We start from the raw sequence: 139,323 nt of genomic DNA, 5'->3' as shown, positions 1-139,323 counted from the left end.
ACATTTATAAAAATATTAAAAATGAAAAAGAATTCAAAAATAATGAAGGAAAAAGAATAATCTTACATTAATGTTGAGTTTTCCCAAGCATGAGAAGAAAAACAAAATCCCAAGAATTCATTAAATAATAAGAGAAGGAGAAGAGAGGAGAAAACATATCTAAGCGTGGAGGAGAAAAGAAGAGAAGAGAATGGTTTGAGTAATGAAGGAGAGAGAGAATAGAAAGAAAGATGAAGATTTATGTAGAGACAAGAAGCTGCAAAGGAAGACAGAAGAAGAGATTTGCCCGTTTGTTATGATTTTAGAGATTTTGGTCTTTTAACTTGAGATTTTTTTGCCAATGGTGAATTAAATATATTTTTTCTAATTTGTTAATTGAAGTTTCTGTCTGTAAAGTCTAATTGAAATTTTCAATTTAATAAAAAATCTTTTAAAAACTCACCAACTGTCACCGACACCTTTACCGATGGTAAATAAAAATTAATATTTTAATTGTTCTGTCAGTTTTTCCGTCTATCAAGTCTAATTGAAATTTCAATTTAATCCAAAATTTTTAGATACTTACAAATGATCAAGTCTAAGAGCAGAACTGAATTCTTTTTTATGGTAAAATGATCACAAATATATAGTTATTAAACTTGACTAAGTCTGGAGGGTTGACTAAAAATCTAGCATTTAAAGTCTAATTGAAACTAGATTTTTAGTTGAATTAGATAAAATATTAATATGATGAAATTCGATTGACCCAGTCAAGTTTTAGTGACTCGGTTATCTTGGCTAAAACCAATTCAAACTTGTGTGGGCAATACAAAGAATTTTTTAAAAAAAAAAATGACTCCATTTTAATGAAGATAGTTGACTCAAATCAATCGAGTGATTTGCGGATAAATCTTATAACTTAATGACCCCAATCCTTTTTCAGATCAATTTGTGGATTGGTCTAACATATTAATCTTGCATTAATTCCCTGTTACCTCAACAATTAATAGTCTTGCACTATCTATCTAACCCGTGCTTAGTTGCTTGTTGGATAAGTTTTTTTTACAATAAAAAAAAACTAATATGCTGGTTTCCTAACACATTTTTTGTAAAAAACAAAATCCAATCAGTAAATTAAAAAGTTAATGGATGCATTTAACTAAATAGATTGAGAATTATATGTGCAATCAAGATAAATTATAAAGCATGATTTCTAACAAACCTGAGTTAACCAGTCAAACTCTTGACTCAATTGAGTTCAAAAATTTCAACTCAACAATTAAATCGACAAATATAAAATGGACTTATTAAATAAGCCATTATTTATTTCATCACAAAACACCTACATCACAAATTAAAATTAAATTTCATCAATTTACAAACAAATACAATTTTATGAAATCTCAACCAAACCCTAACATGTAGAAATCATACATTCAAACAACAAATTTCTATGGAAAAAAGCTATTAAACAAGTAAACACCTTAACAAAATACATATACTACAAAAATATACAATAAAAATTAACATTTTAAAATTGAGTTCAAATAAAAACTGGGTAGTTTTGCTTACCTGAAGTGGGGAATCTTCAATAAAATTTGAATCATAACAAGGATGCTAACAAACTAAGTGTTGGGATGACCGAATTTGTAGTGAGAGGTTGATTTGTATAAAATTAGGGGTGTTTGTATTGTTTGTTACGAAGAAAAATAGAGGAAGAATACTAACAAAGGAGAGAGAGAGGAGGGTCGCTCGTTAGGTCATAAATTAAATATTATAGATGAATTTGCCAACGGATTTAATTGATAAAGTTAAATCTGTCGGTAATTTTATTTGTAAAAATAACATGTCATTATACTTCTTGGTTTTTTTTTATCATTTCTTCTTTTCCCATTATAACTCCTTCGGTATATGCCGATGGAATATTTTCATATGTGTTTACTGATGGATATTGCGAGGGCATATTTAGTCGGAGAAATTTGTTGCAATTTACCGATGAAAATATTTTATTGGTGTGTCTGTTTGTATTTGTCAATTTTTTTTTATAATGATTAATTGTTCTTCAAATTGAAATTATATCATGTCAAAATATTTTAAATAAACATAAATATAATGAACATAATATGTTTTCAAAAGAAATTTACTAAATCCTTTCTAATTTTCAGCCAAGCCCCCTTTTTCTTGTTGTTGCTGTTGTAGTAGTAGTTGTTGTTGTTTTTTTATTTATTTCTACATATATTTATATGGATCATGAATATCTTGATAAAAGAAATGTTTGCGTAAAATGGAGCTGATTGTTTCTTTATTTTATTTCCCCCAAAAAAAAAAAAAACGATGATTACTTTTTTTTTAGCTAATCCGAATTAAATTCATTGATGTGTACAAATGAGAGTGACTATTCATAGAGATTTTTCTGAATATATACCCTAGTTGAAATCCTGCACATGGACGGCTGATATTTCAAAGCAGGTCATTATTTATATATCTGAGAAAATATAAAAAAATCTAATAAATAACTCTGTAAAATTAATATCATTCATTTCATGGAGGAGGTATTTAACTTAAAACATGATTGAAAATAATATCGCAAAATATTAAAATATATATATTGAAATCTTAAAAAATCCATGCTAATCACGCAACTTAACATAAATTTTCTTACATTTCTGTCTCTAATTATACGAAACCAAATGCAATGCAAATTCGTTGTCATCGCTAACTAATGTTGTGTTGAATTTCATCTTTGAAATAAATGCAAGAAATTTGATAATTGTCAATGGAACGATGTCATTCCTCCCGCATGACAACAACATAGCACTCAAAAGTAGATAACGATTAGGTTGCAGATAGGCAGGAGCTAGAGTTTACCAAGAGGTCTACGACGACACCGCTATTTATAAAACACCGAAAGCAACATATAACATGGAGAGGAGAGGGGGAGGGAGAGGGGGTGGGGTTGGTTGTAAATTCACAGAGAGTGCTCTATAGAAAATGAGAAATTAATGACGGCATGTCTGATGCCAAAGCCACAGCCTACACCACAACCCAACCTAAGAGCGAGCCTTATCAACACTGTCCCACGAGAACCATTAGTTTATGCCGCATATAAATTATAAAATCCAAAAAAAAGAGAGAGAGATTAAAAAACAAGTGAAGGCATGCAGCAAGGAGAGAGAGGGAGAGGGAGAGGGAGAGGAATAAAGCCAATATTATCATTTATCCACACTACACAGTGACACCCATTAGTAAAATGCCAAGTTGCGAAACATCGTGCTCTCTTTTCGGATGGACAAATAAGTCTCAAGACTGATCCGAAGTGATGACATTAGTTGATCCTTCTAGCATAAAAAAGGACCCATATGTGACCCAAAGGATGGGGCAGACATGTAGTGAATAAAACGTGGCACAACTAACGACTTAGAGTGTATATAGGCACCTCGCAAACAGACAAAGCAGCCTCACATTGGCCTTTGCTACAAAGTTTGGGATGATTTTCTTGCGATCTTTGAACTTGGGAAACGTCACCCATTAATAGCCTGATCATCCCAAACTTCTATACGACCAAAAATTCATTGAACGATCAATTTTTCAACTTTCATTGAGAAAAGGGATGCAATTGCTACTGTGCTAGGCACTATATGTTATTATATTAAGCTAAGAATATCAGCGAAGAAGGGATAAGAAGGGGAAAATAAAGCACAAAAGGATGGGTGGAAGGGGGTGAAGGAGAGTGCTCTGATCACGCAGCCTTTCAGATTCCTCACGGCTCTCATCTACTTGTTTTTATTTAATAGAGGGCAACAGTGAGAGATGATAGTGAGAGATTAGGATTTTAGGAGCATCTGGAGAGGGACGTCCTTGTCCTTGTGGGGATTTCGTGTCTCCTAAGCTTTTCTCTGATTTGAACTCCATCCCATCTTGAACTAATTCATCTGCTCTTGATATTTATCCTAACTACAGCACTGGCAACTTGCAATTATCTTCATCCAATTCCCTTGAGACCCTCGTAGATTTCCCAGCCTCAAAAACTTACAACTCGTCTCCATCGCTACTCACAATATCCCATTTGGGAATACCATCAATCCTATTTTTAAGGTTAAAGATTAAGAGTCACTGTGCCCGGAAAAAATACATACATATATATATATATATATATATATATAGAGAGAGAGAGAGAGAGAGAGAGAGAGAGAGAGAGATGAAGTATCACGCCACACATAATTGTATTCACTGAAAAACTGCGATTGATGCATGCACCTCTATAAGTCCGAGGTGTTTGCTAGCCATAAATGATAAAACAGAACCCACCTTCACATCAAATGCAATTTTACGTGAAGGCAAAGCTAATTAACAAGAACAAAACACATCAGAAAGTTGATTGTTAACGAGGGAGTTTATACTCATACCCTCCTATATTTTTTTTTTTGGGGGGAGGGGGGGGGGAGATATAGGAAGAAACTAAAGCATAAAATCAATCAAGAACCATTGACCATCTTTTATCTTCAGGAATGGTATATTGTTGTTGTTTTCTCAAAAAAAAAAAAAAAAACTTTAGTAGTCTACAATATTCTAAGAATCTATATCTAAAACTTGATCAGCACAAATGTACTTCCCTACGAAGATTCTCCATCGTATCCATTACAAAATCTATGAGCAGCCTACACACATATATGCAGCGTAAGTTTCACATTTCGAGCTACGAATTCACAATTGATCCATTCATGTCCAAAATAAGAAGCTGCAACTCATTTTCCCATGAGAAAAAACCCCCACCCTCCCTATATATATACATAGACGAAAGGTGTCTCAGAATGCACATAGAATATAAAATAGAAGATCACAAAGATGCCAGAACACAAGGTATAACTTTAAATATCAATATCTACAAGAACAAAACACAATGTTCTGTTCTGTACAAATGCCATCATAATGCCACTGTACTCTATTATTGCTACCCTTCCAACAATCTAAAACCCCATATTATATATTTATAGACATGATCTGTACATGCATGGATATGCTATTTCATATATCCAAAGTTTTCTTGACTTAGAAATTAAATCCCAACAGTAATTGCTAAATGTATATGAAGGGACCATTTCCTTGCTCCAAAGCTATTAAAAACACACTATCTAGTATCCTATTCTATACAAGTGGAGAGGTATCTACACAAGAAACTTGAGAATGTATCAGTTCCTAATTCCCCACGTTCCACTTCCTCCTTCCTCGCCATCATTTTATGTGCCATTTTTTTTTCCTTTTTTTAATACCACTAAATGCTAAGCATACTGGAAATCTGTTTTTTTTTTTTTGGTTTATGAAATCTTAAAATGGGGCACGATGAGGTATACCCTTTCTTCTCCTTGCATTTCGATGATTGAAAATGGGAGGAGTAGCCGGAGAAATGTTGGTAGCTGCATCATCACCGGAGCTCTCCGCGCCATCATTATTAGAGGAATAGATTGAGAGTCCCTCCATCAAACGATTGAAAGCATGTGTCCTGCGAATCTTCTTAGGGGTCGAGGACTCATCTGATTCTGACCCACCAAAGAAGGGATCCCTATTGTGCTTCAATTTTACCGCAAATGTAAGGTCTGGGTCACCCCGCTTCATCCCTCCCAGCTAACAAAACGCAAAGAGCACTTTACTCGAACAAACAATGGATATTGTATTAAGTAATCAGAGCAGAGCAGAGCGCCGATTAATAATCGAGAAGGAAAGTCATCAGAATTAACCTACCTTGCATCCAAGTGAACAGAATCTGAAAGAATCAAGGAGACTTCGACAACAAATTTCACAAGTGTTGGTGACTCCCTTTCCCGGCCTTGGCTGAGGGCGCTCGTTGAGGAACACAATCTTGGCGCTATTGATGATGTAAGTCTGCACGCATGATATGTCTATGTACTTCTGTATCTCATTTACCCTCACCACGTTATGGTATGAAGATCGCCTTATCTGCACAAACCATGCGGTTTTTCAATCAATCAAGCAATGCTTATCAATGCTATAAGATTGAAGAAAACACTGTACCAGTACTGGCAGTAGGTAGATGTAAAATTAATAGTGTTTTAATTCGAAGACAAAGTCGACAAACCTGAACAACACGGTGGTCTTTGTGATAAATGAGACAATACGAACAGAAAGCATTTCCCATACAATCTAAGCAGAACATATTGCATTCGCTTTTATTGGATTCACCATGAACTCCACAGGGAATGAAATAGCTTGCTCTAAGCATGGGTATCAACCATGGTGGACCCATGTCGTGGTTCCCCATTTGCCCAAATGAACTCACCTGCAATCAATTATCACTGCCTCAAATGAGTAAACCCCAGACACCAAATAAAAGAATAAAAAGATGAAACAGAGCAGTGGAAACAGAGAGGTGCTAGAGTGAAAATACCATGACTTTGTTATTACTATTAGTTTCGATGAAAATCCAATCTTCTACAGCCTCTGCTCCTGTTGATTATAGATAATAAACAGCTGCCAAAAGAACGAAAAGCAATCAAGGACTCATCGCCAACCCAGACTGCAAATTACAGACATGAAAAAAGAGAGATTGATTCATCTGCCTGAGACACAAACCTCGACAGGTTCAGGTAGAAAGAAACCACCACACCGATCGAAGATATCAAGGATTAAGATCGAGGAATGCGCAGTGATATTTTTGTATTCATGTGTATGTAGTAAGGTGTATGCGCTTCAGGGAAACACTAGAAGAAGAAAGATATCCTGCAATGAAAATATATATGCTATCATGCGATATTACAAGGCGGTAACAAAAACAGCGCACGCCTTTATTTATTTTATTTTAATAATAAAAAAGAAAAAGGAAATAGGTGGAAGGAAACGTGCCCGCATTTTATGACAGTAGTATACATCGACGGACTTGAATGAGGACAGCAACACCCAGATATTAATTCTCGTCCGATCACTTTTTCTAGATTAAATACAAGACTCCCCTTATCCAAGCTCAACCGTCTGATTTGAGTGGGGCCAGTTTTGAATTTACGGGCACAGGAGTCGGCAGCCGCTTTTTACAGGTTGAAAGTTGAAACTACATACATGGGAGGATATGTCGATCAAGCTGTGTACTTTTTCTTCTTCTTCTTGTTTGTTGCTCGCCAAGGTCAGACTTCCAACCAGAAGAGCTAGCGCTGAGCTTAGGAGAAAGAGTATTATCCAACAATCGATTTTTCCTGGGGACGGACCTCCACCCCAATTGGCCAATTCTTCCACTCCCACTGCACCAACTGTCCTTTCTCAAATTATATGCATGCATCAAATTAAATGGGTGCACTAAAAAGTGTACAAATTAGTGGTAAATATAGCAAATAATATTCAATAAATAATAACCCCACTCCCCATATCACATGATATGATATCATAATGTTAAATAATATATTCTGTCAACAAGACTTTTCTCCATGATCTTCTCATTTCATTTTCTTACAAGTGTATATATATATATATATTGTGTTGACAAGAGTTTTCGTTCTCTTCCTAAGTTTGCTCTTAGACCTTGCTATGTGTCCGCCTTTCCCTTCTTTTCTTAGGATGAGCACGAGATTGACCTTTGAAGGCAATCATAGTGTGTCTTTTGTGATTAACAAAAGGTCATTTTTAATTTATGGTATAAATAGCTAGATTGTGTTCATCAATATGTGTACGAGTCATTGGTTCATCAATGAACAGTCTACAATAATAATAATAATAATAATAATAATAATAATAATAATTTAAAGATTTGGCATTTAAATTTTAAAACGAGTTAATGAAATTAAAAATTAAAAAATACTTTTACCAAAAAAAAAACATACCATCAACACCCATAGCATAAAATTTGCGAATTATATGATTAAAAGTGTTACTAAAAATATAAAATAGCTAAATCAATCGACAAGAGAGAACATACTTAATTGGATAACAAGTTTAAAACCCAATCGAATGAAATGATTATGTCATTTGGTCACGGGGTCTGGATTGTCAAGTGCTGCATCGGCTTTCGTTGATTATACATCATTATTAATAATTATGTATGGAGCAATAACATACTGATTTAACATCTCCAAGCTATTTAAATGAAAAGTTATTAAACACAACTTTTCTTAAGTCATGTGCCTTGTTAACATGGTATAATCAAACAAATTCAAAATGATATTATTTAAAGATTTTAAAAAAATATTAAAATGAATTTTTTAAAGAAAAAAAATCAAGTTCTACCTAGGTTTCAATGAATGAACCAAATTCAAAAGGATTCACTTTTATCTTATGTAATATGAAACCAAACTTGAACCATATCTTATGTTAACATATCACAAGTTCAACAACCAAACTAGGATTAACAACATTGTTTGAAAGTTATCTTATTAGGTCTGCACTGCAAGGAATTTTACCAAGCATACAACTGTAGATTAAAGTTTATAAATATAGTAGGCTAATGTGTAAATTATCAATACTAAAACATGTTAAATAAAAGATATCGAACAACAACCTAAAGTTTATACTTGCTAAAAATTATAAATATGTAAAAATATAATTAAAGATAAACATGCTTTCAACACAAAAATAATAATAGAACTTTAACATGTATACTAAACATGTATTCAAATATGCAATTTATATAAAATAAAAAATAACACACATGCTAGTAATAAAATTAATCATGTTTAAATTAAAATAAGAATGATATATATTTATTGAGGCACTTTAAAATAATGAATATTTTGTTGCTATCAATGATAAATTATTTGTTTTTAAGACTTTATTGCTCCTTACTTATACAACTATGATATTTGTAATATGTCTTCCAAGATTCCAACAACACCATATTGGTTTAGATACATTTTTAAGCAAGGTTTTTGAACTAAAAATTATGCACCTCAAGTATCTCTCATCAAGATGAATTTAAACTCTAGATTTATGAGGAAAATCAAAACATAAAAATAAAAATAAAAACACTAAAAATAATGTAAGAAATAGAATGTAAAATCTGAAAAATAATTGTCTAAAACTATTACTTTACCCCTGTAAATTTTGAAAGTTAAAAAAAATAAGAATCATCATTATCAATCATTAATTAACTATTAAAAACTAAATATAAAAACATCAAGAATTTTTTAAGTAAAAACCAAAATTCTTTAAAATTAATTTTTTATTTACCAATAATTTATTTACTTAAAATAAATTTCCAAGTAACAAGTTCATGTGTCTGCATATGTGGAGGTGTTTGAGTAAGTGTGTGTGTGTGTGTGTCTCGATCGGGAGAGAGAGAGGGGGGTGTTTGAGTATATAGTAGATGTTGTTTTTAAAGTATTTTATTATTTGAAAATATATAAAAATAATGTTTATTTTATTTTAAAAAAATATTTTTGATATTACCCCAATAAAAAAATCTAAAAATTAAAAAAAAATCAAATTTTTTTAAAATACAAATTTCAACCGTGCACCGAAACGCACACTAATGGATTGCTTCCACGCTTCTCCCTTTGACCCAACCATAAGTGGACTCGTAGGCTCGAGACCCCATCCATTGAGCCCATAGACTAATATCTCTCTTGTGCATCTTGGTCCACACTGACGTGATCGAAGGAATCAATGCACTTTAAGTGTCGAAGAGGGAGAGGAAGTTCAGCCCCTGGTGCTAGTAATCCATATTATTCCGCAAGACAAATGAGTCTAAGAGTGGAAGACCCAGTTTTAGTTCCACTGTAAATATACAGACAACAAGACAAGGCAAAAGCTCTCCAAGCCAGCGGTAGTTGTGCCATGAAGAAACTTTCATCATTCAACATGTTGCATCTTGACGTTGTGCTCTTTAGAGTTATCTAAACATCTTTAAACTTCATAGAAAAAGAACACAAGAACTTTTAGGTTTCGGTGCTCCTCTCTCTCAGTCTCCGTTCTTGACAAAGCAAGCATGATTTGATATATCAACTAATATCCATCCACCAGAGGGAGCAGAATCATGTGAGCATCTTGCAACATATTTACTATCCTCCTCACTTAGTTGTTTCCTTGGATTAATTTGGAAATCAAGGAGGACTACGTACAGACCCATTCATGAACTTAATTCTTGACTATCCACACAAGGTTAATTGATGTTAGCTAGCATCCATTCTGTCTTTAATGACAACAGTTGACGCCAACAAAAATTGGAATACTCCCATTTAATTAATGGATGCAACGTCCATATATACTTGAAGAAGTAGCAGCAGCAGCATGATCCAACATCAAGGGAAAAACAGAAAAATCACATGGTCTGTTCTGGTCTGGCAATATCACCGCTCACTGCTCTGGTAATGCTTAATTAGTGCATGGGTCTGCAACACCTGCTGAGTTTAATATTCATTTTTGAAGTTAACAATGTTAATTGGGTACACGAGGATGGAGTTTTGCCACAGCCAAGGCGTGCCAAACTAGGAAAACGTTGAAAAATATTTGCATTAATTGGCAGCAGTAATGCTGCTGAATCTATCATCTCAAGAATACAAGGAGCAATGATATACATCTCCGGAAGCAGGTGAAGGAGGGATCATTAAGGAGAATGACAATGACGTATTCACACTAATTATATACTCTATGAAATTAATTTATTTTTTATTATTATTTTTAACGTAAGTGTAGTTGTTTAGAAATAATTTTTACTTGAATAAAAAAATTATTATAAAATCTAGTCAAAATCTTGATTTAATAAAGAAATTGAAATGTTTAACTTTTATCAAGGGATTGTGACTTATACCACATTCATTTTTCGAACGGGCTGTTTTTTGATTTAGTTTTTATCAAATAGGATTCAGAATTAAATTTATTTTAAATTATCTTTACCATAAATAAAAGAATAATTTTTAAATCATGGTTCAAATTTAAAAATTACATGAAAAGGAAGTTTAAAATTACACCCGTACCTATTTAAGTGTCTGTGTATATACAGACACGTAGTGCATATTTGCTGTATGGCGGCGACCTTATAATAAAATTAATTAATATTAACGAGAAAACACTCGTGTCTTCCAAGGCTTAAGAGAGAACTAAACAATTATAAGCGAGGCTGGTTCCCGAATCAATTAATATACCCAACATAACAATCGGGATGTGATGGAATTTTATGGTGGAACTGGAAGCCACATGCTTGGGACCGAAGGACGACGAATTTTCACCTACTTTTCAACTTTTGTTTTACAACAATCTACCGATCTCACCTTGATCACGAAGCTAAATGCATTTATTGTCATAAAAAGGACAAAAACAAATAATAAAAGAGAGATGCAAATATATTTACATGAAATCTAAGTCGATTTAGCAGTGGCTCTGCCATGCAACAATTATCCGATTACAGCATGAAGCTTCGCCACCTCTAAGTATATACGTGACCATCCGCGCTGTGAACAATACACGCATACATACATGTGTGTATAGATGAAAGGCCAAGCAAGCATGGAACATGGGGCCGGAGGAAAGAAGAGCCACCCATACCTAGTTGGCAAGGAAACAAAGGGAAACTGCTCTCTCAATCATTGCACTTCTCTCCTCAACCCATTTCTCGGCAAGGCTGGTCTCCAAAATCAATTATTACAGCCAGCCAGCCTACCAAACATATTCATGAGGCATCTTAATCGGTGGACATGAACAGTGCAGCTTGTGCTGGAAGCCACATGTCTTGTGCAGTGGAGGTAAATCCTCTCCCGACTGGAGAGCAACTTCACTCCTAAATTACTTGATAATAAATGTTAGACGCACACTCGAGCCAAGCTTGGAACTGTTCTTCCTATGACACAAAACTTGAGGTTGAAGGAGGAGATTGAGACAATGATAAATTCTTTTTCATTCATTTCAATCCTCCCCGGCCCATTTTTTAGGTTTATCCACCCGCTGAAGGGCCGGCCGGCACTCTGCTGTATTATTTACCCTCTTCAATCTCACCATCGGTTGAAGGGTCTCCGTCAATCAATCGAGAATCAATTCAAGAAGTACCTTTTTCTTAATAATTCACTAGCTACTCATATCAATATGGTCAAATTAAGAAACTTTCTAAAAGCATCTATACCACCACCCCAAAGGAGGTTAAAGAAAATTATCCCACAGTTATCTTTACAGAATTCCTTTGGTCAAGCGTTGCTAGAATGAAATGAAGCTAATCATAGAGCAAATAAAAATAAAGACGCATGTACTCAATTTTTTTTTTTCAATATATATATAAGCAGACAAATCAAAAGTAATAATGGACCCACTTCCACCTTTTCTCCTGCATTAGTCCATGATCACCACTCATTGGGGTGGGTGCGATACCCGCAGGACAGTAAAATATGAGTGAATTTTGAGCAACCCAACCAGTGAAGGTGAATGGATCACGAAGATGGGGAGCAGGTGTGAAGAGTCAAATAATGCACGCATGTGGACTATTGCTCGAACAATCATGAGTAAGCCTGTACATTTCCAATTGTGTTGCGCTCAAAATCCTTGATGGTGCTGGCCAGCTTCTTCATGTTATCGTCATACACATAAGGGAGCCCATTGTACCAAGTCACATTGTTCTTTGCTGATAGAGGAAGGAATTCTCTGCACAGTTCGCCTGGTACTTGTATGGAATTGTGGTAGTGGTAATATCGAATCTTTGTTTCAGTCTGGTGCAAGGTTTTGCCAATTACATTCTCCGACATGTGCACTCCTGTAGCATATGCATTCTTAGCCTGTATTGCGTACTTGCGATCCCTTCGTATCCCAGTTCTTGATTCTCTGAATAAAAGTTTTTCGAATCCCCATTGCCTGTATTGTAATTAAGAACCCCCAAAGATTACATCAGTGTCTCAGCTGAATTACACTATATATAGTGACTGGATTGTGAACTGTCATAATCTAAGTAGAAATCAATCTAGATTCTAAAAAAAGGCAAGCAAGAATTGTTGTCGAATTTCTCTTGTATTCCCATTCCCCTTTACAAAAACAGAGAGCAGGCGAGAGAAAAAGTAGTGAAATAAAGAATGTAGAGCAAGTACCTGGGATAGTCCTGAGTGGAATCATTGAAGCAGAGTGCACTGGACATTGGGTTCTGCTCAATGGTGAACTGGGTATAATTAGAGAAGTCCTTCAAAACAGATTCCAAAGTATTCCCCTCGGGCAAATAGATATACTCATCCACATCAAAGTAAAATGTCCAATTAGCAGAGTATCTGTAGCGATGCAAGCAGTCATTCACCACCAGAAATTGGTTATAGTAATACCCATCAAACTCAGCTTGCCCTCTTATATCCTGAACAGTAGCCCTCCCAGCACGAACCCAAGGGTCAAGAGCAGCCCTCACCTCAGGAGACACACCGCCGGCATCGTGAAACACGAAATGAGAGCTGGGTCCAAAGAACCAGGCATGGTAAGCCATCCATTCTCTAAACCTCGACGCACTCAAATTCCCGTACAAAGAAGACCCGCAGTAAAGATACTCGTACTGATAAGGTGGGCGGAATTTAGACTCGTTGTAAGAGCCAGGTAGTTCCTCCAATGCCATGAATTTCTCGTACTTCCTCTGAGACTCGTCATAATAGGCATTAAGCATGAGCCTTCCACCCGCATTGTCTTGATTTGGATTGACAGGGAAGGTGCAATTCACAACCACCACTGTGTAGACACGACCATAGCCCCAGTCAGGAAGCATCTTATAAGCCTTGGCCCTTATAGAAGAGCCATTGTTAGAGATCCACTCGCATTTGTACCAGGGAAGCCTGAACACGTGAATGGGCTTCGAAGCCAGGCCAACCACAGCAAAGGTGGTCGGTCCTCCTCGGTATGCACCCATCTGAACAAAGAGAGCGGCGGCGTTTCCGTAGGCCTGGAAGATCCGCTTGTTTGGGTCGGCGTTAGATGAGGATGATGACGAGCTGGATAAATACTTTTGGTCAGATAATGAGGTACTGGTGAACGAAGAGGAAGTATTTGATATGGAGACGGTGGTTTCTGGGGCTGAGCAAGAGGGGCGTGTGGTAGTGGAGAGGAGGTTTTGATAGTAAGGAGGGAGGTTCCAAAGGAGCATAACCAAGGTCAAGGCTAGTAATGTGGCCACTAAGGGCTTTGTCTCGAAGCATGCTGGTAATTTGCTCACTGTGGCGCCGGAGGAGGGAGGCTGGCAGTCCTTTCTCATTTGCGGGTGTCGGAGACTGCTGTCGGTGGTGGCCAAAGGTCAAAGTACAGTCATAGCCAATTAGCCACAGAGACCTGCCCAAAAAAAACTTCTGGACTCTGAGGTTTTGATAGACCTTGGAAATGGAATATTTATTGGTGCAGGATACTTGTGCCTCATTGGGTTTTGATCTTCCTTTTATTACTAAATTGACATTTCACCTCTTTGGGTTATCTACAACATAACCTCGATAAATTAACACTCGGACACGGTAGCTAATTAAATAATATTTTTTTAATCCCACCTTAAATTTAAAATAATATCTTAATTAGATAATATTTTAAATAATTAATAATTTTTCTTGATTCTATAATTATTAATTTATAGAGATTTAACTTTATTTTTTCCCCTGTAAAACTATATCTATTGTTTTTTTTAATTATTCTAACCGTTTTTTGTAATTATTATGTGCTTTTCTACTAAAAATCAATCATGTAAATATAGAAAATTACTAAGTAGATTGGAAAATTTATCAGAATTCTATTCAACGATTTCATTCAAGTAAATAAAAGTGAGGATTTGTAGTTGAGCAATTTCATTTTAATAGACTTTTCTTTTTTATTATAAGTTGAGACATGTGTAACGCCAATATAAATGGGAGTTCGATTTTGCTCATTCCATTTATATGAAAGGCAGTGTTTTTTTAACAATGAGAAACATGATATGTCATTGTATAATTTTTTTTCCTCCATCTTTCATGTTAAAATGTCTTAATTTTACCCTATATTGAGCGTGCTGTAGTTATTTGACTTATATTTCACCGTCAATAAAATAAGATTTTTTTGGTAAACAAATAAGCATGCAAACTTTATAAATGTTTTTTTAATTATAATTATGAATTAAAGGGTCTAGGTATCTATTTAATTAAATACATGAAGAATTATCTTTGCTAATAAATACAAAAAAATAAAATAAAGTGTTAATATATTTATTTAATTCATCTCGTTGAATAAAATTTTTTTAACGCAAAAGAATTAACATACGGATATTATTATCATGTTATTCTAAGAAAACATGTTTTAAAAACAAATTTTATTTTCAACATCAATACCTCAAAATTATTAAAAAACACAAAAATAACATCTAATTTAATAAGTTAAAAACTTTTAAGAAAATAAGCATAATAAATATCACTGCACTTTGAAAAGTAAATATATAAGCTTAAAGAAACTATATTATTGAAAAAAGGCAAGAGTAACCCCTTGTTTATATAGTGGCAGTCCAACCAGTGCAGTGATAACATGACTCTCATATCCTGACCCACTAGCCATTGCTCAACTACTAATTATGAGCTGCAGTTGGGGGAAAAAAATCATCAGCTTATGTCGAAACCAGACAGTGGAGCTTGGATAATCCCAAACGGTATTTAACCGCTTCCACCGCCTGGGCACGACGGACTGGAGAGTGTCGCGCCATGGCGATGGTGGTGCTTTATTTTGATCACCATGGGAAAATCCTAGCCTGGCCTTTGGTGTCATATCCTCCTCTACTGTAGAGTCTGGACCCACCCATCAGTAAAAGGGGTACTTTTAACGGGAGTAAATTAAGGCCATCATCTCATTTATTTTATTTTATTGCTTTTTTGCTTTTATGGAGTGATCGGTCTTGCCGTCTCGGTCCCTTTTCTCCCTTTTTTTTTTTTTTTTCCGGTGAATTCACGTCACATTCTTTCAAGAATATATAATTAAACCATCTAGATGGTGGCCCAGTGGTAAGAGCCTGTGATCAAGAAGTTTGCTCTTTCTGTGGTCTCAGGTTCGAGCCATGTGGTTGCTCATATGATGGTCACTGGAGACTTACATGATCGTTAACTTCAGGGCTCGTGGAATTAATTGAGCTACACGTAAGCTAGCCCGGACACCCACATTAAACTAAAAAGAATATATAATTATTAGCTTCCATGTAACCAGGAGTGTATGTATAATTAAAATATAAATATAAGCTTCCATGGAAGAAGATGTGTCGGTGGTGCATTGTGTCGTTGGTCTTGGAAATGATTCCCTCGGCCCAGTAAATCAAAGAGGAGGGGCAGCAGGCCCTGTCTTCATTTTAAAAACAGCTAAACTTTACCTTAACGTGTCTGTTCTCTTGTTCTTGTCTGATTTGCAAGTCAGCCAGGAGGCACCAGCTCAAATTACAGCATTATTTTATCATGCCATCAGGCTCAAATTTTGTAATCCTGAGCATAGTTTTGGAGCTTTCCTTTTAAATTAACATTTGCTAACATAATCTAGCATTTTACATGATAGCAATAAACAGTGAAATCCAACAAAAAAAAATTCACTTTCATTCTCAAAATTCTTTAGGATTTGTTTTTATTTTTTTTAAGTTTTATTTTTAACATTGGATTCATCTAGTATTGCACTTCATAATTTATTTCATTTTTTTCAAGTTTAGACATGTTGACTCAGGTCATTTTTAATTTTTTTTAATTTCATCATTTAATATTTAGTTGATTGAGAATTGGATTACATAACTATTTTTTTATTTGCTTTATATGAGGTTATCACGGTTTGATGATCCAGGTCGTGAATTTTACGAGTTATCCAAGTTGACTCGAGTTTTTTTGTTATTCTTTTCTTTCATTTTAATCCTGCAACACTGAATTGATTGAGAATTGGATTTTATATTATTTTTTTAATTTATTTTCTATGAATTTATCTCAATCTTCTAACCTGGATTTAACAGATTAATTTGAGTTGATTAAGTTTATTTTTTTATTTGATTTTATTAATTTAATCCTTTAATATTAGGATTGAATTGAAATTTAGCTTTATATATATATATATATACTATTTGCTTTCAACATGTTATCATAATTTTATAGCATGAATTTGACAAATTAATTTTGATTTTTTTATTGTTTTTTTTTGTTTTTTTTTAATTGTATCTTTTAAAATCTTGATTCATTCAACCCAGCTGCAGCACGGACGGGTGAGGTTGGACCTGAACTGCAGCTAGGGAGCATGGCATTGATGCTTTTGGACCTCAACTACAGCTGCTGCTGCTCGAGCGTGGGGACAGTAAAGCGTGCACCATGACAGAAATGTTTGTTTGGTAAGGAGTTTTGTGGGCATACAATACAAATGCAGGATCCATTATTGCCTTCTCCGGGCCTAGTTTTTGTCTTCTGATTACAACTGGCGGTCGAGAAACACTCAGTATCATCTGACTTCTTTCACCAACCCATGCAAAGAGGAGAAAAAAGTGGGTGGAAGAAGTCAGCTTGCGGAGTTGTTAATTGCCGTGTCTTGCCCCACGGAGGGGCGTGCATTCATCTTATTCCAATTTTAAGTTTTAACTTATCATATTTCAATAAAAAAGGAGTTTTTCAAAAAATAAAAAATACTGAAGGTTAAATTTTTTATATAAAAAAAATCAAAGGGTTGTACGAAAGAGAATATCACCCCTTTTTATTTTGAAATAATAAGAAAGCAATCAAGCAAGCAAGAAGACAGGCCAGACAAACTTGATCAAGTAACAAACTCAAAGCATGAGTTCTACCCTTTTCCAATAGATTTATTTGAGGGTTTTATTGGCGTGAATCCAATAGGAATTGAACCTATAAATTCATCAATTATGAATGGAGTGTTTTAACCATTCAGGTGAATTAAAATGAAATCTTTAGGACAAATCAATACAATTTAAATTTAGAAGAAATCAATGAAAGTACATCAATTCAAATATTTTCAAATTAGAGAAATTAAGAATTATCACTATTTTTTAGATTCATGCACCCGGATCTTTCATTCACATGAAGAGAAAAGGGACCAACGAACATGGAGGTCCAGCCCAGAATCAGTTTCAAACCTAAATTCCTCTAAGAATCTGTCTCATGCCTCAGCCCAAGTTTCTGTCTGTTAGAGTATTTGTGATTTGCAAAAACGAGCCCAGAAGCGGCTTCATTGATAATTCATGCATTGTTAGTTGTTGTCTCCCTGGGCCTCTTAAGCAACCTCTGTTTTCTACTCCTGTTCCAAAACTTCTGTCGATCTAGAAGCTTAGAAACCGCTTCCACATACTCGCTCAACAACCGCACCTCCACACCTTGGTCATGGAATATCCTTGACCAAGAATGCTCAGAATTTCACGAATATGATGCCTGGATGGGGGGGGGTATTCTTAAGTGTAAACCAGTGCTCTGTGTCCGTCCACTTAAGAATGTTGGATTTTTTCAAATAACATGACCAGTTGAAGAAAGTAGCTAGCCTTGGTAACTAAATGCATTGATTTGATTTCTTATGCGGATAGTAAGATTTGGCCACAGGGGCCGTGGCCAAAATGTGAGATCCATAGACATATATGATAATGGCTATCTAAAATAGCAGCAACACTCCCCTGTTTGTGAAGGGAATCCTTGTTATTTATACATGTGGTTGGATTTCAAAGGAGAATATCTGCCTTTTTCTTTCCTTTCTAGTTTGGTTGGTGTTTTAATTACTTGGTGCCCATGAAAGGAATCACTTGCGAAACACAAAACAATAATAATTGGGTGTCTGCCACACTTAGTCAAGTGATTAGAGAGGTTCACGCCCTAAAAGACTGCTTTCTGAAGATGCTCTGAAAATACACAAATATAGGAGGATTGAGTGCACGTCTCTATCATTATCAAGTGAATCTTCATAAGAGCAAACATTTCACTATTAGCAATAATATTGATATAAAATCACGGTTGCGAAATATATACAAAAAAGGTTTTTTCTTTTTACACACGTTAAAATCGAATATCAGAAGTCTGATGGGGGGTGGGGGGTGTTTGGATTCGTGGGCATGGTGCTCTGAGCATGTAAAAGAGCAAGAAAGTCTTGAAAGTTGGCGACGTATCACCTGGCCATTGTATATTAAAGCAAGAAAGAACCTGGACTTTCCTCCTCTGGTATCCATTTCTTTTACAGCTTTCTTTCCCTCGAAGAATCAACACTGTTTCTGGGTCCTATATATGAATTTGTCTCGTCACCTTCCTAAGGGACATCACGTTAGGCATCATATTAATTGAATGGATTATTCTTCTTCTCTCTTCAATTAATCCTCATCTGAAATAGCACTTGCCTGAATTCTTACTATCATGTACATGTATATTAATTATTAATTAATGGTTTCCATTTAGTCCTGATTGTGTCGTCTGATTCACGTTTACATTAGTTTATCCAATGCCTAATGTATATTAATTTTAAATCATGCTGCTTCAACGATTACTCTGCTATATATAAATTGTAGGTTCCAGTGGTTTGGTATTTTTTTATTTATTTATTTTGCAACTAAGTTTTGAAATATTATATTTTGTAACTTAAAATGTGAGGGTGGATAACACTTTACATTCTTTGGAGGTGATGTCAGAAAAAAATAAATAAATAATAAAAAAATATTATTTATTTATAGTTTAACGTGGGTGTCCGGGTCAGCTTGCGCGTACCTCGACTAATCCCACAGGTCCTGAAGTTAACGACCATGTAAGCCTCCGGTGGCCATCATATGAGCAACCATAGGGCTCGAACCTGAGACCACAGAGGGAGCAAACCTCTTGATCCCAAGCTCTTATCACTGGACCACCACCTAGATGGTTAAAAAATATTTATTTATTAATTACAAGACTGATTGTATTTGATATAATGTTTAAAGAGCTCATTCTTTAAGAAACACATTCCAGTATAACGATTAAAGCTCTCCTCACGGAGAGGAGATGACCATATATAATAATTTATTAACAGAAATCAAGATAGGGTAATTAATGCGTTCCAAGCTTGCTTATGTGTTATAGTGATTCCATGTTGCGCTGGTGAATCGATCTCTTCTAATATCTCCTTCGGCTTGTAATTAGTATTCTTTTTACGCGTTGCTTGTTGCTCCACAGAGTTTGCAACCCTTTGAACTGAAGCATGCTGATGTCCACGATAAGAAATCCCCGCACCTGTGCGGGACTCATGAATTGTGAAAGTTGAAACACCTTACCTCTCCAGAAATTCCTTACCTCTCCAAGCTTGCTTGCTTGCTATGAAACGTACGTGTCTTGTCATATTTTATTGTTTCATTTCAAAGTGAAGGGAAAGTAGGATTTTTCTCAACAGTCAAACCCTTAGCATGTTCCAAACCTATTAGGATTCCTAATAGGTTGTCACGGCTATGGAGGTTGAAGGTTTTGATGATGGTGGTCTGCTACGAGAAAAAATGGTTGTTGTCATATCCTGCGCTGTGAATTTTGAAAAAATAAGGTTGGCTGGCTGTTGTTAATACAGGAGAAATAATTTATGAGAAAAACTCACAGAAAAGATGAGAGGAGAGAAAAGATTAGCACGAAAAGAAAAGGAGATAATGATTGTTATCTATGCTTTAACATGTATGATGGCATTATTGTCTTTTTACTCATTTTCAAAATATGTTTTTATCAAGATTATGTGAAATGTAATATTTAAAAATTTAATTGTAAAATAAAAAAATAATAAGACGCTCAAAGTAATTTTTTTAAAAATTGTAATTTTAGCTGTCAAGAAAAAAGATTAATGGAAAATTAATCAATTAAAATATGGCATTTTTTCTTCTTCTTTTAATATAACTTTATTCCTCCTATTGATTTTATTTAATATAGCTAATTTCTTGCACATGGATCTTCATGGCATCTTCCACTTTCTTTCTGCATGGCCTGCATATTGTGTCGACTTTTTCAGCATAAATATTCTCCACATCCCCCTTTGCAAGTAGCACCGGTACTCCTACAATCTAGTGCTAGAAAGCTAGCTAGAGGCATCCTCGTTCAATGAGATCATCTAGCAACAAACCATCAATAAAGAAGACCAGTTCCTTTCTCCTGAATAAGCCCCCTGATAATTATAATCCAATGGAACACCCAAAGCCAAATCCTCCTCGTCCTCCTCGTCCTCCTCCTCCTCCTCAGAAAATCGAATACCCCGCCTCTCCTCAAATTATATTGGGAGAAGAAACACTTCGCCATACTAGTCACCCCCAACACCCTCTATCTCAGGTTGAAGTGTCTGACCTCTTTACCTGCTCAGGTTGCAAGGAGTATGGCTCAGGCTTTAGGTTTACTTGCCAGCAATGCGAGTTTCAGTTACACGTGTTCTGTGCCCTAGCTCCTCCACTTCTTAAGGAGCATCCTTTCCACAGGCAACACCAACTTTCCCTTCATTCTAAACCAGGTCAGTTCGATTACTTACATATTTAGCCAGCTACCATTAATTTCTGATCCTTAACTGGGAAATCATTTCTGCCCCTCATCCAAAAAGGAAAAAAAACAGAGAGTACACTGCTTAATTATGATCCTAATTGATATCTAACTCAAAATCTGTTTTATTGTTATATAGTTAAAGGTGGGATTTTAAAATCCAAGTGTGATGTTTGCTGGAAGCCCACAAAAGGATACACTTTCAGATGCAATGCTTGCAGCTATCAGATGCACCCTTGCTGCGCTATGCTATCCGACCAAATTAACATTACGGTACATCCACACCCCTTAAAGCTCTTACCAGCCAACGTAACGAATTCACCAAACGGAGACTCTGCTTCTGGTTTTGTCTGTGGTGAGTGCAAAAGGAAGAGATCAGGCCGAGTGTACCGATGCACGGTCTGTGAATACCATCTGCACGCTGTGTGCGCTAAAAACATGGTTAATGGTCTTGAAGCCAATGGTATAAAGGGCCCTGAAAAGCCCAGCATGCTAGGAACTGCAGCTCGACTTGCATCTCAGGTCTTTTCCGAATTCATTGGAGGCATCATTGAAGGGCTCGGAGAAGGTGTAGGAGAAATGTTCATTCAAACTATCACCAGAGGAAGGCGCCCTGCAGTGAATAATAATAGCGATTAATCCATTAAGCTGCTGCTACAGCTAGCTATCTAGGCTGATATGCGGTAAAATGGAGGTTTGAATTAAGATATATTTGCATATAAGTATATATGTATTGATTAATATTTCATTTGTTTGTAGCCGCCGCATTGTTGCAAACTGGCTAGGTGATGGTGAAAGCTAATTGACCATGGATATATATGTAGCTGTTGTATAATTATCTCATGCATGTATGTTTGCCAAAATGTATTTGTATATTGGAATTAGCTAGTGTCGTTGCTGTAGAAAAACTATTTATCAGCTGATGAAAGCTTCCCCAACTGTTTGGGATTGCGATTTCAAAACCATCAAATTTCAGCTATATAAAAATCAAGGTTTCAAGCGTATCAAGTTCTTAAAACCATGATTTTAAATACATATTTTTAGCCCATCCTGTTTTTTTTTTTTTTTTTGCCAACACAGCGACGATACTAGAGAAGCACCAAGTACAGCACGTGTGGGTAATGAATAGCTAGGCAAACATATCAAAAATAAAAGTTGCAGCGCTCACCCTAAGTCATTTCAAATAATCATCATGCTTAATTATGCTATATAGATATTACTATGACGAGTATTTTGTGCTTAGTGATAACAAAGAATTAAGCTTTTCGGTTTTTCCGGCAGAAACTCCGAGGAAGATTCGGAAGACATTTTTTTCTTGGCTATTGGCAATCATTGGTGATAGCCTTCCAATCTCATCAGGGCCAGTGTCCTGATGGGGAAGAATCCTGCTGCCTGACATGTCAAATAAGCATATTGGATGGATATAACCTCCTTTCTTAGCTTGCCGCATCCCCCAAATTCAAGACCGCGACGTTAGCTATTTTGCTTATTGGTTATGTTTCAAAATTTAACGATTATGGCATGTTCTAGCAAGATAGTTTAATTTTTATTGTTTATGAAACTTGTAACTTGCTGTGACTGTGAAAGGATTTATCATTGATTTTTAAGTAAATTGTTACAATAAATAAGAAAATAAACATTTATTTTTAAGAATAAAAATATTTGTTATTAGTTTTTATACAATAAACATTTTGAAATTAAAAAGATATTCTTGTTGAGAATAGAAATTGTGAATCTTTTACCCGGATAATCTAAGAAACATTTATAATTGATGAAACTCGTCTTGTTGCTTGAGTTAAAAGACTGTAGAATTATTTTATTTTGATAATATTGATGAGAAATAAATATTTCTTATATATATTAATAAGAGATAAATATCTCTAATATCAATATTAATGATGAACAAATATTTCCATAAAAAATACAAGTGATTGGGTTTAGGATACACATTCAGCCTAAGATGTGCTAGGCATATGCCACTTGGGCTTAAGTGTATTGCCTAAGCTCACGGGAATACTGAATATAGGCTAGGGCTAAGATGTAGCGCCAAAGCCCATATGGTGCTTGGTGCACACCCTGCACCCAGGCCTAGGCTCTACGCCTAGGCTCAAGGGATGCTTGAAGTGGGCTCAATACTTGGACTCGAACATGCTACCTAAGCTTAAAGGACATTGGAAGACCTAATAATTGGACTTGGTACGATTGCAGGCCTAATAACAGTAGGTTTAGCATTTCTACACAAGCCTAATAATATTGTCCAGCAGCTTGCTAACCATATGTCTAATTAAGCTCAAAACATGACCAGACCAGACCGGATCATGGCCATGCCCTAGATCTAGAAACAAGCTAGATCGATGTCATTTAGACTTGGCATTGGCATTCTACCCATAGATGTGCGCAATCGTTTGCACATTTGTTTGCTTGTTCCTAAAGAAGTATATATAAAAAATAAAATACAGAGAATTCTTAGGTAACAATAGATAACACCCTTTCCTCCACCGGCACCAATGCAAGGGTAAAAGCAGAAAAAATGCCTGCTTAAGAAAAATATGATTCAACAAATATTTGGCTACGCAATCATACAATATTCTAGTTCAATGATTGATCCTAGAGATCAACTTTACAGTAAACAGTTCAGATACACAGTCAGTCAAAAAACTCAATCTTAGTAAGCTCTTTCAATATTATATATATTAAGAAAAAAGTTCCAAGGAAGAAGAAGAAACCACCACTTAAATTAACTGAATTAAATATTCATTGACGGTATAATTGCTACTATCTTTTTTTTCTCCCTACCCCTCCCTGAGTTAGTCTTGGCCTTCTGCGCTATCTTCCATCTCGACTAAGCAAGTGTGTACTCTTGAAGATCTTAAGGACCAAAAATTTTCCACCATCACAAAACTTCGCGTATTGGTCAATGACAAACTGGCAAAGAAAAGGGCACACAACTTGTGATAACCTTACAGCTTTTGCAAATGGTAACAAGAGTAACATATAAGTATCTGAATCAAGTAACCAAGCAGCAGCTTGTTTCCTCATCTCTCTGGAGAACAATGCATCTTCTTGTCGAACCGCTTATATATCCTTATCAAGGAGTCTTACCGTCTACCAGAATTCCTCAACTGAAATAACTGCATAATTAGAAACAATTATCTGAATTTTGTGCATTTCACTGTCCCTTGTTATTTCCTTTACTTGCTTTCCATAAATCCTCACAACCATAAATTGTCTAAATGGTTCCGAAATCCAAATTCTCCCATTTGAAGGGAGCAACCAAGCCAATGTTTGGGGCACCTCGGAAGAACAGGCAGACACAAACACAGACAGCAGCAATAGCTAGCATTGAATGAACATAGGGACGCTGAAGCAAGCCCTGTGAACCTGGAACCCTCTTGTGGAACTTAGCCGCTACAATTGCACACTTAGCACAGGATTTACGCCCTTGCTGAAACTGTGAAACTGCCCCATGTTCTTGCTCCAACGCTGGTTGTTCTATCTCATTTCCAATTGTCACAGAAACCTGGGCATTTATTTTGTCAGCAAGTTTACGAGCCACCAATAAGTTATAAGAGTGGTTTTTTGTCATGAGAGCATAGGCATATGGAGACTGGCCATTTGCATCCAGAAGAGAATTCCAACAGGACAGCCCAATCTGCAGAAGGGGAAATTCATTAAAAAGCAGAAAATGTATTTTAACATGCACTCGCACACATACAAGAGGAACCCAGCATAATAACCATTTCTATCCTAACTGCTAACCATGATCCCAACCTTCCCCTGCACCCAAACAAGCCCATAAAGTAAAAAATATAGACACAGTTTGGTTCCCATATAATTGCAATCTTGAAAAGGTAAGCATTTACTAAATGCAAAATTGAAATCTATGACAAATAAAAACATTGTAGCATGGAAAGCTACAACACACAATCCAATTAGGATAAATGCCCAGAAAATTAAAGATTTACAAATGGGAGAGGGCATTTGTAGGTCCCTGAAGCCCAGATATAAAAAGGTGCAGAAACAAGGAAGAAAAGAAAAACAGAAAAAAACATTACCTCATGTGGGTCATTTGTCAGGGCATCAACTAAACCATCTGAGCCTGATGCACAAGCAACCAAATGTAAAGGTGTAATACCACCAGGCCCCCTAACATTTGGTGGGAAAATATACGTTCTGGAGGAATTATCATGGCTGACAATAGAATAATGAATAAGCAAGTCCACCATTTTCCTGCAGCTCCTTTTCACTGACCGGTTCAAGAGCTGAACCTCAGACAGCATCTCCAATGACTCCTTAGATAGCTCATCCCTACACATATTTCTTTCTACCAGCATGTCCAGAATTGTTTTGACCAACACACAATAGTCTCTTTCAACTGAGAAAATGAGCAAAAACCTGAAGCGGCTAAGTGAAAAATCTGGAACCTCAAGAATTGAAGACTCCCTCTTCCTTTGGAATAGCCATCCAAGTTCATTTAAGAAATGCAAAACTTCTTCCCTTGATCTAGGTCGCCCCAAATCATGAGCCTGTTCTTCTGACACAATATCACCTACTTTAGCCTTTTCATCAAACTCTGATTCAAGGAGTCTCAATTCTTTACAGATGGAAGCATCAGCTATTATTACAGGAAAACTGTTGACCTTGAAACCATTTTCTACCTGTTTATAGCATAGGCAAATGTCACACGATATCATTCTCATACAAACCATTTGTGCAATTCTAGACTTCAAGGGCATATGAGTAGGTGCAGAGTCTTACCTCAATGAAACATCGACCTAAAATACTAGGAGATGGACCATGAATTTTGAAACCACCCATGTTTATCTCATCGTATATGGACCCTGGAGAAGTGGAGTCCGTAATTTCCTTCAATGTGTATCCTCCCATGTGCATGCAATGAATCCTACACGAAATTATATATGAAAATTACTTGAAAAAGTAAGACAGGGTCGATCAAAAAGCACTTTAAGGGAGTGAATAATTTCTTACTTGGTGCCCGGACTGGTCAGATTTCTTCCCTTCAACTGAAGAGAGGTTTCTTGCCCACCAACAACTGCCACTGGGGAGACTGATATCAACTCTGGGGAACTCCATGTCCTCCATGATTTGCACAAACGAATCTTTCCTGAATATCGATGTGTGGACAAACAGAAAAAACAATTAAATTAATCGATGTGTGAACAACTAGAGAAAACAATTAAATTATTACAAAATTATTTCATAATTCACATAAAAACTAGAGCCAGATATTTCCACAAAATCCATAGAAAGATTATAATGTGGCCATTTCACTTTTTGGCCACATGGACTGTCCCATGAGAAAGGGCAAGGTTAGAACTAGACAAATGCAATTGGCAAACAGTCCAAAAAAGAGGGGGCATGGAGAACCCAGCACTCATCCACGCACCATCTTTATGTGATGCTAGCTGCCCGCCTGTATTTAACAAAAACCTTCCACTCCTCCATAAATCAGAATCTGAATCTTGAACCAGAGAATTGACTTGCTGAAGCAGGTTTCTTTCAAGCTGCAAAAAACAAATATACCCTGCAAGTGGTCAGCATAAGGTCAGATTTATAATTCCTGAGGTTCATTAGGCCAGTTCACTCACTTGTTCCCAGGCAGCAGATGACATTGACAGATATACTGATAGAACCACACAGCCAGGCCTTATGTAGCTCTCCATTTCTGATGGACTGTTAGAAAGCCAATTGTATATCTGGAAGAAAATGATACAACAATGTATTAGATTCTATCCCAATAGAACTGTCAATAAGCAATTGTAGGTCTGAAAGAAAAAGGGTATAATAATTATTAGAATTCCATAAGGAGCTGCCATTACTGTGTCTTCATGCAAATTTACTTGACACACATGAATACACACAAAATCAAAATATACCCTAAGCTCACCTGTGTGCGCAATGTCCCAGGGAAATGACTGGGATCCTTGTCAAATAGTTTAAAAATTAGTCGCCCAGTGCGATCCTGCAGATGAACCATGTAGCAACTAATTTAACAAGATTAGCAAATGGGAGCATGAAGAGAGAGTAGACTGAAACAGAAAAAGTAATCCTGACTGCGGTCTAATGCCAGGCTACCTGAGAATCAGAATTCTGACTAGAAGGTGAATGATCAGACCCAGAAGAAGACGTATATCCTCCTTGATAAGGGAAATTTTGAAATGAACCGTGGTCAGGTTCTCTGTTTGAACCTCTAAAGAGCTCGAGCGGCAAAACACAGGCATGGCTCCTGCTACCTTCAACATTTGCATTCACCTCTCTACTGATTGACATCTTCTCAGACTTCATAGTTTCTGCAGTACTCTGCAATGGGAACAACTTCTGCGCTACAGGAGGAGAAGATGATGGAGACCTATCTTCAATGGGATTACTGCTGTCAGAAGAGAAATATTTCCTAGAAGATGCTAGTTTTGGAGGGCTATCATTCTCAGGCGACGAGCTAAACAGCTGTAACGGAAAGTTAGGACGAGATTCTTGAATCTGGCAATCTGAATCTTCAACAGGAGACTCGTAGCAGTAACTAACTCTCTCACCACCCACAGAAGGAAACTCAATATTAGATCTCTTCTGCAAATCGGAACCAGTCACTTGATTGGGGCCCGTCAACTTAGACTTGTCACTGTCACTGCTCTGACTGCTTCTTTGAGATAAAATTGCAAGAGCATCTGGAGCAGATGCTGCCAAAGTGGCTGAAAGTACAGCAAGTAAGTCCACGGTTGATGAAGAAGATGCAGTTCCATGCAATCTGTTTTGATGCGCTGATGAAGGTTGGTCGGGATTTTTCCCATTTAAACTTGCAATATTTGACAACTTTGCAGCAAGATCCATCGGCAAAGGCAGTGAATTTATTTTGCTAAGAATCTGAATAAGTTGGTCTTTATCGGGTACTGTTGTGCAGGTGGTACTTTTATCGTCGGCCCTCCCTACAATTTTCAAGGCAAAGATTTCATTTCAGCACAGCTCAATGGGTGGAACATAAAAGTCAATCATTGGAAGATTGTTTTACCTTGAGAGCGAGCCAAAGCAGTCAATAAGTTTACAATATCCAAGTTTCCATTACTGTTTATATCCTGGTTTCCAGGGACTAGTAGCCGTGATGTAACATCCTCAGGCTGGGTTTTCCTCCTTCGTCGGTTGTGCCCAGCAAGCCTACGCCTACAACTTCTCTTTCCCTCATCAAACTCAGTAAGAGGATGAAACCTGCATATGGCGGAGAAGGAGGTTTCATATAAACTCACAGTGGAAAAAATTATTTATCAACGGGCATTAGAGATTAAAACATTAGCATGTACCCTATCAAGCAAAATTGAGTGCATTTATAAATCAAATTAAGAAAAAAACTAAGTGAAGGGCTTGTGCCACTCAAGTTAGTTGAACAGTGAACAGTCAAGCATGAAATACGCACAACAAAGTAAAGACAACCTGCTGCACTGCTGACAAAATCTCTGCATTTGCTTTCCCACCAGGGCTTTCGTGGCTTTACTATGAACTTCGCACACCTTATGACGGCGATGATAGTCCTTAGCAGTAGTTAGATTTTCCTTGCAATTATCGACCTGACACATTGGATAACTACCATTGGCAGGGGATCCAGACCTGACCCTCTTGTTGGGTCTTGATACAGGCTCCTCAACAGAAGTCAAACTCCCACCTAGATTCAAGCCAAGACCATCATCTTCATTAGCAGAGTTGGATTTGGTCTTATAATCACTCTCATCTTTCTTCTTAGTCTCTCTAGATGCAGTTCCCAGACGTGAAGTTTCAGCAGCATCAGAAGGTCTAGCAACAAAACCGACGCTATCCCAATCCCAAGCCTTAGAATTCCAGTTTTTTTCTAAAGAAGTCTCAAGAAAGTGATGTTGTTGGAGCTGAAAATTGGGCATCTGGTAGGAAAGATCACGTTTTTTTGCCATGGAAGCCAAATCACAATATCTACTAGAAAGTGCTTGGTGAATGAACATGGGAGCAGCTACTTGCGCACCCACCTTTTCCATGTCTTCGGAAATTCCTCACCCTCACAGATAATAACACCTAATTTAATAAACAAAACCCAAAACCCACAGTCAGAATTAGAATTACACAGAAAATATTAAAAAAAAAAAAACACAGACTACTGCTAGCAAATAAAGATCACCACAAAATGAAAATAAAGCAAAAACTTCTTTCTCTCTCTCCAGACAGAAAATTAAAATTAAATAAAAAAAAAAAAGCAAAGTCATCAGTTGTGTGATTTATGTATAAGTATTTCCTATATCAAATAATTAAAAAAAAATGAAATTGTAAGAAATAGGGGTGCGATAAAAATAGTGAAATTGTTATAAATAGAAGAGATAAAAATAGTTAATTTTGAGTTTAAACGAAAACAGAGAGGGTCACTCAGTCAGACATATAATTAAATTAATTAGTTAAAGCAGCAAAATAGAATGAAATGAAAGAATCAAAATCTAATCTGCTACTCACATACCTTACCCTGTTCTTCTTCAAATAATGGTGAAGCAGGGGAAGGACCGCATCTCTCTCTGCCTGTAATGATCAAACTTCAACACTTCCGACAGAAGCCTCTCATCGACCTCAGATCTGAAAAAAGAATAAAAAAAAAACGTGCTACAACGTTGTTTGGCGGCAAATCAGCGGGAACACATCTGGTGTGAGTGATCAGTCGGCGAATCAGAGGAAGATGGTGGATGGATTGATGTCTGTATGGCGAATTGAATTGCTTTTTGATCTTTCTCTCCTCTTGACTTTTTCCTGAAGTTGTATAACAAACTTTAGTTTTTTGGGGGTGTTGTAGCACTAGCTGTAAATACGAGCATTTTTTGGGTTATAGTTTAGGCCGTCCACGGACTTGCTTAGAAGCATCCAAGACTCTTCCTTCTTCTTTAACTTACCTTTTTTTATTATTATTTTTCACCTGAATAATAACCATTATTGGAAACTTATTTATGTAAATTCAGAAATAAATAACAATTCCAAATAAATAAATATATAGTCGATTTTTCTTAGAAGATTTCAAATTAATGGCATTTAAAGTTTGACAGAGTACTTGAACTATTTGCTGCTTAATGCTTGCTTAGTAAACGTATTCATTAATTGTTTATGTTTCTAATTAATTTGAAAATGAATTTTGTGTTTGGGATTGTGTTTTAAATTATCTTTTATAAAATTTTAAATTTTTTTATTTAAAATAATTTTTTTATATTTTTAAATTGTTTTGATGATAAAAATAATTTTTAAAAAATAAAAAAAAAATTAATAATTTAATATATTTTTAAATAAAAAATATTTTAAGAAATTAATCTTGCAATCCTAACACATCTAGCATGGAACTCTGATTATTATTATTATTATTATTATTATTATTATATTTAAGGGCATATGTTGTGTATCGATGTGGTAGATGCTGGATTTCCTTTTCGTGCCACTGGAAAATGACCCTTTTCTTCTCACAGTAATCTTCTTAAACTCTCTCTCTCTCTCTCTCTCTCTCTCTCTCTCGTCCTGGAATTCGCTAATGACAGCCCACCTTTACTCTAGTGTGGGTAAAATATAGTTAAATTGCGTTTTGCTTTAATTGTGATTTTAAAAATATTTAGTTAATTGGTGTATTTTATTATCTTATATACGTTTTATTGGAAAAAAATTTGAAATTTTGGTTACAAATAAAATAAAATTTATAATTTTTTTAAACTATATTTTTAAATCACAACCATAAAAATTACAGCAATGCCAAGGTTTATGCACTTCCTTGCCTCACCCATGTCACTGCTATTGGTAAGATTTTCTCAAGTGAATAAACGGTTACTTAGATACCATTTGTTTAATGCCCTGAAATTCAAAAAAAAAAAGTCATGCACTTCTTGTTTTTAATAATATAAATTTATTAAAGAAATATTTTAAAAATAGATTTATTTTATATTTCTATCTTTATTTTTTAACCAAACATAATTTATTATATATTTATTAACAAAAAACTAAAAAGAGAATGAGAATTTTTATGCCCATCCTCCCAAGATACTATTCACTAAAATAGTGTTTTGAGAATTTTTTTTTCTATTAACAAAAAAAAACTACTAGGAGAAGGGAAGTTATTCTACCCCTCTCTGCGAATAGTTTTTTATTCATTTTTTTAATATATATTTTTTAATTTTAATTTTATCATTCAATATTATATTTATTTGAGATTGAGTTTTCATTTTTGTTTTTCAATTTATTTTTAATGGGGTTATTGTAGGCTTATGACCTGGAACGCGGGTTTTATAGGTTAATTCGATTAACTTTTATTTTTATTTTTCTAATTGATTTTTTTTTCAATTTCATCTTTTAACATTAAGTTGATAGAGAATTAATTTTCATTATTTATATTCAATCTGCTTTCAACACTGGGTTGACTAGGAATTGAGCTTTATCACTTGTTTCAATTCTCTTTCTATTGGGTTATCCTAGTCCCATGACATGAGTCGTAGGTTTAGCAAGTTGACTCAGGTCAATGTTTTAGGTTTTTTTATTTTATTTTTTATTTTATCATTTAACATTATTTATATATATATATATAAATTCTTAATTTATTTTAATTTATTTTACATGATGTTATCATGATTTCTTAAATTAATATGTTGATTGACAGATTGATTTAAATCTCCCACATGTTTAGCAATGCTTGAAATTTTTTTTACTTTAAGACTTTTTTTATCCAACTTACATTGTAAAGCAAACCAACAATCTAGTATCTTTTATCTTGAAACAATAGATTTATTTCATATCTGTGTTTATATCTTTTCAGCTGAATATTTTTTTATTTTTTTATCTATTATTTTTATCTTGAAATATTAACAGAACACAACTTTTTTTATATGAAAATCATTTATATTTTATTAGATATAAAGTGTGTAAGATTTTTTTGTACAGCAAAGCAAGAAATAAAAATAAATCCATTAGCCTGTCTACTATATATTTTGTCAATTCATGTTAACCAGTCATGTTAACCAGTCATATGCATGTTACATGTTTCACTCTTATTCTTTTTTTAATCTAGATAATTAAAAGAAACTAAAAGGTTAGTACTTTTACTGTGGCACAAAACAATGTTCATCATTTCATGGATCATTTTAGATTGGAGTAATTTTTTTTAAAAAATAATTGTTTTTAAACTTTTATTTTACATGATTGAAGTGTTTTTTAGCTGAAATTAGCACTTAATTGCATGTTTTTATAAGATAGAGGATTGAATTACAAGACAAAGGACTGAAGTGAAAATCATGGGTAACATTAGTGACGACTTTGCAAGTTGTTTGAAAAGTACATTTTAGCCCCCATCTTTTTCTTTTCTTTTGCTATTAGGAGACTAGTCCCTTTAAATTTAGAAAATTACATTATAGTACAATACTTCGTTGTCGTCATTTTTCAGTTCTATTTTCATATAAGGAGAGAGATGAGTTGCTATATTCCGGTGAAGAGAGAGAGTTTATTCATTGGCTATGATTCCAACCACGAAACAAGTTAAAATGAATGTCAACGAGTTCCACTGAGTAATGAGAATCTTATGATGGTTGTTTTAAGCCTCAATATATCTTAGAAAACCATATCCAAGTTAATAATATAATATTTTTTTTGTTTGATTTTATGGTTTGGACCTTTTCGGTTTGTTAAGTTGATAGGTTGATTTTTTGGTGTTCTAGAAATATTTTGTATGGTGTTTTGTGATTGAAATATGTTGAAAATGAATCTTTTGGGTAAAAAACTCTTAGACCCAATTTTTTCACCACCACAGTGATGGCCGGAATTTGGACCAACAAACTACATGTCACCTGTCTAATATTGTTTTTCAAAAGATAGGGGTGAACGACAATAACAAGCCCAGGCACACGCAAGCTTGGGCTTTAAGTCCTACGTGTCTGAGCTTTTCATTTCTTGATATTTGTTTTTCAATTAATACCTTTTTATGTCTTTTTAAAATGTTTTTTAATTAATACCCCTTCAATGTCATTTTCTTGGATTATCTAGCATTTTTTTTAAATGGTAATTGTTTTTTTAATTATACTAGATGTCTTTAATTTTTGATGAAGTTAATATAATTTATTTGTAATTTTTATATATATTTTATATAGATTACATTTATTTTCAAAAACTAAAAATGTTTTTTTATGATATTTTTATTGTGTTCGACCTTACATTGTATTTTTTTTCTTTTCTTTTATCCAATAAATTTTATGTAACTGTCGATTTTTATTATAAATTAATTTTAATAAATAAATTTATTAAACACATCAAAATAAATGACCCGTGTTGTACTTTAAAATATCTTGATCTATATTTATCTCTTAATTTTTTAAATTTTATTTTTATTTATCATCAATTTCTTTTTTATTGGGTTATCCCGACCTCATGATTTAAGACGCATGATACACACGTAATTTGAACATATCTTATGTTCAGGTCATAGATTTTGAGTGTTAACTCTGTTTATCCTGGACAAAAAAATTCATTTTTTTTATTGTAGTCTTAATTTTTTTATCTTATTATCAAGTTAATTAAGATGTAATTTAATTATTAATTTTTTCATATTAAAAAAAAACATAATTATCTCTCTTTTTTTCGGGTTAAAAAAACTATTCTGTCACGCGGAGTCTCCAATCTAGTACAAATTAAAGTGGAAAGTCCAGCAGGCATGCCCCTTTTTTTTTTTTTTTTCCGGAGGTTGATTTATGCGATGTTTTGACTTTCTCTCCCTAGGACAGTGAGACTAATTATTTAATTTTCTTTTTTGTTTACTGATAATGGGAGATTGTTAATTATCTACGACTACCTGCAAAATATTATAATTTTATTAGCACAATAATTATTCGGACACCATTTATATCTCAAAATCAGCTGTACCCCAAAATTCATCCTCCAATTTTTAAACCCTGGAGTCTTTAATTCAATAGCCACCTAGGAGTCAATTTCTGGAATATCACTATCATACCCTATCAAAAATAAAAATCTCAAGGAATTCCAACTTCCTAAACCAATCTCTGAACTGCAATAACCACCACTTATTACAAGTGGAGGTAGCCGTGCTACAGCTGATGGGAAAAGGAGAACAGATGAGAATTTTGGCAAGGGTTAGACCAGGAAGATCAAAAGTCTTCCTGGTAAATAAGAGATTGATAGACAGTCTATGATGCCTAAATGGGTGGCATTTGGTCAAAAAAGTGGCAGGTAACTGGAAACCGCGTCGTCCTTTGTCCTCGGAGTCACGTAAATGCCGCCCTTATTCTCTACTTTTCACACACCACATTCACGTGCCCACCACCAGAAAACACTCCCAAAGCCAAGCCTGGTTCTTCTCCATCTGATTTTGCCCTCACAGACCTTCTCAATCTGCAATAATGGAGGTCCATCTGAGGCAGCCTGGTGAGTTGAAAGGACCAAAACAACCTTGGATTGGATGTCCTTTCCTAGAGTTGCTTACAACTGGTTCATCCTTGTCTCCTCTTGGCTATTGCGCGTGAACAGTACCGTGCATCTGTGCTGGCGGGGTCGGGTGAATGATTCTGATCAACTTGTGTGTGTTATTTGTACTTCGTAGGGCACTGCAATAATTAATACGTGTGCAAGAGTAGTGTTTGCAGCACAGTGAAACATATGTGGGAGTGGTGGAGCTATCGTCCGGACACAGTAGCGTGTTGGAAGCAGCTGTATTTAAGGTACGATGCATTTGGTCGGATTCTATGACTTCTGCTGCCTTTTTTTTCTCCGTGCATTTCACCTACCGTTACATATGCATATGCCATGTGAACTTTTTTTTAACTTTTTTATCATAATAATTCACGATGAAGTCTGTTTGGGAGTATACTTTTTATTTTAAAATATATTAAAATAATATTTTCACTGTAAGTATATATTCATTTCGATGAAAAATAAATATAAGTTTAAATCTTATTTTGTTAATTTATCATCAATAAAAAAAACATGTCTTCAATTCTAGGATGATCATGTATTTATTCTTGTGGACAGTTATATTATTACATCGATCTATTGATTTTCATGTGGAACACAATTATTTGCGTAACAGTTGATATGTCAATGATATTTTAATTTATTGAAATATGTTGTATAAGTATTAAAGTATTACAAAATCATGTGATCATTGTCTGTGTTTATAATTTTTATTGTATCTGTTGTGATTACTTTTTGAGATGGATCATGATGTGATTGCATATTATCACGTGATATCAGTAGATTTTTTTAAATCCTTTTAAGAGGTTAGAGTATAATTTTACTTATGCAACACGGGATGCCCAGCCAGCGTGACTTCCTGAATGTAGAAATTATTATTATTATTATTAATTCAAATGTTACAGTTAATTTATATTTATCTCGATTAATTTTACGGGTATTAAAATTAACATCATATAAATTTCCAATTATTCTAATTAAAATAATAGATCAATTTGTTAGAATAAAAAGATTTAACTAATAATCTAACTTATAAATCTTGTTATTGAACTGTTTGAATTTTTTTGAAATTTCGTGGTAACACCATAACATTTATGGAAATGGAATGCAGTACTCCTAACTATTCTGTACACTAATAAGGGAATTGTGGTCCTGAACCATTGACTTGTTTGCAACGAAGGAAACGTGATCCCGGGCTCCTGTTTGCCGGTGGGACCAGCCACGGCATCGCTGCTGTGCCGGACATCTTTGAATATCTGCGAAACAAACAGAATTTACTTGAACAAATTCAAGTAGTTAACAATTCCCCTCATACGACCATCTATCTTCTCAAAGAGAAAATAGTAAAAAAAATAAAAAAAAAATCCCATTAGAACCACAAGACAAGACAAAATCTCAATGAAAATACCACTTATTCAGGAACAAACAAACTAAAATTTCACTAATTATCTCAACACAATCATTTTCAGTCTTTCGTGGTTTAAAAATTGAATTTAAATTGTTATTAATTCATATTTCTCTTTCTTTTCTTTATCTGTCCACGTAGTTAATAGTAAAAACTAATTATTATTTTTTAAATGATGGAATGTAATTAGATTGATCACACTCATCAAACAGGACATTACTTTTTATTGGCAAATTAAAAATATATTCTGATCCCATAAAATCAAGTTCATTATTATCCAAAAAAACAAATCAAACTAAGGATTTTTAAAACTTTTTACGTTTTTTAGGATAAAAAACATTTTAAAACCAGTTTAAACTTATTTGAAATTATATGTTTTTTTCAAATATATTTCATATCAACTTAATAATTCATTGAAATAGGTTCTCATAAATACTCATCTGGAAATTTAAACTCAAAAAATCAATGAAACCACGACAACTTTTACTTAAAAACAACTTATTAATATCGACTTTGATGAAGATCCAAGTAGATCAGTGGCTAGATTTATATCTTAGATAATCGATTGATGTATTGATTCTAGCAATCTGATTTATTTGTCATAGCCGTGGTAGTTAGTATTTAGTAAACCAAGGTGGTCGATAGCCGGTATCTACAAAATATCTTCTTTTATGTATTTGAAGACTCTCCGGTGCTTAAATAGATATTTTGCTTGAGAGAAAAAGCATTGATATTTTTTTTAAAGACTCTCAAGTAAAGACTCTCAAGTAAATATGTTGTTCTTTGTGGGGATTGAGTGCCTTTTTCTTTTAAGGAACCAATGAGTCTTTATAACTTATCATCTTACCTTTGGGTGAAGGGGTGACTCAAAAATCATCTTTTTTCTGATATCATTAAAACATATCTTATGTGTCAAAGATGAAAAACATCTCTAACTCATTTTAAAAAAATTATCTCTGATTTATCATAGGGAAATATCATTGACTCGTCAGAGGAGAAATATCTCTGAATCATTAGAATCTCATAGTCCAATATGAAGCCTAATAAGATTGTCAAAGCCATTTATATTTGGGCTTGGCACTTGGCTAAACCTGAGTGTGATGGGTGTAGCAGCTCGCTAGGACCATATAGGCTTAGGGTTAGCACTTAGTTGAGCCTAAGGGTGATGAGCGTGGCCACTCACCAGACCAATATACGTTTAGGCTCAACACGGCTGAGCCCAATAATGTTGTGTCTGGTAGATCATCAAATTCATATATGCTTGAGCTCAGTGCTCTACTAAGCTCAAGGGTGTTGGGTTATCACCCCACCTCTAGTTCCTTTAAATGATGATCAAGGTAAAACTAAAACATGTTGATTCATCGGACTTATATAATATAATTTTTAGTTTATTGAAGATTATGCAAGCATAAACAGATAAATGTTGAAAAAAAACTTAATAAATATATAAACCAAAAGGTATAATAAAATTAAAGTTTATAATTGATTATTAAGTAAAAAACTAAAACTCCTGGGTGTTTCCCTATAGCATAAACCTATTGTTCATCCTCTCATATTTTATCGTGGACTTATTGTTTTTTTTTTCAATTTCTCTCTTAAACTTTTTTTTTGTGCAATTGCATCCTTTTTGCGTCAAATTCAAAGGAAATTGAATCAAATTTCTTGGCTAAGGATGAAATTGAAAGATAGGGGACTAAAGCAGAAAAAACATCATAATGAGTGATGGTTTCAAAGCTCACTTAAAAAGTTTGATTTAGTCCCCATACTTTAAAAACAATAAATATTTGGTACCTCAATATTTTCTTAATTCAATTTTGGTACAAAAGTTTATTTTTATTATTTTTCAGTCCCTGGTTTGAGAAAGGAGAGGGAGTGGCCACCAGATTCCAGCGTAAAGAGAAAAAAATATTGTTGACACCGATTTCAACCATCAAAACAATTGATCTTTGTGTTAAATGATTTCATTTGACGAGGAGAGTTCATACTAGGTGATTTTTTTACCTTGAAATACTTATGAGATTGAGAAGATTTTTTGTATTAGGTTGATTTTAGGTTTTGTGATGGTTTTTTCATTTTTTTAGGCTATAGATAGGTTTATCACGGTTTCTAATGTGTTTTATAGGTGTTTTGAGTAAAAAAAAACTTCTGCCCCGATTTTGCGACTATAATAGTAGCATGATTATGAGAAAATTGGATGATACATTATTTGATTTTTTTTTGTTTGAAAAAATCAAGGCTGACAACATGTTGTCCTCCCGGGATGGAACAAAAAAAGGGCCAAGTTGAGTGGTTTGGCTTGCCAAGGCCAACAACACCTGGCTTTTTTTTTTCTAATTTTTTTTTAAAATTAATATATATATATATATATATATTAATATCTATTCTCTCTTTTATTTTGTTTATTGAGTCTCTTTTAAATGATAATTATTTTTTGTTATTTTGTATACATTTAATTTTTTAAGAGGTTTTTTCGATTCATCTATAATTTTTTTTAATCTCCTATATAGATGAACTTTATTTTTTGAAAAAAAATATTTATTTTCAAATGATATTTCTAACATGTGCATCCTTTCATAATATTTCACTCCTTTTATTTTATTTAGCCAATTTAATGTGTGTGTCTATTTCTATTATCGTTTTATTGAATAAAAAAATATTTTAATTAATAAATTTAGCGAATACAACTGGATAAATGTCTCGTAAATATCTTGATTCATACCTATCTTTAAACTTTTCATGCTTTATTTTTTGTTATCGTTGTGATTTGTATTTTTCTATTAACACCAATAGTTCTCAATTTATTTTATTATATGTATGCATAAACTTTTTAGTTTCCATTGGAGTTTTCTTAACTGCAAAAACATGTCGTAACAGGCTGCGTATATAATTGTTTTTGTTTGAAAAAATATCTTTATTTAAAATGATTTTTGTATTTGATACTATTATCCGTATTATTAAAGAAGACAACACTATAAAACTATATTGGTGATAAGACAAATAGACAAAATAGGGATTTAAAGGCATTTTGGATATTAGTTAGTAAGCTGAAAGCATCATACAATAAAAAAAGTCAAGGAATTGCATGTTGATTATAAAAATAAAAGTATTAAGTTACAATTTCATTTGAAATGGAAGGACTAAATTCACACCTCACCTATTTAATAATTATCATTAACATATACTAAAAAACATGGGCATTTCACTATGGTGACGAACAATTAAATGTTTTGGCTTTTTATAGTTTGATTCTCAAGGTATACTGAAAGGTTTAAGCATTTCACTATAATAATGGACAATGAAGTACTTTGGCATTTTACAATTTGGTCTTTGATGTTTTTTTTTATATAAATTCATCATTCAATATTGGGTTTAATGAATATTGAAATACATAATTTGTTTTCATTTAGTTTTTATGGAATTATCTCAGTCTTATGACACATGTTTGCTAGGTTAACACGGGTCGACTCGACTCAATTTTTTGTTCTTTTTTAATTGATTTTTTTTATTAATTTCATCCATCAACATTGGATTGATTGAGAATTTGACTTCATATATTTTTTTTATTTGCTTTCTACGGGGTTATCATGGTCTCATGACCTATATAAGAAGTTTTGCGGGCTAGCTAAGTTGGTCCTTTTTTTTTCCCTTTTTAATTATTATTTTTTCAATTTTCTCCTTCAACATTAGGTTCACTAGGAAATTGACTTCATGATTTTTATTTATTTTCTTTCTATAGAGTTATCCTAGTCTCATAATTCTAGTTTGACAAGTTAACCCGAGCTCACTCGGGATATTTTTTTTTGTTTTTTTAATCCTTGAATATTGGGTTGAATGGGGGATTGTGCTTCATTTTTTTTTTATAATTTACTTTCTATGGAGTTATCACGGTTTCATAACCTAAGTTGCAGGTTAACTCGATTGCCTCGGTGTTCTTTTTTATTTTATTGTAATTTTATCCTTCAATATTAGGTTGATTGGAAATTAGACTTTATAATTTATGTTGGTTTAATTTCTATAAAGGTATCTTAGTCTTATGATCTAGGTCACAAGTTTGGTTGATTAACTTGAGTTGACTATGATGGTTTTTTCATGTCCTTTTTTTTAATTGACTTTTGTTTTTTTAATTTCATCATTCAACACTAAGTTTATTGCGGATTAAACTTCATAATTTGTTTTAATTTTTTTATGTGTGATTATCCCGGTCTTATGACTAAGTTTTCTTAGTTTTAACCCGAGTTGGCTCGACTTATTTTCTCAACTAGATTTTGTTTTGAATTCCATCCTTCAGTTTTGAATTGATTGATAATTGACCTTAATGATTTTTTTTTATTTTTTTTCTATAGGGTTATCAGAGTCTCATGACCTGAATTGAAGATTTGGCAGGTTAACCCGAGTTGATTAGGGTGGATCCGATTAAATCCAAGTAGATCCAACATGTTGTCTTCTTAATATTGAAAAAATAATATCGTCTTGATTTTTTCTAGTTATGCTACTTTTTTACCGGTCGTTCAAGTTGTTTTTAAATCTGCAAAGTCAACTAGTATGTCTATTCGGGTCAACCTCCATATAATTTATTTACTTTTTCTATAAAATATGTTAATGACACTTGAATATTTTTTTATGTTTAACAAAAATTTAAATGGGCCTGTAGCGTAGCCGTAGTTGGACAATTATCAAGTATTTTTACATGAAAATACGATTTAAAAAACATGTAATGCATGAATTACAAAACAACTAAAACAAAAGGAAAACAAATTGTAGCCTCCCTCATATTTTTCTATTCACCACTATAATGTGGTGACTTTTTTGTCATTCTAAATAAAAATTACTCACTTTTGAACCAAGGGTATTTTTATCTTTTCATATGATGCATTAGTCGCTATGAATGTGTTTGAGGGTATTTTTATCTATTCAATATATTTATGAACAATAAAAGAATCAAAATACCCCTATGATATAAAAAAACTAAAATTTTAGGCTATGAGTGTTGTTGTCTTTTTCTTTTTTAGAATACAATAAGATTATGTATATGACCTTAAGGATAAAAAATGTAAGCTATTTAAACAAGGGTATTAACATCTTTTTCTCTTCTTTTTTTTTCCTATAATTGTTGGTTTAGTTGAGGGTCGTAATGTAATGTACCATTTAATTTGTTATTTTTAAATGCAAAAAAGTTGCTCGAGACACCTTGTATTTTGGGCGACGCATACGGCGTCTCCCAGTGATGTAAAATGAGCTTCCGTCGTCTCATTTGTTTCTTCTCTATTTCCTCTTCCTTTATTGGTGGTGGGCGTCATCTAAAAATGGCTGGTTTGTCACCAATAACTCTTCCTTTCCCCCCTTCATTTCTCTCTCATACCCTAGAAAATCAATTTTGGTCCTTATTTTTGTTGGTGTTTCGGATTTAGTCCTTTTTATTTTGATTTTTGATTTTTGTCCTTTTTTATTTTGTTAAAATTTTATTTATTTTCAATTTAATCCTTCAATTCTAATTTGTAAATGAAAGTTTTTCAATTTGGTCCTTCTACTCTTGATTCCTTATTTGTTTCCTTTGTTTTTTTGTCAATGTTTTTATGGTTTTTAATTTTATCCCTCATATTAGTTTTTTTTTTGTTTTTTTTCAATAATATTAATACTAATTTCAATTAGGTTATTTTTCTTTTGTTTTCTTATTTTTTGTCAAAGGTTTTATAATTTATAATTTTATCCTTTAGATCAAGTTTATGTTTTTTATTGTCTCAGTAGTAGTAGTAATAGTACTAGTGAATAATTCTAAATTCTAATTTAGAATAATAAATTATAAGAAATTCTAAATTGTATTTTTTAATAAATTCCAAATGAGTATAAATTTAAATTATATTCAAATAAAATGGAATAAAAAATCAAATATATAAAAATATTATATAAATCTAAATGTATTAGATGTAGTCTATTAATAAAATATAATTAATATTTAATTATAATAGGAATATATTAGATAGGTAATTGAAATATAATAGGAATGGTCCTGAAAATAATATCCGGTGTAGTTATTCACATATAGGATTCAGGTAGTGTGTGTCAATATCAAGACAAAAAAATACAAATATAGTTAAATAATAAAATAATAATGGTGGTCGTCGTAGTAATAATAATAATAATAATAACAACAAACAACGACATTAATAGTAACAGTAATAACAATGATGATAATAATAATGAAATTGATAAAGAAAAAAACAACTGAAAAGATAGGTAGCAACATGGACATTCTTCTATTAACTATAATAGTCAAGTGACGTGTATGACCTTCCTAAAAAAAAATACTTGCCTTTGATATATGGGTGTTTTTTATATTTTCACACGATTTATTAATCATTGTAGATCTAGTTGGTAGTATTTTTATTTATTTAATAATTTTAATTATAGTAAAATAATAAAAATATCCGCGAGGATAAAAGAATCAACATAGCAGAAGCAAGTGTGTCGATATTTTCATTTTATTTTTATAAACATTCAAATTAAACAAGCGTCATTGAATCTAAAAAAATGTAAGTAATTATAGCCAGGGGTATTTTGATTCTTTAGCCTCAATTATTTTTGTTAATTGTATGTTTGACTGAGGGTGAGGGTGATAATATAATTTAATATTTAAATAATATTTTTAAATTTAAAAAAACTGCTAGTACTTTGAAGTTACCATATACTTTGAGCGGCGCATACAATAACTATTAATGGTTAAAAATAGAATTTCATCGTAAAATTTTATTACTCATTGTCTTTCTTCTATTATTAGTAGAGCGTGTTGTAAAGAAATAATAATATTGTCTTAGCTTTAATTATTAGTATTATATATTTTTTGTACTACTGCTTTTGTGTTTTCTTAGCTGAACGAAACGAAGCACGTGGCTAACGAAAGTACAGACCGCGTGCCCACGCACTGCAGAAACACGAAAACCATGCAGTGCCAGCTGTTTTAATCAGGAACGTCGTAAATTGAACATCAATCAAATCGAATCAACAGTAGTAGAAAAAAACAATAACAAGTGGAGTATGGTATATTTACTAGTATTTGTACACCAAGAAATACTCTACAATTTGACAGCAGGGAACCGTACGATTCCACGGAATCCGATAAGAACAAGCAGTCACATCCATCATCACTTTCACTACAATATAGAAAACGTCCACTATCTGTAGCTTTATTTAGAAAATGTTCAAGATTACGGTAATGATGTTATTTAAATTGTTTTTTTAATATATATTAAAATAATATCTTTTTATTTTTTAAAAATTATTTTTAATATTATTACAGTAAAACAATTTAAAAATACTAAAAATAAATAAATAAAAATATAATTTTTTATAAAAATATTTTTAAAACACGAAAATAAATAAATTCTTGATATTGATACTCTTTGCTCCCTCCTTTTGCTACCATTCAGTCTGTGTTTGGGTGGAAGGTATGATCATTTTTTTCCAATGAAAATAATGTATATTTTGCTTTTAAAAGATGTGATTTGTACTTTAAAATAATTGTATATTTAAAAAAAGCCACCACACCTCTCACCCAAACACACCTTCAGTGAGAACGGGGGACTGACCTTTTTGTGCTCTGAGAAATTTAGCTCCCCTAATGAAAGTGTTGTATAATTCTGATGTTTAAATGCACTTTTAATTTGATTTTTGATTTTAAATATTTTTATATTGTTTTGATGTACTTTTAAACAAAAAATAATTTGAAAAACAATTTCGAAGACTTATAAATTAAATTGTAAGGAAGATAATGTTTTTTTTTCTATGATTTCAAATCTTCAAGTAAAAAAAATCCATTGGTTCAATCGTTTGTTTCTTGTTCAAGTTTTTTTTTTTTTTATCAATATGTTTTTTGCTTTAAATTAGAACTTAAATGGAAGGTCATATATATATTATTCCAATTATGAAATATTTTTTTATCAATAATTATGCTTAGTGTTTTTTTTATATTAATTTTCAAATTATGAAATATTTTTTGAATTTAACTATTTTTTAAGTGCAAAATAAGATTTTTATACCGGTTAAAGTATGAAGGTGTTTGTGTCAAATCTTCATGTATCCAAACAATAGTTTCAGATGATAATCCCGAGGGATTGTTGTGATTTACTTAAAAAAAGAGAGAAAGAAAAGGCGAGATGATGGCATGTTAATGGCCATCCATGGTTCCTTCACCTCACCATAGCTTTCGAGAGGGGGTGGCCCAACCAACCAACCAACCAACCAACCACACCAGGCCTTTGAGTGGTCAGCTGGTCCAATCCCCAAGTCGGCCTAGATCGATCGTACCTAAACACCCCATGTGCTCATAATCCATGTACGGACTCTGTATTTCGTGGATGACAAGGATTCCTTTTCAAGGCTCGTTGTTACTAATCCCCTACTCACCCCTTGGTTAATAATCTCTACGTCTTAAAATTAAAGATAAATTAAAAAGGAGTAAGAAAATCTCTTAAACATAAAACCGAAAGTGCACAAACTTTCACAAGCACTAACCACTTATTTATCACTAGCATCTATCTATTAAAATTATGCTTACTAGACGGCACATTGGCAAAAACAAATGAGCTCTGAGCAAAACCAATCAGCCATTGATATTTGATGCTGAATTCGCAAGAGACACCTTGCTTAACACTCAACAGTACCTTTCTACGGGGTTATATTGCATTTTGTACCTTTCTGATCTAATTGGGTCGACGGACGGACTACGACGGAGGAACGATACCTCGTATGTACCTTTCTGAACACCTAAGAGAAATATCTACACCAACTTGAGCGTGGAAAACAGATTGTTGTGAAGGGGATCTGATATGTGCTCGACAAGGTTCTCAACAGGCCCTTTACCAGTCAAAGCTGCTTGGATGTAAAAGCCTAACCAGGCAACCATTGCTAGGCGCCCATTCTTAATTTCTTTCACCTTCAACTCCTCAAAAGATACAGGGTCTTTGGAGAGGTTCAAGGGATCGAAGAGGATTCCCCCAGGGTAATTGATATCTCCTGGCAAATAAATTCCCAGAGGTTCCAAAGCCTCAATTCCACAGTATCTTGCATACTCCGGCCCAACCTGTTCACCAAAGAATTTAGATTCCAATACATTTACAATCCATCACTCATTTTGCAAGCCTGAGCCCAGAAAAGTTATGCATCACAGGTATCTTTATCATGAAATTAAAAGAGAAGGAAGCAAGGTGAGATCGAAGTGCTGCTTGCTAGAGTGGTTACCATTAGTATGGCTTGACAGAAAGCAATTACAAGCACCCCTTGCCCCCCGGCGAAGTGGAGTCCAGGGATGCCAAGGTAGTCTAGTGTATCTCCCTGGTAATAATTTGAAGAAGCAAGAAGCAAAAGAAATAAATCAGCATGCTACTGCAGTGGACATATTCGCTCTTCACAAAGAGATAGTAAAGAAGTGAATGGTAGACTCTGACTCTTAGGATCAAAACTAACCAAGAATAGGGAATTAGGAATATCTTTAAACACGAATATCTCTTGAAGATTGATGCAAAGAGAGGGTTAATATACTAGCCTTAAGCTTTGAATAGCCAACTCGCCACCATACAGGCTCAATGAAATGAAAGGCACCTGACAAATCCAATACTTCTGGAATCAGAGCACCGAGAGCAGCAAGCATAGCCCAGCGAGCATGAAGTATTTCAAAGCTGCACAAAAATGGAATCAAACTGAGGAAATGACTATTCAGTATTTGAAAAGAGAACTTTGTTTTGCTATGTTCATAAAAGAAAAAATATTAAATACACGGTAAACATTGTAGAAACAGTTCGAACCAAATACACCATTATAGGCATCCATATAAAGCTGAGGAATTAATTGCATATACTCAGATAGCAATCTTCAGCATCAAGCTATGGCGCCTTACTCCAGAAACATAAATGTTGCCCCTAGACTTGTTATGGATGAAAATTTGATTTGAGTTTCAGATTGGCAATTGCGGAGGACATTGTCCCGTGGTGGCCTAGTGGTAAGAGCTTGAGACCAAGAGGTTTGCTCCCTCCGTGTCTCAGGTTCGAGCCCTGTGGTTGCTCATATGATAGCCACTGGAGACTTACATGGTCGTTAACTTCAGGGCCCGTGGAATTAGTCGAGGTGCGCGCAAGCTGGCCCGGACACCCACGTTAAACTAAAAAGAATAGCATCGCGACTAGCCCAGCATGCATATGATTGAGGATATAAAAGGACAGCAAATGGCATACTTGAAGTATCTCTGGAAAGCAACCGGATCCTCAGCTAGACCCGCAACATCAAAGCCATAATCCCCTGGCAGCTCTCCACTAAGATATGTTGGGTACTGGTACGAAATGGGACCGAGCCACCTAGGGCGCTCCTCTCCATACCAGAAGCTGAAAGTTAAAATTCCTCTTGTTGTCACATTGCAAATTCGCATTGATTGAAAATCAATTAACAGGGAACAATCAACAAAGCAAAAACATTAATCTGTACCGCATGCCTTTTAAACCTGCTACACGCAACCTATTCAATATTCTTGAAAGAAGATATTATACGAAAACCAAGTCCTGGGAAGGGAGGTGCTTTGCTGCTGCTGCTACCAATAGTCAAGCAGCTCCTTGGTGACAATTTAAGGCTGGTGGAACAAATGGTGTACATAGGTGACTTCCAAAGTAATCAGAATACCTCGGGGATGAGAATTCTTGGGGAACAATAAATTAACTTGAAGTAAATTTCCATTCCACCATTCATGCATTTAATCTGTTCAAAGTTTATTATATTAACTTGTCCGTATTAATTATGATTAAAACAAGAAGAAGGGAAAAATGCTTACCCCGATCGAAATTACCTCTCTTTACGGGCCTTTTGGGCTAAAGCTTTGAACTTGGAAGATTGTTGAACGGCAAGTTTCTTCCTCTCTTCCAATCGCCTCTGGAGAGACTCTCCAAGTGGGCTATTGGCAATGGCTTTCACAGCCGTGAATGGAATTGCTGAGAATATCACCACTCCAGCAAGCTAATTCCAACAATTATATATAAATTTCAACAACTAGATAAAAGAAATAATTATATATATCCGTGCCTAGATTGAAAGCAAAATTAATTAAGGATGTAGCATAGAGTGAGGGAAGCACGTACCTCTTGCCATGAAGCTTTGCAGATGGAAGCTGGTAGGCTGGTACTGTTACTGGAGTTGCTTCGAGATTTGGACAACAAGATGCGGGGGACTCTTTGATGGGCGAAGAAAGACGAGGAAGACGCAGAAAAGGAAACATGTGGATGCACTACTGCCACTGCCAGAGCCATGACCATCAGTGGTCTTTCTCCTTCAGCTCTTGCAATTGGATATCGAATCGAATGAATGGGTTATAATAGATAAAATAAAACAAAACAAAATACTAATAATGATGATGGACAGGCTTACACGTGGTCCGTGCGGAACTGGTCCACGTAGAATAATAACGAACTTGTCTTAGGTACATTCTTAAATAAAAGATCCTAATAATAGAAATTAAATGCAATCATTTAGTTTCAATTAATGTCCGGTCTCACAGAACAGAGAAATGGAGCACTAGCAGCAATAGTAGAAGAAAACCCCAGAATCTTTTCTAGTTCTTTCTGTCGCAAGCAGAGCCTCGAGCCGCTACTATACTGTAAGCACTCTCCAATCAATCTCTTTGGATTTTGCTTATATATGCGCTTTGTGATCTCCGATTCATCGAATGAATGAGCTTTGTTATTTTGGTTCGGATATAAATTATTTAGGAATTAAGTTTAATTCGGAGAAAGACGAAAGATATTTGAAACCCCACCAACAATTTTTGCCTTTTGTTTTTTCTTCCAGCAAATTTTATTATCGGATATCCTCAGTGCTGTTTCATTTGCTAAAAGTAGATGTCTATTTTGGACAACAAAAATAAAAATAAAAATAAAAATGGTGAAGTATGATCGGATTAGCCTGTGACCGACTTGGATTGTATTGCATTGCCTTGCTAGCAACTACTATATTTGTTCATGGGGAAATATCCATGTATTAACGATGGAAGATATCGAGCTGTGTTTTCTGTTTCAGTATTTGTATGTTACAGTTGAGACAAAATGAGAAGATGGATCCGGCGAAGCTTCTGGACAGGAACTAAACCTGGAAGAGTTTGACCAAAAAAAATAATGTTTTGTTGCAAGCATTTATTTACTAGCTAAAAATTGAAGGCTTAAACCCTAAAAATTTCATTCACTTCCGACCTGGTGTTCATAACTTGGGTTTGTGGTCATCTAATTGGTGTTTTGATTGCTTTCCTTTTTCGTTTTTAAGTTCCAGATTTGTACACACTTTTTGTTCACTCGTTTTTGTTTTCTTTATAGAGCGCTGGTTGTCTTCTGCCGGCTCTTCTTGAGATTGTTTTTAGAAGAGGATGTGTCCAAACTCCTCTTTGCCATTTCCATGGATCTCGAATGAAATTCTGATGAAACTGGAGAAGAAAGATTTGTCCCGGGAAAGGTTTTGTGATCTTTCATCACAGGAAATTGCCGAACTCATCTGTTTTCACAAGATGGACAGAACACTGCACATTTCATCCACCAATTCCCAAAGCTAAACCTTGCAGCACATGTTCAGCCCATAATTCACACTGCGATGAGGGTGAACCTACAGCATCACCAGACTTTCAATGGGAGGACAAGTTTCACGGATACACGGAGCCATTTTGGGATAATGATGTTGATTCTATTCTTCATCACCAGTACTTTATGCTTAATGAGCAGTACATTGACAGGGACCACACGCTGAGTTTCACGGTGCCAATCTATGAGTATCGCCACCTGTAGTGTCAGATAAATGGCTTGGTTCACAAACAATTTTAGTCTCTTTTAGGCATCTTATCTTGCCATAAAAGCATCTGCCTCCAACAGAGTTGTTGGACCTGCAGCCTCTGCCCGTGACTGTGTTGAGAAATCCATCATATGAAGCTCGTCGTTGAGATTTTAAGCATTTTATTCCAGTGGTTCTTTGTAATACAGATGGCATTGTCAGAGTGTCATCTGTGCAGTGTATATTGCACATCTTAAAGAAATTGCAGGGAATGCTATCGTGATTAGGAGAGATTTTGGTAGAAATCTTGGCTTGCAGGTTGTTGAATTAACTGGGGAAACAAACATGTACTTGAAGTTGCTCAAAAAAGGCTCGAGTATTCGTCAAAACTCTGGCGAAATTAGATGCTTTATGCTGGAAACGGCATGAGTAACCAAGTATATTCATCAATTTAGTCTTTTTATCATCGGGGTCAAGGCAGCCTTCTTGGAGGTTATTGTCTCTAGGACGCAATACATTGCTAGTCGTATAGAGAACAAGATACAAATTGTGCCTTTGTCGTCTTCTCTTGCAAATGCCAATGATCTTGGGGAATGAATAAGAGCTACATTCCATTGTCTTTTCAATTTTCCTCTGGAAATAAACATTCAGGGTGTGGATATTGCCAATTTTGAGCCAAGGTGTCAGGCTGTCAGCTATATATGATGAAACTGACATATTCTTCTATAGTCCATCATGCACAGAATGGAAAAAAATGTCGAGAGAAGCCAGAAAGCATTTACAACTCACTGCTGTAGATCTGATGGCATACTCGAGTGTGGGTGGTGGAGAGAAGCCGGCTTTTCTGCTGCGGTCTACTGAGGTATTAGAGCCTTTCATTCAAAAAATTCAGGAAGAAATGTTGAGAGCCACTTTGTACATAGAGTTGGCTACTTGCATGAGGGCTTGAGAGCAGCTTGGATCAAGTAGTTGTTTCCAACTGTTTAAAGCTGGGTGGATTCAGTTTTCTGTCATGTGTAGTTCAATGTGTTGGGTAGCGACTTTCTCGGCACATTTGGTGGTTGTGATGGGAACTCGATGCTGTTACAGATCTTCTTCAGATGACAAGTCATGCTAGCAAGCTCTTCAAGAGATCCCGGGAAAATGTGTCATCCTTCGCCACAAACCTCGTAGAGAATTCTACAAGAAATTCTTACATGAAGCGTTTCCACAGGAAACGCATTCGCACCATTTCCTACATGATAATTTTAATGCTGAAGTTATTGAGCACAAGCAGGATGCTATAGAGTTATGTCAGAGTCACCGGATGCTGTGTATATAGGAGGCTCACTCAGAATTCAAACTGCTAAAATCTCCTGGTAGGTAGTTAGAGGCATGTTTCTGATCACCTTTCGAAGCTTGTTGAGAACACATGGAGTGATCTAGGAGCCGAGTAAATGCGTTGCTATCGGACCTCCTTTCTCCTCTGAACCATGGTAGAATAGCATCTTATTATTAAATCATTTTTACTTGCTATTTAATGTTAGAATCATGGCTGAAAATGCTTTTGCTTTATTAATACCACTACTATTTGTTTTCACGACACTTGTTAGTGGTTTTACTAGACTAAGTTGCGGCATCATGATCGAGTAGTATTCATCGATGAAGCTTGTAGTAGCTACTACAAAACCATCCTCGTAAACAAGATAAAGATAGTAGTAGTAATAGCACAAATATAACTTTATTATTGTAAAAAAGTTGTTGCTGACTTAGCTTTTTGCAGCGGAGATGGGGGTTGTAATTTACAAGGAGGGGATCAGGGTAGTAATCAAGAAAGAGAAGCAAAACACTCGTATAGTTATTACAAAGCATACAACTACTTGAGAGAGAGAAGAGAAAAGTGATGATCGAGTCGGAGCTGATGAAGGTGGTGCTGGCGAGACGTAGCTGCATATATAATCAATCTTCGTAGATTCGACACTCGTCAGTCTCAGGATTGTCTTGACAATAATACTCGAGAGGATCCTGCTTCTCCAACCTGAGCCTGAAATCGGCCTTTGCTTGGCTCACCTCTTCCACCTCGTCCCATGCTACCTTGCACTCCACTGATGTCGCGTCTCCCTTGCATGCTTCCTTCGCTTCTATCACCTTTTCCTCTATCATCTCTGTCAGCAGCTGGTTCCTCACCAGCGTCCCTTTGAACCTTGCCACGCCTCCTCCACCACCTCCCATGCTTGCTTTCACCCTCATCGCTTTCATAGCCCTCTTACTACTGTCCCTCCCTGTAGTCTTTATAGCAACAGGTCTTATACTCAACAATTTGTCGCCAAAAGCATCAGATCTTAATGAGAAATTAGATGAAGACAGGATCAAGGAAAGAGATGCCATCTGTTTCTCCTTCTTCTCCTCTCTAGCAAACAGAGCAGTCCTTATCCACAACTACTTCAAAACTAGATTTTATTTTTAACAATATGAATGATTAGGGATATGAATGTAATTTCGTGCTTGATAGTTGATGATATACTTGGATATGCTTTTCGTTGTTGATTTACCAAAACAGCCCTCCCTGCACCTGCACGACGTCCACCACTCTCGGTGGTCATTAATAATGGTCTCCGTCTCACTTTCCACGAGCGGCGTGGATTACATGAGGGCCTTTTTGCCTAGCTTGAAGATCAAGTAAGGTGGCAGGATATGCTTTTCCAAGCGTGTGAACGGTATAGATTTACTTGGAGATTTCAAGAAAGCATTCATTGTTTTGCTCGCCTTATGACGCGACATTCAGCAAGTAGCTCTCAGACATTATCCACAGCCAACCAACTTCTTCATGGAGTGATAAGTACAGGGAAAACAAAAATGCCCATCTCTCTTGTATTTGCTGTTATCACCATTCATGGAGTGATAAGTACAAGAAGAAGAAGAAACAGAGTCCATCTCTTGTCTTTTCTGTTATCACCACTTCACAGTATGCTTGCGATTGTTAGTTATTTGAAGTGAAACATGTTTTATGTTTTTTTAATAAAGAAGTGAGAATGATATAAATTTACTTTAAAAACTATTTTTCTAAAATTATGAAACGCCATGTCAAGTTTAAATGAACTCCATGGTGCATCGTCCAACCCGTAAGAACGCTCCCCTCTTTTAAATTTCCGGGGCGCCTATGCCCATGAACTCCCTTCGGCATCATTAAATTATATATAAAGAAATAAAAAAACTAAAAGGTCTCGGTGTTTTCGTGTAAGCAGAAATACTGTGTATTCAGATGGTGTATTATCGATTATTTTATCATTTACTGCACTTAACAGTTGACCTGGTAACATAGGCAAGGTCGTTTTTGCAAGGAGATCCAAATGTTATTTGTTAATTCATTGAGGATAATTTAATCGTTCATTGTTTTTTTTTTTTTTATGTATAGTAAAAATATTATGTTACAGCTACAAAAATAGGTGTATTTGTGTATTTTCCCGTTTATTTGCACTTGGTAGCCTTAAAAGCTTAAAATTGTTTTCTTTACACTTTCTTTTTTTTAAGTAAAATAACATATTTAACCTTCCACTTGAAACGGAGGGCGTTTTCGTTTCTGTATTATGATTTTCTAGAGCTATTTAATAATTTGTATTGTTAAAATATTAATAAATCAATAAAAAAAATATTGACCGATGTTACACCGTGCTACGCGTCATTGTTCTTCACACCATTCTAGAGGTGTGTGAAGGGTATTCTGGTGGCTGCACAGCTGTTAAAGCGACATATTTGGTTAGACTGGCAACAATGAATTTTTTTTCTCCTTCCATTCTTTTCTCTCTCTCATGCCCTAGTATTCATGCCTAGCCTTTAAAAATTTAGTTGTGTCTTTTAATTTGTATTTGTTTTGAATTTAGTCATTATTATTTTGATTTCTATTTGTTTTGATTTTAAAGCTTCTTGAAGTTTTTTTTTTTAATTTCATCCCTCAACATTTAATATCATTTAATTTTTGTATCCAATTTGATCCTTATTTTTTTCATGCTCATTTTTTTAAAATCTTTTTCTTCATCTTTTTTATTTTTCAATTTAATCCCTAATTAGTTCATTTCAATTATTCCTTGTGCAAGATTTAGTCCTCACTGTTTTAATTTTATTTTTTAAAATTTTTATGATTGTGAATTTTGCTTTGTAATTTTTTCGGGTCTGTATTTTATAGGGTAATCTCAGTCTCATGATCTGATCTACTAGTTTTGACGACTAACCTGCTTTAAGTTTGGTTTTTTTTAAATTCTTTTTAAAAATTGTTTTTTTTTTATCATTTGACATTAATTTATTGGGCAAGTTAACACATGTTGGCTTAGTTTTTTTTTATCATTTTTTAAATTTAACTTCAGTTATTTTAGGTCTTTTTTTAAAAAAATATTTTTAAATCTTGATCTCATATCGTATTTAGCGGGTTTATAAAGTTATCCCGACCTGAATCGGGTCTTTTTTTTAACTTTTTTTTTTCCTTTCACATTTAGTTACTCGACATTGAATTTTGTGATTTTTTTTAATTAATTTAATTTTATATCAGGAATCACTCAGTATTCATAGAGTTAACTTAAATTAACTTTATTATTGTTTAAATATTTTTTATTTATTTTATTAAAAAAATAACTCGACCCCCGGAATTCAAATCTTTGAAACCAAGCAGTGGACCTGGAGTCCCTTATTTTTTTTAATGAACAGTACTTCCATTTCAAATTTGTTGAGAGGAGAGGAGTCTAAAATGGTAGGGGCCGCAGGAAAGGAAGGGCACAGATTTCCACCCTCCACAAATCAGTTCATCTATATATATTTATAACAAACGGCTAGTAATCTCATTTTTAAAATCTCTCTCTCTCTCTCTCAAGATTCAAAGAAGAAGAAGAAGAAGAAGAAGAAGAAGCAGCAGTCATTAAGGGAGAAAATGGAGATGGAAAAGTTGGATGCAGAGACGGAGTTTCTTGCGACAAAACAAGAGACGGGTAACGAGTGGGAACTGTTCAAAGAAAATGTAAGACCCCTGAAAAGAGGCCGAAACGTTGGCCTCTTGAATCAAGCCCTCAAATCCCACACAGACTATCAACTCAAGAAATCTCTCCTTGACACCCGAAGGTCCTCCTCCTCCTCCTGCTCCTCCATCCTCCATCCTCCTTTCATTATATTCATAACTTATTGATTTGATTTCTTTTCACCTTTTAATTTCATGGGTCTAGGAAGTTGATAGAAGCGATTGATGAGTATAAAGGGGATGATCCTCTCTTTCCATGGATTCAGTGAGTACTCTCCTTCCTACTTTTATTGTTGTTGTTGTTGTTATTATTATTAATTAATTAATGAAATGCTATGGTGATGTTTGAAGGTGTATAAAATGGGTTCAAGAGGCATTCCCACCAGGAGGAGACTGCTCAGGCCTCATACTCATATACGAACAATGCGTGCGTGCTTTTTGGCATTCCGACCGGTACAAGGATGATCTCCGTTACCTCAAAGTTTGGTTAGAATATGTGGGTTCTTATTTATTTTTCACTCTTTACCTGTCTGTGTTTTCAATTTTTTTGGAGATTCTTTGTCCTGATGAAAATAGTGCTTCTCTTTTTCTGTTAGGCTGAAAATTGTGCTGATGCAGAAGTCATTTACAATTTTCTTGAAGCAAATGAAATTGGCAAGTCACATTCTGCTTATTACCTAGCATATGCTTTGCATATGGAATCCAAGTCTAAGATGAAAATTGCAAACGACATTTTCAATCTTGGGATATCTAGGTAAGTCTCTCTCCTCCAATATTTTAATTCTATACGACTGAGTTGGCTTGATTGCTCAAGGGCTTGGAGTTGTTTTATAAGGCTTTTACATGGATTTATACCACTCCCTCACAATCAAGACTGATGATTCAACATCTTCATTATATATTCACTTAGTTAAGTTGCATAGGCAGTAGTATTTGCCTGCTACAGCATATGAAGTAGGTTAAAGAGCAAAGTAATCAAACATTATATCGCAAAATGAAACTGTCCGAGCTGCATTTATTGGGACTAACTCTCTGTGCGCGCTCAAACTTTTAGTTTTGTTGCAGTTCAGCATCATTTAAATTAATTCGCTATTCTTGTGCTAGACAGCTTGTGAGCATTTGAGTGTTTAGAGGGCGTTTGGTAACGTGGCTGCGGGTGAGGTTCACCCGCAGCCACACCAAAAGCCGTTTGGTTAAAAAAAAAAATTACTTTTTGATGGTAGGACCCATCAAAATGTCAGCCGAACCGCATGTCTACGAGAAGCAGCATTTTGCTGCTTCTCGTAGGGAAAAATGCAGAATAGTGGAGCATGGCTCCACAGTGGAGCCATGCTCCACTGTTGCACTGTTCACTTTAGTGAACAGTGCTGTTTTGTTTTTTTTTTTTTTTTGAAAAACATGGCAGAAAGTTTAGTTTTTTTTTTCCTTGAAAAACCAGTATAGTTAATTGATTTCACTCGTATTGTTCACGTGAACATGAACAATATTGTTTTTTTTAAAAATTAGTTTAAGGTGAATTAAATTTACTCGTATTGTAATCTCAATTTTATTCCTGATAATATTTTATCTAATTTTATTACACGCTCAAAAATTCATGAAAACTGTAGTTCTTGTCGAATGAATTTTGTACGTAATGAAATTGTAAATTTTTTTAAAAAAATTGAGTTTTACTCGAAAAACTAGTATTTAATATTATTTAATAACACTACATAAATTAGAAGGATATCGCATGATGACGTAGTATTTGTGAAATTTGATCGCAATTCCAATTATGTTATTGCCGGGTTCGACCCAGTTAAAAAAAATTCAGTTTTTATTTTTATTTTAATTGTGTTTTATTCAAAAAATTAAAAAGATATCGCTTGATGACGTAACAAAAAATTCAGTTTTTGTTGTTGCGTGCTTAAGAAACCATGAAAAATATAGTCATTGTTGGATAAATTTCGTATGTGATGACATTGCATATAGTTTAATGGAATAATAAAAAAAAATTGATATCAATATTATTTATTTCATGATGTAATAATAGTAGTTAAATCTACAATATTTAAATTAAAAATATTTTTTAATTATTTTATAACCTCAATTTGAAAAGTATTTTTTTAACCAAACACATTAAACTACTTTTTGTTCAACCTCAATTTCAACCACAGTTTTAACCAAACATATATTTTTTCAACCCAACCTCAACTAAAAGTACTTTTTATAAAACAACTTTTTTAAAACCACAACCACAACAACAACCATAATACCAAACACGCTCAGCTATGTTTGCAAACAATAACAATTAGACTTTTGAAAGCAATGAGAGAATAAGGATCCACACATAACTGACTTCATTAAAGTTAGTGTAATTTAATACATGGAAAAGTTATATGGTGCGTGCTGGAAAAGCAATGAGGAGACGATCTTGTTTCTTGTTTGTTATCATCAGCCAAGCTTTTTCATGGTCTGATATCTCATCTCTGCAAAAATCATTTCTTGTTCAAGTTCTGTTGTGTTTTTCTCCCATCAAAAGCAACCACATTGAAGTTACTTATCCTTCAGTTTGATGGACTTGTCTATACAATTAAAATTTTCTTTTCCAATTTTCAATGAGCGTTTACTTTTACAGGGATGCTCAACCAGTAGAGAAATTGAAGGACGCCTATAGGAAGTTTCTTATTAGGTCGATGAGAAAACCAAATGTTGTGGAGGTATGCGGCTTTGGTAAATTATTTTGTTTAGTTGATATATGATCAAACAAATGGAAGTGGTTTATTATTTCATTTCTCCTTCTTCTTAGGACGACTCTGGAGAAAGTCACTTGCCAGTCCGAAGCTTTGGAACTGTCCTGTCCACTGCAGATAATCGTAAGTTTCTACTGCTCTAATCTGCCATTTTGAATTTATTGCTAAGACTCACCAATGTTGCAGGGAGGCAAAATATGGAGAGATCTGAACTTGCAAGGAAACAAATGAAGCCAGACAGGTAAGGATGCGGTTTTAGAGTTGCTACTTTTCTTTTAGTTCCTAGTTCCCCTTTCTGTTCCATTCAAGGATTTGCCTCTTGAACAAGGAAAAATGAAATTGATCTGCCAGCCTGCATGCATATATGAATCTCTAAAAACTTGCTTATTTTGTTACCCAACTGGGATGAAGTAGCACATCCATTTAGAAGCTGTGCACAAGTTCTACCGTGGTCCCTTTTCGCATTGCACACTAGGTTGATTTGGTATATAACAGTTATACGAAGTCTGCCACAAATGTTTCCACAGCGGAAGTAACATATATATTTAAAAATTATATTGAAAATGATTGGAAAGATGGAAACAAGCCCATATATAATTTGATGTCAAAGTTTACTAATGCCCAAAGGCACAAGTTTCCTTTGGTGTGATAGATTCTCGTGAATGTCAGCATGTTCCTTCCTCTTAATACATCCTCGGAAATGTAGAAACTTTTATGATGTCAGCATCTTTGCTTAAAAGTGAACAGTTGACTGGTTCATTCAGTGTTTCAGGAATACAAAAGAAAGTTGAGAAGTGACTATTGCTATGATTGAGATGCATAAATACATCTATGGACTTGCAATTGAGTACTTTATGCCATCGCAAATTTTGTTTGCATTGATTAGAGAATCTGTGCCATGATTCCTCTTCCCTACCCGTGTGAAACATTGACGCATGTTGTATGCAAGTGTTTCAACCGAATATGCCTATTGATATGTGTTTTATTTCGAAATTTTGTTATTGTTGATGGAAGCAAACTCGGTTGGCATTATCATTTGGATTTCTGTTCTAACTTCTAACACACTTTCTTCTGATCCCGTTTATAGGACTCAAAAGATTCCCCTTTCTATTTTCAAAGACACAACAAGTATTGACACCATGCCAGGACATCAATCAGGCAAGTCCAAGACAGATTTGAGTCCTTGGAGCACTCTTGGAGCTCGAGAAGAGAGAGACAAAGAAAATAGTGCATTGCCTACCAAATGGACAACATACAAGGTGGCTTCATCTCTCAAAAACACTCCATACAATTTTTCATCTGAATTCCTTTTCAATAGGAGGGCACTAAACTTTGAGAACATGCCTTCTCTCAGATTCCTCGGAGACCTGGAGCTAGAACTGGAGGGGTAACTGCAAGCGCCTCCATTGAAGTGTTTGTTGACGAGGAATGTACAGAGTGAGTAATACCATTGTTCTAAGGGATAAATAATAATTTGTCAATTGATGGAGACAATTCTCCATCAAGGAGATTGCATCAATTCTTCTGTATCTATATGTAGTGCTTGTTGATATGTTAGTCTCCTTGTTCTGTTGTTAACTTGTTATTCTGTCTTATCAGAATGGATAGATCACATGATCATGATGGCAAGTCTTCGACGTTGAAGCTGAGGCAGGGAGATGGCCTAGACATTAAGAAGTAAGTGCTAGTTGCATGACTATTTCACTGTCCACTCAAGGATGTGCTAAACATTACAGAGGATATATTACCTAGTGAGAACTGATTAGTTTTCTTGATTTTTCAACTAGCAGGGAAACAGATCTCTTAAGGGAGAATCCACTAAGGAACTTTCCTTTGCGCAGCCTTCCTAGGTGATTGGGCGCAGCACAATCTAATAACAGACTTATTGTTTTACCTTTCTTTCAGTGTTGTATGATCTTAAGCGGATTAGCTTCTATCTCTGAAGCCCTGATCCATATCTTCCAGTGCCATATGATCTCAGGCATGGATGGATAATATCTACAAATTTGGTTCAAGTCATTCTGAGATTTTTAGATTTTTCTTTGTAACGAAACGACTCTGAAATTAGTGGTTTGGTGAGCTAGCACAATTGTGCTATTGCATATGAAATGATTTGTTAGCATGATAGTGTTTACTTATCGGAATCCAGAACTTCAAAAAAGATGGATGACTTTCCTGAAGTTTGCGCATAGGCATGCATGCACAGTAGCGGTGCCGAGTCATTTAAATCTAGGCGAAGCAACACATTAAAGATCAAAGCTCGGATGTTAAGGTAATTTTTATTTTATAAAATATAATTAATAAATATACTATATTTATTATTAAAATATTTTGTTAAGCGAATAACTTGAGCCGTTGTGAAAATAAATATAGCCTTTAGGCTATCGGACACTGTAAATATAAGCATGCATGGATAAGTATGTGCAGATACATATGACACAGCACAGCAATCCCAAAAAAGTGTCATCAATCATTTTGCCTTTACTTCGGTCTGGCATGGAATGAACAAATTTAAAGAATTGCCAGGCAGAAAAAAGAAAGCACATCAACCATTGACTTGTTGGAATATAGGAAAGAAATACCTGCACGTGAAAGCAAAATTGATGGCATACTTACCATGATAATAATTCCATGTATCATGATTATAAAACCTATAGTTTTAAAATTCAAGTAAAGCTCAAGTTACATATTATAAGGATAAAAAATGTATATATATATTTTTTTAAAAATAATATAGTTTTAATAAAAAAAATCAACACATTAATGACTGAATTTTTTTAATTTTTTAAAACTAGAACGAACACTGAGTGAGCCCTCAAGCCTGTAGAAGTTTTGAAACAAAATAAATTATTCAATATACTAAAAGGGCTCAGTGCCCCTGTTACTATTTACAATAGATTTAGAGCACTGTGGATTGGAGCTGTAATGGCAGCTTAGCCCTTGACACAAAGAGTTGCAAGGGCAACGGAGGAGAGGTGGAGTTGTCTTTTTCGCGGAAATGCATTTAGCATTGAAGGGATGGTTGAGGAGAAAATGGTTAGCACAAGTTTTGGTGGAGTTGCAGACTATGAGGAGCAGGCACCTGGCGCTAGCGTTACCTACGCAAGGACACTTGGCGCTGGGGCTGCCCGACTCGAGCGCACCTGGCGCTTGGGTCTAGGCAAAAGCTCAATTGGCTATGGCAGCCCCAACGCCACGTGGTGCTGGGTCAGCCCAAGCGCTAGGTGGCGTAAAGGCAGCACAAGCGTCAGGTTTCTGCTTCTCATTGTTATTATAATATTATTACTTATAATAAAAATATTAATATTTTATACCACAACTGATAATATTTTTAGTATTTATACTATTAATTATAAATAAAATAATAATATTTATAGCACAAATAATACTATTTTTTATATGAATATTTTAAAATTTAATAAAAATAATAATATTTTTAACACAAATACTATTCATTATAATAAAATAATAATATTTGTAGCACCACTTATACTATTTTTAAGAGTAATACTTTTAATTATAAGAAAAATTAAAATAGTTATAACATAAATAATACTATTTTATATATTAATACTTTTAATTATAATAAAAATTAAAATATTTAAAATCATTCATCAAGACCCATTGAGCTTGCGTCCTGACGTCGGACCCAAGACAATGGGTCCTCCTTCAAACCCAAGTGTCAGGTGCCCCACATTAAACGGGCGCGGGCTGACTCGCCCCAAGCGACCGCCATCACCACGTGGTGCTCGGGTATTGCACATGGGCGGGAGCTGCTTGGCTCACCCCAAGCACCCCTAAGCGCCACCGGGTGCTCGGGTCTGCGTGCTAGGATGGCGCTTGAGCAGGGCAACACAAGTGTCAGGTGTCTGCTTGCCATTGGTATTATAATATGATTACTTGTAATAAAAATATTAATATTTATACCACAAATGATAATATTTTTAGTATTCATACCATTAATTATAAATAAAATAATAATATTTATAGCACAAATAATACTATTTTTTATATAAATATTTTAAATTTTAATAAAAATAATAATATTTTTTAACGCAAATACTATTCATTATAATAAAATAATAACATTTGTAACACCAATTATACTATTATTAAGAGTAATACTTTTAATTATAAAAAAAATTAAAATATTTAAAATCCTTCATCAAGATCCAATAGAATTGGGTCACGCAAGACCCATTGAGCTGGGGTTATGACCCCGAACCCCAGATAATCAGGAAATTTGTCATGACTAAAGCAAGTTGGCTCTCTCCAAGACACACCATCGCCACGTGGTGCTCGGGTCTGATTGCTACAGAAGGGTCGCCTAGCGTTATGGGGCGCTAGGGCAAACCAGGCGTCAGGTGTCTGCTTCCCATTGTTATTATAATATTATTACTTATAATAAAAATAGTATTATTTGTGTTATAGTTATTTTTTAATTATGATTAAAAGTATTAATATTAAAAATATTATTATTTGTGTTATAGTTTTTTTTATTTGATTAAAAATATTAATATTAAAAATAATATTATTTTTGTTATTATTATTTTTACTTTTATTATGATTAAAAATATTAATATTAAAAATAATATTATTTGTGTTATAATTATTTTTACTTTTATTATAATTAGAAGTCTGGACTCGTCCACGCCCAACTCCAAGTTGGGCTGACCACAACAACGCCTACCCTCAAGTTGGGGTTAGACGCGTCCATGCCCAACTACATATGTGTTAATATAATAATGTGTGTTATAAATATTATTGTTTCTCTTCTAATTCAAGTATTCATATCAAAAATATTATTATTTGTGTTATAAATATTATTATTTTTATTATAATTCAAAATATTGATATAAAAAATATTATTATTTGTGTTGTAAGTATCTTGAAATTCTTAATATAATTATTTATGTTATAAATATTATTATTTTTATAATAATTCTAAATATTCATATCAAAAATAGTATTAATGGTGTTATAAATATTATTATTTTTATTATTATTAATATTAATAATAAATTAATTAATAAATTTGAAAAACAATTATTATTAATATAAAAAAATATTATTTTTTATATTATAAATTTTTACCGTTGTTTTTATAAAAATAAAAAGTATCCAACTAGTACGATCTAAAATTGACCAAGCTCAGTACCTCAATTGTGGATTTAAGAGATGATACCGGGTTGACCCGCGTGTATTCAACTTTTACTTTTAGTTTTTATAAAGAAAAAAACTGAAAACGGATCTTATTATTAACCCACCCGGTCACTCGTTCATTTATTTATTATTATTTAATGGTGGCATTGGTACGGCCACTCCTCTCTCTTAGAGACAGAGGGACTGCTAGAGAGAGAGAGTTCTGTGTCTAAATTCCCTAAATTTCTAAAATTAGGTTTCTTTCATGAACGAGAGCTTTCTCAAACAGAACCCCAAATAAATCCCATTATCAAACAAAACCATGGCGGAGCACTTAGCTTCAATCTTCGGTACCGAGAAAGACCGAGTTAATTGCCCTTTCTACTTCAAGATTGGCGCATGCCGTCACGGCGATCGCTGCTCTCGCCTCCACAATCGCCCCACCATCTCTCCCACTCTCTTATTATCCAACACGTACCACCGCCCTGACATGATTACTCCCGGTGTCGATGCTCAAGGCCAGCCACTCGACCCACACAAGATCCAGGAGCATTTCGAAGATTTTTATGAGGATATTTTTGAAGAACTAAGCAAATTTGGTGAGATCGAGAACCTTAATGTTTGTGATAACCTCGCCGATCACATGATCGGTAACGTTTATGTTCAGTTCAAGGAGGAGGACCAAGCTGCTGCCGCTTTGCAATCTCTTCAGGGACGATTTTACTCTGGTCGTCCTATTATCGCCGATTTCTCTCCAGTCACTGATTTTCGTGAAGCTACCTGCAGACAGTACGAGGAGAATAACTGCAATCGTGGTGGTTATTGTAATTTTATGCATGTGAAGCTGATTGGGAAGGATTTGCGGAGAAAGTTGTTTGGAAGATATCGGGGATACAGGGTTAGTAGGAGTCGGAGTAGGAGTGTGAGTCCGAGGAGGAGGGATAGAGATTATGATAGGCGTGAGAGGGATTACAGAGACAGAGACCGTGATTATCGTGGAAATGGGAGGAGGAATGACAGAGACGGAGGGAGGAAAAGACACGGGAGTCCGAGGAGGAGCAGGAGCCCGGTCAGGGAAGGCAGCGAGGAAAGAAGGGCCAGGATTGAGCAGTGGAATAGAGAGAGGGAGGAGAAGCAGTGATTTGAAGAGGGAGAAAGTTGTCTTGGCTGGTCTAGGAGTGGAGATGTATGTTGGCATTTTTCTCTTATTGGTAATGATTCTAGGCTCTAGTGTTTGGTTTTCATCTTTTCTTTTGCTTTGAATATTTGACTCTTTTTATGAAGGATTCGTACTATTTTTGTTGGTACCTTTGTTATGGAGTTAATTGTGTCAGTTAAGCTTTAGTTTAGTAATTATTCTTCTTGCTATTAAATTGTTTTTATGAATCCTATCTTTCTTGTTCTCTGTCTTTTGGTTTTGGGTTTGTGTTACTTATATCTCTTTACATTGAACTGTAAAATCGTGCCTGCCAAAGCGTGTATTTTGCATATTAATTTGACTGGCAATGTTAAGAGTGATTTATTCAATTTCATACCAATATGTAGTGACCCTTTCTGGTGTATGATGAATATGCTCGAATGGTTACTGGTGACCTGCGAGCATTAGCTTTAAGTTACTTGTTTATCAGAAACCATTTTCTCCATTGCACATACTAATTATTTTTGTGCAAATACATTGTTTACTATGACCCGCGTCATGCTCTAAGGGCTTCTCTTTTACTTCTATAGTTTTAGCATTTAAATCTAGCAGGTTGCTGGTCGCATAAATAAATTCTATATAGCTGATTGCTGCCACTAGGCTTTGTAGTAAAAGTCATGGTTGTTGGCGGAAATTCGTGGTTGCTATTTGAAAATTGTTTTGAGCTGGGTTAGAAGTTGGAGTAAAGCATTGGTCAACTGGATGAAAGAAAGACTCATTTGGAGTACTTTGTATTTAGAGCATTGGTGAATGCATGCCTTGCTATGGATTTTTTTTTCATGGTAAAATCTTTTCAGTAATCTAAATAAAAGTCTGGTTTTGGTTTTCATATAGTGGTTAGACTACTGTGATACGTTCATAGGAAGTGGAAGTATATTTAGATCACGCAGGAAGATTCCAGGTTTTTGTTTTTTTGATTTGATTGTCGTGTCTTTGATGTACTTTAGGCTGATATAAAATTGAGGCTGGCCCAAGCTCTAGAACAGCTTAACATGTTGGAAGTCTTGAATTGTCAAGAGGAAGTGTAACTAACCAAACTGACATGCTAAAAACTGCTGTCTCACCCTTGAAGCTACTAGGTTAAGCTGCTAACTTGCCCACTATGTGTGGGTATTTGATGAGTTTGGGTGCCTTTCTCATGATTTAATATAATAGCAGCTTTTTGTCCATGCTATCGAATGCAGGAATGCATATTCCCCTGAGAAGTCCCTGAGAAACTGGAGTTCGGAATACACTAGTTTAAATGGATTTGCTGTTAGCTGTCAACTTTTTGTATGGGATTTTCCCTTTTGGGTTGTGCTCAGGTTTGTTAGAGACGAGGTTTTAGTTAGGGCAATCGGTTAACTTCATTATTCACACACACTTGACAGTGGTGCTCAAAAGGCTAAAAGCATTGCTTTCATGTTTATAGAGGCTCATTCGATATTAAATTTATGTGGCAACTCTCATGTTTTTATTGAACTTAAAACTTCTTTAGCAGCTTGTAGGTGTAGGGATTGATCCTGCCAGCAGATACATCATATAGGCAGGGTGACCTGGGCCCAAAAGTTGTGCTCTATACGAGTATGGACAAATCCCAATGATTCCCCCCCTGTTGTTTAAAGGCAATTTAGCATTGTTTGTTTTTTCTAATCATTATTCCATCTGTCTTTAGGTTAGGGTCAGTTCTGGGATCTCTGAATTGGGCCAGTTGAACACGAAGTTGGTCAGAAAAAGGGCACGGTGTTCATGTCCAGTTAGGTACTGTTTGTTTCCGTGATAGACTGTGTTTTGATGAATTTTAAAATATGAAAATAAAATATTATTTTGATATATTTTTAACCGAAAATCACTACAAACAAACCGACAAATACTACCTTAGTGGGGGTATTAAATGTGTATCAGAAATATATCCTTTTAAAGAGGATAAAGATTTTCTGGCACAGCCTCTGATTATCATGTTCTTTTGTTGCTACGAAAAGCAACATGGCATATATTCTCAAGAGATCTGTTATGATACAAAATCCAGATGACTGTGGTCAGTAGGAAGAAGTCCATGCACCAAATGAAATGGGTCCTGGAACTTGATTGTTATTGATTTTGAAATAGGGAAAGGTTGTGATTGTGGGTCCTGGAACTTGATGGTGCAGAAGAGGCGAACCAGGATCATAAGAGCTCCTGCTGATTTGCTAGAATGGTGCGTGAACAGTGAGGGGAGCTTGATTATTCTGAATGAAAAGAAAAGAAAAGAAAAGAACCCTTGACCCTAGGTTGCCTGCCTTGCAAATGCTGTAGTGGTGTTGCAGTGGCGAAATAGTATCCATCTTAACATTTCCTAAGGTTTCCAGTGGCGAACTGCTTCCCTGTGAACTTTGATGGTAAGGTGACCAATAAACTTTGGGATAATTACATGTTTGATTTTTTCTTCGCGTCCTCAACTTTAATAATTTTTATAATACTAGGTTTGCAATTTAACAACTACTCTCGTATGATTTCGCCATCGTCGTATTATCAAACACGTGGTGGGTATTCTCATCGCTTTCATCAAACAACCTACCTTTTCTTTTTCATTCCCGGCCTAGAACTTTCTCAGATCATAAAGCATAATATAATGGCAATTCTCCTTCACGACTAGCAAATAAATAATAACCATTCGAGAAGCATTGTATTTATTTTGCCTTTGTTCACAGAAAGAGCCTTCCTTCCTATTTTCCCTTTCGAGTTAATATCATAACCCAATATTCCTGAAGAAAAAAAAAGGCTTCTAGGCTTGGACTAGGAGGTGCCCAATCACCGATTATACCTAAATCATCATCAATCCTAGCCATGTTTTCAAAATCTTGAACAGACAATTTTCTTTCTCCAATCATCTCTCTCCCTGTCTAGACCCAAATCTAATAATAGATTCATCTCTTTAGATCTAAACCTAAATCTAAATCCATCGTAACCATGTGCTCTTGCAACACCTTGAAAACCCCCATAAATTAATTTCTTCTGAAAGTGTGTTTGGTATTTCGGTAGCTGTTGTGGTTATAGTTTGAAAAAAATTATTTTATAAAAAGTACTTTTAGTTGAGGTTGGTTTGAAAAAATAGATGTTTGGTTAAAACTGTGGTTGAAATTGAGATTAAAGAAAAAGTAGTTTAATGTGTTTGGTTAAGAATGCTTTTGAAATTGAGATTATAAAATAATTTAAAAAAATATATATTAATATTGATGGTTTTAAATTTAAATATTGTAGAATTAATTACTCCTATTACATCATGAAATAAATAATACTTTATATAATTTTTTTTTATTATTCCATTAAACTATTTGTAATTCTATTACGTGCAAAATTCATCCGATAAGAACTACAGTTTTTATAATTTTGTGAGCGTGTAATAAAATTAGATAAAATATTATCAGGTATAAAATTGATATTACAGTGCGAGTGAATTTAATTCACTCTATACTAGTTTTTCAGGAAAAAAAATATTATTAACATCACAGTGCGAATGAATTTAATTCACTCTAAATTATTTTTTTTAAAAAAAACTGTTACTAAAATTAACACACAGGAAAAAAATATATCCACGTGAACAGTGTAAGTGAATTGAACTGTTTATAAGTAAACAGTGCAATTCACTTGCATTGTTCATTATTTTTAAGTGAACAGTGCAAGAGAATTGCATTGTTCACTTGAACAGTGTATCAATGTACATTGTTCAGGCTAATTGCACTGTTCATTAAACAGTGCAATTAGCATGCATAGTACATGAAAAGCAGGAATTCCTTACTTTTCATTACCTACGTTTCAAAGTAAAAATAATGTGAGATTCATAAATAATAAATCATTTTTTTTATTATCAAATGCTACAAATTACGTTTTAATTAAAAAGCATTCACAACCATGTAACCAAACTGCCTCAATTCTTCAGCCCGTTTCTTTGAAATATCTCACCAAATACTACCATGTAAAAATAGATAAAAGGTCCCCGCTGAAGGCCCCTCTTTTCTTCTTCATTAATTCTTCAACCCGTTTTTTTCTTTTATCTCGACTAGCATAGAGTAGCAGCCACAGGACATGCCCATTTGCTTGAAAATCTTGAAATGCAAATATACCATGGTTATCATGGTTTTGTTGGAGAAAGAGTAGATAACTATGAATAAGAATTTGGTTTTTGAATTGAAGAGCATTAGCTTATAATTACCTTTTGATTTGTATGTTGTTTCCTTCGGTTTGTAATTTACTATATACAATAAAGTCGTTTTATATAATGTTTGAGATTTTAGTTTGATTGAGGATATACATTTTTCAAAACATAAAATACAAAAGTAGTAAAACAAGTGGTTCGATGTGATTATCTCATAAACTTATAATTTCTTAACATCGTTATACATACCATTTTTTTCAACTCAAAATATTTTATAAAAAAAAATAAAATATTTGAATTGCAAATCATAATTTGTTAAATATGCATTCTCACGAGTTACGGGTTCATATCTTCTTCTTCTTCTTCTTTTCCAATCTCCGAAAATCTTTTGTTTTATGAAGAAATTCCATGCACCTTTACAGTCCCTCAGGTTCAAAGCTCATCAATCAATAACATAAGGTTCAAAGACGTTATTATTTTTAGACATTCAGGTTTTTTGCTACGCGTTCCTTAAAATCAGGTCCAAATTCAACATCAAGAAAATTATATACTTACTTTACTTCTAGGCCCATGCCCACCTCCTGTCTTGAAAATCCACGTAGATTGCCACAGTGCCTCTAATTGTTCACTCGGCGCCTTCCTATTGGTCGGGTGATGGCAACACCTTCCTAAAAATCACGTGGCAAGATCACCGGTCCCTCAACTCCCTTGTTAGAATTTCGTGACCATCAACACGTGTACGGTTGATCGTCATTCTAAAAACGCGTCACTGTTTCTTTTCCTTGTTCACGAAGAAAGCGAGTGACGCGGTTAGAAATTGCCACGAAGCATGAACTTGGCAACGCAACCTTTCCCATATATATACACGCACAGGAAAACATTCTCTGCTTCAAAGTTTTGTTTTTGTTTTTCCTTTTCCTTCTTTTTATTTTTGTAATCTAATTTTGTGATTAAAAAGTAGTAGCTTTATCTGGTTTTTTCCTAGTCTTCATTTATGCAATGGAATTTCTAGAAGGAGATGATGTGCTAGGGCAAATCGATTGGGATAATTTGTTGGATGGATTCCCGGATTCCGATAGCATCTTCGAATTAGAACCTCCTTTAACCACAGACTTGCAACCGATCAACGATTCTTCGAATTCATCATCACCTGCTACGGTTTCGTCTTGGATCGGAGAGGTTGAGACCTTGTTGATGAAAGATGACGACGATAAGGTTGATCAGCTGGAGAACTGCAACGCTTTCTTGGCAGATATTTTAGTTGATTCTCCTTCTGCTCACGAGTCTGGTGGCGAGGTCCTTGATGCTTCCACCGATAAGGATTCCACTTCTTCCGATGATGCTGACGGCGGCCCGAAGGAGAAAGACGACGGAGCGGAGGAGAAGAACAACAACGATGAGGAGGAAGATCCTGATGATATTGTGTCCAAGAAACGGAGAAGGTACCTCTAGTTTATAAATTAGACTTTTCAATGTCGTAGAAGCCATGGCGTTTCTGTTTGTACATAAAGGGTTTTCTTTTAATTTTTGCACATTGAAACTAGTTATGTTTTGATCATGCTCTGGTGCTGTTTCTTCCTTGTTTTTCTGCTATGCTGTAACGATTGTCATGCGATCATTTTATATCTGTTGGAGAAAGAGAGTGTTGTGGGCCCTGCTGTATGTAATAATTGAACTGATTTTTCAGGCAGTTGAGAAATAAGGACGCGGCAGTGAGATCAAGGGAAAGGAAGAAGTTGCATGTGAGGGATCTTGAAATTAAGAGTAGGTATTTGGAAGGGGAATGCAGGAGGCTGGACAGGCTGCTTCAGTGTTTTATCGCGGAGAACCATGCTCTACGCCTTAGTTTACAGAGGGGCAATGCATTTGGTGTTACCTCGGCCAAGCAGGAGTCTGCTGTGCTCTTGTTGGGTATGTTTCACAGTCCATATTGCTCATTGCTCATGCTTATTACCTCTTATCGTCGTCATTTTTTAATGTGGGAATTCATGTTCTGTAATTTAAAGAGGAGGGAGTTTGTGTTTATTTTCTGAATCGTATGACTGACTATGCCAAGGTTGATGACTTCTGCAGCTATGTAATTGCTCACTGAATTTGCTGAACGGCCCCACTGTTATGAACCCTAACGATATTGGATATCGAAACTGGGTGGTTTGCTTTAGAACAGGGCTTTGAAACAAGCCCATTTGCCATGCTAATATATGTTGTTAAGAATGTGCCAAATGCTACTACTATTTACCTCTGCTTTGAACTAGTTACCTTAGTGGGTCCTGTTAGTTTGACTGGATAAGTTGCCATTCTCCTCGATGATTGATTTACGGCTCCAATAGAAGCAAAAGTATTTGTTTCTTTTTGCGATGCTTTCTCGATGCTGGATTGTGGTAGCGCACTGAATTGCTTAACCTTCAGCTACTCTTTATCCTTGTTTTCTTGCAGAATCCCTGCTGTTGGGTTCCCTGCTTTGGCTCCTGGGCATCATGTGCCTATTCCCCCAGCCTGCAATGCCCCAGTCAACAATGGTGGAAGTTCTACTAGAAACAATGGAAAAGAAAGCACCAGAAAACGTGGCTCAAAGAGGAGCAGGAAGTAAAATATTCATATCCTTGGCAAACAGTAGAAGATGCAAAGCTTCAAGGCCAAGGATGAAACTTACCGGTGTAATCTTTCCTTCTCTAAATTTGGTTTTGTAATTAAGGTCTAGAGCTCTTTATCATGTTGAGCTGAGTGATCAAAGCTGGTTGAATGTTTCGATGAGCACATAGAACAATGCTGTTCCCTGATTGACAATTAGAAACTCTTTATCGTATCCATATTTGAATTTTGACTGAAAATCTTCTCTTCATGTCCTTGTACTTTGAATGTACATTTGAAATGGAAGTGGTGGTTTAGGTTCCTTTTCTGTCTTTGAAACTTTGCGAGGAAACAAATGGTGGGGAGGCAGCTGGCACTACATGTCCTTCATTAAAGATTATATGCATTCTTCATTTAGACAACCGGGGAATCACATAGCTCAACTTTTCAAGAGCTCTTGCAAGCATATAAGAGAAATTTGCGTTGGTTATTGGTGATATGTAATTTGATCGAACTGATTTTCAGACCAGGGCTTTTCAGACGTGGTCATTTCTTCTCGGAAATCAGAAGAGAAACCCAGGCGCGGTGCTGTGAGCACTGTGAGAACTGAGAATCAATCTTCCCTGCAGGGGCAAAAGTGACTGTCATTGCTTGGGGGTTTAAAGCTGCCTCGGGGCATCAAATTAAAATCCAACCTTATCTTGGTGCAGTTTGTGCTTTCTGTAAAATTATTTTTTAAAAAAAATACATCAAAATATATTTTTAATTTTTTTATATTATTAACATATTAAAATTATTAAAAACACAGAAAAAATATCAACTTGATTTTTTTAAAATAAGCTACTGCACTTTTTAAGAGGGTTTTAGCATGTGTGGTATTTTTATCAATGTATTTTTTAAAAGTATTTTGCTTAAAAATATGTTAAAATAATATTTTTTTATTTTTAATATAAACATAAAAAATGTATTAATTTGATATTTTTAAAGTAAAATATGTTTTTCAAAAGCATTAAAAAGCAAAAACTATCATCCTTTTAGGTATCACTCGTTAGCAGCATGCAGGTCAATTTTTTTTTTTTTGTATAAAAAATATAAAATAAATAAGATCCAAAAGCGTTGAGTTTGGGTGCAATGTTGGATTCAAGAGCCTTAGATTTGGCTGATCCGACTGTAAAACTTTAGATCCAAGAGTAATGTTTATAAAATTAATTATAATACCAATAAAAATATTTTTAATACAAATAATAATATTTTTAATGTTAGTAATAATATTAAACTCTCAAGTTTTTATAGTTTTTTATCCATTGAAATCAAATTTATGGTTTTTCTTATAGTAATAATATTTTTAAAAACAATTATTAATGATAATAATAATAATAATAAACTTGGGTCTGGCTTTTTAATAATAATATTAAACTTGTTTGATCCAAGTTCTTATAAATTTAATTCATTTAGATCAAATTTATGGTTTTTCTTTGATATTAATAATATTTTATTTTAAATTTATTAATGATAATAATAATAATAATAATTTTAGACTTCAGATTAAATTTGTGGTTGTTTTTCAATATTAATAATATATTTTTCAAATTTAATAATAATAATAATAATAATAATAGTATTTATAATACAAATAATAATATTTTTAATATTAATAATAACATTAAATTTTTCTGACCCAAGTTCTTATAGTTTTTTATTCCTTGAAATTAAATTTATGGTTTTTCTTCGATAATAATAATATTTTTTAAAAAAAATTATTAATGACAAACAACAACAACAATAATAATAAGAATACTAAAGATTATAAACTTGGATTTAACACCCCAGTCAAACCCAAGTTTTCGGGGGCTAGCTCCACTAATAATAATAAAAATAATAATATTAATAATATTAATAATAAATTAAATTTGTCTGACCTAAGTTATTATAGTTTTTAATCTCTTCAAATCAAATTTATGGTTTTTTTAATATTAATAATATTTTATTTCAAATTTATTAATGATAATAATAATAATAATTTTTGTTAGTTAGTACCCCTTTGGTTTCAATGCTTCAAATCAAATCTATGTTTTTTTTCAATTATAATAATATATTTTTCAAATTTATTAGTTGTCATATTAATAATATTAATTATAATAATATTAATAATAATAATATTAAACTTGTCTGACCCAATTTAAATGGGTATGACTGCAACACCAGACTCAAGAGCTTTGGATCCCTTTTCAACACTAGATTCGAGAGCCTTGAGTCTTGATGCTAGACCTAAGAGCTGCGAGCCCGGACGCCAGACCCTATAGCCTTGGATTTTAACACCGGACCCAAGAGTATTAGGTCTGAACACCGGATCCAAAAATCCTGGCCCTGGTAAGGCTGCAAGACCCAAGTGACTTGGATGTGACATCCCTGCCAAACCTAAGCAACTTGAATCTGGAAAGGGATGTCAGACTTGAGTTAATAATAATAATAATAAGTGATTTTACCCTTCAAATCAAATCTATGTTTTTTTTATATGAATAATATTCTTTTAAAATTTAATAATATTAATGAATATAATAATATTTATAATATTAAACTTGTCTTATCTAAATTCTTATAGTTTTTAATCCCTTCAAATCAAATGTATGTTTTTTCTTCCATAATAATAATATTTTTTCCAAATTTATTAATGATAATAATAATAATAATAATAATAATAATATTTTTAATTTTACCATTCAAATCAAATCTATAGTTGTTTTTCAATGTTAATAATATTTGTTTCAAATTTATTAATTATTATATGAATTACAATAAAATAATAATATTTTTAACTTCAATAATAATATTAAACTTGCCTAAACCGAGTTTAAGTGTGTCTGACTGCCACATCAAGCTCAAGAACTTCAAGTCCCTCTTAAACGTCATGTCCAATAGTCTTGGGTCAACACGGGACTGCAAGACTTAAGTGACTTGGGTCTGGTGTCCCTACCAGACCCAAGGAACTTGAGTCTAGCACTCCTGTCCAGCCCTAAGTTACTTGGGTCTGGAAGGAAATGACAGATCCAAGTTAATAATGAAAATACTACTACTATTGCTATAATAATAATAATAATACTAATAATTGATTTTACCCTTCAAATCAATTTTATGTTTTTTTTTTCTTATAGTAATAATGTTTATTTCAAATTTAATAATATTAATGAATATAATAATATTAAACTTGTCTGACTCAAGTTTTTATAATTTTTAATTTCTTCAAATAAAATTTATAGTTTTTTTCGATAGTAATAATTTTTTTTCAAATTTAATAATAATAATATTAAACTCGTCTGACCCAAGTTCTTATAGTTTTTAATCCATTCAAATCAAATTTATGGTTTTTCTTCAATAATAATGATATTTTATTTCAAATTTATTAATGTTAGTGACAATGACGACAACGACGATTTTTAATTTTACCCTTCAAATCAAATCAATGTTCTTTTTTAATATTAATAATTGTTTTTCAAATTTATTAATTATTATATTAATAATATTAATTATAAAATGATAATAATATTTACAATACAAATAATAATATTTATAATAATATTAAACTTGTCTGACCCAAGTTTAAGTGGGTGTGGGTGTGGCTACAATGCCAGGTTCAAGAGTTTTGGACCCCTCTGAAACTCTGGACGCCGAAACCAAGAGCTGCGGGTCCGGAAGGCCGACCCTAAAGCCTTGGGTTATGACACCAGACCCAATAGCTTGGGGCAAGTGGGACTGCAAGATCCAAGAGCCTTGAATCTGGCTGCAACACCAAACCCTAGAGTCCTGAGTTCGGACACTAGACCCAAGAGCTTTGGATTCAGGCGTCAGACTTAAAAGCCCTAGGTTTGGCTGCTTTACTTGACTTGAACACTTGGGGTCTGACTACTCTGCTTGACCCGGGCGTCCAGGGTATGACAGCCATGCCTAACCCCAGTGCTAGGTGTCTGGCAGCCATGCCATGCCCTAGCGCCTGGGGTAACAGTCTTGCCATGCCCTAGTAAAATCTGAACTGACTATTTTGTCTCTTATTATTTTTTTAATGCCAAATGCATCCCATAAAAAAGATAATTTCATTCCTACTGTATGCTTAATAAGTTTTGTTGGTAAAAACAATTTCATCATTATACTACTTTAATTTACCATAATATGTGTCTAGCTAAATAGTCAGAGGGACACTTATCTCATTATATTGTATAATAATTTGAAGAAATGTTGAGAGTGAACCACTATTGTTTTTGGGTGTTGTTTTAATATGTGTTTTTTTAATAGTTTTAATGTATTAATATTAAAAAATTAAAAAAAATTATTATTATATATTTTTAAATAAAAAATACTTAAAAAAAAGGACATGCTACCGAACTAAGGGAAATTCAAAAGGGAGTGTTAGGTGAGAGAGATTCTACAGACTTGCAATGCTTGCTTAGTAAGTCAGTGGGCTCCTTTTGAAGTTACCAGAATATCCTTCTGGCATATTCCCGTGAATATTGTTGGCTTCTTGTATCGTTTGGATATACGACCCAACTATCAAGTATCAATATCATAGCTAATCACTTGCAATTACCCCCAAGCCCTCTGTCATTTTTTTTTATCGCACCATTCACACCCAACAGTAAAAGAAAAGAAGTCTGAAAATCTCTTGCCATTTGCAAAAAAGTACTTGTGGCCATGGTGTCAATCAAACGGTTAAAATTGATCACAACAGGAGGGGGAGTTTAATTTTAAAGAGAACAGAGCACGAGGGGCCGAGAAGAAGACAAAATCTAGCAAATGAAACGGTAGAGGAATGAAAGGGCAATTTAGTAACGGCACTAGAGATAGATGAAGAGAAGGGGCGCATCGTAATAAACCCTAGAAACCATGGCCGATAAATGGAACACGTTTCAAGAGGCCGAAACGGGTGGGCTTTATAGTTGGTAGGTAGCATCTCCCGGTCCTCTTTTTTTCTCCCCCATTTCCCCTCCCCCCCTATAAAAACGGTCTTTTTGAAGAAAAAAAAAAAAAAACCGCCCGACCACAACACTTCTACTTCTACTAACTCATCACCTACCTAAGAACAAGAAGAAGAGAAAAGCGGCATGGATTCCGATTTCGGCATTCCCAGAGAACTTTCCGATCTCCAGAAACTTCGATCTCTTTACCAACCAGAACTTCCTCCCTGTCTTCAGGTCTCTCCTACTCCCTCTCCCTTCTTCCCACCGTCTTTCTCCCCTCCCGATTTACCACAACACCAACACATAATGTCATAGCATCAGTTTAGTTTTTTTTTATTGCAATCGATGTTATGCTAGATTGATCTTTTCGCTTAGTTGATCACTTAATCTGCGTTATACTTTCGCCGGCTAGTAGATCTACCTCAACACAGAGGAGAGATGACTTATTTTTTTCTTTTTTAGGATATATCTACCTTCATTATTTTATGCTTGATAGGCGTATGCTGTACTTGAATTAGTAGCGGGGCAAAAATGTGATACTGATACTGGATTGTAACGTGCCTAATGCTCCGTTTGTTTTCGTGATACGCAAATCAATACACAGGTTTGCATGTTACCACAGAAAACTCTCTCAAGAACTCTATCGAGACCTTGCTTGAGAAAAAACAGCTTTTCTTGAATGTACATTTTCAAAACGCAAAAGCTAACACAAAGTTACTGATTTCACCCTCACCATTTATTCCTTTCCATTCAATTGCTGACATTGGATTTTCATTTATATGTTTGGGATCTGTGCATTTTCCAGGGAACTGCAGTGAGGGTAGAACTTGGTGATGCAACCACTGCTGCAGACCCAGCTGATGTCCACAGCATAAGCCGATCCTTTCCCCTCACTTATGGCCAGCCTTTAGCTCACTTCCTCAGGGCATCTGCTAAAGTCTCTGATGCTCAAATCATAACTGACCATCCAGCTTTCAGGTATGCCTTGGGTCCTGGTGATTTACGAGTGTCTTCTTTTCCTTTCAACTATCATCTGCTGTTTTGTATCACTTTTATCCAAACCACGCGTCTACATTTTGAATAAGGGATCGATCCTTTCTTCCTATTCCTGCTGCTGCCCTTTTTTGAAATTCACTATTATCCGGAAGGATGATCGGAAACCTAGTTGCTTGTCAAATCCTCTCTCAATTTCTGATTTTGTTTGCGTGTGTGGGTACGCACCTGCATGTGTTTCTGTGAAAAGTTAAGACTCTGCAATCTGCTTGTTATGAGTATTTGCTTAAAAAGCTCATATTTGGCTGATGTATTTAGTGTCTCTCAACAGGGTCGGAATAGTTTTTTGTGGGAGACAATCTCCTGGAGGACATAATGTCATATGGGGTCTTCACAACGCTCTTAAAATCCATAACCCTAACAGCACTTTACTTGGATTTCTAGGTGAGCATAAGCAACGGCATCTCATACAAGTGCTTCATCTTTGGATTTGATTGTCTTGGATTTATGGCAAATCTCATTGCATTTATAAGTTTTTGATGAACACATATTGTGTGATTGTTTGTTTCATCATTATACCCTGTTGTGTTTTATTTAAAAGCAAATGACGTCTACATTATAAAATGCTTTTATCTGTCAACAGGAGGTTCTGAAGGTTTATTCGCTCAGAAAACACTTGAAATTACAGATGACATTCTTTCAACCTACAAAAATCAAGGTATGTATTTTTATCATATGATTGCATGACGGGATCTTTGATTGTCACTTGGCTGTGAGACTTGACTGATTTTTTATTTTGTTATGCTTGGCAAGGTGGTTATGATTTGTTGGGACGGACAAAAGATCAAATAAGAACAACTGAACAGGTTAATGCTGCTCTAACTGCATGCAAAGATCTGAAATTGGATGGCCTTGTTATCATTGGAGGTAAGTTTGACACTTTGGTATTTACAAAGAGATACAGATGCAATTTTGCAACAATTACTAAATACGGATGCTTTTTTCTTTTGAAGGAGTTACTTCAAATACAGATGCCGCTCAGCTTGCTGAAACATTTGCCGAGGCAAAATGCCCAACAAAGGTATTTCTGCTTGTCTTCTCACCTAGGATTAATAACAGTCACAAATAGTTCATGCTTGTATTCCTAGCAGCCTTTGCGACTGTTCCTGAGTGTACTTTTATGCTACCAGCCTCTGAATTTTACTACACACACTGTTTGAATTTTGCAGGTGGTTGGTGTTCCTGTTACTTTAAATGGAGATCTCAAGAATCAATTTGTGGAAACCAATGTTGGTTTTGATACAATATGCAAGGTATGGATCAAATGACACCATGCAGCTCTCTGTTACTCAATATGTCGAGGAAGTTACTTCTTCTAGTAAAATGGAATTATAGAAACAAAGATGGATGGTTTAGGTGGCATCAAAGTCAATTAAAGTAGGAGGTGTTGCTGTGTATGTTAAAATTTTGTATATTTATAAGACCGTTTGCGTTGAATCAAGTAGCATATCAAGGAGAACTTCATAGAATTACTGTCCATTCTCGCATTCAAATTTTTCCTATATGATAATGTATGAAACTCTGTTGCATATAGTGGCAGCAGTGCAATATAATGAAAGTGCTTGGGTTCATGATCTAGGGGGAAAACGTCAACCTTAATTGGTTTTTGGTATTCTTAATTTCTTAAATTGGCAGTGGTGTCTGATCCTGTCCTTTGGGAAACTCTGGTGCTTGGTGTAATGCTAAATGTTTATGTTGTGAATATGCATGATTAAGCATTTAATTTAATAAAACAAAATTTCATGCTTTCCGCTCATGCAGGTCAATTCCCAGCTCATCAGCAATGTCTGCACGGATGCTCTCTCTGCAGAGAAGGTAATAAATTCATCAACTTTCTGATTCATGACCTCCAGTGAAGAATTCACTATCATTGTATCATTTGTTGATGGAATTATGATTGAGAAGGAATACTAGACAACATTCTTCACTGTGAAATTTGTCTTTTCAAAACTTTTAACTTATTTCATTTTCCAGTATTATTATTTCATCCGGCTCATGGGCCGAAAGGCATCACATGTTGCTTTGGAATGTACACTTCAGTCTCATCCGAACATGGTTAGTAGTCCATCACTTTTGCAGTTCCTTTTTTTTGGTTTTTTTCTCCCTTTGAGCTTCAAATGAAACTTTTATGGGCTTATCTTTCTCTCTCCTGAACAATGGTTGAGCTGCTTTTTGCAGGTTATTCTTGGCGAGGAGGTGGCTGCATCAAAGCTTACTCTTTTTGACTTGACAACACAAATTTGTGATGCAGTCCAAGCCCGAGCAGTGCAAGGTTTTAGACAATCTAAGTCATTGTATATCGTGTTTCGTGATAAACTGTAATATTGGTCATCTGACATGGTTAATTGCACCAGACAAGAATCATGGAGTCATTCTACTGCCAGAGGGACTCATAGAAAGCATTCCCGAGGTCTATGCTCTCTTGAAGGTAATTGCTTTTGTATCTCCCTGCTTGGCCTCATTTGCGAATGTGTGGGTGTTGTCCTTCAGACTGCAGTATCTTACAAACACAGTCCGCATGTGTGTAAAATACATCTATACAGATGTTTGATGGCGTTTCTTTTCCTCTGAAAGGGAGTACTGAAATTTTATGCACCTTTCAGGAAATACATGGCTTACTCAGGCATGGTGTTGCCCCTGACAACATTTCATCACAGCTTTCACCATGGACATCTGCTTTATTTGAATTTTTGCCACCATATATTAAGAAGCAGGTTTACATTTCCCCTTACTGATTTGCATTACAAGATATTTGTCAATCAATTTAAAGCAAATGGGTATTTTATCTTCTAAAATATTAATATTTTTAATGGCACAGCTGCTGCTTCATCCTGAATCAGATGACTCGGCACAATTATCCCAGGTAACGAGCATGCAATTCTTATTAAAAGGAACTATTAAAAATTACATTGTTGATAAATTGATTGCTTGTTTGTTTTTACCCTAGATTGAAACAGAGAAACTTCTAGCTCATCTTGTGGAGACAGAAATGAACAAGCGGCTGGTATGACATTGTTTCTTTTTTTTCTTTTTTTATCATTGTTGATTTCCCTAGCCCTGATAATTTTATTATATCTTTAACTTCTGTGTGGCGCAGCAATAATTTTACATTTTGTTTCCTCGTGAAATGATTGTATGAGACTCTACGAGTCCCATCATTGTTATGATCCATGCTCGATAATTGCTTTGCTATATACTTCTGAAATTCGTGTCAAGCAAAATGGTCCTATTGTTGGTTTCTGTTAACTGTCTAATGATTGTTATGTTTGTTGCAATTGACTTAGCTTTTTACTGGTGTCTTTGGTGTTTTGAGCAGAAAGAAGGCACATACACGGGGAAAAAGTTCAATGCTATCTGCCACTTTTTTGGTTATCAGGCCCGTGGGTCTTTACCATCGAAATTCGATTGCGACTATGCCTATGTATGTTAGCAACCAGGGTTGATATGTATTCTCATCCTTTTTAAGTCCAATTCAAGTATCTTTTATTAATACTGAGTGGTATATTTCATAGGTTCTTGGGCACATCAGCTACCATATTTTAGCAGCTGGTTTGAATGGTTACATGGCCACTGTAACTAACCTAAAGAATCCTGTGAACAAGTGGCGATGTGGTGCTGCTCCAATTACAGTTGAGTTTTAATTTCGATCTTAAAGGCAGATTTCTTCTTTTACCTGCAAAGTTATTTTTCCTAGCAAAAATTATGATACATGCATTGCAATCCTTTCTTTTACGGTCTATCTATATTATATTTTGTAAAATCATAGGCAATGATGACAGTGAAGCGTTGGGCTCAAAGCCCTGGTGCATCTTCAATTGGAAAACCTGCTATTCATCCTGCTACTGTGGATTTGAAAGGCAAAGCATATGAGTAAGTTCTTTTTTATGATTCATCAAATGTTTATGTTATTCAGATACTAGGAGAGAGGGAAGATCAGGAACTTCATAGATATTGTGATCACAACTTTACATAAATTCCCCATGACAGTCAGAGAAGCATGCAATAATTTTTACTGTTTGGCTTAAATGCAGGCTGCTGAGACAAAATGCAGGAAGGTTTTGGATGGATGACCTGTACAGAAATCCAGGTCCCCTTCAATTTGATGGTCCTGGTGCGGATTCTAAGGCTGTAACTCTCTGTGTTGAAGACCAGGATTATATGGGCGGGATCAAGAAGCTGCAGGAATACCTTGACAAGGTACTTTATTCTCTCAATTATCACATTTAAATATTCACTCAATATTTTGGATGATCATCTTTTCCTTTGCAAATGGTTATTATTTCTTATTTCTCTGCCTATGAAGGTTGTATGGTGTTAGATTTGTTCCTGTTGAATTCTAGGACAAGTCAAAAAATGAAGGGGGGAAATGGAAGGCATGATTAATTTGGTCTAAAATTTAAATGTGGATTGTCTAACCATTTCGTTTCTTTTGATGAAACTACTGTTCAACTAGTTATGAAGCATGGAATTCAATGAGTTTTGTGTATAGAAGTCCACCACTTTGTTCATCATACATTCGGTGTATCACTATCTCATACCTTTTGTTTTAAATGTTTACGCGGATTTGGTGTGCTAATTCTTTGGGGTTGATATAAACTTTCTATCCTCATGCTAGTGTAATGTGATGGGAGCAACATGTGGTAGGAGGTTGGTATTGTTGCTTTTCATACAAGATAATCTGTCTTGTATTCTTGAGATAGTGGTGATCGATTCAGGTTAAAGCTGGTTTAGCAATGCTAAAGGATCAGCTGACAATATTCTATGACTGGACTGGATTCTTTCTATGTGTTATATGTTCGCTATTTAAAATATGCTTTGCTTTCACTGATTGTCTGCCCTCAATTTCCCAGGTAAGAAACATTGTGAAACCAGGGTGTTCTCAGGAAGTTCTGAAAGCTGCTTTGAGTGTCATGTCTTCCGTGACAGATGTTCTCTCTGTTATGTCTTCAACTTCATCCAATGGCCAGACACCTCTGTAAGAGTACAGCTTAAAATGTTCTTTCCTCGATCCACCCCGATGTTGCTGCTTGGTTTGACAATTACATACTCCCATCGGCGCACATTGTGCCATTTTTCTTAATTTTTATTTTGAAGATTTTAATTAGATGGTAATGAGCCAATTCTTCATCTCTTTAATCAGCGGTAACTTTCCCGCGTGAGGACAATGAGCAAAGATGGAATTTTGTTTATGTTGCGTCGTGTTTGATTATGTGTGCGGACGCCTCCGTTGTATCTCTATTCAGCAAGTCGCATGATAGAGTTGTAACTTTCAAGATTTGAAACTATTTTTATCCTAAATGAAAGTTGGAAACTAGAACAACCTTACGTGTCATGTGTTTCGAAGTATGAGTGGGTACTTGTGTTGATGAGAAATTACTTGTCCCATTTTGGGTCCTTGGGTCGTCATCAACTTAGTCCATGAAAGTTGTCCGTCTCTGTCCTCACCCCTCCAATCGAACAAGTTTCTGTCATGAGACACGTGTCTCTTCTCTTTTCATGTGCGGTGCTCGATCAAAGAGGTGGCTAATTGCACCAGGCAAGTTTCATGGAGTCATTCTACAGCCAGAGGGACTCGTGGAAATCATTCCTGAAAGTTTCGATAAGCAGCGAATCCCTTTCTCGAAGGGTATTTAGTAGCTCCCCTCTCTATGTGGATGATTCTGTCTTCATCGACTTGGTTCCATGTCGAACGATAAAAGGAAATGGCCATTATATACAATATAGTCATGGTTGCAAGCTAGCTCATGAGATGGTAAAAAGCTTGTGAATTGCCGGTGAAGCAAGTTTCACTGGTTTAAGCCTGTTCCGATGGTAAAATGCAAGTATAAGGGTGTGCAAAAAAACCAGAAAACCGAACAAACCGAAAAAAAATTAATCGAAAAAACCGAACCGAGAAAAAAACCTGATTAGAATAGTTAGAAAAAATTCTGGTTTGGTTCGGTTTTGTAATGCAGAAACCGGTTCAAAAAAAGTACTATAAATAGAAAAATTTATCCCCCCCACCAATAACCCTAGCCACCAGCAGCCCCCTCTCGCCTCTCCCACTCCCTCTCCCTCTTTCTCTCCCTCTCCCTCTCCCTAGACTTAGAAGCAGCCCTCTCTTGCCTCTTGATCCTAGGATTAATCCGGGTGTAAAGGATCTTGCTAGGCTTGGGTGCGAGAGGATGTTGATCTTTGTAGCTGAGGAAGACTATTTGACTATTGCAGCTAAGAATTATTATGAGAAGTTGAAAAGGAGTGGATGAAAAGGAACTGTTGAACTTGTCGAGAATGAAAAGGAAGACCACTGCTTCCATTTGCTTCTGGGTATTCTTTAAAATGCAGGGAATATAAGATTTATCTGTATAAGAAGATTTGGAGTTTTGATTTTAAAAAATCAGGTTTGGATTTTTGGCATCTGAGTATTTGAAAAATATAGGAAAAACCATATTTATTTTGCAAGAAATTTAGGGTTTTGATTTATAGCAGAGTTTTGGATTTAGAATGTTGATTTTATTTTTATTTTTTAATTGAAATCAGTGGTGTTGATTTTTGGCTTTTGGTTGTTTGCAGTTTGCACAATGCAGGGAAAATAATATTTGTGAAAAGGCTACTGGCGAGTTCGAGAGGAAATATGAGCGTATAGATTTTCTCGGTTTTTTGAAATCAAGAACTGAACCGAATCGGACTGAAACCGATCGGTTTGACTCGGTTTCAGTTCGGTTTTTTTTTTAAAAAAAACCGGTTTGGTTGGTTTTTATAGGTAAAAACCGAACCGAACCGAAAATGATCACCCCTAATCAAGTCAAAGGTTATTACAGCTAGTCTAGCGGATATCGAACAAAGTTCATATAAACCAGGGCCTGAAATAATTCATCGGTCTCTGCAAGAAATACTTTTCAGGACAGCACAAGAAATAATTCATTAATGCTTTATTCCAACTCTCGAACCAACCAAGAGAAATAAAACGAACAGAAACCTCGAGATTGACATGTAAAACCTTGGTCCAAAATCAAACAATCGAGCGCATGGTTTTGGCTTAACCTTCGACAATTACGTCAACATGGCTCAATAGCACAGCGCAGACAAATCACATTTATTTAGCCAAATATCCTCCTCCCTGTGAAACCCGTATACAGAGCAGGTGGGGATAATTTGAACCGTCTATTTTTGTTTAATCCAGGAGTCCAGTCTTCTGATAGTTTTCCACGGAGTCAATGAGAGTTTCCTCCAATGAACGGAAACTCCAACCGAGCCTCTGCAACTTTTCTGAACTGATCATCACTGCTTCCTGCTCTTCTTCAGTGAAACTGGCAGTGAACAAGCAGATGTATCATCAAATTACCAAGAAACATGATAAAACCATACGTGGAAATCAGTACTCGTAAATGTGGCTCCGTTTGTGGCATCATCTATAAAAAGAGTTCCTAGAGAATCACAATAGAAAAGGAAACTCGAATGATTATTTGGTTGAGAATATTATCTTACACCAGACTTACCTTTTAGGATAGTTGTAGTTAGGATACATGCTCCTCAATTTCTCCACTAGATCTTTAACTCTGATTGCATGTGCCGTGCATATGTATCTACCTTCTGCCTCAGGTGTCTCATATGCCAAAAGCAGTGCTTCAGTCACATCACGAACATCTATTATTGGCCGAAGCTTGTTTTCCAACGAGTCGCACCCATCTGCAAGGGCAGTTCATACAGAACACCAGCTAGTAACGAGAAGATAACATATAGCATTTGCATTTTGACCTAGATAGCAAGTTGCTTGCAGTGACAGGGGTATAGGCCATTGTTTGCAAACTATGATATCAATGTTTCATGTTTAAATATTTAAAATTTCCAAGAGTGAAAAATAAAAAGTATCAACAAAATTGTGCAAGCTGCTGTCGAAGTTCATCGTCCAAACTACAGGATTACAGCCTAGCACGAATCGAAGTGAGTACAAGTTAAAGCTCCAAGAATAAATTAAACACCAATTTTAGTGTTTGATGTTCGAACTTTCACAGAATTTCATCAGGGCATCATCACACATACACTCATAAAAAATGCCCGCATCACTCGCAAACAAAGATGACTATGTTACACACAACACAGACAAACATTGCAAACAAGATGTGGTATGAATAGCTAGCTACCTTTCAAAATCTTAATAAGAACCATTGTACTTGCGTTAACTGTGGACTGCAGAATTGGCCCCAAAATGAGGGAAGGACAAATTGCTACTACATCAAGCCCGCTCCTTTTTGCATATTCCCAAGCCTCACTTTCTGCTTCTGTCTTGGAAAGATTATACCAATTCTGGTACAGAAATAGAACTGGATATTTTAGTCTACAAACACTAACAATGGTGCATCGTATCATGATAAAGAGCATTACGAAAAGGCAGACCACCACTAATATTCAACTTGGAACTACCAAATTTGCACTGAAATTAACTTCTGGAATTGTTCACCTTAGTTGCTCTGCAGTATTCCTTATCAGACCAGCAATTCTCATCCATCACTTGACCCTTGGGCCAGCTTGGGTTTGACAAAACTGCACTTCCAGAGGACACAATGACAACTCTTTTTACCTTTGCCTCAGCACATGCTTTAAGCACATTTAGTGTGCCCTTTACAGCTGGCTCGATCACCTCCACCTAAGATCACAAGGAAAAGGCATCTCCCGTAATTAATTACCATCTAATAGCGTGACTGATTTTAGTTATTCGGGTCATTTGATTGAAAAACATTATGAAGTAGCCAAAACTTGCCTCGGGGTTTGACACTCTAGTGAAGGGAACAGGGCTGGCAACATGGAAGACCCCTCTGCATCCTTGAATAGCAGAAGAAAGAGAGCTGTAGTCCAGTAAATCTGCCTTAAAGAGTTTGAGATTCTCCGTTGCCTGGTCAATTTTCATCAAGTGAGCATTCTTGTCATCCGCTGCATAATATGATCAAGAAATTTATATCATAAGAAATAATTTCATCTGAGAAGCACTAGCTGCTCGTGCCCATGTTTCATCTGAGAATGGATATGTAGTCAACGATGGCAGCTAGAAGCTATTCAAATTCGAATTTTGTCGATCAAAAACTAACAAAATGAGAACAATACATGAAAAGCTGGGGCTATTCGGATTAGAAGAGTGCTAATTAGCTCCATAAAGTAGGCAAATATATACAAGGAAGGAAGGAACAACACAGAAACATGTAGTTAAGAATCGAAGTAAGTTGGTCTACATGAAAATATCTCTCTAGAACAGGTTACCTTCTTAAAAGCTGAAACTGTAAATCAGAAATTAGTAATAAAAAGTGACACATGAAGTGATTCATACAACAAAAAATTAAAAAGAGCAGTGGAATGAGAAAGAGTGAGAGAGAGAGAGGTGAGAGGTATGAGAACTACCAGGATCTCTAACGGTTCCATGGACAAGATAGTCCTTAGAGAGAAGAAGCTTGACGACCCAAGAAGCCAGGTACCCTCCAGCACCTGTCACGCAAACACTCCCCTTCTCCAACGCCATCCCCAAGCCCCAGCAGTAGAAATTCCAACTTGTTCTTGCATCTTTATTTTGGTCATAGGAGTGGGTTTTTTTCAACTTTTTGTGCATTGACTTTGTCCCATGGCCCACAACTAGAAGCGGTGTAGTAATTAATTGTATCTGGGTAGAAGGTAGACAAAAAACTGTATAGTATAACTCCAAATAAGTGCTACCGACGGAGAAGAGCATCCAATCCATATCCCATCCTCGTTTCGTTAGTAAAATAGTTCCCATCTCTCTCTCACACACCCAAAAAATTCTCCCGAAAAAAAACAACCTCAGACCCCCCCAAAACTTCCCTCCCTAAGTACCTGCTTCTTCAAGAAATCAACTGTCAGATTGAGATCAGCAAGTCAAAGATAAAGATTTGAGAAATCTGGTCAGTCTCGGCTTCTTCTTCTTCGCATTTTAGCTTTTAATACAAATCCAGTCCCAGCAAGCAAGCAAGCAACCACTGTGTTTATCTATTTATTTATGATAATCAACATGGATCACCTGAATGTGATTCCCTTTGATAATATCAGTATGGGCAGTGAAGATGACCCTAATACTGCCCTTCACCTACAACACCATCAACCTCATAATCTTGATTTTGATTTTGATTATCCCAATAATAACAATGATGATGATTTACTAGAACCCACTTCGTTATCTGACCCAAATCTTGATCCCTATGAGGGTATGGAGTTTGATTCTGAGCAGTCTGCTCGCATTTTCTATAATTCATATGCTCGTCGTGTTGGTTTTAGTACTAGGGTCAGTGTCTATCAGCGTTCTCGTCGAGATGGCTCTATTATTTGCCGTCAAATTGTGTGTTCCCGTGAAGGGTTTCGCCGTGAGGGCAATGAGAATAGGTCTAAAAGACAGCGAACTGTTACTAGGGTTGGTTGCAAAGCTCAAATGACTGTTAAGAAACAGAGTTCTGGAAAATGGGCTGTCACAAAACTTGTCGAGGACCATAATCATGAGCTTGTGCCCCCTGATAAGGTGCATTCTCTCCGCTCTCATAGGCATGTGTCTGGTTCGGCACGGAGCCTCATTGATACGCTTCAGGCTGCAGGGATGGGGCCAAGTGGAGTTATGTCTGTGCTGATTAGGGAATCTGGAGGAATTAATAATGTTGGGTTTACTAAAGTTGATTGCCAAAATTATATGAGCACTAGCAGGCAGAGGACTCTTGGCCCTGGTGGTCAGGCTGTTTTTGACTATTTGAAGCAAATGCAGGCTGAGGATCCTGGTTTCTTTTATGCTGTGCAAGGTGATTTTGAGAACTCAACAGGAAACGTTTTCTGGGCTGATGCTAATGCAAGAATGAATTACAGTTTTTTTGGAGATACTATTACATTTGACACGACGTATAGAACAAACCGATACCGGGTTCCATTCGCACCCTTTACCGGGTGGAATCATCATGGACAGCCTTTGCTCTTTGGATGTGCACTACTCCTCAACGAATCAGAGTCCTCATTTGTTTGGCTATTTGAGACTTGGCTTGCTGCAATGTCTGGTCGCTGTCCCATCTCAATCACAACCGACCAGGACAGAATCATACGGGCAGCTGTTTCGCAAGCATTTCCTGGAACTCGCCTCCGATTTTGTAAATGGAATGTTTTTAGGGAGGCCCAGGAGAAACTATCTCATGAATATCACTCACACCCTACTTTTGAACCCGAGTTCCACAGGTGCATCAATATGGCTGAGTCAATTGATGAATTCGAGTCTTGTTGGGAGTCACTTCTTCAGAGATTTGATCTCAGTGACAATGAATGGCTTCAGTCAATGTACAATGCTCGCCAGCAGTGGGTGCCAGTTTATCTCCAGGATACTTTCTTTGGTGAGATGTCCATATTGCAAGGAAGTGATAGTATAAACTCATATTTTGATGGGTACATAAATGCATCAACTAATATCCACAATCTGATTAAGCAGTACGAAAAAGCAATGGCGATTCGCCATGAAAAGGAGGTGAAGGCAGATTATGATACACTGAATAGTCCACCTGTTCTAAAAACTCCATCTCCTATGGAGAAACAAGCAGCTAACTTATATACAAGGAGGATATTTATGAAATTCCAAGAGGAACTAGTTGAGACGCTTGCTTATCTTGCCACTGTAGTTGATGATATTGGATCAGCCATTACATATCAGGTAGCAAAGTTTGGTGAAGACCACAAAGTACACCATGTTAGGTTCAATGCTTTTGAAAAGAGAGCTAGTTGTAGCTGCCAAATGTTTGAGTTCTCGGGTATTATTTGTAGGCACATATTAGCAGTGTTTAGAGTGAAAAATGTTCTTACTCTTCCATCTAATTATATTCTGAAACGGTGGACAAGAAATGCCAAAAGTGGGATTGTGTTGGATGAGCACACTCTTGGACTGCCATGTAATACCCAAGAGTCCTTAGCTGCTCGCTCTGAAAATCTACGCCAGGAAGCCATCAAATATGTAGAAGAAGGAGCAGAATCAGAACATATTTATAACGTGGCAATGGATGCCCTTCATGAGGCCATAAGAAAGGTTGCTGCTGCAAAAATGTGTGGCTCTGCTCCTGTACAAACTACTGTGGTTAATGGTAGTCAGCAGCTCCTGTCGTGTAGTCTGGTAAGTTACTTATGCAAGGATTTATTTTTGCTTGGCCTGCATAGGATCATTGTTCTGAACTTAAAAATGTAGCACACGATGCATAGGAATTAAATCTTTACCAATCATTGCTATTATTATTTATGTTTAAATGTGCTGGGTATTGAACCGTATAAGATTCCAATCTATAGATCTTATTTTTCACTAATTATTTGATTGGAAGTTAATAGGCCTTTTTGAATACAGAATTTTATGTCTCGGGTTCTACCTTAAGTAAACCTTTATTTTGAACTTGGTGCTGCAAGAAGTGCTCATTGCAGAATTTTTTTTCTCTTTTGATCCTTGTTAGCTCTTGGTAGTGCTTTTCAGTGCAATGCTTATTGCTGCTTACTTCTTTTTTACAAACAACATTTTGCAAACAATGGAGGGCAATTGTATAAAGTCCTTCCAGCAAAGTATATGCATTTGACAACACTCCTGTAAAGGTTTTTCTATATTTCGATTAAATATATAGGGCAAGCCTCTCTCTTGCTGTCTACAATCAGATCATCTTTGTCCCAGCCATAAAGAGTTAGCTTCATTAGATTAGAAGTTAAAAGCATATATATATTCCAGTAAAGATGTGATTTGTCTTGCTTATTAGTGCTTGGAAGAAATTTCTCAAATGTATGAAACTAAAGCAAATAAAATCTGAGTCCCCAAACATCAGAGCAAGACAATCATATGACCTTTTGAATTCTGGTATGTGCTGTGCGCTTTAGGGGCGCAGGAACTTGCATTCTGTTTTCTTATTTTGGTTCCTTCAGGGATTTAATTTGGTTGCTGTGTTTCTTATTAATGCACCTGTCTATCCATCCATCTAGATTAAAAGGGTTCTATTTCATTGCTTCTGCAGGACGAGGATGAGAAAATTCAGGAATTGACAGCTGAATTAGAACAAGCAAGTCAGCGATGTGAAGCATATCGAACAAAATTGCTCTGTGTTATGAAAGACATGGAAGAATGGAAGTTGAGGATATCTGTCAAGGTTCAGAACGTGAGACTCAAGATGAAAGATTGAATTACAGCGATGTCTTCATTTTTGTCATGTTAATCTAGATTACACGTAGCAGAAGTTGTAGTTTAGTGGGCTTCGAATGGTTAAACTCCCCCCCCAGTCTTACTAATGGTTAGCTCCTGGGAGAGGATGCATTGTCAAATGCTAATCTAATTGTGAAGTAATATCGATGTAACCCTGTCCTGAGGTCTAACTGGATGTCGCCATACAGTACATACCAAAATGAATTTTTAGACAGATATAGGGAAGTGCAGTTTGAAGGTCCATGTTTTGACGAGGAGAGCTGAATCTGTATGGTCCCTGTCATAGCTGCATATGACTAGGAGGGCTGTGTATCAGATTGATAGCATCAATCAAGCAATTTAGGTAGTGTTTTTGCAGCTTTTTCAAATAATACATGCGTAGATAGGGAGATAAACGCTTTGTGATTCATTTATATAAATTGTGTAAGCTTGGCTTCCACAGGTCCATGAATCAGTAATCAGTTGTGTTTCTTGTTTCCACTTTCTAATACACCTATGCTTCCTAGTACTGGCTAAGCAAAGCGTTGCTTTTTGGGTACTTCCACCATGATTCGGAAAACTATCAATTGGTGTCCTTTTCTCTCTCTTCTTATTTCTGGGTGGTTTCACCATAATTGCTTTATTTATTATATATACATGAAAAGTGAGTACATATTGGAATCACATTAGTCAAGAATCATTGTTATAAAACCAGCACCTTGATGTAAACTCATTGGGATTTGGGATTAGGGATTAGACATTGAGCTGGTTTTAACGTCGAACTTGTTTAAAAGTTGACTTAATAGTTCATTTAATTAACTCTTTTTTTTTTTTTTTATTCGAGAAAACTCCATCTTTCGGAAAGCGCACTTTGTAGGCCAGGTGAGCGAGTAAAACCCCGGCTGTCTCAGGCTCTTACAAGATGTGCACGCCCTGACTCTAACTCGAGACCTGCTGTGCAGATCTCAAGCCCTTTGCCATCATGCTACACCCCTTGAGGACATTTAATTAACCCGATTACAACTAAAGTAAAACTTGGTTTGATTTAAAAATAATAATTAAAATAACAACTTCAAGTTGGTTTGACCTGAACAACCTAAATGAGATCAAGTTCAATTTTTTTTTAAATAATGTTGTTTTATTTTTAAAAAATAAAAACTTGAAATGATTTTATTTTTAATGATCGTAATTCCCAACCCTTGAGCCATGTTTTGGGCTGATTCATGAGTTGGGTTGTACTTTATAACCATGAAGAAAATGTGACTTGTGGGCTTTATTTGGGCTTGTACGAAGAATCTCATTTAGTTGAGTGGGCTAAGATGAACATTTTAATAGTGAATGGGCCTAATTGGAGCGCTTGTGCCGCCCAATTTTTAAAATTCAAAATAAGTTTCCGTTAGGGTTGGGGCTGGGCAACGATCAATAATCAAGTTTCATTATAAAAGGCAACAAAGCTTTTCGTGTCGTTTCATTCCATTTTTTGGGTTTACTTTGAAAGCAGAGAAGCAGTAGAGAGAGAGAGAGAGAGAGAGAGAGAGAGAGTAGCAACAGAAACGAACACGATGGTGTCGGCGATGGATTTATTCGAGAAGCTAGAGAAAGTAGGAGAGGGAACTTACGGGAAAGTGTACAGAGCAAGGGAGAAAGCCACCGGGAAGATCGTTGCACTAAAAAAGACACGTCTCCATGAAGACGATGAAGGTGTCCCACCCACCACTCTTCGCGAAGTCTCCATCTTGCGTATGCTTTCCAGAGATCCTCACATCGTCCGGTACTCTCTCTCTCTCTATCTCTCTCTCTATCTATCTATCTATCTATCTATCTTTGCTTTTCTTCCATCTACTTCCTCTCTAAGGTGATTTCATTTCTTCGATGCATGGATCTGTAGATTTTCTTAATATTCGGTCCATTTAGGGCTTAGATGAATTGAACTTGGGGATTTTGTGATCTGATTCCTCCAATTTGATGTCTTAATTTAGGGTTTAGGGTTGTCGGTTGCTAAATTGAGTCAATTAATTTCCATGTAAATTGATTGATGTTCTCTTCTATTGTTGGGTTAATTAATAGACAAATAACTCTCTATTTTCTTTTTCTTTTTTAAATCCATAGATTGTTGGACGTGAAACAAGGGCAAAATAAAGAAGGCAAGACAGTTCTGTATCTGGTTTTTGAGTACATGGACACCGATCTCAAGAAATTTATCCGAAGCTTTCGCCAAACTGGAGAGAACATTCCTGTCAAAACTGTCAAGGTCTAAATTCAACATTCCCCTTTCTTTCTTTTTAATTTTTTTATCCTTTTAGTTTGAGAGGTTTTTCTTGTTTTCTTTTTAATCTGATCACAAATTTGTATGATCCTTATTATTATGCAGAGCTTGATGTATCAACTATGTAAGGGTGTGGCTTTCTGCCATGGCCATGGAGTCTTACACAGGTTTCGTTTTCTTCTTTGTTTTCTTTGCTGTCAACTCTGATTTACAATAGCCGTTTCCATCGTTATGTATTTATAACTTTAACAGGTTTCTTCTTTTTTTTCCCCTTGCTTGTCCGCTCTGATCTATAATAGCCATTTTATTTCCCTCATGATGTTTAGTTTAGGTGGAAATGATTACTGACATATCTAGTAACCCTTTATCTCGCTTCCTCTCAGGGATCTTAAGCCTCATAATCTCTTGATGGACCGCAAGACTACGATGCTTAAAATAGCTGATCTCGGACTGGCTCGAGCATTTACTCTTCCTATTAAGAAGTATACCCATGAGGTAATTAAATTAATACACGCTTGCTACTTACCGTCTTTTTATCATGCTCTTACAATATCAGTTTGTTGAGCTAATTGAGTGGAATTTCTGTTTCAGATATTGACTTTGTGGTATAGATCTCCTGAAGTCCTTTTGGGGGCTACCCGTTACTCAACTGCAGTGGATGTATGGTCTGTTGGCTGTATATTTGGTATGGATTTCCTTATTCTTATCGCTTCATCTCTTAAACTAATCTGCCAACTCTAGCATTGCTTAATTGTTGTGTGTGTGTTTTGCCTAAACTCTAGCTGAACTGGCCACAAAGCAAGCACTATTCCCTGGAGACTCTGAACTGCAACAGCTCCTGCATATTTTCAGGTCAATGATTTTTGCATAACGATAGATATGGTTTTGATCTTGCTTTGTCAATGAGGCTTCTCTTTAATATACGTTTTGAAGCTCTTGTACAGGTTATTAGGTACTCCAAATGAAGAAATGTGGCCAGGAGTAAGCAACCTGATGAACTGGCATGAGTATCCCCAATGGAAACCTCAGAGTTTGTCATCGGCTGTTACTAATTTGGACAAGGATGGGCTGGATTTACTATCAGTAAGTCGCGTTCATCAACAATGACTGCTTTTTATTATTGTTGGGATAGATGAACATCATAGCTGAATTTGTACAAATGCTTGGCTGTATTTTTGCAGCAAATGTTGCAGTATGACCCTTCAAAGCGCATCTCAGCAAAGAAAGCCATGGAACATCCTTACTTTGATGATCTAGAGAAGGACCGTCTCTAAGAATCACAATGCTGCGACTAGTATGGGCAGCAACCTTGTTTGGTGATTTTAGGACCGGCGAACTGAATTTATGTACTGAATCTATTTGCTTCACTCAAGCATACTGATCGGAGTCGTGTTATATTTGTCTTAGTATGATTGCTTAATGTTGAATCTTTATCAATTTAATGCCATTATCGATCATTTTCAATAATCAGCTCCCAAAAAGCACTGCCAAAGTTTCATAACCAAACAGCCAACTCTACGAAACTTTAACCCAAAGACTTTCTAATCGAATTAGTTGATGCATGTTTTCACTACGGACGTACATCATCGGCTCAACGTAAGTGGGGCGAGGTACCGTTGAATATGATATATTTTGTACTAATGCCTTGATTTGTAGCGAAATTTGCATTCGGGTCCAGGATTTACCCCTAGTCAATAATATGCAGGGAAGTCCGTGTCGAAGAAGAGGTGATCAAAATACGGTGCAGAAAAATGCAACACCACAACTTATTATTTAATAATGAACAGATAAGAACTTGCAAGGGGATTTTGCTGAATCTTGTAAAGCTTCTACATTCGAAAAACCCCAGCAATAAAACCAATTTCTCTAGCTTCTTCTGCTGTAATCGCCGCGTTTAATATTGAATTGTTTCTTTTTCATGAAAGAAATTGCTAGGGGCTGTTTGGAATACCTTCTCAAACTAAAAGCATCGATATATATATATATATATATAGTTTGGGAACGTGAGTTGCGCTGCAGCCACGCTGGCATTCCCAAACTAGCACATATATATAAAAAGGTAAGGGGAGAGAGGAGGGTAAAAAACAAAACCCGCTAGCAGCACAAAGGCTTATCAGCATGAATAATTTCTAATCCATACTGGACACTAATCAAGCTAAACAATATACGCTGCTGCTGCTGCAGATTCATTACAGTTGAACAGCCAGAAGTAGCTGACAACCCAATCCAGGAAGAACCACTGATTACAATCTAATTTGTGGTTTACGAGGTCAAAAAGAATCCAAGGAAACTTGTAATCTATCTCAGAAATGTTGTGAAACCAACAGTAACCTTGTTGCCCATTACCACCCTTCTATGCAGGTTCATGCTTCATTTGGAGGGGTAAGCCCCTCAGAGTGTCAGCACAGTAACACGTGGCTTCCAGAACTTTACTACTCAGACCTGCAAAACCCCGAAATACGATGTCAGATCCCAAAAGTGATGCGCACCAAGGAACAAGAAAGCAAATATGGTAGCAGAAAGGAGTTCCAGAACAATCCACTTTGTTAATCTATGGGAACAAGAAGGCAGAAGCATCGCGCACCAGATCGCCATCTCTTCAACAGCCATCATAGCCAAAGGTTATGGGGGCAGAGAATACATTGGACATGCCAGCATAGGCTTAAACCATCCCTCGAGCCATGGGGAGAGGACAAGAAGAAAAAGAAAGAACACAAATTAAAAAATGGAAAAGAGACATGGAAATGGACAGCAAATTTAACACCTTATGGCTAACTTGAGAAGCTACAGGATATGAAATTGCATGAGAGGAGGGGCATATTTAAACAAGAAAGGAAACAGTTATTTGCTTTTGGCTCATCATCCCTCAATGCTTTTGGGAAACACCATGAACCAATTATCCTAATCCTTCCCCGATTTCCATGCACCAAAATAATCCATATTGTCAAGAAAAAATATATCAGCAACTTTACAATTTTCAAACTAAGATAATTACCATTCAGGCATTGCCTACAAGTCCAAACTCAACCAGAAAGAAAAGGAGGAAATTAAAAATTACAAGAGTAGAAGTTATAAAGATATATGCAAAAAAAAACAAAAAAAAAAAAAAAGATCAAACACAATTGTATATGCAAAAAAAAAAGAAAGAAGAAAGAAGAAAGAAAGAAGGCTATTATTGAGCTCTTACACTTATACAACCGAGTATTTGCCTGGTTGAGCTCCACCAGGAAGTTGATATGTTTGGTTCGTGATGTCTTCCAAAACATGTTTTAGATCAGCTTTAGCTCTCTTAACAGACTGCTCAGTAGGGCCCTCGATGAACAGGTACAGCTTGCGATCTCCTGGTCCTGGCACCTTGCCTGGTGGGAAAAACTGCCCCCTGGTGGTAATGGCAGCACCAGTCCAATCTGAAATTGGGCCCAAAGTTTCCTTGTGGGTAACCTTCCACCGAGCATTTTGGGGAAAATCATTGATTTCCAGCTCTGCTTCATAATGTTCAGGCATTGCATCAGCTTGGATCCTTGCCAGGTTGTGTTGCAAATTCATGGCGGCTGCCATTGCTGCTGCCCTGGCTGCAGCTTCATTACTATGAGCAAAAGGCAGCCCAGTCACAGATGCAACTGCTGGACCTTGATTGAGAGGAACAGGTAATCCACCATTAGAAAGAAATTGAGTAACAGAGTGAGGAGTTGGTGCCACGGGTGCAGGGATTTTTGAGACAGCAGCAAGAGCAGCTATCTGCTGAGCAAGGGCAGTCTGCTGTGAGATGTCACCACCTGCCTTCCGAACAACTTCATCTTCATCTTCTGAATCAGACTTCTCTTCCTCGAAGCCATATTCTCTTGCTTGTGCTTTCTTTGCCGCCATTCTCTTTTCATCCTCTTCCTCATTGAATTTAAAACCACTTCCACCATAACCAGTTCCATGGGCTTGCTCCAGACCCTGATTCACTTTCACCATAAAACCATCAGCAAGGGCTTTCAAGTCTTGTGGAACAACTTGCTCAGAGAGTTCTAATGCTTTTACAAGATCCGGTGCATATCTTGCATCATCCTCGGAGAAAAAAGTGATGGCACAGCCTTTGCGACCAGCTCGGCCAGTCCGACCAACACGGTGAACATAATCCTCATAATGATTTGGAACATCATAATTGATCACCAGTTCTAGATCCTTCACATCTAAGCCTCTGGCTGCAACACTTGTTGCAATCAACAAATTGCAGACGTTGCTCTTAAAATCCGAAATGGTGGATTCACGGTCCGTCTGATCCTTAGCCCCATGAAGTGAGAGGCAAGGATGACCAAACTTCAGCAAGTCCCTAAACAACGCATCACATTTGTCCTGTGATTGGACAAATACCAAAATTTTTCCCTTCTCGCTCCATACACCAAGTAGTTCTAACAACCTAAACCACCTTTCACCTTCTGGTCTTACCTCAACCAGCTGATTGATGTCCTTATTCACCACACTCCTCCCACCTACCTGTATTTCCACAGGTTTGTTCAGTACTTTACGAGCCAAAGTTTCAACCTGCCGAGGGAAAGTGGCAGAAAAGAGTACAGTTTGATGATCTGGACGAATATTTTGGACAATTCTAGTGATTTGAGGTTCGAATCCCATGTCAAACATCCGGTCGGCTTCATCCATAACCAGATATGTAACTCTACGAAGATTGGTGATTTTCCCTCCACTGGTGCAAAGTATGTCAATCATCCTGCCTGGAGTACAGACAACTATCTCTGTCCCCCGTTTCAATTCACTAATTTGCTGGGCTACACCAGAACCTCCATAAACGGGCACACATCTTATACCCAGGGCCTTAGTAAACTTCCTAATATCACTGTGGATCTGCTGCACAAGCTCCCTTGTGGGCGCCATTATAAGCCCAATCGGTCCTTCTCCAGCTTCTACAGGAGGCTGGTCCTTGATATGCCTCAGCATTGGCAGCACAAATGCAAGGGTTTTACCAGAACCAGTTTTCGCAATGCCTATGCAGTCCCGTCCACTCATAATTATAGGCAGTGCCTGAGCTTGAATTGTCATCGGTTTCTCATAATTAAGTTTCTTTATTGTCTCCAAAATTTTACTTGTGAGTCCTGTCTGGTGCCAAGTTTTAATTGGTTTCGGCACATCCTTTCCATGTATTTTCAACTCCAGTAGTTTCCTATAAGCAGTAACCTCCTCAGGAGTCATCCTCAAGATCTCCTTCACTTCAATATAGAAATTCTTGCGGAAAGGACTGTAATCAATCTTTGAGTGGTCAACAATGGACAGTTTCTCAGCTTTTGTTTTCTTCACCCTCTTCATGAACTCGTCATCATCCTCATCTTCTAAAGGAACTTCACTATTTTCAAGGTCCCCGTGGTCTGAATCAGAATCTTCTCCAGGAATAATTCTCCCTAGAGATTTATGAGAGCCTTTCTTCCGCTGTCCTCCATTTATTCCTTCATCATTCTTATCTTTCTTCTTTGAGTCTGCTTTATTATCATCAGCAGTCTGAGTAACCACAGCATTGTTTAGCATCTCAACCTCAGGTAAGACCATAGAATTCATGAAAGCATCCAATGGATCAATTTCCTCATCCCCATTAACAGCATCAACCTCACTTTGTGGAGCAGAAATGTCATTCTCAGTGTCCACCACCATTGCATCTCCAGCTTCTTTATCAGGTATTGCATTTTCCTCCTGGTCAATGTCCATATCGGATTTGCCAGTGGGAGGTGCTTCTTCGTCGTCAGATTCTCCTTCAAGAGTCCAGGTTTTACCACTCTTAGATTCATCAACATTGGCTTCTTCCCCACCCTTTTCACTCTCAGTTTCTTCCTTCTTCCTTCTCAGCTCTTGCCATTCCTGGACTCTTCTCCTCCTCTTCTCCATCTCCTCATCCAATTTCTTCTGCTCCTCCTCTAATTCATCTTCTCGGGTTTTACTCTCGTTCTTATCACCGTCCTCCTTGCCACTCTTTTTCCTTAGGCTCTCTTCACTGTTATCCATGTGCCTGTTTGACCTGCTAATGCTCTGCTCATGCACTCTCTCCTTGGAGTCGTCATTGTCTCTCCTTCGCAGTTTACTATCATGCTCCCCTGAGTCATCATCACTGTCACTACTCAATTCCCTATGCTTCTCCCTTTCCCTGGTCCTCCTCTCCCTCTTCTCCCTGCCCTTCTCCCTTTCTCGCTCTTCTCTGTCACGCTCCCTCCTCTCCCTTTCTCTGTCTTTCTCCCTCTCACGTTCCCTCTTCCCACTTTCTCTTTCTCTATCTTTCTCCCTAACCCTCTCCTTCTCCTTCTCCTTCTCCCTCTCCTTCTCCCTCTCCTTCTCCTTCTCCCTCTCCCTCTCCTTCTTCTCCTCTTTCGCTATGTCCCTCTCCCTGTCTCTCTCTTCTCTGTCTCTATCTCTCTTCCTGTCCTTAACTCTCTCTCTATCATCAACCCTACTCCTTGTTGCCCTATCATCCCTACCTCTGACTCTGTGCTTCTCTTTCTCCCTTTCCTTGTCATCAGAATCGCTACTCTTGTCTCTCTCGGAACACCTACTGTTTTCGCGTTCTCTCTTCTCTCTGTCTCTGTGCCTCTCTCCATTCCTCTGCTTGTCTCTATCTCGATGAATCCTCTTAGAATCCTCTTTCTCCTCCTTCCGTGCCAAATAATCATTTTTTCTAGATTTAGGTTTCACATCCTCCATAATTGTTTGCTTGTGTGCTTATTTAACTGTTCAATCAACGAATCATTATTAGGAATTGATTTATTTATACAATCAAATCGAAAACTTTGAAAGAAATCCTAGCACATGAAATGATTTCAATTGCGGCCTTAATATACCACCGGATTCAGAATTGGATTGTATAATAAAGCATGAATCAATCAATAATCGAATACGAAGAAAGAGATAAAAGAAAAAAATACGGGAGGGAAAAGCAAAGCACCTCAAACGTCTTTGAAGATGAAGATGGATCTCTCTCTCTGTCCAAAACCCTAATTGCCACTTGATGTCTGTTTTGAGCATGGGGATCGACCGTTTTGTTCCGTTATCTCTCTCTTTTCTTTTTCTTTTTATCTGTTACTGTGTTTATATTTTATATAATAAAGGGTCGGGCTCTTTGGATTGGATTGCGTGAGTGTTACGTTTATTATCTGGATTGGCTTGGGCTAACAAGATTTGCCGGGCCCAGAAAGAAGGATAGAGATATACAGTTATATACTATGGGGGTGGGCTTTTTATTTTGTTTCTTTTTTCTCCTTTCCCGATGAACTTAAGTCCAAATTTTATTATTATTAAGCCAGTAATTTTATTATTATTATTATTATTTTTTATTTACGTGGGGTGTCCGGGCCAGCTTACGCGCACCATGACTATTCCCCACAGCCCACTGGACATCCTGCAAGCCCAGGAGCAGGTAAGGCACCGCGGGGGTGACAGGCGTGCACATAGAGAGTCGAACCCGGGACGGGGACGGAACAAGTCACACGATTGACCACAGCAGCTAAACCCTCAAGTGCTTATTATTATTATTAGTTAAGGTTATATTTTGTATGTTGCTTTTGTTTTTAAATTTTTAAATCGATTAAAATCTATAAATATGTTTAGTTATAAATAGATTTTGATTTGTTATGATTTTAAGTTGAAATTTTGTTTTAATTAAAAGTTCAAAGTTTTTACCTTTAACTTATAAATTCTAATTTATACAGTGTTGTTTTGTTATAAGAAAAAAAAAGCTACTTGAGTCATTTTTATCTAATAAAATTTTAACTTTAATTTATTTAAAATTTTTATTAAGTCGTGTGAGAAAAATAACTTTTGAATTACAAATTAAAATCCAAAGTTTTAATTCATAAACATGCTAACTAGAATTTGAATATGTATTTTCTTAAGATTTTGTAAACACGTGTGGTTGAGACTAAGTTTAATAATCAAAGTTAATTTCCTTTGAAAAAATAAAATATATAATTGATGAGTATTAAAATTTAAAATGTTTAGAAATAAGATTAACGTGTTGAATAATCAATCAATCTCTTAGTTCAAACAATTTAATCTATTTTTTTTTAGTTCAGGTGTTTAATAGCTTGACATGAAAAATCCAAGTAATATTTGATAGTTGAAACCTATAAAATATCTCATTTGATGGATGTGGGGCTCTCTGATATTTAAATCAATATTTTTACAGTAAAAAAAAATACAATGATATTTTAGAAAAATAAATTCTGAAAATATACATGTTGAACATGTAAAGAATAAAAAAACTGTAAACTTTGAGTCTAGAAGATTTATAAAGTATCATTTTATTATATTATGAAAAGTAATTATTGAAATGTAATTTAATTATCATAATGTTTTGAATTTTAATCTACTCGAGCTCACAGGAGTGTTCCCGGTGCATGGTTTTAGGATTCTTGCATGTTCATGAGTTTTTTTTGTTTTTTTTTAAGGAGCATTTTTGGTTTATTTTATCTGGATACATGGTCCATGGTAGTTCCCATGTATCTATCTTAGCAAAATGCATAGAATTCTTTTAACAATTGAACCGAGTCACATAAAAGTTGATATTCTTTAAAATTATTTTTTATAATGTAATAAACTAGTGAATAGCGAAGATAAGCAAATCCAAAAGCAGCACCGCACTTGTAAATTCAAAGGAAGGAAAAACAAACAAACAAGAAACCTAAAATATTCACAAGCTCGACTTTTATTGTAAAATTAGTATTAATAATTAGCTCAAAATATTCATCATTAGGTTTTTAGATTTACACTGAGTTTAAAAAACACATTTTAAGAGTTTTATATCGTTTTTCTTTACATGTTTTTCATTGTTCCTCAAATTAAAAAAAAAAATACGAACAATATAAGTCTTATATTTATTTTACATATAAGCACTGTTTTTAATAATGTAAAGGATTAAAGTTGTTTTTCAAAATTTTTCATATCTATCCAGCTTCATAAATTTAATTTTCACTACGAATCTAATATAAAAAAATTCATTTTTTTTACTTATAATATAATTTCCTATGATAATTAAAAAAATTATTAACATGGATTTTGTATAATTAAAAAAAATATATATTGTCAACTACCAGGTAAAAAGTAAAGAAAAGACAACGGGAGCAGTACAAGGGCAACCCAGTCTTTATGAGAGGGAAAAGTAAGGTAGATGAGCATCAGCCACGTAATTAAAAAAGATGTTCAGCCTGGTATTTAATTTTCTATAGAGTCAAAGGAGATTTTATTTATATATACACACACACAAGAAAGGAAAGCATAGAGGGAAAGAACAAAAAAAAAAGGAAGGAAAATCCTGACTCCCACGGCCATGGATTTCCTCTGCTAGTTACCACCTTGTCTTTCTTCTCGCAAATTAACTGTCTTTTTTGAGAAATTAAAAGAATTCGCTAATCGAAACGTCGTTCCTTTGGGTCTGGCACGGACGGCACGATACGACACCTTCTACGTTCGCCGGAAAAGACTTGATTTCACCCTTCTCTGCCTTCCTCTTTACCTGCATTGCTCGCTTTCTGCTCAAACTCAAAACCCTAACACGCTGCCGTTCGCTCTATTCTCTTTCAAGCTCTACCTCTCTCCGCTTCTGTTATCTCCCAAAGGCAAGCTTTTACCACGTTTTTTATTTTTTTTATTTTAAATCTTGAATTGTTTCGTTGTTAGGTTTAAACATTGAAAATCTTTTTCTTGAAAATTAGAAATGGATTTTTGGGATTGATTATTCTTTTTTCTTTAATTTTTCCCCTCCTCGCGAAATACTTTGCAAGAGGCTAACGGTTTTTGCCATGCTATATTATTAGAGAATTATGCATATATTTTATTCGGATTTAATCTAGCGTATAATAATAATAATAATAATTCATGCATGTCGTTGGTCTATAGGGTGTGAGCTGGACGAAAAAGAAAAAAAGCGAAATGAAAGATAGTGAAATGGTTGCTGTGCAAGACTTGCCGGGAGACTCGGATGCTAACAAGCCTTCTGATGCCACTGTTAAAGAGCAAGAAGAAACTGCTGATGTTTCGGAGGATCAAGAGCCGAATGAAAATAGGCAGGCATCAGTTGCTGACGATGACAACACTGTGAGTTTGGCAACTGATGTTCCTATGACTGACACTACAGCTTTGCCTGATGATGGGAAAACTGCTACGGATGAAAATATTAATCGGCGAGTGGTGGAAGAGAAAACTGATGGAGATGATGGCTCCTCTGTTCAAAACCAGCCACAAACGGCTACTCCATCTACCCAAAGGAGGTGCTCAACTCCTAGAACAAAGCTTGATAGTGCGGCAAAGTCCAAAAATGTATGGACTGATATGAAGGTGATTGAACACAACATCCTTAGCAAACTAAAGTATTCATTGTGATCATGAATCTTGTAAGTAGAAGTATTGTTTGTGCTGAATGATTATATGGTGTTTGAAATGTAGATGGGGGAGACTGATGTTGCCGGGACCCTAGAGGAGCAAGCTGCATTCATGAAGGACCTGGAGATTTTTTATAAGCAGAATATCATGGATTTCAAACCCCCTAAGTTTTACGGAGAGCCATTAAACTGCCTGAAGTAAGTTTTATGTGAAAATAGTTTTTTTTTTCTCCAATGATATGTGTCTAGAGTCTAGGTGTGAGCTAATATGGTCGTTTTTCCCATGGGAGTTAGGTTATGGAGGTCTGTGATCAAACTGGGTGGCTATGAAGTGGTAGGTGTCTTTTGCTTCCCTCTTTATACCTTTTTCATGTTCTGTGGGTTTTAGGCATTGGCTGCCAAAAAAAAAAAAAAAAGTCTGCACTTGAATGGATTTTGCTGTTGTATGTAGCAGCATGATTTCTGGAATTGGTGTCAGAAATAGGAATACCTTGCAACATAAGCTGCTACACTAAATCAATAGTGTTTGCTATACACTATGGGAAATTTAAATATCCCATATCAGTGGCTAGATAGAATTATAAATAAGTAAAGGGATTGAGTGTAGGAGTTGTAGTTGCTTGAAAACATATCAGGTTGCTCTACTGCTGTTGTCAAGCATAATGGCTTTGTGCTTCAAAATGCTCACATGTGTTGACAACCTCTTTTCTCACAGCTTGCCTGGAACCATGTTGGTTTGTCCTTCTGATTGGAAGTTTAAATCAATTAAATTCACTTCTATTCCTCCTTAGAACTTAAAAATCATACATGCTTACAAGTATTAACGAATTCCCCTCCAAATTAAGCTGACATTACCAAATTCCATTAGTATTCACTTCTTGCTGGTTAAATGTAGGATAATGAAAAGGTAGAAAATTCAAGCGATGATTACATCGAACAAAATTAAGAAGCAATCATGATAGATGAGATTAACCAAAAGAGAAGGGAATTCAATGAGAAGGTTGGCACATCCAAAGAAAATCAGTATCACGAGCAGAGAAAATGTCAGCATTTTATGAAATGCAAGAGTTCAATTATGAAATTATTGTTAAGAGTTGTACAAAGCTATGGCCCGTATATATTAAAAACATAAGTTTTCTCCCCTTTTTGTGAAATTGTTGAAAATTTATGGTTTATGCTTTATTTGGAAAATGGTTAACTATCCATGCTCACGATGACGAAAATTATTCCTGGAAGGTTTGGTTTTGATTGGAATCAAAATTGCACCAATGCTAAAATCATTACTAGAAACTAGTTCGTGCTTGAGATAAATTAATTAAAAGTAGAAAATGAATACATAATGAATTGATATAAGTGTATATCAACTCGTATTAATGACTGATGAGGATTCTGAGGCTTCATGCCTAATAGAAGGATGCATAACTGATCCAATTACTATGACCCCTCACAGCTTACAAAGCACTAAATCCTCAAAAGTTCTGGTTCAAAGTGACTTTCATCAAGTCAAACCCTGTAGATAAAGAAGCAAGGAGGTACCCCCAATCGCTTAGTGGTTAAATCCTTAAAAGGTACTCTTGAAAACTATTTATCCTAGTCACGAAAGAGGCTATTCGTAAAGCAGCTTGGTTACAAAGGTGCTCACGAAGCCGCCTGGTAAAATAATTACAAACAACTCCCAACAAATTCAAAAAGCAAACCTGCATCTCACTATATTCCTTTTGTTGCCATTTGAGAATTTGTCTTTTTTTCTTACAGATATTAAGAGGATTTGCTCCCCTTCAGCAAATGCTTTAGTACTTAGGTTATGCCCTTCGGATTGGAAAAAAAGAAGAAAAAGAACTTATTCTGAACTTATGTTTGACCAGGGTATTAATGAAAAATGTCTGATCCCCCTCCAGCTTCTGGAGTAAAACATGTGGATGCATGATATGTTTCAGGATCGTAACATCTGGAGTATATGATTTCAGAGATGTAATGTAATGTTGCACCTGTAGCTAGAGTTGTACCACTTGCATGATAATGTTTTTTGGTCACGTGAAATTGCAGTTTCGATGCGCTTATATGTTGCATTTTAATAATTTTGTGTCAATAATAGGTTTCATGGATCTTTAGGCTTTTATTGCTATTAACTTATGACAGCTGCTTTTGATCTCATATCTGTAGGTTACCGCAAACAAGTTGTGGCGGCAAGTGGGAGAGTCTTTCCACCCTCCCAAGTAAGGAAGGATAATTCTTTTAAGCTATCTTGTAAAATTTGCATGGATTTAACAAAGGATTATTAAACCAAATATATTTTTTAAGTCATTTGTAAAATTTGCAAGGATTTGGCATGGGATTATTAAGCATTTTCAGTTACGTTTCTTTTCATCATTTGTTTTTTAGGCTGCAGACAGTTGACACTTTACTATAATTATTTTCTGCTCTTCACATCTTGGATGTGGGCTGTGAATGGCAGCAATAATTTATGTGGATTATTAAAATATGGAAAATATTTATCATTTAATTCATTCAACTTTTCTGTGTCTCTCACAGGACTTGCACAACGGTGTCTTGGACATTCCGCATTTTCTATGAGAAGGTAATGTTTTTTTCTGTGGTGAAAATGCTCTATATGTAGATTCATTTGGTACTCAGTAATTGGTGTTGGAACTTAATATGTTAGATAAAATCCTAAATTAAGACTTTGTTTTGTTTTATTTTAACACGGGAAGTGTTGGCTAGGGAATCTAATGATAGAAGCATTAGAATAGACTCAGATCATACAATTTGTCAGTGTTGACAAGTGTCCAGGCTTATCTTTGTTGGATTTGAAGTGAGTTTGGCTGTCCTTGTATGGCATTTGAATGCCATAAAGATTCAAATGATTTAAAAACTAGGTCGTGGACAAATGGATTATTGCACTTTCTTGTGACTTCTATCCCTGATCCTTCATTTACCACAGGCAATTCTGGAATGTGAAAAGAATAAGAAGGAAACTGGTGAGCTCCAACTTCCCAGTCCACCCCTGCATCAGGCTACCAGTGTCGAAAAGGAGGTAAAGTGCTGTTCTTGCCTGTTTCTGTTTGTCTGTACTATTTCCAAAATCTTTTACCCGCTCAGAAAAGAGAGAATTATTAGAGCCTCAACAGAACTAATCAGTGCAAGTGAATAAAAGCTTGGCTTGTGCATGTTGGTTTGCATTATTGAACTGAACTTAAACTTGAGTGGTTAAACTCTTGGCTGGCTTAGTATCAAATAGTCCTTTGAATTTTTCTTGGTACCATATGTGGTCAATCTGTTATATGGAAGATAGAGTTGCACTTAATGAGAGAAAAGTGAATTCTACAATTAAAAGCTATTAAAGTTTACGCAGTCCATAAAAATCCACGCATCTTTTTGGTTGCATACATGTACATTATGTAATTGATCTACGTAAGATGATAGAGTCTGTTACACTGGATGAAAATGGGGATGATAAATCCTGGCATATTTCTGAATGTGAAATCTGCTTGCATCTATATATGGATGCATCTGTGAAGTGGTTAGTTATCATTGTTAGTGCTTGTCAGTCATACAAATTGCTGATAAACCATACCAGATTTAACACTTAGTTGTGCTCATAAACCATTTATACAACCATGAGGAAACCAAGTTGAGTGGAAAACTACAGGCCCAAGGCTAGTGCAACTATAAATTTTGTATTTTCTTCTGCTCGTGGGATACAATGTTTTCATTGGAATCTGTATGCTGATAATCAGTTCCTGGTTCTCGTTCCTTTTTATCCCTGTTTTCGTAATTTGTATTTTTATGCAATTTTCTCTCTCTACCAGACAAGAGGGTGCCAAGCAACTGGATCAGGCAGGGCAAGAAGGGATGCTGCTGCTCGTGCTATGCAGGGTTGGCATGCTCAGCGTCATCTTGGACATGGTGAGGTTAGTGAGCCAATTGTTAAGGTTTGTTGTGACACAAGAAATACCTATATGTCACATATATTTCTGTAGAACAGTGCAGGGAAATGATGCTTTTCATTTATCTTGGACAGGTCAAGAGCTTGAATTTTTCAAGACGTGAAAAGCCTCACAAAATTTTCGGTACAATCTCTAGAATGAAGATCTTTCCAATTGGCAGGTGTATACATTTTTATTTTGATCTGGTTTGTTGAGTCAGGTTTTCACAAACAGAAGACAGATGAGAGACCTGTGAATGCTGAAACAGATAAGGAGTAAAGATTGCTCTTTATTTCCTCTCAATTTATTTTTCTCAGTTTTGCTTGCCACTGTTTTCATGCTAGTAATTAAATAGTAATTAGTTGATCCAACTGTTTCTTATGAAGTCATCGTTCAGCATAATAGCAAGTGTAGATCTTATTCTTTCAACAAATGAACCATGGCATATTTTGCGCTATCCTCTTAGTTTCCTGGCTTCAAGCTACAACTAGAAAGAAAAAAATCCTCCATAGAATTTGTACATCAGAGTCCAAATGGTGCCCCTTTTATGCCTAACTGCACACTGTGCGATAAGGTGTTTTCTTTTTTATGAAGCAAGGCTAATTTTTTTTTTTATCATCTTAGAGTGGATACTGAAATCGTTGATATTGGCCCCCTGCTGACTGGGTGAAGATCAATGTGTGGGAAAGTGTAAGCATCTGCTGTTTTCTTTTCTCAAAATTTCTGTTATCCTGAGCCTTAGTTGTCAAGTTCTCACTGCTGGGTTTAGTGACTAACATACTGCACCTATACACAGAAAGATTGCTATGAGATATATGCTTTAGTCCCCGGACTTCTGCGTGAAGAGGTAAGCACCTTCTCGTGGTATCTCTTTTGCTCCCCTCTCATGTGTTTGTCTTTCCTGCTCTTATTCTTACCTCTTTGATTTCTTTTAGATGGAAATTATTGATAGAATGCACTATGCCATGGATGCGTGCTCTATCATTTCCAGAACTTAAAATGTTCCTTCGTAACATATCAATTCTTGGTTATACCACTCTCCCTAGAAGATACATGAAATCGCTATTTTTTGGTGGATCAGGTCCGAGTACAATCAGATCCTGTAGGGCGTCTGGTTATAACAGGTCAACCAGAGCAGCTATACAATCCTTGGGGTATAACACCGTTTAAGAAGGTATTGTTTTGATCTCTAACAGAATAGTAACTTTAAAAAAAGAGGTGTTTCTGCTTTATAATCCTTGACTGGAGCAAATGGTACTCCTATTCCAATAGAGATTCACCATGGCTTTCATGCCCAAGGGAAGACTGTCATTAGTGAGAGTATGGGAATCATTTATTTATAACTACGACATGGAACATGTTAGTCGCTGACCCTGCCAGGCAGGTGGATTATTCATCTTGTGAATTAACTCTTTAGAGGGTGACTTCATTGTTTGTGGTATTGGTGTGGTCTAATTGGCAGGATGTTAATGTGGTGATGGTCCATTGCTTTAATATATTTAACTTGTATGTACGTGAAAAACGTTTGAATTGTCTTTTTTGGTCAGGTTGTGAGCTTACCTTCGAGAATTGATCCACTTCAGACATCTGCTGTTGTTAGCTTGCATGGACAACTCCATGTTCGTGTCCCATTTGAGAACAGATCAGCCTGACTCCCTCCTCGTGTGAGTTGGATATATCCACTAATTTTTCTGGGTAGAAATGCCAAGTTTTGGGAGAGACAGAGGCTCGAAAGGGAATGGCTGAGATTGTTTTTGTTCCTCCCACCTTGTTGAATTAGAGTCCTAAGCACCCATCTCTGTAGATGCATGTTTATCACATGTGCAGAATAGTTTGAGGTTCACGAGGGAAGCCGTCTTGCGGATTTTGGCTGGACCCGTGTACGAATTACTGGGGCTGGCTTCTTTAAACGGAATGTAGAAGTACCCTTTTGATAATAATTAATTGTGGGATTTTAACCAAAAAATAATAATTAATTGTGGAATTCATGTGGATCTCGTATTTAATAGCTTGAGATGCTGAAAAGGCTCTATTTTGATTTTATTTTTATTTTTATTTTTTTTGCATTCAAGCTTTTCTTGTTTCTTTATTTTCTATATTATTTACAATCTCTGTTTCAATAACTTTTCTAACCAAATATTTTTTCCCCAACCACTCTACAGGCAGCCACGGTTAAGATATATAGTTACAGCCACAGCCCAGCTGATCCTCTTAATTATAATTTGCACAATGTTGACCTTTGCGCCTTAAATTAATTCTGTCATCCGAATCTTGTAGCTTCAATTTTATTTCGAAGCGTTTCTCATTAATGGTAGGCTTCACTTCACCACAGAATTGAAAGCTGACACAAGTATGGAAGGAATCATTGTTATGAACCTTGTCTCCTCTGTGAGCTAGATGAACCTTTACATCGATCCTTGGCTGCTATGCCAGTGTTATTTATCATGTGGTTGGATTACTGGGCATGTTCTAATTAAGGCTAATTTGCTGTTAGCTCTGATGGGAAAACCATGCATCATCCGGAGTTAGTTTCTCTATATGAGCCCTTATCGTAACATCTGTAGATGGTAATAAGTACATTAATTGGCCGAGATTCTGTGGAGTTTTGCCGATCTCTACACTAAGTGTGTGTGTGTGTGTGTGTCTATATATATATATATATATATATATATATATATATATATATATATATATATAAAATGAACACCGGCTTTATCGATCTTAATTACTGCCCCGGCAGAAATTATGAACGGATCTCTCTCTGTAAGCATGCATTCGTTTTTGCCTTCAATTTATCCTAGGTACACTCCGTCGCCTACTACTATAGCTTGAATGGATGGCTCTACGAATTATATATGGGGAAAAGGTGGGAAAACAAACGGTAAGACCTGCTAGCTGCTTTCATGCATGCTATAGTAAACAATATTAATGTGCGAGAAAGCATGCCCTAAAAAGGCCCAAATCTTCAGTTCTTCTCACTGCATTACATTGCGGTTTGCACTAACATTAATAATGTCGGAGTTGTGCTGTAGAATATATATGGACACATTTTTGTGCATCCCTAGCTAGCAAAAGGAGGAGGGGGGGGATCATTAATTCACCTGCCTCCTCGCTGTATTTTTCAGGGATATATAGAACTCATATACTCATAAGATTCGTGATTCTAAGATATCGGGTGAAACATATATATGTTGAAACCATGCATAAGGTGAACATACAGATCTAGCTAGCTAGATCATGCATGCAAGAATTGGATGTGTGCGCGTGTCAAAGGGAGGAAGAAGCTGAATAGTGCCGTGTCACTATTCTGTAACTAACATGAACCTACTGTGTTTTTAATCACATGTACACTTCATGTCCTTCCATTAATCACATCGTGAGAAACATGATGCCATATGTACTGCTCGGTTTTATTCTGCAACAAGAAGTTAATTCTTTGCTAATCTCTTCTTCTTCTTCTTCTATTTAGTTAATACTTGAGTTAAGATCGTGGTGTTTAATTAGGCGCTCGTATCAACCAAGAATGAAAGAAAGTGTCTCAGCTGTTGCATTAATTAGGACGCATGGCTGGATGAAAAACACACTCTATGATTAATATGTTCTTAAAGAGTTGGCAATTATATATACACACATGCCAAAGGCAACGCCTATCTCTTATTTCAAAAACCCTAGGCAACTTTATCGATTGATTGATGCTTACACATATATACAATGAAATCACTTATTCATGAAGTTTATGACAATTGAGCAATGCTAGACACCTCCATAATTAATTCCACGACAATTTATCAAATATATAATTGACTTGAAAAATTGGAAGGAGAGGAGAAATGTGATGGACCGCGTGCTCAAGGCATTCAAGCTTAAATCAAGATTTCATCAGTAGCCAGCTTTTGAATGTACAATGTTGGTCCGTAAGCTTTTTTTCCTTCAATTTCAATGTGTTTTTGTGTGTGGTGCCAATATACAAAAAAACATGTAGCAAGTATAACAACTATTAATGTTGTACGTATTCTTCTCTTTTACTACCAGTTGTTTAATTAGTCATCGTTAAAACTATCTATCTATCGATGATTACCCAAAAAAAAGTAGAACAATGTTAATGTGCAGAGACCAGAATGTTAAAACCAATTATAGGCAAAACAAAAACAAGAAATTTGTGCACATATGGGATATGAGTGGGACATTTCTTTTGCCTGTGAAGATTGGTAGTAGTGATATTAATGATAAATGAAGGGCTAGAAAAGGAAGGCATTGGGAGTTGGGGATTTTATGATTCCTACATAATTGTTTCTGTAATTAAGCTATTAATCTAGCTAGATGGGCGCCTCGGTACTACTAGATTAACATTATATTAAACTAAGATGGATACAATTAAGTTTTTCTAGCTAGAAATCATGCTATACACATGGTGCCAACATGTTTTTTTTATTTATTTATTACACTTCTCTCGTTGGGAAGTGAGTTTTTCTTCTTTTCATGTATGTTAATGTTGGCACTTGACAACTAGAGGCTTGAGTTCCATGGCTCAGAAAACTGAAGTTTGGGGGTAGACAGGCTTGTTTTACGACCGTAACAGTAGTCTTGTTAGTTTCATACATTGTAACTGACAAGAGAACTCTCTAGCTACTGCTGTAACGCTTGGTCAAAGAAAGAAGTGTGAATTGGGCATGCAGGAGATGGAGAGAGAAAAGAGAGTAAAAAAAGAAGAGGGAGAGAGCGAGACACCTTAATTAGGGCATCAATTGTTCTCGAAGTTCAGGACTAGGTTTTTTCTCTCTCTTTTTTACTGTAAATAGAGCAACAGGCTTTTAAGGTTCTTCGCTGTGCTTTTCCTCAGTTGGGCAAGCAGAAATGAAATAAAGGAAGAAGACATGGCCACATGCAAGATCACAAACAATATATGTGGATACCGGCTGCAGCACGTAGTGCTTTGGGATTGAGCTGAGCTGAGCTGCTCAGGGGGGATCTATATCGTAGGGTGCCCTTGCCTACAAACAAAGAATGTACGTAATGCTAAAGACAAGGCACATACTCTAATTAAGCATTACTGGGTTACATGAATGATATATATTATTAAGTTGACATTTGTTTATTGTTTCGAAATAAATATATAGAGACAGAGACAGCGATAAAAAAAAAAAAAGACAAACAAAACATGTTTCCTTGTATCTCTATCTCCTGTCTTAAAAAAATAAAAATTTACTCTGAAATATTTATCTATATATTTTCACTCTCCAACATGTTCTTGCTTTATTACAATGACCAAACTCATAATTACACTATATATTGTATCAAGAAAACCCCCACGAGTGTACTTATTTTCGATATGAAGAACAGATATTTCATATATAAACTGAAGCGGCGCATTTTTCTATTCAGATATCAAAACAAAAACATATCATAATAAATAATATTAATTTCTTGCACTGGAAATGGAGACATGTGTATTGATAAAAAGAAAAAAAAGAATTTTAAAAAACTAGAGAGAGACATAAAATTATGTATATATTAAACCCTAGCTAGCTAGAGATGGGCATCAAAATATATACTATATTAGAACTTCCAAATATAGCTACAAATTATTGATAAAAAGAAAAAGAAAAGACACAGAGGAAACCCAAAATGGTTTATACATATGAAGTTGAACTTACTGACCTCGACAAATCTGTAAATCCATAGCTCTAGCTCCTATCTGGGTTCCAAAGTAATTATTAGTACCAGGCAGCCTCCATGAATATACATCATCTTCTTCTTCTTCTTCTTCTTCTTCTTCTTCTATCTTTATGGACTTGTCAATGAAGAAATTAGATAAGACCAATCTCGATCTTTCTTATCACCACATCACAACCATGTTCATACATTAATACAAAATATATGCTAGCTAGCAGCTTAATTGTTCTATATATATACCCCCTCATGATCGATCATTAATGCTCCATCATCAATTATTATTGAAAGCTGATCAGAAATTGTCTCGCCCAAAATCTGATAGTACAATGTCTCTAACTCGTCACTCGTTGGAAAAAAAAACCTTGGTACCCTAATTAAAATGGAGGCCTGGCAGCACTTCCACCCCATGGTCCAAACAAATCACCTGAAAATGGATAATTCCCGTGATGAGCTCCTCCGGCCATATTAAAAAAACCACTACCAGCTCCTCCAGTACCGCTGCCTCCTCCGCCATCGCCCATCTGTCCACCACTTCCAGTCACACCCGAAGACTGAGAAGCTGTGGGCTGAACCTGCACCGCCCCAGCTTCCTCCTGATCATCCAAAGGCAAACGCTCAAATACTGCATTAGCAAAAGATGCAGCCATCAAAACCACTGGACCTGCAGCCATCAAAGGCCCCACAACATTCCCTCCAACAACTTGTCCTTGTCCACCGGACAAAAATATGGACAGCCCTCCCGCCCCAGGTGGCGCAGGTGGCGGAAGCACAGTTCCAGATAGCGAAAGGATCTCAAACCTTCCGTGCAAAGTAAGCACGCTTCCTGCAGGAGAAGCGGGTTGCCTTAGAGTAACATTAGCAACTGTCCCACTTCCACTAAGAACACAAACTCCTCTTCCTCTTTTCCTCGCATAAGTGGACACGCTTTCCACTATATCAGCACCATTAGAGATCTCAATCACATGGGATCGGAGGGCATTAGGGCTGTCCCGGGTTACAATAATGGGTGGCTTCGGTTTGTTCTTGGAACCAGCAGGACGACCTCTAGGACGGCGATTCGGATTGGTGCCGCCGCCAGAGCTAGTGGTAGCACTACTATCAGGATGGTGATGAGCAGTTTGGTTGGCATGATCTGGTGGTGATGGGGTATTGTTGTTGTCTCTAGAATCAGAGGAAGGAATGGATGAAGGTCTTTGAATCAGATGAAGTTCAGGTCTGAGAAGGTTGTTGTGATTTTGACCATGAACGTATCGAGAATTATTACCTTCAAAACCAGCCATGGTTCTACTTGCCACATCTACTCTCTCCCACCACTTGCTATTATTTGCCAGCTTTAATCTGATCTCTTCTTCGATTCTTCTCTCTTGATCTCCCTGCAAGTTTCTTCTTTTATTACTGAATTTAAACTACCAAATACTTGATCTTCTCCAGCACATATATATTCTAACTTAGCAGAAGATCGAAAGCTGGAAGTTAATCGAGATTTAAAGAGAGATTAAGATATATAAAAAGTTAGAAATACTAATATTTCTCATGTATATATATCAGTTTCAGATCATCAAATCCAGAAACAGAAACCATGATATATAGAGTAACTATATAAAAATAATTTTTTTCATGTCAAGAGTTTTTCAAAGGTAAATAAATCACAGAGAAGAGAAGAATAAAGGCTGCTATAAAATATAACAAGGAAAAAAAGAGAGCCTGCGGGACTACTATTCTTTACTTGAAGAGTTTGAGCTGCGAGGAGAAGGATAAAAATATTAGAAAAGGGGATTCAGCAGCAAGGAATCATTCATATGATATGAATGCATACACTGGATTGTTACTCCTTTGCCCCTTGAGACCAACCAGGTTTTGCGCATAAATATTTGATATTCTTGTGTTCTGCTCTACTTTCTACGAAGCCTTGATTTGTTTAAGAACAATAATATACTCTTAAAGTGTCTTGCGCATTTTCAAAGCAAAATAAACCTTAAATGACCAGTGGTTTTAGATTTAAAAAAAATCAGTATTTCTTCAAAAATAAAAATATTTTATATTTCTTTATTTATTGCATTTTAAATAAATCAGCCACCTCACCACTCTTACTATATTTTAGTGTATATATATATATATATATATCATTGAGAATATGAAGGAATAAACACTGGCTACCACTACCACTCGACTAATCCTCCACAAATACATAGAAATTATCACTCCCTGTTTGTTGTCAGAAATCCACGCGCCTTATCATCTAGCTAGATAGGAATAATAAATAATTCGGTGTGCAAGCCAATTTTGAAGCCAGGAGGAAATGTTGTTTTGTGATGGATTAGTATCTTAAAATACAAAAGATGATTATAGAAAAAATATAACTGTGTTATATAGATTAAAATATAAAAATAAATATCTAATTTTTATTCTTAAAAAAATAGTAAAAAAAGAGAAATAAACATATCTTTTTTTTGTTTTTTTAATTTTAAAACAGTAAATAAATGTTACTGTATATTTGATAATGTGATTGTTTTTATAATTTTAATTTTAAAAAAAATTATAAATTATAATTTTTTCTAATTTAAATTTAAAAAAATTCAATTGAATATATATATATATATATATGTATGTAAAATTGAACCCCACCGTATCATAGAAACAAACAAAACCTAATCGTGACCGCGTAAAACTAAAAGCATGTCGTGAAAGACAACGCTCATGTATGGCGCGTTTGATTGGTGTCCTACAGCCTTGAAATAATTCTTCATAAGATATATAATAGAGCCAAAAAACATTCGATGCGAGGATCATGTGCAAATTAAATTAATAAAAACAAATTGACAAAACTACTCTTCGAAAGAAAAAGCGTCCACTGAAAATAAATCACTGCTTTAAGCCTACCACTTAGGGAGAGGAGGTTTGGGATTTTGAAGTGGTTTTTCAAAGTTTAATGGAATTAATTTTAAGGTGGATTGTGTGGTGATGCTACACTGTGGTGTCAAATATTTTAAGAAAATATATATTAATGCATTAAAATTACTAAGAAACGCTAAAAAAATTAATTTAAAATTTTTTCATACCAAAAACACCTAAAATATCATTAAAAATTATGTCAAACACCCTCTAAGTATATTTAATAATGTGGTGCTGATTTCTTTTAATTTAAATATATTAAAATTATATTTTAAAAAAACATTTATTTTTTATATTAGTATATTAAAACTAAAAAAAACAAATATTCAAACAAAACAAATAAAAACAAATTGAAAAACATACGGAAGCACAAAAACAAACACTTCTTTAAGTTTTTATTATTATTATATATTATTATATCCAAGCTAGTCAAAATCAAATATCATCATTGTTCCAAAATGTACAATATAACGTCTTTCTACCTAGTCAATATATAACATAATTTTAATTTCTTGGACTAGGTCAGTCAACACCTAGCTTAATTGATTTATTGTATACTGAGTAATTATAGATAATCACTAATTATTTGACTTGTATTTTGATGTGAGTCAAATAATATTTTTTAAAATATATATATATACAAGCTTTTCAAATATATTTGTTACAACAAAAGTCTTAATTATAAATTAAAAAATACATGCATGTATTTAAATAAAATGAGTCCAGAACCATATGTACCGGTAAATAATAAAAAATATTAACATGTTAATTCAACTTGCTAGCTGTAAATTAAATAATTTTTTTTTGACACAAACAAATTAATATGTAGGTATTATTAACGTGTTTTTTTATAGTAAAAAGAAAATATAACTATGAATCAAAAGGTCAACACCTACATATAATAAAATATAATGAAGATCATATGCGTTAATAAAAACATATAAAATCTTAATCTCATTTTTAACGTTGTAGAAAAATAGGATAATGTTACAATTGCTTCATCAAAACACTATTTTCTCGGTCTTTATGTAATAATATTTTTAAAAAATATAAATAAAAAAATAAAATTATAAAAGAATGAAGATAAAAAAATGATATAAAAATATCAAGTCTAGAGTGATAAACATTCAAAGTATGGAGAATAAAAAAATAATATCTTTTTTTCAAAAAAAATGTAAAGAAAAAAAAGTAAAAAGTAAAAAAAATATTATAAAAAAATAATGATAATTAGATTACGTGTAAAATAAAAAATAAAAAACATGAAAATTACATGTATATCACTACTACAATACCCACTATAATGAAAAATTAGAGAAAAACTCAATTGTGTCCTTTCTACGGTAAAAGACCATTTCATTTTTATATACGTATAATTATCAGAAGAAAAAAACTAATCATAGATAATGAAATTCTTTACACTAATTAATTAAAATTAGTTTCATACAATGAACCGGGTTGATATATAAGAAATAACATAAAGTACATGTCACGTAAATTAATTACATACCAACAACTGGTTCATGCTCCGTGAATTGTAATTTTTTTATAAAAAAAATTAAAATATATAGACTATTTTGATATAATATTTTACATGAAAAATTTAAAATATAAACCAAAAAAAGGTAATAGAAGTATTTAATCAAATAAATCAGTAATCATCTATGTAAACAAACAAAATAAAATCGTTAACAATAAATAAAAAAAACTTGAAAAATTGAGAGATAAATATAGATCAAGATATTTGATATTATAAAATGAGACATTTACTCGTTTGTATCTCCGGATTTTATTTATTAAAATCAATAAAAAAAATAATAGGAATAGAAGACATACAAAGCTGAGTGAATAAAATTTTAAAAAATATATTTTTTTATATAAAATAAACTCACTTGTATATAATAAAAAAAACATATTTAAAAATTAAATACGAGCAAAATATTTAAAAAATATCTATTTGAAAAAGGGCTACAAAACCCATTGTCCAAGCCATAAGACCGAAATAAATTGATAGAGAAGATAACTTTAAAACTCTTTTTTTTAAAAAAAAAAAAAAACAATGTAGAATGATAAAATTATAAAGGAAAATAAGAAAAAAAAATCTCGAACCGTATTAATGTTTCAAACTTGCTATCCATGTCATTAGATTAGAAGCATGCCAAATAAAAAAAACTACGAAACTCATTCCCCAATCAATCAATCACCAAAAGATAAAATTTGAAAAAAATCAATTGCACAAAAAACTATGATTAGAAGAATAAGGGTGAAAACCATAATAGAAAAAAAAAATTAAAGGGCATAACAAAAATTGGAGGGTTGAATTAAAAAGAAAAAAACTTTAACAAAATAAAAAATATTAAAAGAATAAGGGCTAAATTAAAATAATAAAAGAACATAAACTTTGATTGAATGATAAAATTAAAAAGTAACAAGACTATAACAAAAGAAACAAGGAAAAATATCAGAAATCAAAAGAATAAGTGTCAAATTGAAAACAAATAATATATGACAAATTATAATTTTATGACAAGATCAAAAACATAAAAAACTTTTATAAAAAGACAAAGGAAGAAAATAAACAAGGACTAAAGTTGAAAATGCTAAAGAAAAGAGGTTAGACGTGCAATTTCTATAAAAGAGAGAAAAGACAATAGAAGAAAAAGAAACAATCATCGGCAATAAATTGTCCATCATCCACCATTACGCGCCGTCTTGTAAGGAAGAGGACACAGTGGAGCTTCTGGGGACGAAACGGAAAGACAGGTTTAGCCATTATATGACATCGAACGCACCACTCATGCGCCGACACGCCTTCATCAGCACCAACAACCAACTTTTTGAATAAAAAAATATTTTTTTTCAAATGAAAAATATTGCAATGCCCTCCATGAATCTAAGAATTAAAAAAATATATCGTGAAAGGACATAAATACCCCTAATTTTATGCCTTGATTTTTATCTTTTATAAGAGAAAAAACGTATTTTTACAGTTCTTTAATAAGTGAAAAACAGAAAAAGCACTCGATTAACCACTCTAATTTTTCTTGATCTAAGGGATAAATAAATATTTTGACATTTTTAATATTTTTGAAAAGATAAAATAACCATTGATTAATAGCTATAAATTTTATTGACTTCGAAGATAAAAACATATTTTTATCATAAAAAAACCCGAAAAAGACCAACATACCTTAAAAAATCTTTTAATGTCCCATGGACATCCAGAAAAGACTAAACTATCCTAAAAAAAGAGTGTTAGTCTTTTGAACCCAAAAACAAAATGATAATCTCGCTATGTTCTCGCTATAATAATATAAAATAAACTATGTTCATAGCTACAATAAAACTCACATACTTAAGGTTTTTTTGTTAATTAGGCAACATGTACAATATTAATATTTTTTTGTGGTTTTAACTGATAACATTAAAAATAAAAATTATTTTAATATATTTTAAAGTATAAAATATTTTAAGAAAACATGATGCATAGTAATAACAAGCGCAGAAAAACCACCCACTTAATTATATATAAATCTTCGATGATTTCCATGCTTTGGTTTTTAATAATTCTTGGTCTTCCTCCACGGGGATAGATAAATGGCGCTGGTTCTCCTCGATCCTCTTTCTCAGGCCACTGCTTCTCGTCGATGCTTTTTCTCAGGCCAAGTTAAACACTATTTATATATTGAATGGATATAAATTTATTTTAAAATCATATTAGATATAAATTTATTTTTGTATTTATCTCAATTCTTTAAACCAAATATTTTTTTTGTATTTTTCTTAAAAAAAAACACTAATCAAACATAATTGCAGCTATTCTTTTAAAAGAAAGAAGAAAAAGAGGTTGCCATTAAAAATACAGACATCCTCTATAATGTTAAACAAGATGATCTTGCAAAATTATTTTTCAATTGGAAAATAATATTTTTTATATATTTTTTTAAATTTTAATATCTCTGCATTAAAACTACAAAGAAATAAAAAAATATTAATCTAAATAATTTTAAAATAAAAAACAATTTTAAAAAACAGGATAAACAACAACACCATCAAATATACCAAACATAGCCACACCGAGAAGCAGCTTTAGAACGTGGTTTCACGTGGACAATGGAATGAATGCTTGATGGCAAGAGCTTCTCTTGAGAGACATATGGCTGGCTGCCACGTCCATCATCAGATTCAGATTAGATTGATCATCACCATCACGAGCACACCGTAAATCATGGGGACCCACTGTACCTTGGAGAGATTTCTTCTCCTACTTACAGTCTTCTACCATTTACACGTGCAAGCTAAGCAGCAAGGGAAGGGCTAAAAATCATTACCGGTCCCTCTACTTTTTAAAGATGGTCTCTCTAGTCTCATCTTATGCCTGTCTTTCTATGTTTTCTGTCAGCCAGGGGGGATTAAAATAACAAGATTTATAGCAGAGGGTTAAGAGCTGACCGAATTACAAAAGTAGGAGAACCAGTAGTAGTGAGTTTTAACTTTTCATCACAAGGGAAGGGAAGGCAAAATCCAGACAGCGGTCACGTGCGCTCAACATCAGACCACGTGGGAGTTGTCCGAGCATCGGTACCTGGTCAACCTTATCTAATCAATTAGATTACATGTACGTGTATGTACATGGTCCTTTATTATCATGTACCAGTACTAACGACCCCCCATTTATCCACCTGTTTTTAAACTAATTTTAATATTATTTTTAAACCATAAGAAAAACATTCCAGTATTTCTTAACTAATACAAAATTCAAACATTTTTTATAACTCATGACTCATAAGAAAATAATAAAATTATCTCCGCCAATATTATATCCCTACCCACGTTTCTTTTTCCTTCTACCATCTATATTTTTATTAGAATAATTAATTAATTAACAAAACACAACTAATTAATTTGACTGTATCTATCACAAATTAAAGAGAATGTGGAAGGGGGAGAGGCCAATTTTGTAGAGGCAGGCAAAAACAAAAGGAAAAGGCAACCCAGAAAGCATGCTCTTGTCCCCAGGAGTCCCCAGCCACATACCCAACTGCATGACCTGACACTACATACCCACCTTTTATGTCGTCGAACCCAATGAGCCTGACTCATTCCACATGTCACCATTCGATTTGCTATGTCACACTCTACTGTTTATCTGGTCAAAAAGTTTCTCACAATATTTAATTATTATTTTCTTATTTCTCTCATAACGTTCCCCCCCAGAAACACCACTGTTATTCGAGTTTTTTTCCATGAATTATAGAAAATCTTCTTCGATAAAGATGTGATTTTTGTTTTTGTTTTTACAAGATTATATACTCTAATCAATTATAAAAACATGAAGAGATTATTTAGATGAAACCAATACAAATAAACTGGACAAGCAAATCCATATTCAATCTCCAGGATATTGAAAAATAAAAGAAGAATCATTGGCTCTACAGATAAATCTTTAATTGAATCTATTATAAATCATTCCATACAGTCGATCAAGTTTAACAAAAAGTATGTGCATTTTATTAATTATAGGAGTTATTTGGTTTCCTGAATGATTGTTCTTGCCAGAAAAATGGCCGGCAACTCCAAAATCCAACAGAAGAGAAGGGTTTTTTTTTAGAGAGATCGTCAGAACCTCTCTCCCTAAAAAAGGAGACAGTGAAAACAAAAGGAATGATATCTCCACGAAGATGAATCGAAGAGAATTTGTAATTGATTACATCCACCACAGCTAGCTAGCTAGGCACTATTATTGACATCATGAGTCCCTTTTCCTTTTCATTTCTTTCCCATTGATACAATAGTTGCAGGATTCATTTTTAGTTCCTCTTTGTCTGCAAGGCAGGACGAAATAAACTCCCAGAAAGGGAGTTTTTGACTGGACTCATGACAGTCAGCTTCCATCTCAAATGTCCAGGGTCGACGGGGTCCGCCAGAACAAGTGGATGGAAGTGGCATGCCATGTTTGAATCTTGCCTGACGTCCAATTTATGCCGACCCATCACATCCCCGTTTTCAGTCATGAAAACACCTTCCCCACTTGCTTCCAACAATGGAGACTAATGCAATTTCCATTCTTCATCACCATCTCTCTGCAACCACTTGCACCAGCACCCCATATATGTTCAATTCACACAGATAAGCCGGAAGAAAAAACTATTATCACTTTGACCATATTGATACATTCTAATTCTACCACTTTACGTTACTTTTGCCTTCATGGATGAGCTTGACTTTTTCGTTTTTCGACCACAATTCAATCCTCAATAATACAGTCAGCGACAGCACAGCCACAATATAATCAGGCTTCTTTTGTCTCCTGTTTTTTAAAACTTTGATTTTAAAAAAATATATTTAAATTAATATTTTTTTATTGCTTTTTATTGTTTTGATGTACTGATGTTAAAAATAAAAAAATTATTTTAAAGTATTAAAAAAAAACATTTGAAAAGAGATTGATAAAGGTTGTGATTGGTTCCTGTAATAACTTATGTGTTAATTTATATACGATGCAACTTTTCTACTTGTGTGTTTCGTTTATCTCGTAAAAATGAAGAGTGTGGGGAAACCTTTTAATGAAGAGAACACTTAGTTGTTAGACAAACACAAGTGAATCAACCCAAGGAAAGGCCGAGTCTAGTGGAACTAGACTACCGTATAGGGGCTGAAATTTTCAACGAGAAATTAACCCCGTGACAATGGCTTTCCCACCAAATCTTCCTTCCAACATAAAAACTATTGATTTGATGTCCCTCGTATTATAAGATATTTGATGTCCCTCATATTATAAGATATAACAAACCTCTTACATTTCCAATGTGATATAAAGTTCTCTTTAACTATCTAATATACAAGTTATATTTTAACAACAATTTCCCACTTAACTTGTAATATTAGATGGTGCCATGTTTCATACATAAAAGAAGGTATTTTTAGATTTAAATCTCTTCTTAGTGTAAGCATTTCAAAACTCTAAAGAAAAATCATGATGGTAAAAAAGTTTAAATCAAGATTTTATTTAATAAAATCAGAAATATTACACACATGATCCAATTAATCCAAAACAGAAGTTCATCATTATTTCAGCACTAATATATATGGCCTTGTGTTACTTCCTGAATTCATGAACATTTACAAAGTTTCCCAAACTTTTGTTAAAGCAACACCACTTCATATGTTCATATAGGTGAATTTTTCTTCTTACATTGAGATTTCATTAATATTGTTAATCACTCGCCCTCCCATTTATATAGAATACTAATTTTGTAAATCTTGATTTCATACACAAATTAATATACACTACTCTTACTAATAATTTGTTCTCATAAAACTCCTAACTAGTAAAGGTACTAGTAAAAATTGGGTTCCTATTATCAATAAATTTAATTAAATGGTCTTAATCCCATATCAAATATTTTAAGAGATCTTTAGTGAAAGGATCTACTAGATTATTGTAAGATCTGACATGCACAATGGTAATTATCCCATCATAAGTTAATTGTCTTATATATTCATGTCTCAAGCTGATATGTCTAGATTTTTCATTGTAAATTTATTAAATGATCTTAGTGATAGTTGCTTGATTATCACAGTGTAAGAAGATAAATGACATCAATTGTGACCATAACTTAATATCCAATAATATATTTCTCAATCATTTTACCTTTTGATTTTCCTTTCAAATCTTTCCTCTAATATCCAAGTCTATTTATTTGGTGTTCCTCACATTATAAAATACAACAAAACCTCTTACCTTTCTAATATAAAATAAAATTCCTTTTAACTATGTAATATTGAAGCTATATTTTAACAATATAGCATACATTCAATGGATAGCATGAGTTAATTAATTTATTTCTTTTAATGTATACTTCGCCATACAAACAGCAAATCCAAGAGACAGATGACAAGTATTGTACTGAACCTAAAAAAAACACTAAATTCCCTTTCACTGATGGCCGCATGCATATGAGGTTGACTGCCTTATTTTATTAATTCATCAAATTATATTTCCACACACACACACACACATATATAGTATTGATGCAGTTCATAGCCAATCAAGTTCAGTGCATTAAACTAATTTAATTTCCATCTCAATAATAAAATATATATGCATAATCTGTAAATAAATAAAAAAACAGACATTTGAATTCAGAACAGATGGATTAAAAATAATGTGTGCGAATCCCTTGACGTGGGAATCACTCGACTATCTTTAAATAAGCATCTTATTTTAAAACACTACATTATATATTAATAGCCTGCCTTTAGGTTTGGTGATTAGTGGCTCAACAAATCGAAGCCCTCGTATCATGATTTTTTTTCCTCTTTCAAGTCGAGACCGCATCGGGCTTGCTATAGTATACTCTCTCTTTTTTCTTTTTCTTTTTTTAATGGTGTTTAATTATTGTTTTGAAATAGAAAGAATGAAGAGACGAACGAGGATTTACAATTAAATCTATCTCTTCTTTCTATCCTTTCAATCAAGTAAGTTTTAGTTTTTCCCGTCGAGACTCTAACCAAATATAGCGAAGCTAATCGATAAGAAAACCGCTATTAGGAGGAGATGAGTACAACTTTGAATACTTGAGCCCAACTTTGGAAGGATATATATATATATATATATATATATATATATTATGCTGATAATTTGTCACAACTAATGATGCAGTGTTCCAACATGAGATCATGGCTATGATCATAATGCAACCTTAAAAAACATGGTAATAATATGATCAACCAGTTTTCTCTTTTCCTTGTCATTTATGGTTCGCTAAGATGCATGCTTGCTTGCCACTAAAATTCAGTGCAAAAGTTCAAAATGAAACAAAATACTAACATGGTAGTTTATATTATGTCAATTGTCAACAAGTGAAGTGGCCCCACGACTCAAAGTTAAGCTGGGACCGGTTGGTGAAAATAATTAAAGGGGGATTAAGCTTGACAAAAGCCTAACAGCACTATCAAATAATTTAACCATATAGTATTAAAAAGCATGAGCAAGTTGCTGATGGCTTTATAATTAAATCATATTAGTGTGTAGGGGTGCCCACCGACCCCATCTAGCCCTCTAATTCCTATTAGGGATCATTTTCGATCCAATCCCCCGGACAAAATCCCTTCATTTCTGATGGCAGGGCCCCCAAAAGTTTTACTCACCGGTGACTAACTCGTCATTGGTTCACCCTCGGGAAACCTTGCCATCGCTGGTTCAATGAGGAGCTCTGCTAGGAGCCAAGTTTTTCATGCCAAGTACAGATTCTCCAATGCATGTTACGATTACGAACCCAGTAGCTGTATCCTGTAGTAGGGTTTGTCAAGTGATTACAATAGCAGTCGGTATCATGAGATTAGGAGACCAAGCAGGGGAGACGTACCGCTTCAAAGTTCGAGTATTCGATCGATACACCATTACAAAGTCAAGTGAGCTAGTAAATGTCCAAATCTTTGTTGTTGTGTAGTGACAGAATTCTTTGAAAGTGGGGCCTTCAAGTTGCCCAAAAGTGACACGTAGACATGCTGACGAGGACAGGGTTCACGTGACCGAGCTCCACCTGGATGATTTAGCAATAAATCGCGCAGTTGTCTACCATCAAGCTGATCATCATGTGACCCTGTCCTCTTGTACATCTTGGGGTCTCCTGACCTGTGCCTTGAACTTGATCCCAGCTCCAGATACGACGACCCGGTCGATGCTACTTTTGGGTCCACAACCTTTGGGCTCTTTTGCTTTCAAAACCCATTGGAGTAAGAATTTCCCTTGGTTTCGAGCGGTGAGAAGCGTGTACTATTTAGTTTGCTAGTTTCGAGCAAAAAAGTGCAAAAAAGAGCTGGAACAAAGCATTCGATTCAGGTTCAAAGTGGAAACCAGTCCGGCAGAGCACGTAGTTTGCAGACAAGCCTATCTTTCAGAGCAACTTTTAGTTATTGTATCGTAACAGAAGAGACAAGATAGGACAAGTGGTAATCCCCTCTCTGTTTTATACTGAAAAGTCTCGTCACTTCAATTTAACACGACACATTATATCCCAGGGCAGTTAATATTCACAAGGCATTGATTTAGATGACAGCACACCGTTTATAGGTGTGATGTCTGTGAGGTTGGCACATCTTGTCGCGGTCCCCTTCCTGAACCTATCTGTGAGCTCAGCTAGCAAAGCCCACGGCGATAGGACAGGTTTCACATCCCCTAGAGTTGGGTGGGTGCATTTGGTTTGTATGGAATTCCAGTTCTTACAGAATTACCATGTAAGAATAAAATGCAGCGACCATGCTCAGCATGGAATGAAGTGCTAATATACCGGATCATCTCAATTGTATGTAGTTGCCCACGATTCAAATAAGGTTTGAGGTTTGGCTCGGATCAGAGGATGAAAATAATAAATGAGAGCTCAGAGGGCATCTAAGAGTCAGTCTGGTATTCGATCCAACCTGTCATAAGCAGCAGCTCAGGATATGAAACCCCCTAGCAAGTTGAACATAATCAAACCATCTACTACCATGGATCGACCCTCTGTTTCTCTCTTTAAACCTTTCTCCCTCCTATTTTCTTCTCTTTTTTTCAGCCAATTGGCCCAATGTTACCCTTCTCCGGTCCAGACCTTTCAGTTTTTACTTGTTTTTGTTTTTTCGAGCGGAGCTTTTACCTATTCACAAGACAGTTTATTTGACATGGAGTAGACCACACCTGCTTGTTTTGGATTTTACAGGAGCAACATCAGCTAGAAAAACATTTGATTGAGGTTCTGAAAGAAAACAAGAATGGCAGAGTCCGAGTTTAAACATTTGATACATGACACTACCAATATCAACATTGACACCACCATTTGCACAAGTTCTATATGGAGTCGTGCCTGGCCCATAACCTTAAAGACGGCCTACAGGTTAACGAGCCGATATACTCGTAACCTGCACAGCCGAAATTTCAAAACATAGGCGATGATTGTTTCATTTGTGTTTGTTCCTAGTTGAAGGCTAGCTTGCGCTGTCTTCGAAAGATTATTGAAAAGAAAAGGGACTTCCACCGCACCTCAGAGGACTGGGTTAGGTAAACAGTTGCACATTTCAGTTTAGGGAAAATAAAGCATATACCTACAATAGATGAATAGAGATGCGACTAGAGATACATTCATTATAGACTAGTGTTGCATGCAACACCAATTTGACAGCATCCTTCTCCATCTCCCTCTGCTCTACATTCTAACCTGTCCCTTGATCGTAGTGAAGGAAAAACTGCCTTCTAGAAATTCACTGCATGACATGGTTTTCATCCATTTTATCTGGCCTCTGAATGTACAGTTCCAAACCACAACGATGCACAAGCTTCCTCCTTATGGCCCTCTATATGGCACATCAACGCCATTTTGACTACATTTTTTTTCTCCTCCAAGCATAAACCATACTTGCGGCAACATCCTCAAGAACCTTCTCTAGTTTTCAGCAACCTTGCCACTAGACCATGAAGCTATCCTAACTCTCATGTCTACTAAAATCAACCAAAATCTCAAGTCAACCTGAAGCTTAAAGGCTAGTGCATGCTCATCAGCTTAGATCACGAGACAATTATTTAAACATTGTTTGGTATTGCGGGTTCAGGTGCTTCTCAAAGTAAATTTGGGTTGAAAAAGTAACCATCCAAGCCTTTTGTTTCTGAGCTTTTTGATGGTTCAGATAAAAGGATGTCAAAACCATACAAAAAACTGATGCTTTTTAGAACGAAAAGCACTTTCAAGCAGATTACTAAGCACACGATTAGAAGGTGAAATTAAAAAAGGCAGCCAAGAATGGGTCACTACTTACGCTACAAGCAGTAGCTAGAACCACATTTCTGGTTAAAAATGGCAACATAAAAGGAATTTGTTAGCGCACAAAATCTTAGAAGTCATGTCCACATGGAATGCGCAGCATATGGGAAGTTCGTAGCCTCCAACAACAGGCATATCTCATTGAGCACGGTAGATAAAGATGTCATGGGGATCAAAATAGTTCATAGCTCTCGATTTGGATTCAAGAGATAGCTCTACGTTATATAACTAGAGCAACATTGGACCTAAAGCTCATCCAAGCACAATATTCTAAAGTAACTTGACCAATGCTAGACAAAGGTCAAATCAACCCCATCATTTTTAACTAATTTCCAGCATTAAATATTTCTCTCCCAACTTTATTTCAGTAGCAGGACAAACTGTCAAAACTAAAACAAACTAAACTAAACCCATTCAAGCTTCAGTACTTCTTGTTTTGACATCACACTACATGATGCAATCCTTCAACCAAACCGGATGAATCACGTAACATCTTATCCAAATCATTGACAGTCTGGAAAATAACCTATATGGGGGGGAAACAAATTCGAGTATATTACAATTTAATTGGAAATTTCACAATGCTAACATAATAGACATAATAATTATTTAGGCTCTCAACAAACAAACTTAAGTTTCCATTTCTTATTGCAACTTGCAGGGGGGAAAAAAAGATTTACTATTAATAAAACAGTAACTAAACAAATCTAACTTACAAGTAATATAAGCATGCGATTTTTATAGCAAATTATTCCTCTGATTTGTTTGTTCTATTCTTCTTTCCGTATATCAATCCAGTTTCCTGCACACAATTCACCCAATTCCAATCCATGATTCAATCATAGCAAAAAAAAAAAAAAAAAAAGATTACAAGAAAGACCTGTGGATCAGGAATTGGTTTCCGCTTCTCAATGTAACGATAAGGATCAGAACTGGCAAGTGCTGCCCTTTCCTGCCGAGTCAATTCAATCCAATAGTAAAAGTGAAATCAATCGAGTAATACTAGTAGTATTGAATTTTGTGAGATGAAAAGAGGTAGCGAAGCAAACCTCTTGTTGTCGCTTAAGATCTTGTGATGGCTTAATCCATAGATAGTAAGCTAAAGTTCCTGCAACGATCCACGACGCTACATTACTTCCTCCTCTCAGCCCTCCCAATGAATTCCCTATAAACGACCTCACATTCCCCACTGTTCTTCTCCACCCGCTCGACATTTTTTTTCCTTTCAATTTAGGGTTTTTGTTTCTTACTGCTTTTTAATTCAACTGTTTTAGGATTTATAGAAATGCTGAGCTGATCTAATCTAATCAAGTACTATACCCAATAGCCGCCCACGGATAGTTGCGGTAAAGTAAACACGAATGACTTTCACCGCCGGTCAGTTTCTTTGCAGCAGCTACGTGTCCGGTTACATATGCACATCTGCAAAGGCCCAATCATCGTCGACACATCACCTTCCTTAGGCCCAAGTCTAGTTTGTCTTGTAGTGCTGTGGCAGCCCACCTTTTTAACACCCTGGACTAGGCATGCCTCATAGTCCACAGCCCATTGGCCTCATGGCAGGTCGTCGTCCGAGCCCTTTTACTTTCTTTCTTTTTTTGAAAAAAAACAAACTATTTGGTAAGAATTTCTTTTTGATAAATTTCTATTTTAAGGTGCTTTCAGAAGAATCGTGGACCTCACGTACAGTCAGAGTCTGAGATAGTTTTCAACCAATTAAAGCTTAAGGTAAAATTTCATTTTTTAGAAGCTACATAGATGAATATTTTTCAATTTTACTTTAATATATAATTAAAGATCTCTTCGATGTATATAAAGTTAGAGATTAAAATAAATATACAAAGGGAGCCATTGCCTCCTTTCCTCTCCATAGACTCATCCATGATTACGTAAGAATCATCATGGTGATATCCATAGTAACGAGTCCTGGCCTGACCCATAGTCTTATCCAAAGCACATGTTACGAGTTGGATGTATTAACTCGGTGAATCAATAGAGTTCTAACTAGGTTAACTAGTCACATCAAGCCGAGTTTGTATTATTATTTTAACATGTATTTTTCTTTTTCTTTTTTTATCAAATTTTATTTTTAAAATAACAAGTTTTATAAAAAAAAATTGAGCTTGTTTCTTTTTCTTTAAATTTAATACTTTTTTATTTTATAAATATTAAAAGAACATTAAAAAAAGAAGCAATTTTCCAAGGTCTTTAAGCCATTCTCCCTTTATTTATATTTTAAATGACTATCCTTTCAGATACGAAGTAAGGCAATCCAAACTCTGAGAGGCTAGCATCTTAATCAGGGTGATATGTTTTTTATATATATATAGTTTAAAAATTAGATATAACATCCAGATGAATCTATTTCTTTGAATGCGATCTTTAAAATCCCAATATATACTCTTTATTGCAAGGAAAAAGATAAAAAAAATAAAATGTAAGGAAATCCACATTTAAATTGTTTGTGGCTATCTATCCATCTATCTATTGGCGTGTTCGTTCTCGCTGTGAAGGCGGCAATATTCAAGTTGGATCGTCCCCTTGAAATATGAAAATTAAGATAGAGAGAAGAGGGTGTTAACTTATTTTTCCTGCAAATTTCAAATTCCTTATCCTCGATGAAATCTATATGATTGGACTTTCTTCCTGGCGCTCAACTTGATCCCCCAATCATAACCATGCATGTGTTTCTAGCTAGCTAGCGGAGTGTGATGGATGGATGGAGAGGGGATCGATGGGCAAGAAGACACGGACATTTCTACAGCTTCAAATTAAATCAACTCAACTCAACTCATGTTGTGGTGGCTATCAACTATATATCCTCGGCACAGATGATATCGCTGTGCTACCATGTTTTTATCGAGGAGATGCATGCATGGGACAAACACAGAGAGCTAGCTCCTTCATACTGGACCTGACTGACTGCCTAAGTAATACTGTGCTGGTATTTATTATTGCATAGAGAAGGGAGAAAAGGAGGAGGGGTGATCTTAACACCTTTTTTTACCACTCCCACCTAACTTGAGAGGCAACTGTTGTTATTCATTATGATGATTAGCACTTTGTTCATGGACTGAAACGCAAGTCCATTAAGCAACCACAAAATATCTCTCAGCACTAACAACAAGTGCCTGTGCCTGTGCTTATTTGTGTCACTACAAGACAATTCTTTTGTCCAATGGAGACACAGCTTGTTCTCGTTGTTCCAAGGAAGTTCTGGGATTTCTGTCCTAATATCCATGTTCTAGAGCAAGCAACAAAGCATCTTAATTCTACGCAATTCATAGACTACATGGTTATTATAATTCCATTGAAATTGGACACCAATCCAACAAAGAAAAACCTAGAAAGATGTCCTCCGAAATGACAATGTGAAGGTGACTTGACATCAACCTTGAACAGGATTTAATTACATCGATCATCAATCATTAAACCCATTAAAATAACATAAAAACAAATGATTAATTTAATACTTTTCAGAATAAATAATAATTTAAAGAGTATTTCAAAGAACAACAAGTGCTAATGTTATGTCAAAGAAACATTATTAAACTCGGTGTCAGCGCTTCGTCATAAGACTAAACTAATTTTTTATATAAAAAATAATATTCAATTATTAAAATGAATTTAAAAAATAAAATTATTCATGATAAATGTACAACAATGCTAATTAACACTAAGCCACCATAGAATATCTCATCAAACCTGCAGCCCACATCATATAACTCGAACAACCCAATAAAAACACAAAGAAGATCATAAAGTTTTTTTTTTTAAAAAAAAATGTGTTAACTTTTTAAACCAATAATAAGAGTCATTAGACTTGAAGCACTCAATGTAAATAAAAAAACTATAAAATTCAATTTTTAATAAATTAAATATCAAATGATGGAATTGAAAAAAAAAACTTCAATCATACAAAATGATTGAAAAAAATAACAATTCAAAAATTAAGAATGAAAAATATGATTACTACTATTATTAATATCATCATCTTCACTGTTGTTATTTTTATTACTATTAAAATCAATATCATCATTATTATTTACCACCAGAACTGCCGCACACGCCGCCTAAAAAGTGCGGCGGCTCCGCATCCTTGTATATGATGTGAACATGTCATCAACTTATCTCAATTAAAAACTATTATTTTAATGTTAAATTACAGCACTACTTTCAACCAAATCAACAATAATAATAAAAAAAAATCAAAAGATCCTAATACCCTTGATTTTTATGAATTAGATCCTTTTGATCTAAGGGTAAATGTGTAATTATATTGTACATTGAAAAATAAAATATCTAAATACACCTACCCGAAACAATTGAATATTTTTTTTTAAAAGAGTATTTTGATTATTTTAATGTTCATTCAAACAATGAATATATATATATATATAAACATCATGAAACAAATCAATAGTGAGTGAAAAAAAAAAAATAATGAGTGAAAAGATTCCAAAACACTCTCGGCTGAAAGTCAATCAATATTTTAGGCAAGAGTATGAACATCACTCCACTATTCATTACGTAATGAATAGTAAGGTGTGTGTATGGGTACAGGAAAATGACATGCCCTTTTAGTATAATCGTTACGTGTACCAACCATAATACGTGACAGACCGGACAAACATTCCATAAATGCAACTCTCTAACTTAACTACAAGCCCCACGGGAACTAGAATGACTTTCCAATTTAATATTATCAAAGGTCTTCCCCTCTCTCTCGGGTAATAAAATGGTGCCATAACGAAAGACATAAAGACAACTCTCTCTGGTCCCCCCCAACTCCAAACATAATATATTCCCCGCCCCCCCAACATCCAAGAATAGAGAGGAAATGGTTCTTAAACATTCGCAACAGAGCATATACCAAATATTGGGGTGGGGAGTAGCTTTCGCCTCCTTGTCATCAGAAGATACTGCCATGCTTGTACATCCATCTTCTCATCCCTCTCGCCCGCCCACCTCCGTTAGTGATTGCAATTATAATAAATATTGATTCTCAAAGTTATTTTTTCTTGTAAATTTATTAAGATAATATATTTTTTATTTTAAAAAATTAATTTTTAATATTAACACCTACAAAAACATTAAAAAAAAAATCAATTTGAAAATAAAACCGATCCCAAACACTCTTATTATTAATATTTACAATAGCAGCTTTACAACTTTGCGATCCAATCAAATGTCACATGGGTACCGACAGCATTGGACCCCCCCCCCCCCCCCCCCCAATCCACAATCTTCTTCTATCTTTCAGGCTGTTTCTCTTTTATTTCCCTTTCAATTTCATTGCTGGACCACTCCCTTCTCCCTAAGATGCAACTGTGGATATATCCTTGCTGGATCTGTTGTATTTCATGTGACTCTTGACAAGCTGCCCTTGTGCAATGGCAGCCATTAGAGAGAGCTCCCCAGCTAAAACTGAACCAGCCACTATGTTGGCCAAGAGTACTGAGTTGGAGCCAGCTGCCTCTCTGCTTGCACCCTTTACACCAAGTAAGTTCAGGCAAGCAGACTGAGATGCAAGTTGAGTTCCACCCCCAACTGTACCCACCTGATAGAAATACAAATCCTGTCAGCTTAAATCACCAATTACCAAATAAAAAACTCCAATAATGAAGGATCATAATTGTTCGAATAATTCAATAAACTCAATTCTAATAGTTTAAATCATTACATAAAGAAATCCACTTGTTTAAAGACTAATAGTTTAAGTACCTCAATGCTAGGCATAGTCACAGAGATGTGAAGATCCTTTCCATCATTGACAGCTTCCATCATGGTAATGCAGTTAGAACTCTCAACATTCTGTGCAGGATCCTGGCCAGTGGCTATGAAGACGGCAGAGACAATATTGCTGGCATGGGCATTAAATCCACCAAGAGCACCAGCAATAGCAGAACCAGCAAGATTCTTGAGCATGTTGAGCTCCACAAGGGAAGCCACACTTGTTTTCAACACCTTCTTTACTATCTCTTCCTTGATAATTGCCTCGCAAACAACAGATTTTCCACGTCCACCAATCCAGTTTACAGCCGCAGGTTTCTTGTCCGAACAATAATTACCTAGCCAATTGTGAAACATATGAACTCCATGAACTTCTATGGACACCAAAAAGACACTTAAACCTTAAATGAAGAGGGTAAAAGAAAATAATGACTCGGCCCTGAAATGAAAAAAAGAGGTAAAAGGAGAGCCTATCCCAACTTTTTCAAAAGACGACTGTAAACTAGACAGATGTTCACACTCAAAACAACAATACTGGGATCCAGAACAATAATTTTGGGACAGCAAAATTATGACTCACATGTCCAGTAAAAGCAAAAGCTAAAACAAAAGGTCACTAAGCAATACTCTTATACTCTTAAACGACAAAAAATATCAAAAATAGCTGACCAATGTCAACACCAGAGACTATATGAAGAAAAAATGCAAGACAAAGGCAACTTCACCAACTAATTAAGTCTTTATGTGTGTAGTTAAGAAAAGACGAGGAAATCACCAGAGAGGCCAATAACTTCCATGTCAGGGAAATCAGCCTGAAGGAAATCAAGCACATTCTGAACCCCTTTGGAGACCATGTTCATCCCCATTGCATCCCCAGTACTGCATTTAAATCTGATATAAAGATTCTTCCCAGCCATAGCGCATTGAATTCCTTGAAGCCTCCCAAACCTACTTGACCTGCAAACATCGTTAAAAAGTAGGTGGTTGTCAAAAATGGAAATTCAACTTTTCTTTTCCTTCCATTACAATCTACATAACTCAAGTTTCCCTTTATCTTCTTGTTAAATAAACAAAGCAACTACATAGAATATCCCAAAATCCTAACCACCATAGATACTGGTAGACATCCATCAACGTCAAAAATATCTAAAACACATAGACAACTTAAAAAGAGAATCCAATGAAAACTGACCTGTTAAAAACAATGGACAGAGTATCAAAATTATCAGGATCCTCCAAGAAAAACTTCAATTCTGAAGCTCGTTTCGCCGTCTCGAATCTAACAACAGGAGCTCTAGTCATTCCATCTGCGTACAATACACTGCTAGCCCCACCTGAAGCGTAAATCGCCTTACACCCTCTGTTCGTACTCGCGACCAAACAACCCTCCGTCGTCGCCATTGGGACCATAAACTCCATCCCGTTTAGCGACAAAGGGCCGGCAATCCCCACCGGGATCTGTACGTATCCCACCGGCATTTCGCAGCACTGTCCTAAAATCGAGTCATAATCAAATCCTTCAATAGGTAAACCCTCTAAGGACCTCCCTGTCGTCCTCTGTAACGCCTCCCGTCGAATCACAGCCGCTCGTTTACAATCACCGAGCTTTGTTTCAAGCGAATAAGAAGGTAGTGTTCCTTCTGTGACGGACTTTACGATTTCTTCATCTTCTACGGAGGCTAAAGGTGTAATTATTGTCTCAGGATTGGGTAGTTTGGGAATGGGATCGATACTTGCGGGAGGAGGGCAAGTAACAAGGCGGTGATCTTTGTTGATGAGGAAATTAGGATGATCGGAACCTTCTAACTCCCACGCGTCATGAGAAGAGCGCGTGATGAATGATTGAACGAAATCGATTCCAAAAAAACCTAAAAGGTAAATAAAGGAAGCCATTAGGGAAATAATGGCGGCGATTTCGGGGAAAGTAACGACATGGAGTGGCGTAGAGTTACGGATCTTGTCACGCCAACGGTAGAGGAGGTAGTAGGCTACGGAGAAGAAAAGCGTGAAAAAAATGGCGTTTGTTAGGTAAAGAGGGAGGGGAAGCGCGTCTGATGCTTTCGGTGGCGGTGATGGAGAGCTGTTGTCGATGGAAGGAGGAAGTCGCTTCTGATGGAGATGGTGACCACCACCATCTTGAGAGGAGGTTGAGCGTCGTGGTTTAGGTGGACGGCGGCGGGTGTCCATCCGGATATGCCGGCGGAGATATTTAAACTGAGAATTGCTTCTTCTCTGAGTTATTTTTTTTTTGTTTGTTTTGCTTGAATTGAAAGGGAAAGAGATGGAGAGCAGTGGCGGGGCGTGTTGCTATAATAGTGTGTTTGGTACTGTAGGAGCTATTGTGTGGCTGTGGTTTGAATTTTTTGTTATTTTATAAAATGAATTTTTTTTAATTTTTTTTGAATAAAATACAATAAAAATAAAAACTAAATTTTTTTTAATTAGGCTGGATCCGGCAAGAACATAATTGAAATTGCGATCAAATTTCACAAATGCTACGTCATCATACGATATCCTTTTAATTTATGTAGTGTTATTAAATAATATTAAATATTATTTTTTCGAGTAAAACATAATTTTTTTTAAAAAAATCAACAATTTCATTATGTACAAAATTCATTCGGTAATAACTACAGTTTTCATGATTTATCCTGCGTGTAATAAAATTAGGTAAAATATTATCATGAATAAAATTGAGATTATAGTACGAGTAAATTTAATTCATTTTAAACTAATTTTTTAAAAAAATAAAAAAAAATATTGTTCACGTGAATAATGCGAGTACAATTAATTAACAGCACTGATTTTTTTTTTAAAAAAAAAAACTTTAAATGTTTTTTTTTTATATAAAAAAAAATTGTTTAGTGTGCAGTGGAGCATGGCTCCACTGTTTACTGAACAGTGAAGCCATGCTTCACTGTTGAAGTTCGTTTACTCGAAACCTGCGGTTCAATCTCTGATTTTAGTAGGTCCTACCAGCAAAATGCATTTTATTTTCTTTAACCAAACGCTGTCATGTGTGAGCGTAATTTGAGAGCGTCAGGAGAATTTTATAAGGCAAGCAAGAGATGACACGTGTCTAACTGTTGTTTACTTCTCTGTTGACTCCCGTTGGCGCGTTACAAGAAGCTTCTCCTTGTTTGCATCAAATATAACATAGCTAGTATATTTTCCTGCGCTTTGCTGAAGGTAAATATAAATTTTTAAAAAATATTATTAGTATGAAAAATATTTTAAATTTTTTTTAAACCTAATTAAGAGTTTATATTTTTTCATTTTAAAAATGTTTAAAAAAATTAAATTTTTTATATTTTTTTCTTTACTTCAAATTAATATGTTTTGGTGTTTTCAGATCATTTTGATGTGCTGATGTCAAAAATAATTTTTAAAAAATAAAAAATATATATTATTTTGATGTATTTTCAAATGAAAAGCACTTTGAAAAGCAATCGTTACCACACTCTCAAACACCCTCTAAGCAAGTTAATTTTTAAACCTCCACTTAACTCTCTATCAGACCCAAGATACTTGAATCTAACAGCCATGACAGATCTAGAATGCTTAGGTCTGATAATAATGCTAGATTTAATCTATCAGCCCCTGCTACGCAGCGTGCTGAACAAATTTTTTAAAATATAAAAATATGTTAAGAGTGTGAAGAATTCTTTGATTGTTTTATTCAACCTAACTTAATGAGTCGATTTTGAAATCTCCTAACTTAACTATTTGTCTAACTCAAGTTTCAAACTAAATTGTGCAGGAGTTATTCCAAATTAAATTGATTGATTTTATGAATTCAAATACAATCTTAATAGTTGGTAAAAGCATGGCTTAACTTCAGAGAAAATTTCAAGATGACAACTCTTTCAACAAAAACTACTAGGACAATGATATATTGGATTGAACTTAATTAGTCTCCTAGTAAATCGTGTCATGAACTCTGTTGACTTTACTAATTTTTTTTTATAAAAAAAAATTAATTATAAGATAAAATATATGGTAACAAAATTAAGAACCAACTTAAAAATAAAAACGTATTTGAGACAATGATAACCCCGTAAAAAACAAAAAAAGATAAAATAAATCATTTAGATTATTCCTCAACCAATCCAATTTTAAAGGATAATATTGAGAAAAAAATATTAAAAAAAATAATGAATAAAACATCAACCTAATACCATAGTTATCAGACTCGACCCGATTAGTTAAAGATTATTAGGGTGATTTCTAGGTGTTTTGGGTTGAAAATAGGTTTTTAAAAGAAAAAACTAGCTACCGTGATTTTTCAAAAAAACCCAAAATCAACTTGGAAACCAATTTCTTCCTAGTGGTTGAAAATCGAGATAGCTGGTTTTTTCTTTTAAAAACTCATTTTCAACGCAAAACACCTAGAAATTACCCTAGTAACCTTTTTAACATTCAAAAGCGCAAAAAACCAGTCAAAAACCCAAAATCAACCTGGAAACCAATTTCTTTCCTATCTCAAATATGGTTTTTAGGCACTTTCATTGTAAAAAAACACTTAAGTCAAACTTTCTCCATCATATAGAATTATTTGGAATAAAAATCTAACGTTTTTGTGGTCAGAATCGAAGAAATGATATTTTTCTATCTCTAGGCATGATTTCAGCTATCCCCTCTCTTTCCTCTCGCCCACTAAGGACTAAAAAATGATGAAAATGAAGTTTAGTGCCAAAATAAAATTGTTAAAAATTCAAAGGATCGGTCACCTTATAGCAAACAAATATGGGGGACAAAAACGTACTTCACAAATAAACCCGAACGCACCACCCATGTCACCCTTGTTTTACACTTCAGCCCCTGGTTTAACCTTGACAATTAGATCATGCAACAACATCATAAATTTAAAAAAAAAACATGAACCATTTAAAAATTTGTCCAACACTTGGATGAAAACATAACATTAATATTTTCATCCACAATGCATACAAAAAATAGATGTTTATTTTTGAAGATTTGAAATAAATCACTTAGAACCCAACATTTTTTTCCATTCTTTTCTCTTTGAATATAACAAATTTATAAAATAAATTGCACAAATAAAAAAAAGTTTACAGATAAGTTCTATTGCATATGAATGAAAAATCCTGCTTGAATAAGGCAGTGTTTGTTTTTGTAGTCCAGTCATGCTTTTTAATTTTTTTAATTTTTTTGACTCGGGCGCGCGGGTCTAGACCCAGGCGCCTTGGGTCTCATAGCCATGTCAGACCCAAGGGGCGCGGGTCTTGTATGGTTGGGAGAACCAAGACGCTTGAGTAAAAAAAATTAAAATTTTTTAGAAGCACGACTAGAATGCAAAAATGAACATTACCTTAAAAAAATAAAGTTTATGCAGTCCAATCATGCTTTTTAAATTTTTAAACTTTTTTTTACCTGGGCGGCGGGTCCAGACCCAGGCGTCTTGGGTCTCACAACCATGCCAGACCCAGGGTGCGTGGGTCTAATAGTCATGTCTAACCCAAGATACTTGAGTCTAGCAACCATGCATGACTTAACAAACAACAAATAAAGAGGGCAATTTTTCACTTTAGTTGTCAATAGAGAGAAAAGAAAAGAAAACACAAACAATCGACCATCGGCAGCAATCCAACCATTATCTGTCTGCACGCACCACTACATGTGGAAGAGGACACGATTGCGCGTCTAGAGAGACGGCGGATGACTAGATTTGGCCACCGGGAAGTATCACACATGCCTCCTTAATGGTGCGGGCGCCACCCGTTCACTAGGAAAGGAAAAAAAAAGCAAAAGAAATATCTCATGAAAAGATGAGAAATTAAAAGTGAAACTACTTCTATAATCCACAATAAAAAATTTCTCGATATACATTTTGTTATCAATGTTTTTTACTTAAAAAACTGATGAATGACAATAAAAACATCTCTAATAACAAAAAGTCACTTGAAAGAGCCAAATTATTAACATAGTTTTTAAATTATATAAATATATATTTTTTGCATGCATTATTTTAACAATCCATCTGTGTTTTAATGTATCTTATATTAATATTTTTTGTTCTTATGAGAAAAGCCATTGAAAAAAGTTATGAAGGTGAAATCACGAATCTTTAAATGATTTATTTTAATGTTTTTGGATTTTTTAATAAATATACATGGATGATTTTTTATTTGGATTTTAGCTTTTCATTTAATTATAGCTGCAAAATTAAGAAATAAAAATTAAATTGCTTGTTTTATTTTTTAGGAAGCTGCCGTAAGTAATAGACAAAGATAGCATTATATATAAGATAAGAGTTTAACAGCAGCTATTATCATGTTTATCAAAATTATTAGAGACTAGTTTCATTGTCTGATATATAAACTGAAGAAATATATATTCGTTGATAAAATAAAATAAAAAACATTTTAAAAAATAATTTTAAATAGATTATATTTTAAAAAAATTAAAATAGAGTAGTGGTTATTTTTTTTTTTCCCATTTAAGGAGTAGTTTCATTGTCTGACATAATTTTATTTTTTAAACTTCATAAATTTTCTTTGAAGTCTTTTTTTCATGCTAATTCCATATAGATTATATTTTACAAAAATTAAAATGAAATATTTTCGTAATTGGTGGCAAAAGCCAAGGGTAAAATATGGAGTGGGAGACCACCCTGTTGTTGTTACTGTTTGGTAGGTAGCTGCCAGTTGCTGGCTTGCTGCCCTCTGTGTCTTTTGGGCTGGCTGAGCTTCTGCCATCTGTAATCATTGATGTGCTGCTTCTTGATTCATGACATGATCATGATCATGCATGCCCCCCGGCTCACGTGAGATCCAGGCAAGCAACTATTTGTGGGACCCCTTTTTCCCTTCAATTATTAGGTTTTACGAGCATGTTATCACGTGCTCATCGCCCAGGGGAGTTCATGATCAATTATTGATCGGTCTCACTTTACATGGAAGAGCTGGGATAATTAAGAGTCAAGTTATTCATAATAAAATAGATTTTAATTAATCTCATTGATTGATTTATTTTTATAAAAATGATTTTTAATTAAAAATATAATAATATAATATTAGGATATTAAAATGATAAAAAAACATTAACTTAATGTCTTTTCATGTGAAAAAACACTTTGCAAAATTAAGTTGAAATATAAACACAAATAATTTGGTTCAAAATTAAATTAAAAAAAAGAATTCTGTTGGATTTTTTACGTGAACGTAATTGCATGTACCCATGTCGAATATCTCTATGATAGATAAATAACATAATAAGGATGTTTTAGAATTTTTTTGCATAGTTAAATGTCGTTATTCAAGTGGCATAGTTAATAAATAAACCACTAGATTATAATATTCAACTCAACACATAGGGTTTTTCGTTTTTAATAGTTTTAATGCATAAATGGCCCCGAAAAATATAATTTGGCTTGTGTATTCTACATGCATGGAGAGTCATCCATTAATAGCTGCAGCCTTTTTAAAAAAAGAAAAAAGAAAAGAAAACGGATTAAATTTAAATTTTTAAACGAGAAGGAAAACACTAGAAGATACCTTGTCAGGTACAGCTTTCTTGAAAATCTAAAAAAGTAAATTACTAACCCCACAGCCTTTTCAAAATTTATGGTGGTTGTCTGTAAGTGTACATTAAATTGTTTTTTTAAAATAATTTCTGTTTAAAAATATATTAAAATAATATATTTTTTATATTAATATATTAAAAAGATCTAAAACTATTAAAAAAATTGAATTTTAATAAACCACATGGTAGATCTTAATGCGAACATACATTTAAAATGACCTTTTCCCTCTATAAAAGTATAAGGTTTTATTACTATTTTGATATAAGAAAGTACGAAGGTAA

The 139,323-nt window shown here is 35.1% G+C and overlaps 18 protein-coding genes and 2 long non-coding RNA genes across 37 annotated transcripts; 10 read left to right on the top strand and 10 right to left on the bottom strand.

Moving 5' to 3' along the window:
• Nucleotides 1-4,825: 4,825 nt before the first annotated feature.
• On the bottom strand, nt 4,826-6,739 carry LOC7485674 (protein RGF1 INDUCIBLE TRANSCRIPTION FACTOR 1). 2 transcript variants are annotated; one of them, XM_006383740.3, is made up of 5 exons: nt 6,568-6,739; nt 6,383-6,465; nt 6,074-6,274; nt 5,719-5,934; nt 4,826-5,601 (listed from the first exon to the last, which is right to left on the bottom strand). In XM_006383740.3, the coding sequence occupies exons 2-5, from the start codon at nt 6,383-6,385 to the stop codon at nt 5,305-5,307; spliced, it is 717 nt and encodes a 238-aa protein (XP_006383802.3). In that variant the 5' UTR covers nt 6,386-6,465; nt 6,568-6,739; the 3' UTR covers nt 4,826-5,304. The 2 variants fall into 2 exon arrangements, with proteins under 2 accessions (XP_006383802.3, XP_002307009.4); XM_002306973.4 differs by having other exon boundaries at nt 6,383-6,441.
• A 5,261-nt stretch (nt 6,740-12,000) lies between these two features.
• Nucleotides 12,001-14,248, bottom strand: LOC7458446 (galactan beta-1,4-galactosyltransferase GALS1). Its single transcript, XM_002306972.4, has 2 exons — nt 12,978-14,248; nt 12,001-12,747 (listed from the first exon to the last, which is right to left on the bottom strand). The coding sequence occupies exons 1-2, from the start codon at nt 14,111-14,113 to the stop codon at nt 12,396-12,398; spliced, it is 1,488 nt and encodes a 495-aa protein (XP_002307008.3). The 5' UTR covers nt 14,114-14,248; the 3' UTR covers nt 12,001-12,395.
• A 6,553-nt stretch (nt 14,249-20,801) lies between these two features.
• On the top strand, nt 20,802-22,210 carry LOC7485673 (uncharacterized). Its single transcript, XM_002307793.4, has 2 exons — nt 20,802-21,303; nt 21,469-22,210. The coding sequence occupies exons 1-2, from the start codon at nt 20,904-20,906 to the stop codon at nt 21,966-21,968; spliced, it is 900 nt and encodes a 299-aa protein (XP_002307829.3). The 5' UTR covers nt 20,802-20,903; the 3' UTR covers nt 21,969-22,210.
• A 1,784-nt stretch (nt 22,211-23,994) lies between these two features.
• On the bottom strand, nt 23,995-30,170 carry LOC7485670 (squamosa promoter-binding-like protein 14). 3 transcript variants are annotated; one of them, XM_052452817.1, is made up of 11 exons: nt 29,808-30,170; nt 28,770-29,378; nt 28,354-28,547; nt 27,426-28,270; nt 27,238-27,312; nt 26,939-27,046; nt 26,737-26,854; nt 26,319-26,454; nt 26,088-26,232; nt 25,385-25,987; nt 23,995-24,981 (listed from the first exon to the last, which is right to left on the bottom strand). In XM_052452817.1, the coding sequence occupies exons 2-11, from the start codon at nt 29,339-29,341 to the stop codon at nt 24,559-24,561; spliced, it is 3,219 nt and encodes a 1,072-aa protein (XP_052308777.1). In that variant the 5' UTR covers nt 29,342-29,378; nt 29,808-30,170; the 3' UTR covers nt 23,995-24,558. The 3 variants fall into 3 exon arrangements, with proteins under 3 accessions (XP_052308777.1, XP_024456224.1, XP_024456225.1); XM_024600456.2 differs by having other exon boundaries at nt 29,812-30,170; XM_024600457.2 differs by having other exon boundaries at nt 29,817-30,170.
• A 4,034-nt stretch (nt 30,171-34,204) lies between these two features.
• On the top strand, nt 34,205-40,829 carry LOC112327565 (uncharacterized). Its single transcript, XR_002981874.2, has 2 exons — nt 34,205-35,032; nt 40,533-40,829. It is a non-coding gene; the product is annotated as an uncharacterized LOC112327565 (long non-coding RNA).
• A 3,778-nt stretch (nt 40,830-44,607) lies between these two features.
• Nucleotides 44,608-47,538, bottom strand: LOC7457192 (chlorophyll a-b binding protein 7, chloroplastic). Of its 3 annotated transcripts, XM_052453014.1 has the most exons (6): nt 47,304-47,538; nt 47,015-47,181; nt 46,413-46,559; nt 45,724-45,860; nt 45,424-45,512; nt 44,608-45,265 (listed from the first exon to the last, which is right to left on the bottom strand). In XM_052453014.1, exons 1-6 carry the CDS (start codon nt 47,475-47,477, stop codon nt 44,963-44,965), a joined length of 1,017 nt encoding a protein of 338 aa, XP_052308974.1. In that variant the 5' UTR covers nt 47,478-47,538; the 3' UTR covers nt 44,608-44,962. The 3 variants fall into 3 exon arrangements, with proteins under 3 accessions (XP_052308974.1, XP_024457445.1, XP_052308976.1); XM_024601677.2 differs by lacking the exon at nt 45,424-45,512 and having other exon boundaries at nt 45,728-45,860; XM_052453016.1 differs by lacking the exon at nt 46,413-46,559.
• Nucleotides 47,532-50,558, top strand: LOC7485669 (uncharacterized). Its single transcript, XR_008059245.1, has 2 exons — nt 47,532-47,818; nt 48,528-50,558. It is a non-coding gene; the product is annotated as an uncharacterized LOC7485669 (long non-coding RNA).
• Nucleotides 50,559-50,676: 118 nt separating this feature from the next.
• LOC7494735 (calvin cycle protein CP12-3, chloroplastic) lies at nt 50,677-51,432 on the bottom strand. Its single transcript, XM_002306967.4, has one exon. The coding sequence runs from the start codon at nt 51,337-51,339 to the stop codon at nt 50,911-50,913; it is 429 nt and encodes a 142-aa protein (XP_002307003.2). The 5' UTR covers nt 51,340-51,432; the 3' UTR covers nt 50,677-50,910.
• A 2,331-nt stretch (nt 51,433-53,763) lies between these two features.
• On the top strand, nt 53,764-58,791 carry LOC7494734 (mitotic spindle checkpoint protein BUBR1). 2 transcript variants are annotated; one of them, XM_024601116.2, is made up of 11 exons: nt 53,764-54,057; nt 54,159-54,218; nt 54,305-54,449; nt 54,550-54,707; nt 56,568-56,649; nt 56,739-56,805; nt 56,869-56,923; nt 57,770-57,941; nt 58,037-58,119; nt 58,282-58,359; nt 58,470-58,791. In XM_024601116.2, exons 1-11 carry the CDS (start codon nt 53,870-53,872, stop codon nt 58,534-58,536), a joined length of 1,155 nt encoding a protein of 384 aa, XP_024456884.1. In that variant the 5' UTR covers nt 53,764-53,869; the 3' UTR covers nt 58,537-58,791. The 2 variants fall into 2 exon arrangements, with proteins under 2 accessions (XP_024456884.1, XP_002307827.1); XM_002307791.4 differs by having other exon boundaries at nt 53,766-54,057; nt 58,473-58,791.
• A 3,195-nt stretch (nt 58,792-61,986) lies between these two features.
• Nucleotides 61,987-65,479, top strand: LOC7494732 (splicing factor U2af small subunit B). 7 transcript variants are annotated; one of them, XM_024602177.2, is made up of 4 exons: nt 61,987-63,035; nt 64,503-64,585; nt 64,677-64,762; nt 65,031-65,479. In XM_024602177.2, exon 1 carries the CDS (start codon nt 62,147-62,149, stop codon nt 62,963-62,965), a length of 819 nt encoding a protein of 272 aa, XP_024457945.1. In that variant the 5' UTR covers nt 61,987-62,146; the 3' UTR covers nt 62,966-63,035; nt 64,503-64,585; nt 64,677-64,762; nt 65,031-65,479. The 7 variants fall into 7 exon arrangements, with proteins under 7 accessions (XP_024457945.1, XP_052309235.1, XP_024457946.1 ...); XM_052453275.1 differs by having other exon boundaries at nt 64,500-64,585; nt 65,152-65,479; XM_024602178.2 differs by having other exon boundaries at nt 64,500-64,585.
• A 2,521-nt stretch (nt 65,480-68,000) lies between these two features.
• On the top strand, nt 68,001-69,967 carry LOC7494731 (bZIP transcription factor 60). The gene is made up of 3 exons (XM_002307788.3): nt 68,001-68,578; nt 68,824-69,047; nt 69,573-69,967. Exons 1-3 carry the CDS (start codon nt 68,136-68,138, stop codon nt 69,824-69,826), a joined length of 921 nt encoding a protein of 306 aa, XP_002307824.1. The 5' UTR covers nt 68,001-68,135; the 3' UTR covers nt 69,827-69,967.
• Nucleotides 69,968-74,704: 4,737 nt separating this feature from the next.
• Nucleotides 74,705-81,029, top strand: LOC7485668 (pyrophosphate--fructose 6-phosphate 1-phosphotransferase subunit alpha). Its single transcript, XM_002307787.4, has 19 exons — nt 74,705-74,890; nt 75,462-75,634; nt 75,981-76,093; nt 76,293-76,367; nt 76,463-76,576; nt 76,663-76,730; nt 76,879-76,962; nt 77,471-77,524; nt 77,684-77,764; nt 77,888-77,981; nt 78,064-78,137; nt 78,313-78,423; nt 78,528-78,572; nt 78,657-78,713; nt 79,026-79,130; nt 79,222-79,338; nt 79,476-79,579; nt 79,741-79,906; nt 80,560-81,029. The coding sequence occupies exons 1-19, from the start codon at nt 74,801-74,803 to the stop codon at nt 80,686-80,688; spliced, it is 1,854 nt and encodes a 617-aa protein (XP_002307823.1). The 5' UTR covers nt 74,705-74,800; the 3' UTR covers nt 80,689-81,029.
• Nucleotides 81,030-82,584: 1,555 nt separating this feature from the next.
• On the bottom strand, nt 82,585-85,250 carry LOC18099717 (cinnamoyl-CoA reductase 1). Its single transcript, XM_006383737.3, has 6 exons — nt 85,082-85,250; nt 84,450-84,619; nt 84,150-84,335; nt 83,833-83,995; nt 83,188-83,377; nt 82,585-82,998 (listed from the first exon to the last, which is right to left on the bottom strand). The coding sequence occupies exons 1-6, from the start codon at nt 85,197-85,199 to the stop codon at nt 82,863-82,865; spliced, it is 963 nt and encodes a 320-aa protein (XP_006383799.3). The 5' UTR covers nt 85,200-85,250; the 3' UTR covers nt 82,585-82,862.
• Nucleotides 85,251-85,360: 110 nt separating this feature from the next.
• LOC18099716 (protein FAR1-RELATED SEQUENCE 5) lies at nt 85,361-89,353 on the top strand. Its single transcript, XM_006383735.3, has 2 exons — nt 85,361-87,818; nt 88,693-89,353. Exons 1-2 carry the CDS (start codon nt 85,692-85,694, stop codon nt 88,855-88,857), a joined length of 2,292 nt encoding a protein of 763 aa, XP_006383797.3. The 5' UTR covers nt 85,361-85,691; the 3' UTR covers nt 88,858-89,353.
• A 968-nt stretch (nt 89,354-90,321) lies between these two features.
• On the top strand, nt 90,322-92,589 carry LOC7485667 (cyclin-dependent kinase B2-1). The gene is made up of 8 exons (XM_002307786.4): nt 90,322-90,627; nt 90,966-91,107; nt 91,228-91,289; nt 91,506-91,617; nt 91,714-91,807; nt 91,905-91,974; nt 92,067-92,205; nt 92,304-92,589. The coding sequence occupies exons 1-8, from the start codon at nt 90,419-90,421 to the stop codon at nt 92,394-92,396; spliced, it is 921 nt and encodes a 306-aa protein (XP_002307822.3). The 5' UTR covers nt 90,322-90,418; the 3' UTR covers nt 92,397-92,589.
• A 611-nt stretch (nt 92,590-93,200) lies between these two features.
• On the bottom strand, nt 93,201-98,198 carry LOC7494729 (DEAD-box ATP-dependent RNA helicase 42). Of its 2 annotated transcripts, none has more exons than XR_002982025.2 (3): nt 98,048-98,198; nt 93,707-97,832; nt 93,201-93,564 (listed from the first exon to the last, which is right to left on the bottom strand). XR_002982025.2 is itself a non-coding variant. In XM_024602189.2 (3 exons), the coding sequence occupies exon 2, from the start codon at nt 97,804-97,806 to the stop codon at nt 94,312-94,314; it is 3,495 nt and encodes a 1,164-aa protein (XP_024457957.2). In that variant the 5' UTR covers nt 97,807-97,832; nt 98,048-98,197; the 3' UTR covers nt 93,201-93,564; nt 94,310-94,311. The 2 variants fall into 2 exon arrangements, 1 of the variants encoding a protein (XP_024457957.2); XM_024602189.2 differs by having other exon boundaries at nt 94,310-97,832; nt 98,048-98,197.
• Nucleotides 98,199-100,338: 2,140 nt separating this feature from the next.
• LOC18099714 (AT-rich interactive domain-containing protein 6) lies at nt 100,339-107,446 on the top strand. Its single transcript, XM_024600664.2, is given in 15 exon segments — nt 100,339-100,715; nt 100,996-101,433; nt 101,542-101,675; nt 101,772-101,811; nt 103,641-103,693; nt 104,010-104,055; nt 104,419-104,511; nt 105,287-105,409; nt 105,499-105,547; nt 105,624-105,678; nt 106,028-106,050; nt 106,053-106,093; nt 106,200-106,250; nt 106,485-106,577; nt 106,951-107,446. Coding segments are annotated over 14 exon segments (1,311 nt in total). The 5' UTR covers nt 100,339-100,715; nt 100,996-101,028; the 3' UTR covers nt 107,056-107,446.
• Nucleotides 107,447-110,936: 3,490 nt separating this feature from the next.
• LOC7485665 (AT-hook motif nuclear-localized protein 25) lies at nt 110,937-112,936 on the bottom strand. 2 transcript variants are annotated; one of them, XM_052452710.1, is made up of 2 exons: nt 112,803-112,936; nt 110,937-112,449 (listed from the first exon to the last, which is right to left on the bottom strand). In XM_052452710.1, exon 2 carries the CDS (start codon nt 112,354-112,356, stop codon nt 111,451-111,453), a length of 906 nt encoding a protein of 301 aa, XP_052308670.1. In that variant the 5' UTR covers nt 112,357-112,449; nt 112,803-112,936; the 3' UTR covers nt 110,937-111,450. The 2 variants fall into 2 exon arrangements, with proteins under 2 accessions (XP_052308670.1, XP_052308671.1); XM_052452711.1 differs by having other exon boundaries at nt 112,893-112,911.
• Nucleotides 112,937-125,205: 12,269 nt separating this feature from the next.
• On the bottom strand, nt 125,206-127,132 carry LOC7485664 (uncharacterized). 4 transcript variants are annotated; one of them, XM_052452744.1, is made up of 4 exons: nt 126,813-127,132; nt 126,644-126,715; nt 126,480-126,565; nt 125,206-125,444 (listed from the first exon to the last, which is right to left on the bottom strand). In XM_052452744.1, the coding sequence occupies exons 1-3, from the start codon at nt 126,975-126,977 to the stop codon at nt 126,512-126,514; spliced, it is 291 nt and encodes a 96-aa protein (XP_052308704.1). In that variant the 5' UTR covers nt 126,978-127,132; the 3' UTR covers nt 125,206-125,444; nt 126,480-126,511. The 4 variants fall into 4 exon arrangements, with proteins under 4 accessions (XP_052308704.1, XP_052308705.1, XP_024456733.1 ...); XM_052452745.1 differs by having other exon boundaries at nt 125,206-125,441; XM_024600965.2 differs by lacking the exon at nt 125,206-125,444 and adding an exon at nt 125,866-126,289.
• Nucleotides 127,133-130,872: 3,740 nt separating this feature from the next.
• LOC7494728 (3-hydroxy-3-methylglutaryl-coenzyme A reductase 1) lies at nt 130,873-133,793 on the bottom strand. The gene is made up of 4 exons (XM_024601892.2): nt 132,689-133,793; nt 132,272-132,453; nt 131,488-131,834; nt 130,873-131,323 (listed from the first exon to the last, which is right to left on the bottom strand). The coding sequence occupies exons 1-4, from the start codon at nt 133,681-133,683 to the stop codon at nt 131,081-131,083; spliced, it is 1,767 nt and encodes a 588-aa protein (XP_024457660.1). The 5' UTR covers nt 133,684-133,793; the 3' UTR covers nt 130,873-131,080.
• Between the last annotated feature and the right edge of the window lie 5,530 nt (nt 133,794-139,323).

This window comes from Populus trichocarpa, chromosome 5 (assembly GCF_000002775.5).
Source record: "Populus trichocarpa isolate Nisqually-1 chromosome 5, P.trichocarpa_v4.1, whole genome shotgun sequence".
Classification (NCBI taxonomy): Eukaryota; Viridiplantae; Streptophyta; class Magnoliopsida; order Malpighiales; family Salicaceae; genus Populus; species Populus trichocarpa.
Note: the sequence above shows the minus strand (reverse complement) of the source record. Positions and strands in the feature narration are given on the sequence as shown.

Bases quoted from the DNA above. Each gene is read 5' to 3' on its own strand.
- LOC7485674 (XM_006383740.3), bottom strand. The intron at 5,935-6,073 runs GTTTGTCGACTT...TGGTTTGTGCAG, and splicing joins AAGACCACCGTGTTGTTCAG to ATAAGGCGATCTTCATACCA. The intron at 5,602-5,718 runs GTAGGTTAATTC...GCGTTTTGTTAG, and splicing joins TCTGTTCACTTGGATGCAAG to CTGGGAGGGATGAAGCGGGG.
- LOC7458446 (XM_002306972.4), bottom strand. From the start codon at position 14,113: ATGAGAAAGGACTGCCAGCCTCCCTCCTCCGGCGCCACAGTGAGCAAA. The intron at 12,748-12,977 runs GTACTTGCTCTA...ATTACAATACAG, and splicing joins TCCACTCAGGACTATCCCAG to GCAATGGGGATTCGAAAAAC.
- LOC7485673 (XM_002307793.4), top strand. From the start codon at position 20,904: ATGAGATCATCTAGCAACAAACCATCAATAAAGAAGACCAGTTCCTTT. The intron at 21,304-21,468 runs GTCAGTTCGATT...ATTGTTATATAG, and splicing joins TTCCCTTCATTCTAAACCAG to TTAAAGGTGGGATTTTAAAA.
- LOC7485670 (XM_052452817.1), bottom strand. From the start codon at position 29,341: ATGGAAAAGGTGGGTGCGCAAGTAGCTGCTCCCATGTTCATTCACCAA. The intron at 28,548-28,769 runs GTTGTCTTTACT...CGCCATATGCAG, and splicing joins TTTTGTCAGCAGTGCAGCAG to GTTTCATCCTCTTACTGAGT. The intron at 26,855-26,938 runs GTGAGTGAACTG...TGTTTTTTGCAG, and splicing joins CATCTGCTGCCTGGGAACAA to CTTGAAAGAAACCTGCTTCA.
- LOC7457192 (XM_052453014.1), bottom strand. From the start codon at position 47,477: ATGGTCATGGCTCTGGCAGTGGCAGTAGTGCATCCACATGTTTCCTTT. The intron at 47,182-47,303 runs GTACGTGCTTCC...TGTTGGAATTAG, and splicing joins GCAAAGCTTCATGGCAAGAG to CTTGCTGGAGTGGTGATATT. The intron at 45,513-45,723 runs GTATATTAACCC...ATTACCAGGGAG, and splicing joins CTATTCAAAGCTTAAGGCTA to ATACACTAGACTACCTTGGC.
- LOC7494735 (XM_002306967.4), bottom strand. From the start codon at position 51,339: ATGGCATCTCTTTCCTTGATCCTGTCTTCATCTAATTTCTCATTAAGA.
- LOC7494734 (XM_024601116.2), top strand. From the start codon at position 53,870: ATGGAGATGGAAAAGTTGGATGCAGAGACGGAGTTTCTTGCGACAAAA. The intron at 54,708-56,567 runs GTAAGTCTCTCT...TTACTTTTACAG, and splicing joins TTCAATCTTGGGATATCTAG to GGATGCTCAACCAGTAGAGA. The intron at 56,806-56,868 runs GTAAGTTTCTAC...CCAATGTTGCAG, and splicing joins CCTGTCCACTGCAGATAATC to GGAGGCAAAATATGGAGAGA.
- LOC7494732 (XM_052453276.1), top strand. From the start codon at position 62,147: ATGGCGGAGCACTTAGCTTCAATCTTCGGTACCGAGAAAGACCGAGTT.
- LOC7494731 (XM_002307788.3), top strand. From the start codon at position 68,136: ATGGAATTTCTAGAAGGAGATGATGTGCTAGGGCAAATCGATTGGGAT. The intron at 68,579-68,823 runs GTACCTCTAGTT...CTGATTTTTCAG, and splicing joins GTGTCCAAGAAACGGAGAAG to GCAGTTGAGAAATAAGGACG. The intron at 69,048-69,572 runs GTATGTTTCACA...GTTTTCTTGCAG, and splicing joins GTCTGCTGTGCTCTTGTTGG to AATCCCTGCTGTTGGGTTCC.
- LOC7485668 (XM_002307787.4), top strand. From the start codon at position 74,801: ATGGATTCCGATTTCGGCATTCCCAGAGAACTTTCCGATCTCCAGAAA. The intron at 76,731-76,878 runs GTATTTCTGCTT...TGAATTTTGCAG, and splicing joins AGGCAAAATGCCCAACAAAG to GTGGTTGGTGTTCCTGTTAC. The intron at 77,525-77,683 runs GTAATAAATTCA...TTCATTTTCCAG, and splicing joins ATGCTCTCTCTGCAGAGAAG to TATTATTATTTCATCCGGCT.
- LOC18099717 (XM_006383737.3), bottom strand. From the start codon at position 85,199: ATGGCGTTGGAGAAGGGGAGTGTTTGCGTGACAGGTGCTGGAGGGTAC. The intron at 84,620-85,081 runs GTAGTTCTCATA...CATATTATGCAG, and splicing joins TGGAACCGTTAGAGATCCTG to CGGATGACAAGAATGCTCAC. The intron at 83,378-83,832 runs GTAGCTAGCTAT...CTGCCCTTGCAG, and splicing joins TCTTATTAAGATTTTGAAAG to ATGGGTGCGACTCGTTGGAA.
- LOC18099716 (XM_006383735.3), top strand. From the start codon at position 85,692: ATGATAATCAACATGGATCACCTGAATGTGATTCCCTTTGATAATATC. The intron at 87,819-88,692 runs GTAAGTTACTTA...TTGCTTCTGCAG, and splicing joins AGCTCCTGTCGTGTAGTCTG to GACGAGGATGAGAAAATTCA.
- LOC7485667 (XM_002307786.4), top strand. From the start codon at position 90,419: ATGGTGTCGGCGATGGATTTATTCGAGAAGCTAGAGAAAGTAGGAGAG. The intron at 91,108-91,227 runs GTCTAAATTCAA...ATTATTATGCAG, and splicing joins TTCCTGTCAAAACTGTCAAG to AGCTTGATGTATCAACTATG. The intron at 91,975-92,066 runs GTCAATGATTTT...GCTCTTGTACAG, and splicing joins CAGCTCCTGCATATTTTCAG to GTTATTAGGTACTCCAAATG.
- LOC7494729 (XM_024602189.2), bottom strand. From the start codon at position 97,806: ATGGAGGATGTGAAACCTAAATCTAGAAAAAATGATTATTTGGCACGG.
- LOC7485665 (XM_052452710.1), bottom strand. From the start codon at position 112,356: ATGGCTGGTTTTGAAGGTAATAATTCTCGATACGTTCATGGTCAAAAT.
- LOC7485664 (XM_052452744.1), bottom strand. From the start codon at position 126,977: ATGTCGAGCGGGTGGAGAAGAACAGTGGGGAATGTGAGGTCGTTTATA. The intron at 126,716-126,812 runs GTTTGCTTCGCT...TTGACTCGGCAG, and splicing joins ATCTTAAGCGACAACAAGAG to GAAAGGGCAGCACTTGCCAG. The intron at 126,566-126,643 runs GTCTTTCTTGTA...AATTGTGTGCAG, and splicing joins AACCAATTCCTGATCCACAG to GAAACTGGATTGATATACGG.
- LOC7494728 (XM_024601892.2), bottom strand. From the start codon at position 133,683: ATGGACACCCGCCGCCGTCCACCTAAACCACGACGCTCAACCTCCTCT. The intron at 131,835-132,271 runs GTGATTTCCTCG...ACAATTGGCTAG, and splicing joins GGAAGTTATTGGCCTCTCTG to GTAATTATTGTTCGGACAAG. The intron at 131,324-131,487 runs GTACTTAAACTA...TATTTCTATCAG, and splicing joins TGACTATGCCTAGCATTGAG to GTGGGTACAGTTGGGGGTGG.